The sequence below is a fragment of the Danio aesculapii genome, chromosome 19, assembly GCF_903798145.1.
Source record: "Danio aesculapii chromosome 19, fDanAes4.1, whole genome shotgun sequence".
Classification (NCBI taxonomy): Eukaryota; Metazoa; Chordata; class Actinopteri; order Cypriniformes; family Danionidae; genus Danio; species Danio aesculapii.
Window position 1 is genome coordinate 13,632,726 of NC_079453.1, and position 144,179 is coordinate 13,776,904.

General features: G+C 35.2%; 6 protein-coding genes across 6 annotated transcripts; 4 read left to right on the plus strand and 2 right to left on the minus strand.

The window, feature by feature from the left end:
• The first annotated feature begins 12,454 nt into the window (after positions 1-12,454).
• Positions 12,455-15,641, plus strand: tpbga (trophoblast glycoprotein a). Its single transcript, XM_056479644.1, has 2 exons — positions 12,455-12,999; positions 13,933-15,641. The coding sequence occupies exons 1-2, from the start codon at positions 12,731-12,733 to the stop codon at positions 14,780-14,782; spliced, it is 1,119 nt and encodes a 372-aa protein (XP_056335619.1). The 5' UTR covers positions 12,455-12,730; the 3' UTR covers positions 14,783-15,641.
• Positions 15,642-45,199: 29,558 nt separating this feature from the next.
• zgc:175136 (uncharacterized protein LOC100136863 homolog) lies at positions 45,200-48,629 on the plus strand. The gene is made up of 5 exons (XM_056480301.1): positions 45,200-45,247; positions 45,325-45,377; positions 45,451-47,097; positions 47,188-47,338; positions 48,436-48,629. Exons 1-4 carry the CDS (start codon positions 45,225-45,227, stop codon positions 47,310-47,312), a joined length of 1,848 nt encoding a protein of 615 aa, XP_056336276.1. The 5' UTR covers positions 45,200-45,224; the 3' UTR covers positions 47,313-47,338; positions 48,436-48,629.
• An 896-nt stretch (positions 48,630-49,525) lies between these two features.
• kdf1b (keratinocyte differentiation factor 1b) lies at positions 49,526-62,636 on the plus strand. Its single transcript, XM_056480036.1, has 4 exons — positions 49,526-49,758; positions 50,807-51,742; positions 54,456-54,524; positions 62,200-62,636. The coding sequence occupies exons 2-4, from the start codon at positions 50,884-50,886 to the stop codon at positions 62,277-62,279; spliced, it is 1,008 nt and encodes a 335-aa protein (XP_056336011.1). The 5' UTR covers positions 49,526-49,758; positions 50,807-50,883; the 3' UTR covers positions 62,280-62,636.
• Positions 62,637-74,913: 12,277 nt separating this feature from the next.
• Positions 74,914-82,953, minus strand: nr0b2b (nuclear receptor subfamily 0, group B, member 2b). The gene is made up of 2 exons (XM_056480149.1): positions 82,280-82,953; positions 74,914-75,330 (listed from the first exon to the last, which is right to left on the minus strand). Exons 1-2 carry the CDS (start codon positions 82,761-82,763, stop codon positions 75,071-75,073), a joined length of 744 nt encoding a protein of 247 aa, XP_056336124.1. The 5' UTR covers positions 82,764-82,953; the 3' UTR covers positions 74,914-75,070.
• A 1,738-nt stretch (positions 82,954-84,691) lies between these two features.
• Positions 84,692-97,427, plus strand: nudc (nudC nuclear distribution protein). Its single transcript, XM_056480479.1, has 9 exons — positions 84,692-84,862; positions 85,390-85,467; positions 85,668-85,883; positions 88,042-88,113; positions 88,201-88,314; positions 92,023-92,217; positions 92,300-92,383; positions 92,543-92,661; positions 97,169-97,427. The coding sequence occupies exons 1-9, from the start codon at positions 84,788-84,790 to the stop codon at positions 97,218-97,220; spliced, it is 1,005 nt and encodes a 334-aa protein (XP_056336454.1). The 5' UTR covers positions 84,692-84,787; the 3' UTR covers positions 97,221-97,427.
• Positions 97,428-117,536: 20,109 nt separating this feature from the next.
• On the minus strand, positions 117,537-121,383 carry tbxta (T-box transcription factor Ta). Its single transcript, XM_056479772.1, has 8 exons — positions 121,109-121,383; positions 120,557-120,821; positions 120,260-120,394; positions 120,108-120,169; positions 119,940-120,001; positions 119,677-119,850; positions 118,751-118,874; positions 117,537-118,662 (listed from the first exon to the last, which is right to left on the minus strand). The coding sequence occupies exons 1-8, from the start codon at positions 121,291-121,293 to the stop codon at positions 118,398-118,400; spliced, it is 1,272 nt and encodes a 423-aa protein (XP_056335747.1). The 5' UTR covers positions 121,294-121,383; the 3' UTR covers positions 117,537-118,397.
• Between the last annotated feature and the right edge of the window lie 22,796 nt (positions 121,384-144,179).

Below are 144,179 nucleotides of genomic sequence, written 5' to 3' on the forward strand. Positions count from 1 at the left end.
TCTGCAGTGACTCAAATAACTTATTAATAAAGTCATCTGAAATGGCAAAGAAAGCGTTCTTGCAGGACTCCCAGAGTTCATCAAGATTCTTTGGATTCATCTTCAATGCCTCCTTCTTTTACCCCAGACATGCTCAATAATGTTCAAATCTGGTGACTGGGTTGGCCAATCCTGGAGCCCCTTGACCTTCTTTGCTTTCAGTAACTTTCATCTGGAGGCTGAAGCATAAGAAGGAGCGCTATTCTGCTGAAGAATTTGCCCTCTCCTGTGGTTTGTAATGTAATGGGCAGCACAAATGTCTTTATCTCAGACTGTTTATGTTGCCATCCACTCTGCAGACCTCTTTCAGGCCCCCATACTGAATGTAATCCCAAATCATTATTTTTCCTTCACCGAACTACTACTTCACCAAAAATCTTGGGTCCATGTGGGTTCCAATAGGTCTTCTGCAGTATTTGTGATGATTGGGATGCAGTTCAACAGATGTTTCCTCAAAAAACAAATCGACCTTCTGCTACTTTTCCAAATGATCAACTACAAGTCAAGTTATTATTTGTTGCTCTTACAACTGGGATTGACGACAACTTCTGTCAGGTAGTGTAGGTAGTATTTTTTTGGTGTATTTGAACAAAACAGATTTATGACACCGTTATATTTATTTAAGTAACAATTTAGTCAATGAACATCTTTAGAAATAGTAATATAATACATTTAATTTCTAGCAAAATGTAGCAAAAAAATTACAAACTGCAAAATTTCAACTACATACTATTTATTCTTTTCTTCTATTGATTTTAGTCCTCTTTTTTCATGTATTTATTTTTTATTATTTAATGTTTTCCCTAGCATATACATTTAGGTGTACCTAATTTTAGATTATCGTTAGTTTTTTTGTTAGATAAACTGGCTTCAGTACTGACTAATGAAATGTATATTCACAAATATAATATTGTATGGCATAATAATTCAAAAAGTATTAATATAAAAAAATTCCAAAAAAAAAAATTGTGAAGGGTGTGCTCATATATATCTTGAGCACTGTATATAATTCTAAATGTGTAACGGGACAAATTTACAGTCTGCATTTTATTTTAAGTTATTTTTTTTAATGTTTTTAAATATTTTTGTTATAATTTGTATTATTTTATGATATTTATTTATTAATCTATGAAGTGTATGTCATTATAATGTAAAACAGGCTTACAGTTTTGGCTAGTTCGAGTTTTCATTTGTTTTATTTTATTTAAATTTTTCCTTATCAAAGGATTTTTTTGTGTGATTTGTTATTAGGGCTGCACAATATATCATTTAGCATCCATATCGCAATGTGCGCATCTGCAATAGTCACATCGCAAAGATATGCAATGTTGAGTTTGGATTATAGTTGACCAAAAGCTACAGAATTGTATTCACTGTATTTATATGGAATTTTTATGGTTCATGCAAAAAAAAAAAAGAAAATATAAGTTTTTCTTAGAATTTTTATTTTGTTTCTAGTTCAAATATCTACATGTCAAAGCAAAAACAAGATTATTTTACGTACCCCACTGGTAGATAATTTAGCTTGTTTTAAGTAAAAAAAAAACAATATTTTACTTGCTCTAAGAATGTTTTGATGTTTCGACTAGAAGCAAATAAGAAAATAATTTTGCATTGTGAATATTCAATTTCGGTATCTGTTAGACTGTTATACTTCATCAAATATAGCTATTCAAACTATCTTGTAAAACTGTATTCATATCGCAATATTTATCACTGAAAATATCGGAATATTAGAATTTCCAATATCATGCAGCCCTTATCAAAGCTACACAAATTTAGTAATTTTCAACACTGTTATCTGTGTACAGTAGTCAGCATTCGAAGTGGATCAAAATCTTTCATGAAAGTTGTCCTAAACCTATTGAACCACACCATTCTTGTTTTTGGACAATGTTGAAAAGCTTTTTTGACCCACTTCAAATGTAAATTACTGTAAATTGTAAATTACTGTAATACTGTAAACTGTAAATTACTGAGGACATGGATTTGGTGTTCTCCAAATGATTTTCCAGAACCATGGTTAGGTTTTTATTTGATATGTTTCCTCTGCAAATTGGATTGGATTTGTGCTCTTACACTGACAAAAAAGACTAACATTTTCTTTTTAAAATGTTTTAAATAATTAGAGTTGGCACATACAGTGCTCAGCATAATTGAGTACACCCCATTTTGAAAATGAATATTTTTATCCATTTCTCAGTAAATATAGGCAATGTATTTTGGTGCATTTAAACAAAGCAGATTTATTAAACAGATATATTTATTAAAATAATATTTTAGTCACCAAACATATTTAAAAATTGAAAGCTAATACAATTCAATTCAATCAAAATATTGCAATTTCAACAATTTCTTTCTATTTTTTGCTTCTCTTAATTTTTCCTCTTTTTTAAATTTGTATTTAATATTTTTCTATAACATAAATTTGGGTGTACTAGTTTTTGTGCTGTTATTGTAAGTTATTTCATTAGGTAAGCTCCAGATTTGGCTTCAGTACTTACTAATCTAATGTACAGTTGAAGTCAGAATTATTCGCTCTCCTTTTAATTTTTTTTTTCTTTTTTGAATATTTCCCAAATTATATTTAACAGAGCAAGGAAATTTTCACAGTATGTCTGATAATATTTTTTCTTCTGGAGAAAGTCTTATTTGTTTTATTTCGGCTAGAATAAAAGCAGTTTTTAATTTTTTATAAACCATTTTAAGGTCAAAATTATTAGCCCATTTAAGCCATATTTTTTTTCGATAGACAGAACAAACCATCATTATACAATAATTCGTCTACATACCCTATCCTGCCTAGTTAACCTAATTAACCTAGTTAAGCCTTTAAATGTCACTTTAAGCTGTATAGAAGTGTCTTGAAAAATATTTAGTCAAATATTACTTACTGTCATCATGGCAAAGATAAAATAAATCAGTTATTAGAAATGAGTTATTAAAACTATTATGTTTAGAAATGTTGAAAAAAATGTCTCTGATAAACAGAAATTAGGGAAAAAAAATAAACAGGGGGGCTAATTATTCTGACTTCAACTGTATATGCACAAATATAAAATTGTATAGCTTCCTATTAAAAGATATGAATTTAAATGATACATTTGTGAGGGGTGTACTTATATATGCTGATCACTGACACATTGTGGTTTGTGTAATCATAAAGTACAAAACAAATTATTCTCTTCTGAAATGCAATAATGTGTTATTATTTATTTGACATTGGAACAGCTTAAATGGCATTACTGCTTTTGACTGTTTTTTTATTTTCATTCATGCTCATCTCTCTCATCATTGTATTTACCTTTGCATAGTTTTAAAGAAACTTTTTTTATTCACAAAACCATCACCTAAAACCTTCAGCAGCTTCATTAGTGTGTTTGATCCTGTGTGTTTGCTTATTAGCATGTTCTGCTCTTTGCGCATGTGTCTGATATACTGAGAATGTGGTTTGTATCTAACAGTCATTATGTTTGGGGCTCTTAGTGATTACTAAAATCAAATGCATATTTTGATATTTCTTTGTGAGATGAAATATGTTGCCTTCTAGAGAAGTGGACGCATTTTGACCATATTAATGTGTGATTTGCCTGCTTAAATAGTTGCATTGTTTACAGCGGCTATTGAGTTTTGTAAATAAGAGTATAATAATACACATATTTTTAATGCTAAATAAAATCAACCGTTCAGTAGAGCACATGGAAAAACCAGAAACAGGGTGAAAGAAAACACGTAACACAAACTTTTTTACTTCAAATAACTTAGTTTTATATTCATAACACAATAATGTTTTACACTGTTGTTCTGAAATCAATAGATGACTGTGCATTACTATAGTATCCAGTTTCTTATGTATTTGTTTAAATTGCTGTTGGTCTTTCATTTTCTTTGATCCTTCTTTTTTTTAATTGTCTCTAATACTGTAAAAAGCAATTAGTTGGCTTTGCTTACAAGGTGAGCAAATTCTGTGCTGTTAAATGCTTGGTTGACCTTACTTAAAAATGGTGAGTAAAATAATTTTTGCCTCATTAAGTATTATTATTAATTATAAAGTAAACAGTGGTTAGCACTGTTGCCTCACAGCAAGAAGGTCGCTGGTTCTGAACTCAGGTGCGCATACGTGAACCATACCGGAGTCCGCCTGAAAAAGGTGGTCTGTATACGCTTCATGTCTGAAATGAATGCAGTCGTACTAAATAATGGAAGTGAACCGCCAACTGTACAACGAACTTTAGTTTTTATAACGTTCACTCGTGTGTGTATGTCTGTGTATCACCTACCTTGGTGACAAACAGGACTGCAGTGCAAACAGTAATAATGTCTGTTAGCCTTCTCCAAAACAACTTCTGCAGACATCGTGTGATGTTCTAAACATTTTTAATGTTTTTTTTTTTTGTTAGTTTTTTTTTTTTGCGGTGGATAAATGCAAGTGGCTCTCTGTATTTTGGTTGTTGTAACAAAACCAAAAGATTCAGTAAAAGCAGAATGACTGTGATATGTGGATGTCTCCATTTTGGCGCTTTGCTTTCGTGGTCAACATCTAGCAACAGCTGTGCACAAAATAGCAAGCGTACTGGAGTTCAGAAAGAAAAAAGATTGTGTAAACTCAAACCAGCCAAGAATGTGGCAAAGGGGGACAATTGAACTTGGGTTCGGTCCAGGCAATTGAACCAAGTGTTGAAAGCACCCTGAGTTTGGCCTCTCTTGACCCACATTTAAAATACATTAAAATTATTTTTAGGAAAGAAAAATTCAACCAATCAGGTCGCTTTGAGAAAAAACATGCCTATAGTGTGCATAAAGCACAATGCTTCATGGGTTTATCAATTTCATTGCAATCGTGACACACCAATCTATCTGGGCCAGTCATGTGTTATTAACTTGGCTGAGACTTGACCCAGATATGGTCAATGTTTGACCTTTGACTGGAAGCCAGAGTTAGTCCAGTCATGTATCATCATTCACTACAGCATGTGGGCCAAGCAAAACTAGATTGTGTGGGCCAGAGAAATTTTGCTATGTGGGGGGTGTTTCCCAGTACTAGGTTGCAGCTGGAAGAGCATATGTTGTGTAAAATATATGCTAGAATAGTTGGCAGTTCATTCTTTTGAGACGACCTCTGATAAATAATGGACTAAGCTAAAGGAAATTGAATGAATGAATGAAGTCAACTCAGAGATTTCGAATTACTAAGGGTTGACTAACTTTTTCCAAGTAAAAAGTCAACATGTTGCTTTTAAGGCTACTAGTTTACTCACTTGATGTTATAAGTAAAGAAACTAATCTTTATCATTGAGTTTGACCAATGTATTTTACTACAAGACCACTGATAGCAAATCCAATATTCCGTCATCAAACACTAATGGAAACCATTTTCTAATTCAATTACAGTTTCCAGTGTTGGATAATTATCAATGAACAAACAAAACAATTGATGATGTGTTAATGTTCATGCAATATTAATATCAATAAAAGATGTTTATTTGTTGTATTATGTTCTCCCCCCCCCCCCTATTGTTTTAGGTGGGTTTAATAAAGCATCTTTTATCCTAGATGCTCTTGTTTCTGTCTGATATTAAAATGTCATTGATCCAATCAATCACAAGAGGACCATAAAAACATGTCTAACTATTTCCAGCTCAACATGTGGATAAAAAAACATGTCTCTTGGGAGCACTACAGATTTCATTGATTCATCTCATTACATCACTCTCCTGTAACACATTCGTTCACGTGTTTACCTTATAAAAGATTAATTGACTGATTAATTGATTGGTTGGGTAAAAAAAATTATTGTTGGACCATCTCTGTTTGTGGTCAAAATGATTTAGACCTCTATATCAAAACCATTTACATCTCTGATATTGAGGCTGGATTTACATTGCTAATATTCCAACACGATCTCATGACAATACGTAACTCTTTGATTTAGTGGCTTATTCATATGAATTCGTACAATGTCATTCATACAATTTAGTATGACTTGCTTATCCCCCAATGATGGTAGGGTTAAGGGTTGGGGTTTGGTGCCACGCCTCCTTTTTAAAATCAGACATTTTTGTACGAATAGGTTTTCACATGACATCATTGATGACGTGCGAAATTCAGATGGATGGCAGGAAGTGATTCTTTTACACAGGAATCGCTATCAGAACGTCAAAATGTTTCCGTTTTATGTTGTTTATAATTGTTTAAATCGACCAAAATAAGAAATGGCGAACAGCTTTAATAGAACTCCTAAATTGAGAAAAAATCTTCATTCGTTTGACAGCACGCATGCTGCAAATCCTCATACTTTAAATACTGCATTTTCTCACAACACAAACAAATTAGCTAAGTGCCTGCATTTTCTCACAATACTTTCTCTGCAACACACAACAGAAATGTTTCAAGGGGACCCTAAAACGTAAAGGATACCACTGTGCCGTGACTATTGCTCAGTGAAGTTGTAGGTGATCTTTGAAAGGTGAGTTTTTTGTTTGTTTATTTTAACATCCTGATTCTCTTATCTTTTGTATTTTATAAGCCATAACTTAAATAGCTGGGTTCATCATGTTTTAGGGTCCCCTTGAAACATTTCCGCTGTGTTCCATGCTATTTGAAAATATTTTGAGAAAATGCAGCACTTTTTCGTAATTTGTTTTCGTAAAATGCAATGCAATTTTTTTTAACTGTGTTTGTGTTGTGAGAATTTGCAACAGGTGTGCTGTCAAACGGATTAAGATCTTTTCTCAATTAGATTTTTATAATCGCATCTTTGGACAAGCTCTCTGGGCCACTGTAGTTTGGTAACTGTGGTAATTTCAGTTATGAACCACATTTAAGACAATCTATTAATCTATTATTATTACTCTATTAATCTATTAACCAAATTTAGACAAAATCTATAGGGTGTATGCAGAGCTAGTGTTTCTTCCCATACTGATAAACTTCTGGTGAACAGTTAATGTGACTTTTTTAAATTTTATATGGTTCATTTTACAGCATCGATCTTGTAATGTGATTAAAATATAATCACTTACATCCCCGTCCAGATCAGCAGGCGAGCGCAGAAACGGCATTGAAAATACTGGAGTAAAATACATTTAAATATTTTGTAGACATGGCGTGGAACAATGTAATTTAATGCAGTGCTTCTTGTACATTCTGAGACCCACTTTATAGCATATATCATTTAGGCAGTGAAGATCGTTGATTTTTAAAAAAAAAGAAAACAGACCTTAAACACGCCGATTTTGTAGTGGCATACATTTCACCAGAAGCTTTTTACCCAGGTTACTGACAAATTAAAAGTCCTTTTGCGTTCTGCTACATATACCCTATTACAGAACAGCATTTCCTAAGTGCATTATCTCACATTAACTACAGATAGTATAGTAATTTACAGAAACATCAAAAATTGACCAAAAAAAAATCCTAAAAACGATCTTAACTTCAGCAGCTACTTAACAAGTAAATAAAATGGAAGGATCTTGATGACCCCGGAGTACAAAAGCAGAAGTGTATAAAGTGAGTAAATGAGCCTTCCATTGATGTTTTCTTTGTTAGGATAGCACATTATTTGGTTAAGGCCCAGTTTACACTAATACAGTTTAATTTTAAAAGGCATAATTTTTGCTACGGTTACACTTCCACACTACCCCAAAGTTTCTGAGCCCCGAAAACTGAGGATTTTTTAAAATGCTGAAGAGGCTGTTTTTGTTTTAAAATGTTGCTGCTCCATGTCAGTGTGAATGGGGAACAAAGTGGATCTGATTGAGACTTTTTTTCAATATAAAGTAGCCTACACAACGTTTAGTCTTGCATCCTTTCCTTGTAAGTTGAGACTTTGCAAGTTTAATATGGAAAACAAACTTTCGAGGACATGTCAGGTAAATCTTCAAAAGAGGAACAGTGTAAAACTAAAACGCATCAGTGTAAACGGGGCCTAAGATACAAAAAAAAAATCTAAGAAAAATCACCTTTAAAGTTGTTAAAATTAAGTTCTTAGCTATGTATATAAGGCTACTAATCAAAAAATAAGTTTGATATTTTACAGTAAGGAATTTTAAAAAATACCTTCATGGAACATGAACTTTATTTAATATTTAAAAGCTTTTTGGCATAAGAGAAAAATAAATCTTTCTGACCCATACAATCAATGTAAAACCTACTTTTTTTGTTTTGTGGTTCAGGGTCACAAATGGTAACAAAAGACCCGTTTGAACACATGATAATAACAGGTGGAAAAGGGTTGTGTGTCTCGACTGACCACCATCTCTTACAACACATGCTAATGCTAGTAGGAAACAGTTAGGCCCTGTTTAAACCTGCTATTAAGATGCGTTTGTGTTGATTCGGATCACAGATACGGGTGTGAAAAGTGTCTGAAACATTTTGAGCTTTTCACCCTTTCCAGAGGCAGTCAAATACACATGTTTGAATGGCTTTCATGTGTGGGTGAACAAAAGACCACCCACTTTATACCTGCTAGACTAATTCTTATACATCTTATTTTGCTATGTTAGCTCTTTTTTGCATTACAACAAAATACTCTATTTCTTTCTTTGATTTGTGAATGTTTTATTTTATGCATAATGTGCTATTGTGCTAATTATTTTATTTATTTTATTTTAAGCAGCATGAACGGCCAAGATTTCCATCACCAAAACAAGTATTCCATGCTCAGTCATTTGGGAGTGTTCATTTTGCTGTGGCAACACCTAATAAATAAGGGACTAAACCGAAGGAAAATGAATGAATGAAGTTTAAATGTACAGTATAAATTGTGTATTACGAACTCATCAGAAATAAAAAATCAATGAAATTATATTTTTACTTCCATTACTCAATTCATTAATTATATCTAATTGATTTTGTTGCTTTAAAACATGTTTTCGGTAATTTATTTAAACTGCATGAATTTCAAAGTTTTAGAATGAAAATCAGGAAAGGTCTATAAATATACTTGCGGTAGACCATCCCTCACCCAAAAAAGTGGCCAAAATGGATGAAAGTGATGGATTAAAACACCAGGTGTAAAAAAGAAAGTGTCCCCCTTTCTTGTAATCCAGTCAGCCAAATGCATCTTAATACCAGGTGTAAACAGGGCCTTAGACCCATTTACACCTGTATTTAGCACTGGCCTGTTGGGATCGTGTTAACGAAACTGCATCTTAATACCAGGTGTAAATGGGCCTAAAAAATCCCAGAAAGTGATTAAAAAAAGGGAAAGGTGTCAGCAAAATCTGAACATAAGTGGTAAGTGTAATCTGAACAATCCTTTAAAAGTCTTTCAGAATATAGATATTATTTGGTATATGTGTGTGGGAAAAATATGTTAAAATTTACATATAGACACAATCTGGTGTAGTGCAACAATACTTTGTAAAAAGTGATTAGTTACCTTAACTTAAAAAAGTGAGTAAACCTGTTGCATAAAAATGACAAGTTGACTTTACTTAAAAAAGTGAGTAAACCTGTTTTAACTTGGAATTGTTGACTTAATTTTTATAATTTTGCTCATTGTCCATGTTTTGAGTAACGCCATTGCCTTAAAATTATAATTTTTTAATTATTCTTTTTTAGTCAACAAATGTTCAATGTTTATTTTATTTTATAAAGCACTTGTTAATACAACAAAAGTTGACCACAAACAATACACATTTAAAAAATAATTACAATTATTATCCCATGTCTTTACCTACAATATAACTTCAAATTGCTTTTAAATGATTGGTTTACTCATTTATTTAAGTCAAATAAATGGTTAAAAAGCAAAATGTTCACTTAAGTTTTTTTATGTAAAGTAAACTAATCGCTTTAAAAGCAACAGGTTTACTCACTTCTTTAAGTAAAGTCAACTATTCGCTTTAAAAGCACCTGGTTTACTCACTTATTTAAGTAAATCAACTAATCGCTTAAAAAGCACCTGGTTTACACACTTATTTAAGTAAATTAACTAATCACTTTAAAAGCACCTGGTTTACTTACCTATTTAAGTAAAGTCAACTAATCGCTTTAAAAGCACTTGGATTACTCACTTATTTAAGTAAAGTCAACTAATTGCTTTAAAAGCACCTGGTTTGCTCACTTATTTAAGTAAAGTCAACTAATCTCTTTAAAAGCACCTGGTTTACTCACTTAGTTAAGTAAAGTCTACTAATCGTTTTAAAAAGACCTGGTTTACTCACTTATTTAAGTAAAGTTAACTAATTGCTTTAAAAGCAACAGGTTTACTCACTTATTTAAGTAAATGCATCTAATTGCTTTAAAAGCAACAGGTTTACTCACTTATTTAAGTAAAGTCAACTAATTGCTTTTAAAGCTACAGGTTTACTTACATTTTAAAAGTAAAGTCAACGAATCATTTTTAAAACACCTAGTTTACTCACTTATATTAGAAAAATCAACAAACCACTTTAAAGGCAACTGGTTTACTCTTTAAAGGGATGGTTCACCCAAAAATGATAATTCAGTCATCATTTACTCACCTTTCACTTATTATGAGTGTCAACTTTTTCAGATTTTCAATAAAAAAAAAGAAAATTTACTGGAGTATTTATGACCAAATTAACAGGTTCATTAAAAAAGGCAAAAAAGGGAATTTGCCCTAAGTGTGTCACCCTAAAAAAGTGTGCAACGCAGATTTGACTCGTGATCTTTAGTATGACTTCAAAAACATGCATTTTTAGAATGTTTTTGTCCATTGATCCCTTGAACAGTTCCCTTGGAAACATTTAATTGCGCTTGAGAACAAATGACTGACTCAGCAGGCAAAAGAACAACGTGTTGAATTCTTAGCTTATTGTCCCTCTTCACTTCAACAAACCCCCGCCGAGTTCAAAGCAGAAGGAGTCCTGTGGAGTGTGGGATATCAGATCAATGTTCCCCACCTCTCCATGCAAAAACATAGAGCTAGATTAATCTCCAGAAAGCCTGTTAAGAACTCAAAGCCAATAACACTGATCTGAAGAAGTTCTATAATGCGGTGCCTTTTGTCTTTTAGAACTTGTGTTAACAATCAAAAGGCCCACACACAAACTAAATAAAAGCAAAAATTTTTTTTCATTTTTGAAAGACAAAGAATAATAACAAAAAATAATAAATACTTCCCCCTCAATTTTTAGACAACATACTTTTAGCAAACATTATTTTATGCATTTTCTTTATTTCTCACAAAATTTTACTTTCATGTCTGACAGTTGTAAGTGTATGTCTTCTTTATTTTTCATCTTATTGTTCTATTATCAATCTTTATTATACTTCTGAGTTTGTATTTCAATTCTTTTTTCTTAGAAAAGTCAAGACAAATTTCAGTTTATTTCTCACAATTGTGAGTTTATGTCACAATTCTACCCCAACCCCACCCCCCCAGCACTGCAATTTTCTTGCTTTTGTGAGTTTAAGGCCTTCTTGACATTCTTTATTTCTCGTGATTGTGAATTTATAGTTGAAGTCAGAAATATTAGCCCCCCCCCCCCCCCCCCCCTTGATTTTTTCTTTTTTAAATATTTCCCAAATTATGTTTAACGGAGCAAGGAAATTTTCACAGTATGTCTGATAATATTTTTTCTTCTGGAGAAAGTCTTATTTGTTTTATTTAGCTAGAATAATAGCAGTTTTTAATTTAAATTTTTTTAAACAATTTAAGGTCAAAATTATTTGCATCTTTAAGCTATATATTTTATCAATAGTCTTCAGAACAAACCATCTTTATACAATAACTTGCCTAATTACCCTAACCTGCCTAATTAACCTAGTTAAGCCTTTAAATGTCACTTTAAGCTGTATAGAAGTGTCTTGAAAAATATCTAGTAAAATATTATTTACTGTCATCATGGCAAAGATAAAATAAATCAGTTATTAGAGATAGTTATTAAAACTATTATGTTTAGAAATGTGTAGAAAAAAAAACTCTGCGCTAAACCGAAATTGGGGGGAAAATAAAGGGGTTAATAATTCATAGGAGCTAATAATTTTGACTTCAACTGTATGTATGCAGTAATATATACCATTCAAATTCGTGAATTACTGATAATTATTATTTTTTTAAATATACTTAAATATTGCTGAGGCTCCCTACTACCTTGTTAAGCAAAAAATTATCAGTGTAACATCCTTTGCAGAAAACTTAAACGACCATTTCTAAGTGTGTATTGGCACTGGCGAATTGAGACCTTGAGCTACCAAAAGATCAACAAAACAGATATATCTTGATTTTCGTATCTTTTGATGAGCCTTAATAGCTATTAATGAAGCCAATCAATCATTGCAAGGATAGCGAGATGTAACTGATCCTGGTATTGGTGTGCGTGTGTGTGTGTGTGCGTGTGTGTGTGCGTGTGCGTGTGTGTGTGTCTGTGTGTGTGTGAGTAGAGGGGGAGAGGTGTGGGACCAGAGCTCCTCCCTGCTGATTGTGGAGAGCAGCGCTCATTCAGGCGCATTGTTTGAGAGGAGCGGATCAAACGCCCCACACAGAGAACCTTCTTTTCTCATGGAAATAATGTGTCTGCCTCTCATTCACACATGAGTTTCTGTAATGCAAAGAAGTCGAGCGCTCAGGAAGAAAACACAGCACTGAGTGAAGTTACGAGAGAGGAGCACGCGGTACCGGAGTCTTGGAGAGACACTTTGGATCTCCGGACGCGCACGCCAGCCTAATGAGGGCATTTATTCAATGAAGTTGATGCTTAATTGCTGATATTTCACCATGTTTGCTTGTGGACATTGTGCGGTTGTGTTGGGGCTGCTGTGCGCCGCCGCGGTCTCCGTGGGCGCATCGGTGTGTCCGACCGGCTGCGAGTGTTCGGAAGCCGCGTTGACGGTCAAATGCGTCTCCAAAGATCTGCAGGACATACCGAGCGGCATTCCGGGCTACACCAGAAACCTCTTCATCACCGGGAACCACATCAGTCAGATCGGACCCGAATCTTTCCAGGGGCTGGAGAATGTGACAAATTTGTCTCTGTCTAACAACAGGTAACGTATCTGAAATCTTAAGACGTAAATCATGTGTAATCAATATAGCATTTCTTTAAAACTGTAAGCTTTCTGTTATTTTAACGAGACTAGAATCAAGTTATCAATTTAAGTGTGTTTTTAGTATTAGATACCCCTGATAGCCTTTTTAAACGTGGTCTGTTCCAAATGAACTAGATTCTATACATTTTGCAGCTCAATTTATGACCATGTAAGAAGTTAATGAAGAAATGGAGTTGGATTCTATTAATCGATGATGTGACTACATAATTTAGGACCAGATGTGAAATCCCTATCCGTAATATTGAGTCAATGCATCTCTGTCAGTGAGGATTCTTAACTCAGACATTAATTAATTCAGAAAGTTTTCTTAAAGAAGGTTTTAGGCAAAGTAAAACTCCTAAAATCATTCTGTAAATATACAGTCTTTCAAATTGTTAAATAACCTTACATGCTTTATTTGGAAACATCATAAGATGCCCACTCATTATCTGTGGTAGATCTGAACTTGCAACATAGCCTTAAAAACTTTGTTTTATTGGCATGTCCATGGAAATGTTTATTTAAAAAATATATATCATTAATATTGTAGCAAAGGGTTCTTTCAGAACTGTTCACTGGAAGACTCTTTGAGTAACAAAATATGGTTCTTTTATTACATCACTGTGAAAACCCCTTTCTGGAACCTTTATTTCTTAAAGTGTAATATAGGAAAGGTTCTTTATTGGCATGTATGGTTTCACAAAGAACATAGAACATCATGGAAACTTTCCATTGCACAAAATATTCTTTATGATAGTTCTCTTTTAATAACTGCTTTGACTACATAAATCTTTGGGGGGACCAAAATAGTTCTTTTGCACTGCTATAAAACTCACTATTCTGAAACATTTGTAGTATCATGTAAAATATATTTTTTTTCTCTCTCTCAAGGATCTCTGAGGTGAAGTCTCACACGTTTTCCAGCTTGCGGAGCCTCAGATCGCTGGACCTCAGCAACAACCAGCTGGCTGTCATCCATCCTGAGGCGTTCACTGTCCAGAGCCATATGCTGAGGGAGCTCAATCTCAGCCGGGCTCTCCACATCCCCTCATCTGTCATGGATCTAGCCACTTCTCTTCGCTGGAGCAGCTTGAGTGACCTGCTGGTGCTGGACCTGTCCAGTAATGGCCTTGTCTACTTGCCCCCTGGCATCTTTTGTCATCTTGTCGGCCTGCGGCGCCTTCAGCTTGGCAACAACTCTATAGTGTCTATACATAACGGGACATTCACAGGACTGGATCACCTCCAGGAGCTCGATCTCACCCACAATGCCCTCAGGACCTTGCGTGAGGAGGCTCTAAAAGAGTTGGAGCACTTGCATTCGGCAAGGCTCAATTTGGCGGACAATCCGTTCACCTGCACATGTGACATTGAACCATTTGCCGCCTGGCTTAATGGCTCTCGAGGGCAAATGGTGGACATCGAGCGCTTGACTTGCGCATTTCCTGTTGCCTTGCACAACACATCGCTCTTGACGGTGGGTGACCTGGAGTTGGGTTGCCATAAAGCAGGAGACAGTGACAACCTTGCTCTACAGACCTCCTACGTGTTCCTGGGTCTGGTGCTGGGATTTGTTGGTCTCATGTTTCTATTTGTCCTTTACCTGAACCGCAAAGACATTAAGAAGCGCATTTACGACATGCGCGATGCATGTCGGGAAGTCTGGGAAGGGTACCACTACCGATACGAGATCGACTCTGATCCTAGATTGTCGCAAGTGTCTTCAACAGCTGATGTGTGATCAGACACAAGCTCTTCCTAAACCAAGCTCCTTATATAAACTTGTTTCTAGCACTTTACGTGAAAGGGTGTTCATAAGACTGTCACGAAAACTTTATAATCATGACATGACACATGCCATGAATTCGAATGAGAGTTTATGGCTGGTTATGACTGTCATTAAGTGTCACTCGCTCAGTCATTTTAAATGCAAAGATTACTATTTAAGGTGTTATTATCACAACTTGACTGACAAATACATCAAACCTTTGTTGTGACAACTTGACATTACCAAGATGACATAACTTGTCATAAACATGACTGTCATGAAATCGTTGTTTTATAAATTTTATTACACTATCATTAATATTTTTCTTGACGTTAGCTACAGTGATACAAATTGAATTTGTCATTAAAATGTTATTTAATGTGATTAAATATCAATGACGCTGTTATAAAAAATATTTGACAGCGTATTGGCACTTTTACAAATATCAATGACTAAAGGCTGAGTTCTACTTCTGCATTGAGGGCACGCGAATGCTCCGGCGCAGTCTTCGCGCGGTTGCATAGCCCTCGCCATGGCTGACAACGACGCTGATGAGCACCTAAAAAAATGTAGCTACACGTCGCAATGACACATAGCGCAAGCTCTGCGATTGGTCAACTTGGTAGCTGTGACCACTGTGGGTGGGACAGAGAGCCGCACGAACCCGTTGGAGCGAGTGTTTTATAAGTGTCATGTCATGTGAAGGAGATCTAGATGGAAACTGATGTTTTGTGTTTACATTATGATTATGATTCCCGCCTCTGAATGAGTTTTAGCTACTTGTACACTAAGGTTGCGTTCAGAAAAAAACAAAACATCTGCAAAAAAACACAACACACTGTAAAAAAAAGTTGAGTTTATTAAGCTTCAGTGGTTGAAGTTGTGGCAGATTATTTTTTTTAAGTTGACTGAAAAGGCTGGTTTAAACACACAACTTTAACCACTGACTCAACTTTTTAGCTCAAATGAAGAAATCAAAATTTAAAGTCTCCTCAACTAGATTTTTCACTTTCATTGAACAAACAGTTCCAAACGTGCAGTTGAATCGTTTTCATGAGTAAATTGAACTCTGAGCTCAAAAATAAGTCCATCTAACTTACAATTTTAAACTTAGTTAACAATTTGTAAGTTGGATTTTTTTACAGTGCAGAGGCACATAAAAACCTACTTCCAGCTAGCGTTTCAGAAGTGTTATTGCAGAGCAACACAAACAGCACGCACAAGAATATTTGCACAGCTACACGCGAGGCAGGTGCCGTGGGTCACGCCGATCACTCGATGCAGAAGTATAAACCTGCCTGTTATAAAATATATATTCCTGACACATTAATAATGGCCTCATGGCGATCATGTTTATGACAGATTTATGACAAGTTACATTGTCTTGGTAATGTCAAGTTGTGATAACAAAGACATCTCAAACATTGTCATCTTTGCCTTTAAAATGCCACAACTGAGTGAATGACACTCAATGACAGTTGTCATAACCATGCATAAAACCTCCTTCATATATTCTAATAAAGCTGTCTTGACAGTGTTATGAACACCCCCTCAAGTAAAGTGTCACCAACTTGTTTTTTGTTGCATTTATACTTGGGGGTGGAAAAAAACACCCATTTGTTCTAAACCTGTAGAGATATTTAAATAGCCTCATTTCTTATGAAAAGCATGTCATGTTGCAGTGTTTAACAAGCACACCTCCCCCTCAAGTCCGCACAGAATTGGCCCCAAGATGCATTTGCTTCTCAATCATCATGGGATGTTTGAGGATTAGCCCAATAAAAGGGCAGAAGCCATAAAATAACTCTAACCACCACCACCACCATCACACCCCCCACCAATCTCCATTGTCCTGTACTGGAATATTGCCCACCTCTCTGGTGCTTAAGTGCCTTGTTTATTGGATTTAAGAGGCCAACCGGCTTCAAAAGGGGACGACTCTTATACATATAAATATAAACATACATGTGTACTGTGCTGTTTGTGAAGTTTTAAGGAGCGTTTTATTGCATGCTTTTGCAACCCTGTTTTTATGGAAGTGTATGCAATTCTAGCGTCGGACCCTGAGCAACAGAATTAGCAGCCTTCTATGGTCCTTTCTGTCCCTCTATCCACAGGGAGTCTGCAAAGAATGTGCCGGATTTTCTCTCCAAAAGCATTCCAGCAGGAGGATAACCTCCTCTAAGCTCCAGAAGGAGGATCTTTTGAAGAAAGAGACCCCGTTTGCAGAAATCTCTGGCTGCTTCTTCTTTTTTTTTTTTTTTGTTCAAAAGAGACGTTTTGCTTTGTTTTTATTCCACTCATTTTTATTGTCAGAATGATGAGAACCAGCCCTTGCGAGGGCCGCTGAGTGAGACCCCTCCTCCGTGAAGTCTGTTCGCTCTTTGAAGACTCAGCCTGGCTCAGTTTCTCATATGTTCCCCAGCTTTTTCTGTTTAAGGGACTTTACGGTGATAAGATACAGATGAAGCTGGGGCCGTTGTGTGCTGAAGGGTCCCTTGCTCTATTTTTTTGAGTACTGTTTCCAAATGTGAAAGACTGAAAAGAAATATCCTTGATGTCGTTTGCCAATGTTCTGGACTTTACTTGTGTTTGGATGACACGGATTTATGCAGCATATGTTTGTCAAAAGATACAGACTAAGTTCGTCGTCATTTGAGTGAATCTCACAAAGTCATGAAATTTCTAGTGTAAATGATTTTCGACCTCTAATCAAATAAAAAAAAAAACATATTTTCCGTTTAGAAAAGTTTTTCTTTTCATTGTGAAAATTTGAGGGATAGTTCACCCACAAATGTGATTGTTTACTCATCATTTACTCCTTCTCCATAGCTCTAAAGTTGTTGTTTTTTTCCAAAACATTTTGAAGAATGTTGGTAACCAAGTAGATAGATTGTAAAGGCTGATTTATACTTCTGAGTCAAGCGCACGCGTAGGGCTCCGGCGCAGCCTGCGTGTGGTCGCATAGCCCTCGATGTGGCTGTCGCTGACGCGCACCTCTCAAAAAATTGAACTACACGTTGCAATGACGCATAGCGCAAGCTCTATGATTGGTCGGCTTGGTGGTGGTGACAAACGTGGGCAGTGATGAGAGCCGCGAGCCCGATGGAGGGATTGTTTACAATTGTCGAGTCCCATGAAGGAGCTCCAGACGAAAACTTTGTTTTGTGTTTACCTTATGATTAAAGTTTTTACTCGTTCGCCGGTTCCTGCCTCTGAATGAGCAAGTTTGAGCTAATTGTAATTTTCAGAAAAAACAAAACACCCATGAAGAAAACTCGACACAGAGGAACCTAAAAACCTACTGCCAGCTAGCGTTTCAGAAGTGTTATTGCAGAGCAGCACGCAGAAGTATAAATACACAGCTACGCGCAAGGCAGGCGCCGTCGGTGACGCAGATCATAACGCAAAAGTATAAACCAGCCTTTACCCAGCTATTGTTAAAACTACTTTATCTGAAAAGTAACTTAGTTACTCAATTAATTAATTTAATTACATGACTCCATACTAAAAATCCAGATAAATATCAATGTGTACAGAATTTAAACTCATTCATTCATTTTTCTTCGACTTAGTTTCTATTTCAGCATTCGTCACAGAGAAATGAGCCTCCAACTATTGCAGCATATGTTTTACGCAGTGGGTAGCGTTTCAGCTGCAACCCAGTATTGGGATACACCCATACACAGTTTCACTCACACTTATACACTACAGACAATTTAGCGTACCCAATTCACCTATAGCACGTCTCACCTATAGCACATGTCTCTAGGGAAACCCACGCCAACACAGGGAGCTAACTTCACACAGATATGCTAACTTGCCTAGCCAGGATTAGAACCAGCAACCTTCTTGCTGTGAGGCGACAGTGCTAACCACTGAGCCATCGTGCTGCACCGAATTTAAACCCTTAATTCTTTACATTTGATATCATATTCTTGAATATCTTATTGAAATCAAATCTTATTGTTTCCTAAGCATGTGCAGTTGTCGGACAAATAAAACCATGTGTAAATAACAAAAATTATATATTTACCTTTACTCTGCTTCTCTGAATGTATACCTTACATTGTCAGCAATTCATTTCTCATTTTACTTCTTAAGAATTTGCAATTTACTTGATAAATTATAAACGTCCTTTAGTCAAAAAATAATATTCTGCAAAATATCATATTTATTACACTCAGCACTGCTGTAACCACTGAGTTCTATGGCATTTCTTTTCTCTACACGGAAGTCAACTATTTGGTTACTGACATTCTTCAAAGTATCTTCTTTAGTGTTCATCATAATAAAGAAACAGAGAAACATGATGATGAGTACATAGTAAGTAAATGTATTTTTGGGTGTACCTAATAAATCCAGACAAAAAGCGCTATATTTAAGTTTTACATAGTGCATATGATTGTTAAATGGGTGTAATGTATTTACAAGCATATGCATTTATTTGGTGTAAACCTGAATATTTCTTTGTGAGATTCACCCATTTGGCAGCACTGTTTTTGAATCATTATCTATGAAACATCACATCTTAGCCTAGAGAATCTTTGTGCCTGATGAACTATTCACAATTATGATATTTGGAACATGAAAAATAAGGTCCATCTTCCATTGTGTTTTTATAGCTTCATACTCATGCGTCATTCGTTATATTCAAATGAATCTTTTTATAAAGAGGTAAGGAAAACCTTTTAAGTGGAATGCCAAACACAAAATGTTTACTTCTGAATTGATCAGGTATGCAGTGCAAAACAACACTTTTTGTGGATGTGTCATGCATCGCATGGGCAAATAAATTGTCTTTCTTCAGGGGAGAGTTTATTTTGCATGCTACAAAAATAAAAGTTTTTCAATTTGAAATTTAAATGAGTCCCCATTTCACTTCTTTTTGGTCTGACGGGCGTTTGAGGTGTTTTTTGTTGCCTGCAGTAATTATGTTGAGGAGGATTTATTTAGTTTCTTGTTAACAGGACAGCTCGTGGATCATTTCTTGGGATTTGTTCAACACAAAGTCTTATTCTTTCATTGAAATGTTCTGTACTTTAAGAAAAAAAATGTATTGCCCTCATATTCAGATTCTCTTTGCGTTTCTCCTTCAAATCCAAAATTAAATCACACACACACCGTGCAGCATGAACACAGTGACAGTGCATTAACATAATAATCTTGATGCTGTGACATTATTCTCGCTCATAAAGAGCCTTTACCAAGAGCTTGCAGAGGTGTTTCATAACTGATAATAACTATGAGCAGGCTAAGTCATTTTTATGGCTGCAAATCTCCACATGCAACACGTTATTGGAAACACATGAGTTCAGCATATGTATGATAATCGGCTGCATAAAGTTGAATGTAATGCCTCATTGAAAATCATAAGTGGTTCAGAGCAAGGCTCTCTGCAATTTAAAACTATTTCAAAATGTTTTAATGAAGGTTTTTTTGATGAAGTCAACCTTCTGCCATATTAAATCAGACTAGGTGGTCAAAACGGTTTACGATGACAGTGATTTGCAGCAAAAATGTGGCTCAATGTCTCATTATGAGGAGACGTGAGAAAAAGCAACCATTGGCCATATGAAAAAATGTGTAGAGTTTAAGTTCACTGTAAAAAAAAAAAAAGATTAGTTACTTACTTTAAAAAAGAAAGAGTAAAACTGTTGTCCTTAAAGTGACAAGTTGACTACAAAAAATAGTTAATCAAATCAGTAGTAACTTGTAACTGTTAAAATGACTTAATTTTTGTAATCATGCACATAGTTCTTTACTTAAAAACAGATTTACTCCCTTTTTTAAAGTAAAGGCAACTAATGGCTGTAAAATCCTGGATTTACTCACTTATTTAAAGGTGCAGCAGGTGATTGTCTTCAGAAACATTTTTTTATTGTGCTGGTTGAAAGTCTCTTCACATTCCAATAGTAATGATTAAAGTAAATGATCTAAATGTATTTATATGTATTTTTAAATTCTGGGTAAGGCATAAAACTAAAAAATGTTTGTCCAATTATTGTCGGGCCAACAATTCTCATAATTCTGATAAGTAGCCCATACTGTGTGTCAACAAATGTAGATTTGTACGCGTTCATGTGCACATGAGACACAGTCGCAGTAAAATCAAATGCTGAATCAAAAAGCTTTAAAATCCTGAATCACTATTGGAGTTACTTTTGCAAGCTGGAGGAAAGACGACACCATGGCTGAAGTATTTCTGTTAGACAGGTACATTTACATTTACATTTAGTCATTTAGCAGACGTTTTTATCCAAAGCGACTTACAAATGAGGACAAGGAAGCAATTTACACAACTATAAGAGCAGCAGTGAACAAGTGCTAGTAAATTACAAGCATTAGTAATGGTTTTTTTTTTTTAATTTTTTTTTTTTTTAGAGAGAGTACAGTTAGTGGTATAGCCAGAGAGGCAGTTACAGATTAGGAAGGAAAGTGGAGACTAAATAGTTGAGTTTTAATCGTTTCTTAAAGACAGCAAGTGACTCTGCTGTTCTGATGTAGTTAGGGAGTTCATTCCACCAACTGGGCAGACTGAATGCGAGAGTTCGGGAAAGTGATTTCTTCCCTCTTAGGAATGGAACCACGAGGCGAGGTTCATTCACAGAACGCAAGTTTCTGGAGGGCACATAAATCTGCAGAAGTGAGAGCAGATAAGAAGGAGCACAGCCAGAGGTTTTAAAACTATTTTAGTCACGCAAAGCTGATGTAGATTGTGTTGTGTTATGAAGGTGTTATATGCACAGAGGTGTTGTTCAGCCACTAAAATCTTCCAGCGAAATTTTCAGTTTCCTTTTACAGCATCAATAATGTAGATTTTCATTTAGTTAAACAACAGTAAACAGTGTTACTCTGCCTAGGCTGCTTTGCTGAGGTGAGGTTGGTTTTATATTCACATCACATTGGTTCATTTTTGAACAATGACAACATGTGACGCGGCCCCTGTATTGTTTACCATGCTACTCTGAATATTCAGCCTGAAATAGCATGTCAGTATGGCCTAGTAATAAGTGTAATTTCAGCACACTGCCGGCCAACCACTAAGCACATACCTGCCAACACTCCCGTTTTTCCCGCAAGTTTTTCCCGCCAACCTCCATATTGCTCTGTCTCCCGGAAAGCTCCCGGAATTCCAGCGCCTCAGCTTTTTGGGTCACATACCCGATTCACAGTTCACGCACACCTTCACCCCCGCTCTTCAGTTCGTGCACAACTCCGCACCCCGTACACAAAGAGCTAACCGGACAAACTGGTTGCTGAGGGAAAGCCCTCCACATGGAGGTGAGTGGCCGGTCGGCAAGCGCCGAAAGAAACGGCATCACACCGCCCCGCAACGTTCGCTTAAAAAAATGAAATGCAGCCGTACGTACCTCCAGGGATGTATTTCGCGGTCTCCAGAAACGTCCACGGGACTACGTTATCAGAATGAGCCTGGGTTGCAACATACCTAAACCACATTTCTTTAAACTTGTGGGGGCACCCGGAGGAAACCCATGCGAACACGGGGAGAACATGCAAACTCCACACAGAAACGCCAACTGACCCAGCCGAGGCTCAAACCAGCGAATTTCTTGCTGTGTTATCCTGGATTTTTAAGTAAAGCCAACTAATTGCTTTAAATTACGGTTTTACTCACTTTTTAAAAAGTTATCAAATCACATTTTTACAGTGTTAAAGGGCACATAGTTTACCTCTTTTTTATGATTTAATATTAATATTATGGTTCTTCTGAGTGTGCCAGTTTAGGTTCAGTTTAAAACACAATTCAGATTTTTTTATTATAATGTGTTAAAAAGTGTCATGTTGGGGGCGTGTCCACAGTTCGCTGATTTAGGGGTGTGTTGCTTCACATGTAGACTAGTTTCGGCTTCCCGCCAAACGTAACAAGGGGGCGGGGCCATGAGCTCACCCGCTCTGTGTTTGCAACACAGACAGGCAGACTGAGAGGAGCAGAAGATCCGCATTCAGTCGTACATGTACGTCTCGGACACAGACCAAGCAGAGAGTACAAAATCATATGTGTCTTTGTACAGTTTTACAACCAACTGTGTGCTAGTTTCAAGTGCCGAGCTTGTACACAGAAACTAATAACCACGCACACTGAATTAACTTTGACTGAGGCACCGGATGCGCCGCTCGAAGCCGCGACATGGCACACCAGATACTCTCTGTGGCACGGCAGAAACATGAAGTGTCCCGAATCGTCGCGCCACACATTTTTGAATTCTAAACATAGGTTTCTGCAGCGGTCCGCGGCGCCCAGCCGTCGACTTGAGAGTACCCTGATAGAAACCTATATTTAGAATTCTAAAACGCATGCTAGTTAAGATCACAGGGAGCATCTGGAATCACGAGAAATGCAAACGGCTGAAGTATAAGGTAGACTCAATGAGAAGTACACATGTTTGCAAACCTACCTAAAGATACAACCAATAATTCACCAATAAACCAATAATGTGGAGAATATTGCTCTTGTGTTGAGCCCAATGAGCCTTGCATCTAAAAATAGAGCTAGGGTGTTCCTTTAGTGATATTGCTTCGACTCACGCTGAAAATGGCGGACGTGAATCAACAAACTGAGGATATGATGACGCGCCTGTCAATCAATATTGGTGGGCGGGGGGACCGCACTCCTACGTAAAGTTGCGGTCGATTTGAAAACTGCTCCAATTGGTCCACCGTTTTTTATGTTGTTAAATTAAAAAAAAAAAGCACTGGGTGTGCTTATATCACCCCAATATGACGGTCTATACACCATACATGCACATATGTCTGTCCAAACAGCTATAAAAGTAGATTTTTTACCATAGGTGCCCTTTAATGACTGGTAACATTAAGGACCAACCAATCATAAAATTTAAAACTCTCTTTCATTAGTATTTACAAACATTTCTTCAACAACAATACATCAGATAATTAGGAAATAATCATAATGTGCTTGAATAGAAAACAATAAATTCTACTGAAGAGGATAAAGTGAAAGCAGAAGTTCTCACTTCATTACATGATCATTTTATTAGTAAAATATCTCATCACCTGCTGGTGCATGCATGTCATGCTCAGTTGCTATTCCATGTTTAGTCTAAAGGCCATTATATACACACAACAAAGTTCTTTTTGTGTTTTTGTTTAGGCTGTATGTCCACCAAAGTCAAAGTGTCTAAAAAGCCTGTGCTCTTCAAAAAACACAAAGCTCTGGGTGTGCCAAAGCCCTTCTGTGGCTCAGCTCTTCACTGTTTATGTTTTTATTGGCAGACGTTTGTTTTTGACAGACTGAGCAGAGAAAACATACTGGTGAAGATTTCCAAGCGTAAGAAGGCGGAGACCAATGGTAACCAATGGTAGATTACAAGCTAAAACAAACACTTTTCAAACTTCTGAAATTTCCTTGAAATGGCGTCAAACAGTTCAGTGATATCCAGTTCAGTTGACTAATCATTTGATACAAGATAGCATATGTATGTAAATTTTATAAATAAAATAGACTGTAAAAGTGAAATACATTTTTAACAACTCTGCAAAAGTGGATGTGCTCTATCATTATTTAGGCTTTCAAGCACAATATGCAATTATTTTTTCTTTAAATTACCCAAAACCAGTTGAACAGCATTTTATATTTTGCTTATATAGTTACATTATGGACCATGTCCTAGTAGCCAGGCCCGGCCCGGCCCTAACCAATTTGGCGCCCTATGTAAGATTTCAGGTGGCGCCCCGTCGCATCGCAATAAATTCCACTGCTAGTGTAAATATACTCATAAGAAACTAAATAGCTTTGTCTTAGACATTCTTTTGTTTAAATAAAGCAATTGCACATTCAAAATACTTGGAAAGAAGGATTTGCAACGGTGGGACTCAGAAACCTCAGCAGCGCATCTGAAGACAGAAGAGGAGTATGTGACACCAGTCTAATAATAAACACGTGAATTAAAGAATAAAAATAAGATGGAATGATATAAATGAAAAACCTAGATATACATGCATGATGTAGACTATACTGTATAATATATATATATATACAAAATTAAATTAGTAATTCATATATAAGTAACAATTTAAATTTTATTGTCATTACAATGAAATGCTAATTAGCAGAATGCAAAAAGGAGTAAATTGCAGTATAATATACCATGTGGGAATGCTAAGCTATGCTCTAACATTAATGATGTGCACTTTAACACTGATGCAACGTGTTTGATAAATGCATTTTAGACGCTATGAACTGTAACACAATAAACAGCTAGGCTTACAACTATGGAAATTCAAGAGCATTTTGATTGACTGCTACAAGCTGGTAAAACATCAGATAACCATGCCAATGCAATTAACTTTATAACACCTAATGCTGCTGAATAGATCTAATATTTACACATTTGTCCGGGGAAGGAATGATGAGGGTAGTTACACTATAGTTACTTGACATAACATCTATGCCCTTCCATAACATTAGCTGACGCTAAAACTAACAGATAGAGCTAGCTATTTATTGATTAGCAAACCATATTATGCCATACCTGTCAACACTGGGATGTAAAAATATGGGACAACAATTAGCTTCAAATAGAAGACATAGCAAACATTAGAAAATATTGACAATAAAATAAAAGATTTTCCAATTAAAATCAATGGTCTATACAGAAATTAAATCAAGTTAATTGATAGCATTACTACAGTTATTTAGTGAAGAGCAACAAATTAATCTCCCTTTTTTTTTTTTAGAACAGGGGTGTCACTGTAAGAATGCACAGATCTATAGGCTAATGAAAGCATTCGATTACTTTAGTAACTGTTTGTGCTCATTTAAGAGAAAATGAGTTGTGTTTAAATTAATACAAGCAGAACGAACATGTTTACATATTATTAAATATATGTGTCTGTTTAAACACACACCTAAATTCCCAAGTATGCCAAACTTTCGCTCCTCTTTAAATGCTGTGTACATGTACTGTCAGCATGCATACTGTACACCGGTTCAGGGGTTGCTTGTGTTTCGTTCTTTTTGCAAGTTGTGTGAGAAAATGCAGCACTTTCGCAAAACTTTGCTTTATAGTATGCTTAACATTTACTTCAATAGAAAAAATTCTGGGTTATATTAATTACCCACATAAGGTTATGGATTTAGGCATTGTTCCAAGTTACAGTTTTTGACTATGATAAGTCACAACTTATTAATATGTCACGACAAGTTGATTTTTTTACAGTAAATAAATAACACATTCTTCACCAAACAAATACTTAATTGTCACAATATGCATCACACAAATAAACATTTCATGACATATAATTAATAAACATTAATTAAATACTAAAATAAACCAAACATTAAAATATAAATTTATGTTTTCTCAAATTTATCCACTTGAAACTTAAAACAGGTCAAAAATCCAAATACAGAATGTGGACTGAATGTCAAATCATGTAGGGCTGGTGTCACAGACAGTGTTAAGTTTAAGGCAAAATTGAGTTAAACTAGAATATTTAAGCATCTTTTATTAAATTGCTGGTGTGCATCTTTAGGCAAATCATTGACATTGATATTTAAAGATCTGTCTGTGCAAGTTATATATAGTTAAGGAAGTTCAAACATGCCATTTAGTCTGCATAGGACTATCCTTAAGCCAACTATTCAAATCGGGTTATAAAATAAATATGCATTTCCAAATGTATTCAGATTAAAATATGCAACGTTGCCTATATATTTCATATATTCCAAGCGGCAACACCCCGCTCTCCCTCGTGAAGCTAATAGAGAAGTAATTGAAACTGCAATTCATCGAAATTCCACTAGGACTGACTCAAAAACAGAGCACATTTCTATTGACCCCAATGTTAAAATGGCCAACTTTACAACAGAAAAAAAGGTGTTTACAATCTGGTACAAAAAAAGGATTTTGGTGTATATAGTTATTATTTCACTGTGAGGTGGTTAATTTTTTTATAACCCATTCGTTTCATTTATTTTAAAAATTTTCAGTTATATTAAGTCTCCATAATTAAGGGCATGGCCACGTGCGCTGTCACGTCACCTCAGCTCACTCGGCATATCCATCGTATTTTTGTTTTGTTTTATGTGGCTTTACACAGTCAATTGGCTTTACAAAGGCATGCTGTGTGCACTTAATTGTGCTCACAAACCATTCAAGTAGCCATTCAAGTTCCCAGGCAATTTTTTATATACTTATATACCATATCTATAAATGTATTTAATAATTTATCATTTATAATTTTAGTTCGAGCTTGAATGACCTTCAGGATCTGACAGACTGATTAGCTGTAGGCTATAGAACTGTCATCTGAAACGTTGTCATAAAGTGTCATGCCGGGATTTCATAATTAGCCTTGCATTTACTAACACAGGCTATGTGATGACGCTCTAACAAAAAGGCGACGGTCTATTTTTGTTATTATTTTTATGCTAATGATAGAATATATTTGGTAAAAGTTTTCAATTGTATACATATTTTTTATTGGATACAAGTTTTATCCTACTCAATTTGGCGCATATGTTTTTCAACGTAGGCTCATTCTGAAAACATACCTTAATATAAATTTCTGGACACTGTCAAATACCTCCCAGGAGCTACGTTTTTTTTTTTTTTTTGCAGTTTTTGTTTTCGCGAATCCACGAGAGTCTGCTGTGTACGTTTTTTAAGATCTCAAATTTCTCTCTGGAGTGCCGTTTGCTCCTGCTGTTCTCTCGTAAATCCACCAAAGGCCGTTGGTTTAACTGCCTGAATGACTGACTGACTGACCCACCCTCCCACATCCCTAAACCCAACCAATAGTATTTTAAAAAGCACAGATTGACCTGCCCACGCCCTTCCATCAACCCAACCGACAAATAAATAAAAAAATCCAGAAAAAGAAAAGCCCTCGTTTGTTTTTACCATGTATTCAGATTTGACCACATTCTTAACATATTTACTTGTTTATTTTAATTTTTGGCTTCTGTTTTTGTCTTACCAGCTTTCTGGAACCATTTTTTACTGGACTCAAACCCCGTCATCGTGGTCATCTCCTCTCTGCATCTCAAGTCCACCGACATATATGGTGAGCTAAGCCATCCATATGGAGGTAAGTGATCAGCTGGTAAGCGAGAAAAGGAACGGCGCCATAGCATTCTTTTTAAAAATTAAATACAGCCATACGTACTTCTGGCTACATAAATCACAATCTCCAGAAATGTATATAGGGCTACATTTTCAGAATGAGCCTATCTTTTGCTGTGCATGTTTAAAATTTTGTTTTTCTATTAATGTGAAATTCCAAAATGCACATAAAAATAGGTGGAAGCAAACGTTCCAATGGATGTCAATGGCTGCCCCAGTATTCTTCAGAAGTTCTTGTTTTGTGTTTAAAGGAATAAAGAAGTTCATAAAAACTGAAAAGCACTTGAGTGTGAGTAAATGGAGAGGAAATGCTCATTTTGGGGTGATCTATCCCTTTAATGGCATTATGACATGATGTTAGTGTTGCCGGCAGCGCATGCAACCCGAGAGCAGAACTGAAAGGTTTACAAAGTACCTCTTTCCTCCAACAGCTCCCTGTGCGGAAAACCATGGTGGGCTTGTTAAAAACAAAGAAGAAATTTAGCCAATTATTTATGAATTTATGGCTGTCCTAAGGCTCAGACACACAACAATTGATATTTACCTGCCATCATGTGGCCGGACACCGCTGTGCCGGAGAACAGTACTGAAGATGAATGTAATCTTCTCTGGGCCTCATGGTAAGCCTGCAGGAAAAACGAAATATCACACAGCTCCAAATTTCATCTCGCCTCTGACTTTAAAGCAAACTGGCCATTTAAGAAGAAGAACAAAGGCATCCAAGTTCGTGTGACCGCTGTGCTGTTCATGAGAGCCACTTGTTTTATTCTTTCTTGACGGCCTTATGCTGTGGTTTTGCTATTAAACAGAAAAGCGCCCTTGGGACGTTACGGAGAAATGCTGCTCTTTTGCAATTAGTCATGTATTTGCAGACGCAAATGTTCTTTGGTTTAAAAACATCCTGGCACCATTAAGGGACGTTTAATGGATTGATGTATGAGTTCACGAAATGAATCTCACATCTATGAGAGACTGAATACATTAAAGGCAAACCCACAACAGTCATCAACATGACAACAACGATTTAGTGGCAACTGACTGTCTTGAGAGGAATTTTTTTCTCTGACTTTCTTTCTTAACCTCAATTCCCGCCTCCAGCTTGTCCTTTCATTTTCAGTGCTTTCGTAAACATCTCTTTGTTACACTCCTTGTCTTAGCAAATACCGCTAAAGATGAATCTTAGGGTTCATTTTTATTTTAATGAGGATAAAAGATATTGAAAGGGACAGGCACCACTTTTCTGCTGCACATACAGTATTTAGAGTGAGGGATTGAACAGAACCATAAGCTTATTAAAAACAGTTCATAACTCTTCTTGCTTGAAGATTTTTGCCTGATGGTTTGTGAAACATAGAAAGAAATTCTATCGATTTCTTGGAATATACAAACACTTGGCTTGAGCTATAAGCACTCTAGTGAAAAGAAGCACAACAAATATTTATGACAGAGATAATATGAACACTATACATAACTACAAACTGCATGCAGGGTTTTTAGGCATAGTTGACCCAAACTTTATTTGTTCTGATATTTTGATGAAAGTTGGAAACCTGTTACCACTGACTTCCTATAATATTTGTTTTCCAACAGTATCTCACAACAATTTGTAACTTTTAGATTTAGTAGCTAATTCATATGAATTGGTACAAAATTTCATTCATACAATTTACTACTTTAGGATTTGCTCATCCTCAATGATGGTTGGGTTTAGGCGTGGGGTTTAAAGAGCTCCTATGGTTTTTTGAAAATGATCTTCTATGCAATATGTAACACAGATGAACTTTCCCTTTAAATGCATATTAATTGTAAATAAATCAGAAGAATTATAGTTGTTGTAACTCATATTAAAGTGCTTATGGATTATAAAAGGATGATATTTTGGATTTGGAAGTCCCCAACAACAGGCTGAAATCAATGCACCCTCAAAACACTTTTGATGTCTTATCATACACTACGGCGGTTCATTCTGCCGTGGCGACCCCATAAAGGGACTAAGCCGAAAAGAAAATGAATGAATGAATAATACACTACCTGACAAAAGTCTTGTCGTCAATCTCTGTTGTAAGAACAACTAAAAATAACTTGACTTCTAGTTGATCATTTGGAAAAGTGGCAGAAGGTAGATTATTCTGCTGAATCATCTGTTGAACTGCATCTCAATCATCACAAATACTGCAGAAGACCAACTGGAACCCGCATGGACACAAGATTCTCACGGATATCAGTTAAGTTTGGTGATGGAAAAATCATGGTTTGGGGTTACATTCAGTATGTGGGCGTGCAAGAGATCTGCAGAGTGTATCGCAACATCAACAGCCTGAGGTATCAAGACATTTGTGCTGCCTGTTACAATACAAACCACAGGAGAGGGCAAATTCTTCAGCAGGATAGCGCTCCCTTCTCATACTTCTGCCTCACATCAAAGTTCCTGAAAGCAAAGAAGGTCAAGGTACTCCAGGATTGGCCAGCCCAGTCACCAGACATAAACTGTTGAGGTACTGATTATTGAGCATGTTTGGGGTAAGATGATGGAGGAGGCATTAAAGATGAATCCAAAGAATCTTGATGAACTCTGGGAGTCCTGCAAGAACGCTTTCTTTGCCATTCCAGATGGCTTTTTTAATAAGTTATTTGAGTCATTGCAGAGATGTATGGATGCAGTCCTCCAAGCATGGGAGTCAGACACAATATTAATTCTTTTTCTACTGCACCATGACTTTATATTCTATACTGTACATTATTTCTGTTAAGTGACAAGACTTTTGTTTAAGTGCAATCTAGAGGCCTTTGCTTTTCATATAAGCCACTTCTGATACCAAATAATCAACTAGAATCAAGTTATTATTTGTTGTTTCTAAAACTTGTATAGGCAACAAGGCTTTTGTCAGGTTGTGTATGTATTTAATTTTACATAATTATTCCAGGGAATCCCCTATGATTTGTTCTGCCATTATTGTTTTTTCCAAACTCCTCCTTTACATGACGCTCATCTGCAGTGATTGGTCCGATTACCCAATCTCTTGTGATTGGTCAACTCGAATATGGATCACACAATTAAACTTTAATTCTAGATGTTTTAAAGTTTGATGTTTTCATTTACATAGAGCTGTGCTACACACTGCATAAAAGATCATTTAAAAAATCCATTATTGGGTCACTTTAAATACAATTAGCTGAACATAACATTTATAAGCGCAGAAATGAACACATTTTTGTATATAATGTTTGGTCTTTAAAATGTGGTTAAAGATTAATTGTCTGAGCAATATTATGGTAAAATATAATAAAATATTTTTATTAGTCATTTATATATTGATATGTCCATGTTCGCATGGGTTTCCTCCAGGTGCTCCGGTTTCCCCAACAGTACAAATACAAGAGCTATAGGTGAATTGAATAAACTAACTGTCTGTAGTGTATGAGTGTGTGTGTGAATGAGTGTTTATGTATGTTTCCCAATACTGGGTTGCAGCTAGAAATGCATCCGCTGCGTAAAACATATGCTGGAATAGTTGGCGGCTCATTCTGCAGTGGCGACCTCTGAATTAGTGAGGCTTGCTTACACTACACTGAGCCCAGGAGTGCTGAATGATATTGACAAACAGCAGGATTATAGAGTAAAGCACATTAACTGAACGTTAGAAAAACATTATACACTGTATAAAATGTCATGACAGCAAATATGTTTATGTTATGTTAACTTATTTTATGCTAGTCAGGTTTATTGTTTATATTATTTTTAAAGTTATTCCATGTTTAACTTGATTGATGTTAGTTGACTGAAAAAAATTCTTATTCAAAGAAAAACTGTGTGTTTGTGGTTGTTCAGCTAAAGAATGGAACTCATACAGATTTGGAACTAGTTTAGTGGAGTAAATGATGACAGAGTTCTCATTTTTGGGTGAGTCTACATCATTTTATGCCTGCAAGATGTTGTAAATTTCATTGTGGTTACAACAAGATTGCATTATGCACTTTGTGTTCTTTTGGATGGATGCTACATGCTAACAAATAATAGATTTTTTTTTTTTTAAAGACACACATAAAGCATCTAATTCTTATTAACTTATGCTTTATTAGAGAAGGGTCTGGTTACAGGCCAGGTGCACATGCAAGCTGCATGCAATGCTTCTAATGCACGCACCTAAACGTGTTTAAATGTGTCTGTGACTGCATGTGCAAGTCTGCAGCCAGATACTATTAGTTTATTCAGCTGCATGCACTGTAAAAAATGAAGTTTCACAAACTAATTTCGAAAGGAGCACGTGATATGATTGATCACAGCTGGTCTCACATCTGTAATCATTAGTAAGCCAATCAAATCGTTCCAAACTCACTTTAAATAGCCCAACTAGCATTACTCCCTTATCTTCGTTTTTTCGGAAGAATCCACCCATCCACCCCATCTCCCCCTTTCCTCCTTTACCAGGTGGAGCTTTCGAGAACTTCCTGATCTCGTACCCTCTCACATGCTCAGTGACCAGGCGGGAGCCCTGGGCTCAATTATCTCTGAGCTCAGGGTTCTCTCCCGGGACAGCGGGAGCTAGTGTGCTAAAAAAACATAAAATAATGTCCATTAAATTACAGAATTTACAGTAAAATAACATACAATCAATTACAGAAATTTACTGAAAATTGAAAGAAAATTTATGTAATTTAACGTTCATTATTTTAGGTTTTTTTTCCGGCAACTCAACTGCCAGACAAAAAAGTAAAATAATTGATTTTTTTAACAATGTGTGTCTGTTTGGCTTGTCCAATTGTTCAACCAGCTCATACACTGTAAAAAGTTAACTCAACTTAAAATTGTAAGGCAACTAGCTGCAGAGCTTTTTAAGTTCACTCCAATCAAATTAAATGCAGTACTTGGGTTAAAAGTAGAGTCAACACAAAAAGCTGTGCAGCAAGTTGCCTTACAATTTTAAGTTAAGTAAAATTATTTTGTTTACAGTGTAGAAAATCGACATGTATCCCAGTGGTGGTGTCTCATTAACCCACCAGTCGAGCTTTAGTGGATGATTGTATTTGAGAGCTTTTGTAAACGGGGTTTATTATTGCTAGAAGTACAAGCTCCATTTATCCTTTTCAGTTATTGGTAACAATCATCTCACACACACACACACACACACACACACACACACACACGCACACGCACACGCACACACACACACACACACACACACACACACACACACACACACCCACACACACACAAATATCAAAGTGCATGCACAGAGACAGATGTGATGATGTATGCTACATACCAGATTAGCTTTTTTCCCATGGCCTTTCTGTGTATAATTATATAATCATAAGCAAATAAAGTTGAAGACATTATTGCCACATTCTATATTGTGTAATATGCTGTGCTGCGGGAAAGAGGGTTTAATAAAGATCAATAAATCATGTTTATTGTTCACTAGCATGCAGTATGAGCCATGAAAGACTTTCAAAGCTGTCAAAGGCAGAGAGTAAATCTCATCGGGTGAATCTCATGAACAAACGCTCTGGATATGTTTTACGCCAACATCGAAAAGGAATACTTCTATAGAATCTCAATCATAATTCTTGTTACAACAGAACAGTAATCTTTTGTTACACAATCAGCACAAATATAAAGCAGCATAAATTACATATAGTTTTTACAATAATAAAGAATGTAAAGGCAGTAATGAATAATTTTCTTGCTTAATAAATAAAATAAATAATAATAATCAAATTTTGTTGTTTTGTTTTGTTATTTGACAATCAAAGGAGTGCATTATTACCTGTCCAAACTAGTAGAATATTAGTCCACCTTTTTAAATTTGTTTTCCCCTGCAGATGCTTCAGAAGTCTTCATCATAAAAAATGATATGCCATAAACCAAACCAACCAGTTGAGAGTGAAATCACAGCAGTACAAAATTTGATTTGAAGCTAATAAATATATGAAAACTGGACAAAAAGACAAAGGCACAATACTTTTCTTAGCAACTTTACTGAAGGAAAGTATACTAGCATTGTGAAAACATAATTCAGTTTAAATGTTTTTGACAACAGTCAGAATCCTGAAGGCTGAATTTTTGGACAAACTGCAGTTTATTTAAAGTTGCTATAAAAGGTAAATTAAGATTGTCCTTTTGTCCTCTGTTTGTATTTTTTCCTCTATTTGTCCACTTTTGTCCTTAACTCTTGTGACGTACATCCACTTGAAACGGTCCTAAAATAAAAAATAAAAAAATTTCTCCAAATTTAATGAGTTTATACTCAACATTTAATGAGAATAAACTCAGATAAGAACTCAACTTTATTCTCATAATTTAAATATATTCTTAAAAAAAAATTTAAATTGATATTAATCTGAAATTGGTTTTATTTTTTATAGCTTGGTCACTAATTTTCTTCTGTATGCAGTAGAATTTGAGTTGAAACACTGGTAACACTTTAATTTGATGGTCCTTATTGCACATTTTGTTGACTAAAAGTTGCATTGCAACTACAGGCCAATTTCTTCTCATTTGAATATTAGTAGACTGCCTGCTTAATATTTGCTGAGACTGCTCCTTCAATAGACATTTAAAGGACAAAAAGAATTTTTGCAAGTACATGTCAACTTCCACTAACCTTAACCCTAACCCCAAACTAACAGTCTACTAATAATCTGATGAGTATTAGTTGGAATGTAGATGCAATATAATTTAAATTCAACAAAGTGGGTTAAAGGGACCATCTAAATAAAATGATACCAATATCTTTAGCGCTGCTCATTAACTTTAAGCATCGCTAATGATGTCTTTGTCTTTTTTTCTTAATTTTTCCTCTTTTTGTCCTTTCCTCTCATGATTTACATCCACTTGAAACGGTTCTCAAATTTAAAAAAATGTAGGATGGTTCATGATTTTGTCCTTTGGGAACTGATTGAATTGTTGGAAGTTGGTTGTTGCTAACAAAATGAAAAAAAGATTGGCGAATAAATGAAGGCAGAGCACAAATGAGACCCGAAAAGCCACTCCCGAAAGGTAGTCCATGTGACCAGAAGTTTAAAAAAAAGGTTGTTTTGTGGAGGCAGAGAAGGTTTTAATATGTGATTGAAATGTGATTTGCTTAATATGTGATTAAGCAAATAAATTTTTACAAAATAATGAAATGCACAAATACACCATTTAAAACAAGCACTACTATATACATATAAGAAGAGGAAGAGTAACATTTTGATTTCATTGTGACTTTAAGGTGTTTTTGAAACACCTGCTAGCAGTGTTGCAGTCATCAAGGGGAGACAAATAAATGTGTTTATCAGGTTTTTAGCATGGGGCAAATTATTTCAATGTTCTTGAGGTAAAAAAATACATTTTAACAGTGTTCTTGACATTAAACTACTATTACCCCCAAATTCTTTAGTATAGAGTGGACTGAATCTCCAAGACAGATCCATCCAGATTTATTATTAAAGGTTTAGTTTTGTGTAGTATATGTTGTACTGAGATAATTTTTATTCTGTAATATGCCCAGATGTTGGACCAAATTCACATTTAGTGCATAGTTTTGTTCTTTAGGGAAAACACACACATGTTGATGACTCATCCTGCACACAAATGTTTGTCCAAACTAATGCTCTCTAGAATGAGAATGACTTTGCTAACAACACCTGCTACTGATTAGCAAAGAACAAACAATGGTTGATGTGACGTAACCTAGGATTTAAAAGATGTGATTCTGGAGAGCTGCTGGCTATTTTTAGGATTTTTTTTTATTATGAATTTACTTTCATGTCATTGTACCATAAAGTCTTATTAGCTTAGTGGAATGTAGCATTGGGGTTTGTTCAATTCACTCCCCAAGATATGATACATGCATAATCTTTTATGATGCTTAAAACATAATTGAAAACCTTTTTTATTTTAGCGTAAAGCACTTTTAGAATGAATTTTTAAAGTCACTTATTATATTATATTATATTATATTATATTATATTATATTATATTATATTATATTATATTATATTATATTATATTTATATTCATTTTATTAGCAAAATTGTAATAGTATAAATAGTGATTTAATCTGTTAATGTACTTAATAAGTCAATTAATCATAATGATTGCAATAATGATCCACGGTAAGTTTGCAGACCCCTCTACGGCACAAAGCCTGACTTCTTCATGGCCTCTCACACAAACAAAAAGACTTAATGTGGGCCTGGGATTTAAATTAAAAACAAATGCATGTGGAACCCAGTGACCCCGGATCCAACAATAGGATAATGTCTCTGACATCCCAAACAACAAAAGAGCCATCAAAGCGCTTTGATCTCTGAACGCATCCTTACTGCATTCCCTTAATGCAGCACAGTCAAGAATTATATCATCCCTCTGGGTTTTCCCTGCCCTCTGCCCAGCTGTGGCTGCTGTTATGTGGGTTTGTTTCTTGTGTTTCCTCCCTGTCTGTTGGTGTGTTTGACTAGGACTTGGAACAATTTCTCGTTGTTTGGTTCTTGTCATCGTTTCTGGGAGAAGAATGCCATTGGTGGGGTTATGACAAATTGTGTTGGTATGAGGATAGCTTATATGAGAGTAACTGCTGATGATAAAAACTTTCATCACCATGTCAGGATATGAGTGTATCTGTCTACAGTATCACAGCATGGTTTTGTAATATGAATTTTCTGTATGCGAGTCAAACCCACATTCATTTACAACACTGTTCTTGCATTGATCTTTACTAAATTTATCTAAGTGTGCATGCCTGGGGAAAGACGTGGGAGGCCATAGATTCCACTGAGTTTAGTTTTAGTGTTTACAGACATATTTACAGGTGTGAGTCTCAAAATATCCTGTTCACAGCATATATATGCACAAACATGGTGTTGCGCAAAACAAAATGTGATTGGTTGGTTAAACTGTCAATCATAGAATATAGTGGGTGGTCCTAGTCTGTAATATTGCAATATTCAATTCAAAACAATTCATGTTTATTTCTATAGCGCTTTTACAATGTAGATTGTGTCAAAGCAGCTTAACATAGAAGTTCTAGTAAATTGAAACTGTGTCAGTCCAGTTTTCAGAGTTGAAGTTCAGTTTGGTTCAGTTCACTGTAGTTAAATTTTCACTGCTGAAAGTCCAAACACTGAAGAGCAAATCCATCGATGCGCAGCTCCACAAGTCCCAAACCAAACTAGCCAGTGGCGATTGGCAAGGAACAAACTTCAGCAATTGACCAAAGTGAAAGAAAAAACCTACAGGTGGTTGTAAAGCTCACTCACCTGCATGGAGCACACTCATGCATCATACTGTTATGTGATGCATTGTGTGCATGCTTTACTAAAAAGAAAGGTCTTTAATCTATAGTAGATTTGAACTGAGAGAGTGTGTCGGAGCCTCGGGCATTATCAGGAAGGCTATTCCAGAGTTTAGTAGCCATAAATGAGAAGGCTTGACCTCCTTTAGTAGACTTTGCTATTCTGGTACTACCAGAAGCCCTGAGTTTTGGGTTTTTTGAGTTTTGAGTTTTGGATCTTAAAGGGTCACGAAACACCAAAACACATTTTGTGAGATGTTGAGTCATATTTATGTCCCACGTTGCTAAAAACACTATTAAGACGCACATATTTCACTAAAAAGTGAAAATTGGTTGTTTTGCATTATTTTGAGCAAATTCGTTCTTCCAGTTTGAACATTTTTTTGAAGCTGAGTCATGGCCATGAGATCATTGTGTAAATTCCAGTGTGGAGACTGGATGTCTGTACCGGCCGGTACAACGTGATGTCTTTGAGTTTTCAGCATTAATTGATGAAAAAGACTTCAAACAGCATGTTCTATTGTGAATGAGATGCAACTTAATTAATTTACATAATATAGCTTACGGTGTTCAGACGGCAGAGAGACGCCACATTGTGTTGCCAACTGTAATTAAAACAAGTGGAAGAAGAATTGTTCGGAGACATGGGTTGTCAATGTTGCATTTATAAATGTGCCAGAACAAAGGTTTTGTTTCCATTTACCAGCGATAAGGGCACAGCTCGTGTGTGGACACATATGTTTGGATTACAGTGGTCTGCTAACACACAACAAAAATATGTTTGTAAGGAACATTTTGTACTCAAGAGCTTTTTGCATCTGGAAATGGTGAAATCCGGATTTGCCGCTCGTCTTCTTTAAAAAAAAAAAAAGTGGTTCCAGTTGTTGTAGATTGTCGTGTCTACAGATTTGGTAAGTGTGTGATAAGTGTTCTTTGTTTATGTTTATTCAGATGGCAAAGTTAGTATCGTCAGCAGTACTCTTTCAGTTTTTAAAGACATACCTTAGTCAAAGTGATTAAGTTACTACAGTATGTTAATATCACTACAATATTATGGATTGAAAGCTCCGCTGTAAATGCTGCTCTCTGAATGTAAACATGTAAACACCTTATTCAAACAATTACCGCCGTGTAGGATTTTCACCGCATATGATTTTTGTTGCATTGTGTGACAGGATAGTCTATACGCATACATCGGTTTGACGCTATTCTCTGCACCTACCGAGTCAGTGAAGGACCACAGACACCTGCATCGCGAAATGCTGAGTTTTTTTTTACTTCCATTCGGTGTGCGATATCAAATTTCATTAAAACTACACTCTTCCAGCAGTTCCTCGGATCCAGTATCTTGTTTTTCATGGGATAGACCTGGTATGAACTCTGGCAGCTGCATTTTACAGTAACTGAAGGTTATTAATAGAGGATGCTGGCCAACCAGCAAACAGAACATTACAGTAATCCAGCCTAGAAGTCATGAAAGCATGAACTAGCTTTTCTGCATCGGAGATAGCATACTTTGTAACTTAGCGATGTTTCTCTGAAGAAAGAAGGCTGTTTTTTGTGACATGGGAAATATGGTTTTCAAAAGTTAAGTTGCTGTCTAATATAACACCCAGATCTTTTATAGTAGAGGTAATGCTATCAGAGACGGGGTTTTAAGTCAATTTTCTAGTCCAGGTGATCTGTACAGCAAACTCCACCTTTTCGTGGACATGTATGAAATAGAAATGTATTGGTAACATAACAAAATGCACTCTAAGTAACATGTTTCAGATTCACAAATCCTCTAGTGGAGTTATTATCTGAAACATGCAACAAAACCTGGAGCAATGTCATTTTATATTTAGAAAAAATGTAGATTCAGCATATCTTCCCAATGCTCATGGAAAAAGATGGATAGAAAGTAGATGTGGCAACAACAAGTAGAGGGCATCTAAAGCTAACCTGCAAAACAAAATCAAACAAACAGATTAATCAATATAACTAACACTGTTTAATTAGGTCTCGTCTGACCACTTAAATAAACACAGGGGATGTTTTCCGTGTTATTAAATCTGCAACAGCATTGGTTGTAATGTACAGGGAGTGCAAGTTAAATGGAAAACAATTGTTATGAAGATTTTTTGATGGATGAGTCTAATGAGAGGTGGGCGTGTCCTTCTCTATAGGTAATTTGACCTTTTGTTCCCACTGAGCTTTAATCCCATTATGACTCAAGTTATTGTTATTACGTACATTATTCAAGATGACCAGATGCCTGAGCAGGAGGGGGCTCTAAGTGCTAAGCCAGGGAAAGCTGTGCGTGATTGGCTGGGATGTGGAGAACGTTCTAAAGGTCAGAGGGCAGATACTTCCAAAGGGAAGACACCATCTGGCCCACTGCTGACTCATGTCGAACTCAAATTATGATCTTAGAGGTCCTTCCTGTCAATGACAAACATGACAGATTGACTATGATCAATAGTCTCGTCAGACCAGTGCATCATCATACAGCTTATTATTATAAAAGAGCAAGAGGACTGAAATAACAGTATGAAAACACCATTAATATTGATCTTGCATATATTTAAGGTTTGCAATCAATCTTAACATGCAAGACGTGACATAAATCATGTGGCTTGACTAGCGTGATATTACTTTTCTAACTACTAATATACCGGTAGATAAAAATTGGACATACGTTGAAGGATGGGGTGACTAAAGATGAAAATAATAATTACTCGTATTTTTATTAGTTGATTGTGGGGATTGCTTGAGAATGCATTTATTGCTGAGAACTGCATGGGCCGGTATAAGATTCTGACGGTATAATACCCTTGGATAAAAATATCAAAACTATGTTTCAAGGTATCACGGTATTGTGATGACTGCTCTAAAATATATTCTTTTTAAATGTCTGAGTAAAAAACAACACATTTTTTCCCCTTTGAAAACAATTTATTTTATTTTTTGAAAGATTTATAATAGTTTTGAACGGTAAACATGTCAGGCTAAATAATTCAAATAAATCATTGACTTTTGCTGTCTTTATTAGTTTCAAAAATACAGATTTCTTTTCATTTTAAAATGGCATCTTTGGATATCATTTCTGCTGGAAATACTGTAAGTTAAAAAAAAGATAAATAAAAAAAATCTTACACCTTGGGAATGGTATTACATACAATTTTGGCGGTTTCAAAACCTTGACTTTTCCAAACCGCACTATACCTTGAACACGGTTATCGTCCCATGGCTATCAAGAACTGTAGTCTAGAAGCCTTAGAAGGACTGATTTAGAAAACATATCTCACTAGGATGGAACATTTATCTGATTTATCCTATTTTATTAATCAGTTTCTTAAAGGGATAGTTAATTAAAAAACAAGTACTCTGCCTCCATTTACCCACCCTTTGATTATTTCAAACCTGTTTAAGATTTTCATTCTGTTGAACACAAAATATGATGTTTAATTTTTTTTTTGGAAAACTGTAACATAAACAAATATTAATTTAACAACTAAGTAGTGATTTATTTAGAAAATTATAGGGCCCTATCGTACACCCAGTGCAATGAGGCACAAGATGTGTTTGGCGCAATTTGTTGCTATTTTCAGACCATCGCAACTCTAATTTCACGTTTTGCGCCACATTGTTTAAATAGCAAATCCGTTTTGTGTGCACTATTTTGTGGACTCCTGGGTGTGCCGGTTTAGAAAGGAGGTGTGCTAAAATGCATTGTTGGCGCGTTGCTATTTTGAGGAACTATAATAGACTGCGCCTTTGATCATTTAAGCTGGTCTAAAGTCCAGCGCAGAGCATTAGAGTCCAAACGCTTACACATTTCTTAATACACAAAGGATGTACAGCAATACACAAATATCTTTACATATGAAAAAAATTAAAGGATTAAAATGTTATAAAAACTATTATTTTCTACATAAATATAAAAACCACTACCTCCATGCCTTCTTCATCTCGGGAGTTTTTTTCAGATTATTCATGAAAGTTTGCTTTTGTATAATGTTATTATTAATAGCCATTTTATTTATTATATGCATATTTATATTTGTTTTAATAAAAACAAGTTTAGATTTGTCCACTTGTTGGGTTTTGAGATGTATGCATCACCATATGGGGCATAAGAATAAGACATGTGTTTGGACACAACTCAGTTTTTTGACCTCACTTTGTTATTATTGTTCATTTATTCTTTTGCTGGAAATTAGAGATGAATTTAGAAATAGTTTTGAAACAAATCTTTGCACTTAACAAGCAAAACTAAATATGTAGGCTTATTGATGTCTTCAGTGGAATGCGTACAACACCGTTTCCTTATCCACGAAAGTAAAGTAAAGAGAAAGTAAAGAGGCCGAATGGAGGAGGCTCATTATTTATCCTAGTGCAGATGTTTTTTTAACTGGTTCCTCACTAGTGAAGCATTTAGTTTATCAACAGTTTTTCCATGGCACGACGCAACTGACTCTTAAAGAGGACGTGAGATGATACTTTGATTGGTTTAACACACGTAATGCTCAAAACAAACCCATAACTCATTAAGAGGAAAAGCACAACCCTGTTAGACCATGCGCCAGGGCCCAGAGCGTATTTTTTGCAAAAGTGAATTCGGACACGCCCTTAATGCATTTGCGCCATGCACTTTAGACTTTGCCTAGATCGTTAAAAATGGAGCCCAAACTGATAGGATTCCGCTGTGGGTGCTATCTTGTGGTCAGACAATGAAATGTATTCAGTGCATAAACTCCCACAGCGCATTATGGGTATTCGCTTGCTGTTGAGTGTACATCAGTTGTTTACTCATTATTGCAGGGCATTGTGGGACTAATTGAGTGAAGTTCTAAACATCCACTATGGATTTGGACACCACAACAAATGGCCGATCTCTCAAATAGGGCATTATTTAAGGGTATGGGGGCAATTTTTTTATTTTAAATCGATCGATATCTCTCTTAACATCTCTTTAAAATGACTGTATTCTACAGTCACATCAGACATCAGATGCAAAAAGGAATTAAAAGCATTTTATTGACAAAAACTGACAAATATCTGGAAATAAACTTCTATACAAGATAGTGGTGGTGCAAGTAGCTACTTTAGATTAAATAGCCCTCTGGATCTGCCTTTTTTAAGTAATTCAGCTGACTGTTTTCACTTACTCCCTATACATTGAAGGTACAATACTACTGGAACAACAGTAGTACAGGCGTGACAATCAATCACTAAAAAAAACTGTTTATAAAGGGATTGCAGATCAAAAAATTAATTAATTATTTAATTAATTAAATAATTAAATTCTGTCAATATCAGTTGTATCTTCCACCTTCAAACTTTATTGAATTTCGTTCTTCTGTTGAACACAAAGGAAGAAATAATGAAAACAGCCATTGACTTCCATAGTATTTTTTTAGTTTTCTCTAGTTTCTCTAGTTTGAAAAATTCAGGAAAGTGGGTGAGTCCAGTTTAGGTGGGAGTGTTGAGTTGTGAAAGAGGGAAAGTTTGCATGAAAAGTGGAGTTTCATTACATGCACGTGCTGATTTTTACAGAAGCAACACAGACGCAGGGGAGATAAACAGTGATTACGTTTACATGGACAACAGTAATCAAATTATTTGCCTTAATTTGAATAAGAAAATTATATAAGGTATTTGCTGTTTGAACCTTCCTTTCAGGATCTCGTTTTACATGTTATTGCACATAATGCGATTAATGTCATTGCGTCACCGCACAAGCCACATTTCCTCTAGAGTTTCATGTAATTTTGGGTGTTTCATTCTTAATTTGTCGACTTTAACTGCAGTTTCATCCAACATTTCATCCATGCCCCCCGTGACAGACAAGATATTGGGTGCGAGGAACTGCTGGAAGAGTGTAGTTTCGAATCAAGTCTTTCTCATGAATTAATGCTGAAAACTCAAAGACGTCACTTTGTTCTAGTCTCTACGCTGGAATTCACACAAGGATTTAATGGCCGTGAAACAGCTTCAAAATTTATTTTTAAACCGGAAGAAAGAATTTGCTCGAAATAAGGTAAAAACAACCAATTACCAAATTTTCACTGTTTTGTGAAATATATGTGACCTAAATGTGTTTTTAGCAACATGGGACATGACTGTCAACATCGCATAAAATGTGTTTTAGTGTTTTGTGATCCTTTAAGTTATACTATTTTGAGCTCAAAAGAAGAAAGATATTAAACTATTTCTTTAATAGTGTGGCATATGACTAGCTTTTGCACTTATAAACATACACTGAAATCTGTGTATTGATGGTGGTGCAGGGTGTAAGACTGATGGGAAAACACAAAGTCTACCTTCAGCTTTATAATAAGAATCCCTGATTGTCCGATGATGAATAGATTCACGCTACACCTCACAATGGGACATTCTCTCCTGTATGTCACTGCTTGCTGAGGAGAATCTGCTGATGGTGGAATTTGCCAAGTGTGGCTGGCCATTACTGAAGCTTATTCTCAAAAACACCCTTTCAAATGCAAACTAAAACAAAGGATTTTGCCGGACCGATGAAGTGTGTTTTCCTGAATACATGTTTTCTGATTAATGAGGCGTGTTGCAGTTTTTTTCCCGTTGTTTCCATAAAGAGACACTTTATTTGTGCCACTATGATAGTTTCTGATGATGCTAGCAAGAGAAAAAATAAGCTTCTTTTTTAAACTTTAAAAGTCGTTTTTTTTTTTCAGATCTGTTGCCTGTTCAGGCATTCGTTTTTTTCAATTCCGTTCTACAAAAGTAAATTAACAGCCACTAAGTTTCCTTCATACATTTTAATGTAAACCTGGCTATTAATCACAGTTCCATATAAAAGGTCACACAGTTGCATATCCATAATGGCAGATGAGGAGCTCATAAGGGAACCCGTTAATATGTAGGAAATTACACTTTTCCGATATTCCAACTTGGAGGAGTAAATGAAGGACAATGTATAGGATGAAATGACATGCCAAGGAAAAGTAGGCCGGCATGACAGATCTCCTCAGCACTTAAAGTACCTGGTATCAGGAGACAGACGGATGCTTCTCCTTCCTGCTGACTGCAGGAGAATGACACTAATGATCTCTATCTATCAAATGTGCACTGGTGGGAATGGGAAATTGTCAGTGTGTGTGAGTTTGAGGGAAGGCTATGTATTAGGCTGCATTAATGGCTTTCATACGTCCTTAAGGTATGAAATCTGGTAGCGTGAGCACACGTCTGTTCTACAGCTTGATGCATTAGAAGGCTCTTCTTCGAAAGCACTCACTTTAGAAATGTAGGGATGTACCATTTCTGTACATCATACACAATTATAACTTCACAACCCTCTGAACTTTAACACAAGTGACTGTAATTGTGCACGTAAATATGATACATGACTTCATGAAACAAGCATGCATTGTGTTTTATTGATGTGAGTCATGATGAAAATGTAATTAAGGTCTGAGGTTGTGCAGGAGGTCTGAAAGTATATTAATCACAGTCTAGGAAATGAGGTTAAACTCATGGTTTCCTCAGGCTTGGAAAACATAAATAGCAGTTAAAAATAAATTGTCTAAAATATAATATATCCTCTTTAAGTAATTTGTCAAAATTAGTTATTTAATATTTTAGTTATTGAATATCCATAATCAGAAATAACTGATATGAACATTCATGGGTTAAAAGGGATGGAAATTTTGTTAAGAGTTTTAGGCAGATTGAGGACAAGTGAAACTGTGCAGTTGTCAGCAACTTCCTCCTGACCTTTCTAAAAATTATTTTCGTTGGTGGTGTACTCAGGATAGCTTATATACCTTAAAATAGAATAAATAAATGTAATGTTAAAATTAACATTACCTATCATTACCAATGATTTTTCCTTCTCCAAAATAGGTTTGACTATTAAGTGAAGGGAAAATTGGTAACAGCTGCAGCTAGCAGGTATCCTGATTTCTGATTGGTCAAAGGCGAGGAGTGAAGTCTATAAGAGACTTCCACTGAGGAATGAGCTGAAGGCTGAAGTGAGGGCACTTAGTTTTTGAGGGTATCTTAACAATGGGTCCTAGATACGGTTCAATGTAAGCACTTTTTTCTGTCTGAAGCTGACTGGAATTGTACATTGGTCAACGCAATGTTTGACTCTTTTTGTTTTCAGATTTCTTTTTGCCTTGTTTCCTGCTATTGTAACCTGTTGGGGGAATTATGAAGGTAAAACTAAGACGCTGCTATTGTTTATCTTAAACATTGCTGCCTTACGGTGTTTGTGTCTTGTTTTTTACAGGAAGCATGCCAGATGGTGATGTGCAAAGATTTTTAACACCTACCTTACCAGTGATGGGTTCTGAGGTGAAACAAAAGGCAGTTTGGAAAGACCTTTCTTATGGTTCTGTTCGACAGCCACATTATCGAGGCACCCATGAAAATTATGATGCCAAAGAAAGGTTGTTTGTGGGCTCAAATGCTAAATCAAACACGGAAGACTGTCAGGGTCCAGCTAAAAATGGCCATCAAGAAAATATTAATTTTAATCTTAATTCACTATCAAAATATGGCGTCTCAAGTTGTGGTCAATCCTCCACTCAGTATGAGTCTCGTACAGGTACTAATGCCCTCAAAAATGTCCAGGCTGGTAGCAGGCTGGCTTCAACCTTGTCTCAAAGTGGGCCCACATTGAGGAAAACCTTGAAAGTACCTGAATTGAGTAGTTTAAAACTCTCTAGAGGTGAATCTAGTTATGAGGCAGGTCAAGGTATTAACAATGTCCAGATAGCCAGTAACAGTTTTGGCCCACTGCTGAAAGGATCGCCTGTGCACTCAAATATGAATCCAGGAAAACACACTCAGGGTGGACCTTCAGTTGTTAGTTCGGGACCAGTCTTTGTAGTTCAAGGTAAAGGAAGTGCTCTGGGTCAAAATGGCTTTCTGGATTCTGTAAAACCACCTGTTCACAGACACTTCACACCCTATAAGGGGAGTCAGTCATGGAAAAAAACATTTCAATACTCCAAGAGTGGAACTCAACACAATCTGAACACTGAGTTAAGAAAACCTTCCAAAAGTGATTGCAAGGACAATGCTGCCAAGTCAATTGCCAGCTCTGGTGAGGTTTTTCAAGAGACCCAAGAAAGTACAAAGAGAAACCCGATACTGCCTCATCATGATGCTACTTATCCAAAATTTCAGCAAGTTCACAACACTCGTGGACAATCAAATCAAATGTTTAAACCCATGTACCCCTCTCAAAATGGGGCTCAACAGAATGTTGGTAGAAAGTCCACATTTGCCAGTTCTGGGGGGATTCTGGTTCAGCAGGCTCCTACAGATGCTCTGAGTGGGAAAGAATCCAATAATCGTAACGTGTATCCTAGTTTTTCAGAGCGTGAAGTAACATTTGCCTCTGGTCAGACTTCTCATCAATACCAGCCTTTCAAAGTGACCCAGAATTCCAAAAATGCCCAGCCAGCCACTAACTCATACACTAGTTCTTCCCAGACTGGATATCAGACCTTCTCTTCTTTGAAGGGGACCTCATACAAACCAAGTTCAGGGTCCTCAATGTTCTCTACAAGTGTGTTAAGTGCCACCAACCCCAATTTTGCTGGACCTAATGAGATTAACACTGTGCATGTAAGGCCTAATAAACCATTTGCAAGCAGCTTTGGTCAAGTACAGAGCCAAAGGCCTTCTGGTGACAGAGGTGCTTTTCAAAGTTTCTTACCTTCCAGTTACCTGGGCCTAAGGCCTAGTGAAGAGGTGCAAACATCTGTTAGTTCAGCTCCATTTCATGGTTCTAAAAGAGTCCAGAACCAACTTGTTGAAACTCAAGAAAATACAGATGATACCAGATGTATTACAACCATTCCAAGTGAGTTTGGGCAAGGTGCCATTCAAAGGCTTTCTCCTAAGCATTCCAGCAAATACAGACGAGGTTTGCTTCAAAGTGCACATCATTACAAGATCATTGCATATTTGAAATGTGACTTGTTATAGCAGTTATTGTTTGTTCTTTCTGCCACAGTTAAACAAAATGGACAGGAAAGACTGGATTTCGTAGCCCCAAAATGTTATGCAACACAAAATAATCATGCAGGTCTTGGTCAAAAGGGCTCAGTCAATTTCCAGGAAGTGAACCAGTCTGTCTAAAAGCAGCTCTCGCTGTCTGCCATAAAGTGAGTACAGTTGCTTTACCTAGAGTTGTATATTTGGCTGTGAGCATGAAGTAATATTCAAGCAATATTTAAGTCCAATTGTGGAACGGTTATTTGTTTAGAGCAGATATGCCCAAACTAGGGCCTGCGGGCCAAAGTTGGGTCATGGTTATCTTTGATTTGGCCCCAATCCCATTTCAGAAGAGAGGGAAAATGATGGGGATGGTTTGGATATTATCAATTTAAGTTTAATGTAACCCTTTGTTTTTGTTAAATGCTAACTGAAATGTAAAGGTTTCAAATAAATGCTGTAAATGAATTTGCTGTAGAGTATTCGCATTTAACTCCACTGTGGTGGAGTGATTTTGTTATCACACTAAATGTGATAAGTTATTTTAAACTTGTGCTGCATTGGGTAATACGATTTAAAGTAATATTTTCTATTTATTTTGAAGTTATAAAAAATTGGAAATTATCTATAGCAACTTTGATGTAATCTAGTTTGGTTTTATTACCTGTGGCCCAGGGCTCTCAATGATATGTTTTTGGCCTTTTATACGAAAAAAGCTTGGGCACCCCTGATTTTGAGCATTTAAATATAAATTTATAAATTGTCTTCATTTAGCAGACCGTCTAGCTTCATACGTGTGAATAAGGATGTTATTTGAATGAGGGTTTTTTTTTTTTTTTTTCTCCCCCAGTGTAAAATTGTTTTAATGCAACAAACCACTAAATGCTATACTGCTGCTTTGCGCTTGCTACATTATAGTTATAGATGTCACCGTTTCATCCAGTATTAATGTTTGATAATGAACAGTAGTCAACAATTTAGGTTAATCAAACATTTTTAAAAAATTTCCTAGGAAATCAATGGTGTTCGATAGTTTTAGGACAACTTTGATAAAAGGTGATGATACACTTCAAATGCTGACACATTGTACATTTTAGTTTGACATTTTAAAAAATCTGGAAATTCAGTGTATACATTTTAAAATTCTAACATTTTCTATCTGAATCATTTTCTGAATCTACAGCTTTTAAAGCTTGCAAAAATACTTTCGTTTATGGATTTGCTTTTTTGACTTGGCATGTCACCATGGTTTCTTTTCAACTTGCAGCCTTGCCTTGGGTGTGCGTTGGGGAGGCATTCAGTCATCAGGCTCTGGTCTCTGCAAGGACTAGAATGCTGTGACTGATCCAGTGCAGAGCATTTCAGTGATTTTGTTGAAACCATGGACACGGGATGGTCCTGGCAATGTATGATTCTGCTATGTAAAACCCTTTAATAAACCATCAAATGTTTCAAAACAAACCTTTTTTTATTTTATTTATTTTTAAAAGCAAATCTGAAATATTAGTGTTCGAATGCTTGGGTTATTGGCTTTTCCAAAATACATTAGATAGTTACCTCCATGATTTAATAAATATCCATCTATCTATCTGACGCCGATATTAATGTATAGTGTGGGCCTGTTCTAGCACTGATAATAACAATGTTGCACTATTAGGGTAAAGTTTTCTTTTATATTCATTCTTTCTACCTTCCTAACAATTTCAGCAGTGTATTTGTAAATTTATAAACTGAAATCCTATGAGCAGCCAATAACTATCAAAGTCCAACATTGCTCAATCAAAGTGCTAATGTTATGAAGGTATACTTGCATGTGATTTCAGATCTAATATTGAAAGTACCATGGTAAATGGGGAGCGTGTCAATTTATCCCTGAATGTGGGCTAATATAAAACCAACTTTACCTCCGTTGTTACACTAGTAATGGTATGCTTAAGAAATCGGACGTGGCAATGCATGCAAATCATTTGACCTTCAATGCTTTTATTTCACAGATGTAGAAGTTTGTCATATATATGCAATGTTGCAAAAACGGCCGTTTTTTTTAAACATTTGAATTACAAAGATGTACGTGTTCAAATAAGCTGTTTTATTATTCCTATATAAAGAATTTATTTTCTGCTGATTTTATGAAACACTGACGCCATCTGTTGGTCTCAACTTTATGCTTTCACTGTCCATCTTGTATGAAAATCTAGATAAATGAACAAACGTATTATATTACATAATTGTTTAAAAATATTTAACTTTAATTCAGCCCTACCTTGGTTGCAACGTTTTCAGATGTGAATAAAAGGGTTATAGACTTTGCAAATTACGTCACCAGTATCCATATCCTGGTGTACCTGTTAAATCAGGTAGCTTACGAGATCTACCTGTGGGTTCATGGAAAGAGGTACGACACGCATTAAGGGCAGTCGGCTTGCTTTCGGTTTAATTTATTTGTCGAAGTTTGAGGACGGCTGGTTAAAAAAAATCTGTAGGGTACATTCGTGGGCCAAGATTAACACCAGGTTGAACAACCTTTTTGAGCTGTCCGGACTTCCGGAAGAGATTCGTGAGACAGACCGCGACATTTCCCCCATATGGTGTGAGTAAAACGTTTAACAACAACAAAGTTTGTTCTTTTTTTAGTTAATTTTGCTCCTTATGTTTTGCTGTGTTTGACGTTTTTCCGCTTTACCAAAAGCCACATATCTGTTTTTGACTTCTAGAAAAAACAACGGCATGTTTGTTTGTGGACAGTGTGAACTTTGAAGCTTTTCTGAAATTGTAAATAATCACTGGCTTCTATTAAACAGATATTAAAGTGCGCATTTGTTATTTCCTCTCTATCCCATGATTAGTTTTTACCTGTAGATTAATAGGTAATTTGGAAAGTTTATGTACTTTTTAAAGCTGCAGAAGTAGACAATGATATTGTTTCAAAATGAACGTTTACCGGTAACGTTATTTCCTTGTTCTTGCACAAGTTGCAGATGTGATTCACTTTTTAAATATGTTAAATAAAGCATTATATATTTATGAGTAGGCTATGTGTTGTGGTAAAATGTATATATTTTGAGGTTTCTTGTCTCTCATTGTCATCTGCCTTTAAATATAGAAGAAAAAAATTGATAGGGCAATAGTACACTAAATACATTTTCATTTAGTTTGTTGTAAAAAAACCCATAGTCAGTAGCAGAGTTTGTGAAGTGCAGTGATATCACAAGATTTACACTGTTTTCTTTTATTTATTTATTTTTTATTGTAGAGTGTATTTCTAACATACCACATTAATGTTAAATGTGCCAATGTTTTTAAGCTACTAAAGTATGTTAAGGTAAAATCTGTTACTGTGTTAGTGTAATGTTGATGGTATTGCGGAAGACCTGAATAACATATAGCATATTAAATATAAGTTATTTTATTTGATTTACAGTTTCTAGGTGCTTATGGTATTGAGGTACATTTTTACTTTCATTATCTTATTAACATTGACAACAGCCAAGAAAGCAAACACAAAACAATCTTTAAACTGGTTTGTTTACATCTCTAAGGGAATTTCACTGCAGTTTTACTGATATTGACTGAAAGTGTAAGGTAAAACCTTCATCCCTTCCCAGTTTTCCCCTATTATGTCTTTTTGTCTTTAACAGACCCTGAGGGCTCAGTTTAGCATCAGGTAACCAACAAAGCAGACAACAGAGGGCGGTCTGGGTCGAGTGTTGTCCCTATGGAGAACAACCCGTCCTGGACCAGTGGTCCCATTGATGAAGGGCCATACCAAGAGCGCTCTGTCGACCCTGTCGAGATTGAGATCCAAAGTTATGGAGTACGACACAAAGTTAACAAGGATGCCAATGGAAATACAACTGGGCCAGAGACTGTAAGCTTTCTCCCTGCTAAAGAGGAGCATGTTTCTGGGTCATGTATGTGTGGACCTTGCGCTACTGTGGGTAGCTGCAGGAAGCTTTTTTGTAGTGTGTTGACTTGTGGATTGTACCGCATATGCCGACGTTTGCCTTGCCTCGTTACGAATGAAAGCGCAGCGGTCAATACGCAGACAGAGATCCAGCCAACCTCTTCACAGGTTCAGGAGAGCTTCTATCCCGACATCCGCATTGGGGGGGTCAAGGTTGACATATCTGTGATTGAAGATGATGATGGGTTTGATTCTGTTTCCCCTTCTACGTTTGAAATGAATAGTTTGAACTACAAGAGTGAGTTACTGAAAGATGATTTAGTCAATGGTAAAAAGATGGAAGATGTGGATCAACTCATCACCCAGAAACTTATGGAGGTCTTCTCTGAGTTTGAGATCAACGAGTTGGCCAAGTGCACCACAGACTCCATGTTTCTGCAGCGGTCCCGGGAAATCAGTCAGCTGATCTCAGATATTGTGCAGGAGCACAACATGGAGGAGAAGGAAGCCGAGTGCAGGCTGGTTCGAGAGATTATTCGCATAAGTACACGGAAAAGTAAGAAGAGGCCCCAAATCAAACAGCCGGAATTGCAGCGGGACAGTGGCAATGACACCTGGAACAGTAAAGGCATGAGCCAGAAGAGCAGCTTCAATTCCATGAGTGGTCAAAGTGAGTGCAAATAACATTTCCATTTCCGTTAAAAAGATATCTAATGTAAAATATGACTAGTTGCATCCCAAATGACACACTATGCACTTATATTGATTATGGTTGTTCTAAATGGAATGTTTATGTTTTTGCTTTTGTTTATGTTTTTACTAACTGGGAATTCTAACTTTCCAGTTGACATTTAACTGTTGCCAAATTAGTGAAATGTTCTTTAGTTGAAATCAAACTACCAAATAGTACCTGTCATAGTACAACTGCATTCACTATCAGGAGGTGGAATAACCATCTCTGTAATTGAAATTTGCTTGCATGACCCCAAATAAATAACGAAATTCAGTTTTAGTTCCCAAAACCTCTTCCCGTTCTGTTATGCGAGCAAAGTTGCGATCATTGAGTGCATGGTGTTCAACATTCCACACTTATTTTTATTGGTTGAAAAATAGGGGTGTGAGCCTACACTGGTATCATGGTTGGGATCAGTTATTATAATTACAAATACATATCATGGGGCTGCACGGTGGCGCAGTTGGTAGCACTTTTGCCTCACAGCAAGAAGGTCGCTGGTTCGAACCTCAGCTGGGTGAGTTGGCATGTTCTCACTGTGTTCGCGTGGGTTTCCTCCAGGTGCTCCGTGTTCCCACAGTCCAAAGACATGTGGTATGGGTGAATTGGGTAGGATAAATTGTCCAAAGTGTATGTGTGTAAATGAGTGTGTATAGATATTTCCCAATGATGGGTTTCAGCTGGAAGGGATTCTGCTGCGTAAAACGTGCTGGATAAGTTGGCGGTTCATTCCGCAGTGGCAACCCCAGATTAATAAAGGGACTAAGCTGAAAAGAAAATGAATGAATGAATAAAATACAGATGATTGCATCTTCAGCATTGTGTTCCTTTGCTCTGTGAAGGGGAGAGATGAAGTTTTATTTACAGCATGTTGGGGGATATTGGATTCTACTGTTCCAACAATGTCAGTGGAAGAATGTCCCAGCAAACTCAAAAGCAGTGAAATGTGCCCAGATGATGTAGGCTCTTAAAAATAGCATTTTTATTACTTGCACATGCATCTTGCCTTCCTCACCATTGTATAATACCCACGGTCCTCACCATAGTATGCTACCACAAGGGACGTCAGAAAACTGTCAGTACATTATTATATATAACTGGTTATGGTCTGTTTCTAAACCGATAATTAATTTCGACACCTCTATTGAATCAGTAAATTTTCTTTAGTTTTGTCTTTACATTTTCAGTATGAAGTCACTATTCTACAAAATGCTGTAGACCAGTGCATAAGTATGCGATTTGGCAATCACATACAGTTTGTATTATGAATGAAATTCTAATGTACAGTATCTACCATGTTTTCACTGCAACGATGTCAGTTGTCTCTAGTCATGCTATTCACAAATTCTCTCTTCCAGACTTGTGATATTTAGCTGAAAGTCAATCATCTGCTTACTTATTGCCTATTGTTTAATACTATGACTTTAGATATACTTTTAAATTATTTTTTTACTTACTATATAGATGGAAAGTACAGTATGCCTAAATATTGGAAACATGTTTAAGAATTCCACATAAAGTGATGTTTCTAATTGGCAGAAAGCATAACGCTTGACACAGGAAAATAAACTTTATGCAGTAATTTGCTTATTTATTCATTCATCGTTCGCCTTAGTCTCTGATTTATCAGAGGTCACCACAGCGGAATGAAGTGCCAACTACTTTGGCATTTTTTTTACACAGCAGATGTCCTTTCAGCTGCAACCCAATACTGGGAAACACCCATAAACACTCCACACATACACTACAGCCAATTTAGCTTATTCAATTCACCTATGCTGCATGTCATTGGACTGTGGGGAAAACTAGAACACCCGGAGGAAACCCACGTGAACGCATGCGAACTCCACACAGAAATGTCAACTGGCCCAGCAAAGACTCGAACCAGCAACGTTCTTGCTGTGAGGCAGCAGTGCTAACTGTTTGATGATGAATGATGAAATAACCCTTAAAAGATGTCTAATAAATGTCTAAACATAGTTGTCTTGGCTGAAACAAGGCTCAATTCTTATAGATGTCTATTAGACTTTCACTGACAAACCAAGTTTAGCCTTGTTTTAGCCAAGCTGTCTATGTTTAGATGTATATTAAACACATTATTGTTTGTTGGTAAAAGTGCACTTTAAATACTCAGAAGATACACTTATTTACCATGCTCAACTGTTTGCTGATGAATGATGAAATAACCCTATAAAGTTCATACGCTAGACGGCAGAGTCCATAGTGCATTTACTGTAATACACAACTTACCTCTCAGCACACTATTTGTTTCTATAGTAACTATATTCTAATGGAAGCTGCAGTCACTGCATTCATCTGTGATTGACATTTCACAGTTTCTCTCTATTTCTCTAATTTTTCTCTCCTTTTATAATTAGAAGTGCAACCTTTTGGTATATGTTAATACACCCTCAGTTAGCCTATCCAAACCTGTGTGACAATATTTTTTTAGTGAAACACAAAAGGCTTGTTTTATGCTATTAAAGGTGAATGATATTGCTGATTCCAAGCTTTCAATCTGTGTCATGAGTTCTTGAGAAATATTTATTTTCTATATTTGGATCGTGACTAAACCTGAAAATAACTTCTTGTCGTCTGTTGAACATGGTAACTTTCAAAAGTAAATAAGCCTTTTTTATTTTCATCTTAGATTTGCAGATTTCTTTGGAGAGGTCTGATGACATAGAAGCCAGGAAATTTCGCAACAACAGTAACCAGTGTAAGTATCAACTATTGATTTAGCAATAATAAAAACACGCTAAACACAAAATGCAAATGATAATGACTCTAGGAAAAATATTTATAATCCATTTTACCTTTCAAAAAACAAACAGAAAAAAACTAAAGTTTATAAGTATTTATTATAAATAAATATAAGTTATAAATTATAAGTTATAAATAAATTATAAATATAAGTATTTATTATAATTAGTATTTATTATATTATGTATTTAGAAGAAATGTTGACTTTTAATTACATATTGAATTAATTAAAGACACTTCTAATGTTACAGATAATTTTTTTCTATTTGAAAATGCTGCTCTTTTGAACCTTTTAAGAAAGAAAAGTTAAAGTATTGTTTCCACAAAGACTTTGGTATTAAGATCATGAGACTGAAGAATGAAATAACGACTGCTTGAAGGTTGTAAAATAACAGAAATAAATTGAATTTTAAAACGTATTCAAATTAGGGTTGCTCAATATATCATTTTAGCATTGATATCGCAACATGTGAATTCGCAATAGTCGCTTCACAGGACGTGATTCAGGATTGTAGTTAACCAGGTGCAACAGTTCAGAACACACAGAGATTTTTTGAGTCTGAAGTGAAAGTAAGTTTGAAGTGAAACTTTCATAATGTGAAAGTTGATCAATTGCATGTGTTTTTACCTATGATGACAGTCTACTTTTGTAAGCTGTTTGGACAGAACTGTGTGTAGGTATAGTGTGTCCACAGTCATACTGGAGTGATGAAAACAATAAGTCTCTCTCTCTCTCTCTCTCTCTTTTTTATTTATTTATTTATTTATTTTTTCATGACGTTAAAATAGGATCCAAAACCCTGCCATTTTGAGGCCCACCGCAATGTGATGTTGGAGTGCAGTTTTCCAACCCACCTAATTGATTGACAGCTGCGTATTAACATGTCTCTGTAGTAACGCGTAAAATCATATCAACAAGACAGGACGTGCGCAAAGCAACTGGGATTAAAAGATCTGTTCAGCTCTCTGTGATCATCAATCATCACCAAATGTGATCAAGAATGAGTTTTACAAGGTTAAAACGGTTTTTAAAACTAAAGTTAGTAATGAATTACAGCAATTTTACCATCTTTATCACCAAAACCGCATGTCAGTAAAATTATTAAAGAAGATGCTTCAATCCCAGTTTGTGGACGTTAAATCAGGTTTATTTTGTACGTTAACATAACGGATGTCCATACAGCAGGAGATATTAACATGTATCCTGTCACATTTGTCATGCAAAAGCAGTGCAAAGTTAAATGCACGTGCTGTGTGTGCGTGAACTTTGTAACGACATTGTTTGTGACTCATCATTGCAGAATTAACTTCACAACAAATACATCAAATATTGATTGGGAAAGTTCTTACTGTAGTATTTCTCACAAATGTTACAAGAGATCTGCTTCCTTCATGTCTGTCACTGTGCTGTTTATCTAACGCAGCCGGAGACACACTGACAAGCACATGGGAACGGTGCATGGGAGAACTAGCATTAAAGGCACAGGCAACAGAGACAGCGATATTGTGTTTAGAGCAGAAAATTCCAATATTCTGAAAGGTTTAATAAATAATCTGATGGATGTTGTGAGCTGAAACTTTACAGATACATTCTGGAGACACGAAAGACTTAAATCTTGAAAAAGGGGTAAAATAGCTGCCCTTTAAGGCCTGTGACTGTGTAAACATTCTAAGCAAGTTTAAAGCATTTGGCCACAAGGAATTATTACATTTTTAGTTTAACAAACATTAATTGTATTTAATCATTTATACAATGAAGGCTATGCAGCTTTTTTGATTTGTCTGCACCTAAATACTGATAGCTTTCTTCATTTGTATATTTGTTTTACTGTGTTTTTCTATGCTTGTAATTTGTTTATTATATTTTGTGCGGATTCACTCCCCTACAAAATCACCCAATTTAATCCAAAATTATCAGTTCTTTCCAAATAGAACTATTTAAGTCATGAAGTATTGCAATATAAATCACAGAAATTCTAAATATAGCAATATACAGTTGAAGTCAGAATTATTAGCCCCCGTTTATTTTTTCCCCTATTTCTGTAAAAAAAAATTTCAACACATTTCTAAACATAATAGTTTTAATAACTCATTTCTAATAACTGATTTATTTTATCTTTGCCATGATGACAGTAAATAATATTTGACTAGATATTTTTCAAGACACTTCTATACAGCTTAAAGTGACATTTAAAGGCTTAACTAGGTTAATTAGGTTAACTAGGCAGGTTAGGATAATTAGGCAAGGTATTGTATAATGATAATATGTTCTGTAGACTATCGAAAAAATATATAGCTTAAATGGGCTAATAATTTTAACAAATAATTTGTAAACAAATAAGACTTTCTCTGGAAGAAAAAATATTAGAAGACATACTGTGAAAATTTCCTTGCTTTGGGAAATATTTAAAAAAAGAAAAGAATTTCAAAGGGGGGCTAACAATTGTGCAATTATGTATATATATGTGTGTGTATGTATGTTATGTGTAAACAATTTTTTTATATAACAAATTTAAATTAGAATTTATTTACTAAATTCAAATAATATAGTGTAAATTGAAATAAAATATAATATAAATATAGGTTACAAAACAAAACAAAACCTTTTTTATGCACAATATACAGTTTCTTATTTCTTTCTTTTGTTTTTTGTGGTGAAATTTCATCTGAGCTTTCATGAGATTCGCCCAGAGTTTGTTTTGCATAAACTAAGAGAGGACCTTAACTTAACCTCAAACTAGCAAGCAGCTAGAGCTGGTTCTGGACATTAGCGTAGCAGTGCTGTTTGCCGCTCCCTGCATGTATTAAAGGCTGTTGAGAGGCTTCGTGAGCTTCGGAAGAATGAGAGGGGTGTGTGGCGGGTTTCTCTCTCATGAGTTTGAGGGGCTTGTGATGTAACCAACCACATTGACACAAACAATGCCTTCTTGTCTGGAAGCCATCTGATCGGTTACACTACTCTGAATTTGAATGTCTCTCTTTTCCTCATCAGTGCTGATTTCTCCCTCCCATTCTGTTTGCTTAATGTTGTTTTCATGCTCTGCGATGTTGGCAAGCAACAGTTGGATTTTATTGTTTTTGTCTTGATGCCATTATAGAAACATTTGCAGGAGAATAACAGCATTTTGTATGTCATTGGGAGAGCCACTTTTGTTATTTAAGCATTAACTAATGTAACGTATGTCATGTTTTATGCACCATTAGTTTTCTTCCCTGTTTGCCAGACACGGTAATAATCACATAATCACAGTCACCTTCAAAAATACACCCACAGGCTTTATGCTTATGTGCTTTTAAAACTAAGAAGCCATGTAAATGTGCTCTTCACATGAGAAATGAGATGCAAATGCAGTGAGAAGTAAGTTTATTCACACGCGGGGGGTTTTCTGTCAGGTCAACATGTGAGACATTGTGTGCTTTAGCATACAGAAGTAATATACTTCAGTGGAGTTTTTCTGTTTTTAGCCATGTTAATTAAATTAATATATTTTTATATGTATATCAAAGTTGCCAAGAATGAATATCTACATATACAGTTGAAGTCAAAATGATAAGCCCTCCTGTGATTTTATTTATTTATTTTTCTTTCTTTTTTAAATATTTCCCAATTTATGTTTAACACAGCAAGGAAATTTTCACAGTATTTCCTATATTTTTTTCTTTTAGAGAAATACTGATTTGTTTTATTTCAGCTAGAATAAAAGCAGTTTTAAGGTCAATATTATTGGCCCCTTTAAGCAATATTTTTTTCAGATTATTTACAGAACAAACCATTGTTATACAATGATTTGCCTAATTAACCCACTTCAGCCTTTAAATTGCTCTTTTAGGCTGAATACTTAATGAATATCTAGTAAAATGTTATGTACTGCCAACATGGCAAAGATAAAATAAATCAGTTATTATAAATTAGTTTTTTAAACTATGTTTTCAAATGTGTTAAACTACTTTCCATTAAACGGAAATTTGGAAGAAAAAAAATACAGGGAGATAATATTTCATAAGGGCTAATAATTCTGACTTCAACTATATAGGCAAAGCTGAATGATAAGTGTCAGTACCTTGAAAAGGCATATCGCAATCCTCCCTTGCTGCAAAAAATCAGCATATGCCGATAATGTAGGTTTTGAATGTGATTTTCTGCTTTAAGCTGTATCTTTGCTGGTCATGTGCTGGTTAGGATTAGCAAAGATCCAGATTAAACCAGCTCATGACATGCAGAAATCAGCTTAAACCAGCAAAGAAACATCTAAACCTACATTACCAGCATATGATGTTTTTTCAGCAGGGTCAAACACCATTACTTCCTTGTTTTCATGTAAATCCCATAAGTGTATAATTAGAAATAAAACACCAACTCTGATGATCCACACAGAATCATTATTGTTTCCGCAGTGTTTTATTGTGACATCTTTTCTAGTTAAATTTAAGTTTGTATTATACTTAAGGCTGGTTTATATGTGACCCACGGTGCCTGCCTCGTGCATAGCTGTGCATTTATACTTCTGCATGCTGTTTGTGTTGCTCTGCAATAACACTTCCGAAACACTAGCTGGCAGTAGGTTTTTATGTGTTGAGTTTTTTCACGGGTGTTTTATTTTGTCTGAACGCTACCTTTAATGTACAAGTAGCTCAAACTCGCTCATTCAGAGGTGGAAACCAGCGGACGTGCAACAACTTTAATCATAAGGTAAACTCAAAACTTCCATCTGGAGCTTCTTCACGGGACTCCAAACTTATAAACACTCGCTCCATCGGGCTCGTGGCTCTCATCACCACCCACATTCATCACAGCTACCGAGCCAATCAATCAGAGAGGTTGCACTATGCGTCGTTGTGACGTGTGGTGTGCCTGACGTTGGCGTCAGCCACGGTGAGGACTATGCAACTGCGCTGGAGCATTTGTGTGCACTTAATGAAGTATAAATCAGCCTTTACTATGTACTCAAGCCTCTTATTTTGAAAACAGGACAGGCTTTAAGGAAGAATAAGCCGATCTGTGAAGCAGACAGAGGGCCATATAATACACCCGGCACAATGTGGCGCAAGGAACGACCCAATTGTTGTATGCTAGTTTCAGCTCGGTGCAAGAGTCATTTTGACGTTTTGCGCCACGCTGTTTAAATGGCAAATGCATTTGCACTCATATGTTGCGTCCATAGGCGTTCTGATATAAAAAAGAAGGCATGTTGAGGTGCATTGCTGGCGCGTTGCTATTTTGAGGAACTTAAATAGACTGTTCAATAGAAGGTCTATAGTCCAGCGTGTTAGTTGTGAGTATTGCTTAATACACACAGGATGTACAGCAATACGCAAATATCTTTACAAATGAAAAAGAATTTAAAAATATTTTTAAATTATTATTTTCTAGCCTACATAAATATTAAAACCATACTCTCATTCCTTCATCTTAGGGGCTTTTTCAGTTTATTCATAACAATTTGCTTTTGTATAATGTTATCATTATTAGCAGTATTATTCATTATATGCATATTTATATTTGTTTTATTAAAAACAAGCTTAGATTTGCCCACCTGTCAGGTTTTAGACAATATGGGTCACAGTATGTGTATTTGGATATAACTTTTTGATCGCACTTCTTTATTATTGTTTATTTATTCGTTTTCTGGAAATTAGAACTGAATTTATAAAATAGTTTTGAAACAAATCTTTGCGCTTAACAAACAAAATTAACTCTGTATAGGTTAATGGATATCTGTGCGTACAACACGTTTCCCTATCCACGAGAGTGAAGGCAAAAGTAAACAATGAGGAGGCCCATCTCTCATTCTCGTGCTGTAGATGCTCTGTTTAACTGTTTTCTCTCTAGTGAAGTGTTCAGTTTTTCCACTTACAAATTCCGCCATGTAAATAGTAAATGCGCTATGGCTCTTAAAGGGAATGGGAGATGCGACTCTGATTGGTTTCTCAAAACACACCCATAACTCAATAAGAGAATAAGCTCAACCCTGTTAGACCATGCGCCACGGCGCAAAGTGGCTTTTTCTGTCTTTAAAATAGCAAAAGTGGATTCCGACACAGCCTTAATGCGTTTGCACCATGCGCTTTGGACTTTGCGCATGGATAGTCAAAATAGAGCCCAGAATTGTAAGTGTCTCCTCAGTTGCTAAGATACTAAATTAAAAGTTTTTTTTTTTTTTTAGATTTGTACATTTTGTTTGTATTATTTCAAGATTTTTAAAAATATTAGCAGTTGGTCATTTTTATTTTAGAAAATAACAATAAAAATAAATACTCTTTATACAATCAATAAAAATACTCTTTTAACTGTTTCTATATAAATACTAACTTTAATATTGGGAGGGGGTAAGTATTTATACATATTTCGCATTGCATGATGTTATGCTATAAAATCATGTGTCTGATTTGATTTACCAATAAGAATCTACGAGAGTCTCAAGAATTTAACGACTCGCAGACAGCAATCATGTTCAATGTGCTATGGGCTATAACTATTTTTCTGCTCTCAAGCAGGCCTTGCCCTATTCAATGCAATTAAGCACACACATTTTTACAGTTAAAATGTAGTTCATAGCTGCTCTATTTTTTAAAAGCCTGTTTGTTGAGCCACATTACATTGTGAAAGATTCTTAAAATGGCACACATTTAGAGAATTGTAATTTTTTTTTTTTTTTTTTTTTATTTATTTATTTTTTACATAACCTGGCTATGACTGGACATTTTTGGGAAAATCATTATTCAGGAATCTAGTATGTGGGATGTCAAAACAAGCTATTTAACCTGATTGTTTTCAGTCAATGCTCTTTTTTTTATTTATTTTTTTTTTTTTATCAAGAATGTTTTGTGTAAGTTTTAAAAGAGTTTTATGTTGAGTTGTATCTATACAGTCTATACAGAACAGATTAAATTGCATATACAGTTGAAGGCATATTTATTGACCTCCTGTGAACTTTTTTATTCTTTTTCAAATGCTTCCTGCCTTTTTTTTTGTAGTATTTCCTACATTGTAAAGTAAATATTTCCCGATTGATGTTTAACAGAGCAGTTTTAAGGTCAATATTATTAGCCCATTTAAACCCCATTTTTACACTGTAAACATTAAAAACTTAAGCTAATTACTTAAGCAACCACATAAATTAATTAGCTTCCACCTATTCTATTACGGTTTTCACTAATAAGTTGGAAGTACAGTACTTCATTCCTTTAGGTGTAAGAAGTTAAAGTAATTTAAGTTGATCCAATGAGGCTTTCTTTCAGTGTATAAATTTTTATTTTCCTTGACTGCATTAAAATAATTTTTTTAACTTTTTAAAACAATTTTAACCTCTTTAGGAATTTTTTTCCCCATTGGTTAATGGCTACAAAACAAATAACTGTTGTCCAATGACTTGCCTACTTAACATAATAACCTAGCTAAGCCTTTAAATAGCACTTTAAGCTGACTACCAACATTTTGTAAAATATTATGTACCATCATCACGTCTAAAACAAAAGAAAATAGCTATTAGAAATTAGTTATTTAAAACTATTATATTTTAAAAATGTGTCCCTTCATTAAACAGCAGGCTAATCATTTTGAGCTGTGCATTCATTTTGTATTAAGTCTTTTTTTTCTTCTTTCTCTCCCTCTCTGTCTCTTTTCCTTACAGCATTCTCTCGGAGTTTCCAGGAAACTGGAGTGCCCATTACATCGGATACACCTTTACTATACAGCCGCATTCAGGCATGAGAATATCCTTTCAGACCGTACATACGTAATTATTTTTAAACGTCCATTTATAATGAATCCATCTCTGTGAAGAATGTATCCTCTGGCTTCCACTGTAGTGAGGATGATTTTGAAGTAAACCCTTAAAAATTGTGAGTTGTTTAGTGCATCTCAAAATGTAGTTGTATTTATGCTTGTTATTCATATTTTTGTCCTTTGTTTTTTTTTTTTTTTTTTTTGAGGATGTGTGAAGTATCTGAATGTTGCAGTCAAGGTGACACATTGACTTTGCTTGACTTGTGAAAAACTGTATGACCTCTTTCTAACCAACATATGAATATATACTGTACACTTAAAAAAATTCTATGCTCAATTAGTCCTGGCAGCATATGTTTTTAGTTCATTGTTTAGTTCATGTATTATTGCCGTCATAGGCCTGATTCTTTCATAATGATTTGACTCTCCACTTTTCTGCCTTTTTAAAGAGTTAGATCATACAAAAATGAAAATTATGTCATTTATTTATGCTTGTCATTTCAGAGTGCTGTGGTTTTCATTATATCATGAAGAATACATTTTTGAAGAATGTAATGGAGGCTGTGATTGTGCAGTGATGTTGTTGTTTGCTGACTACACATGTAAGAAAACAATGTGAGCCTATAGAAGAGGTAATATAGGGCATTATTTTTTCACTGAAGAAAGAAAGGAAGGATTGTGTTCAACAACAGCTATGTTTCCATTGATGCCATCTATTTTTATGCACATTTTGGAATATTGTGTTAAAAATGCTTAATGGAAATGCCCATATGCATAAAAAATTGCCTTAAAGAGCCCATATTATGGGTTTTTGAAAATGCCCTTCCATATAGTGCACGGGTGTCCAAACTCGGTCCTGGAGGGCCGGTGTCCTGCAGATTTTAGCTCCAACTTGCCTCAACACACCTGCACGGATGTTTCTAGAAAGCCTAGTAAGTGCTTGATTAGCTAGCCCAGGTGTGTCTGATTGGGGTTGGAACTAAACTTTGCAGGACACCGGCCCTCCAGGACCGAGCTTGGACATGCCTGATATAGTGTGTAACACAGCTCTAAGTGAAGTGAAATATCCAGCTAATGCTTAAATCTGTAAGTGTACAGTTTTTAAAACTATTGATTCATCTAGAAAAGAGTCGACTCATAGTGCTTCAAACGAGTCGTCTTGATAACGAGTCATTAGGTGTTTCGTGATGACGCGGCTACGAAACACAAGTAGTTGCACGCGCAAACCCGGGAGATTTGAAACCTGCGGCCCCGCCCACTAACAGAAAAAAAGTCACACACACACACACACACACACACACACAGACACCGGTCGAATGAAGTGACGCTGTGCAGATGGATATTATTGACAGTTCACCCAAAGATGAAACCATAGCAATATAGCCTAGCCTTGAGCAGTTCGAGTGCTTCTGGAAACTATGCTTACAAAGAAGACTTCATCGGTTTGTTAAAGGAAGGATCAGTAAAGACTGTCAGAACATGGATCAGTGCATCATGAATCAGTTTCTTCCCCCATTTCACCAGTGTAAGTACGTGCGATTAAAACTGTTGCCTCGTTTACTCTAGCTTGCAAATTATGCATTTAGTTGTGTTTTGTTACTTGTAACCACGTGTACTGTATCAGGTTAACTCTATATATTCTCATATCGCGTGTAAAGCCATGTTGAAAACGCGACGCGTGCCGCTTTGATTACGGATCGTCAGCTGTTTCTACACACATGCATTGGTCAAGTTTCAAAATAGTTCAGCTCAGGTTCGAGGTGAGGTGTCTAAATTGCACCCAGCAAGCTGAACTGGCGCTCTAGGCGTGTTTGTCATGTCCTCGAGGAGGAGTGTGATGTGTGTGTCTCTTCTGAGGACGGTCGTTTGTGTGAGTGTCTCCTCTTAGGAGGTTAATGTGTGTGTGTGTGTGTGTCTCCTCTGAAGAGGAGAAAACGAAAGGGACCCGTTTGTAAAGTGAGGACCGGTGGGGTGTCGTGGTTGAAATCGAAGACCGGAGGGGGGGGGGGGGGGGGGGGGGGGGGATGGGGCGTAATCGCGGATATAACTGAGGACGCGGGTGGTGAGGGAGGTGTCGCCGCCGCGCCTTCTCTATTCTGGACGCGCCGGCCCTGTGTGTGTGAAGAGCAGACTGTGACGGGCTAGGAGATCTCCTCGCCAGTTCTTGGACTTTTTGATCAATAAAATAGTTAGTCGTCAGTATTTTCTAGTCCATCGTCTGTATTTACATTCACCCACTGGCAGCCAAAATCCACTATGAAGCGTGTATGCACTGTGATTACTTTTATATTGTTGATTAGCTGCTGGGCATTTCACTCTGCCTCGCGCTGAAGCCTATCAGTGTCGTCGACCAATAGCAGCAGGCTGTCATCGGTCCAATCAGCGCAGATTAGCTTCGTGCTGAGGAGGGGTTTGGGAACAAATGAATCACTGAACGATTTATATGGGAGTCGCTGAGATAATTAGGTAAAAATAAATGCAGATTATAAGACCATGAAGGTGTTTTTTGACCTTGCATGCATATTAGACTGTTGTTGGAGACCCTTACAACCAAAATATGACCCTATTTCATGTATAATATGGGCTCTTTAAAAAACATGCGCACAACTGAGTAAGAAAAACTTTATTCAATAAGAAACAAATGCACAAACTACAATGGAAACACATTTACCGAATAAATTCCAGCATGCGCATCAAAAAAGTGATTTTGTTTTAACAGTAACAGGATTATTGGACATACCAGCAGACCAACCACATTGTAAGACATCTGAAATGTTGTTTCGGTCATTCTAAAATCCCACAGATCCGTAAAATCTTAAAGCCCGTCATCAAAGGGGTTTAGTGTTATTACTTCCCAAAGAGTGCTTGCACCTCCAAAAGCCACACTTTTCATTGCGTTACATCTTCTGATGTACAAGTAATCAATTATATATTTGAATATATATGGAATAATATAATATTTTTACCACAGCAAATTAAATTTTTCTTTTTAATATTTGCTGCCGATTGTCAGAAAGTGACCATTTTGTTTGATGCAAACGGTGATTTAGTCACAAAACTATTCTATATTCTATTTTTGCACAAGTTTAATTCACACCTTTGGATGGAAACATAGCTAATGTTTATACACTACCAGTCAAAAGTTTGGAGTCAGTTTTTTTTTTTTTTAAGAAAATTATTCTGTTCATCAAGGCGGCATTTTTTAAATGTAAAAAAAAAAAAAAAAATTGTTAAATATTTATTAAAATGATAAATAACTGCTTTCCTATTGTATGTAGTTTCAAATAAAATGATTACTCCAGTCATTATTGCTTTTATCACTACTACCATTAATATTATTATTAATAATAATAATTAGCAGTTTCTGAAGGATCATGTGACTCTGAAGACTGGAGTAATGAAGCTGAAAATTCATCTTTAAAATCACTGGAATAAATTTTTAAATAAATGATAAACTATATTTAAACAGTTATTTTATAGTGCAATAACATTTTACAATTTGTACTGTATTTATGTTTAAATAAAAGCAGCCTTGATGAGCAGGGTAAGCTTATTTTAAAACATTTAAAAATCATATTGACTAAACTTTTGACCAATAGTGTGTGTGTGTGTGTGTGTGTGTATATATATATATATATATATATATATATATATATATATATATATATATATATATATATATATATATATATATATATATATATATATATATATATACTTTTTTTTTTCAGTGAACTATTCCTTTTCTGCCTAGTTGGTGAATGTATTGGCCTATTGTTGGTGCTTCAAAGTTTGCCTGTGTGAAGTTTGTTGGAGCAAACAAAAAGCTTTGAGCCGCAGTGAATGTTGAAGAGTTATGAATAGACCCTTCTATATGCTTATTTAAATCTACATTGAAAAAATATCTGCACTTCACTTTTTCATAAGCAAAATCTAGGATAGCTTTTGATGAATTGTTTGTTTAATATTTATGAATTATGTGTATATTTTAATATTGCAAAAGTAATTTGTTAGCAGGGGGATGTCTGACCCTTAGGATTGCTTTAATGACAATAAAAAAACTTGAATAGATTTCATAATGAATATGCTTCATGTTACAGAGGATGTTTGTTTCAGTCTGTATTTTGCATTTGCATGTGTCTTGATGGAAGAGATTTGACATCATCATGTATGTGTAAATTCATAACCAGCTTAATGGGTAAACCAGAACCAAAGTTTGCTGTTAATTCATTCACCCTCAGGCCATCAAAGATGTATCCTCTAGTCTAGTAGAAGATTTTTAAAAAACATTTTAGTTGCAAACTGTGGTTCTTTGTAGTTTATAAAATCCAAGTCAACTTTTTGAGAGATGGAGAAAAAACATTACCTGACAAAAGTTGCCTATCTAGGTTTTAGGAACAACAAATAACAACTTAACTTCTAGCTGATCATTTGGAATCAGAAGTGGCTTAGGGCCAGATGGAATCTGCTGACGTTTTTTGCTATTTCTGCTGAGAATTTTGGTAAAAATCTGCGGAATTATTTTGGCAGTATCATAACTAAAACCTTAATATGTGAAATAAAAAGTAATACCTTTTAAACTTTTATTTAACATTTAAATTGCAAATCCAATTAAATTCACTTCATTTGGTAAACAAAACAAGCCTTTCATATAATATATATACTAAAAGACAGAAAATATTACTGTACAAACTGCATTGTACTTAAATCAGATGAACATTTTCATATTAGTCAATAATATTACTATAATTAAAAAACGGAATAAATTTAGATTTACTCATTTACTCACATTTTACACATTTTCACATAAGGCAAAGGCCTCTAGATTACCCTTATTTTAGCAAAATAAAATATGATCATGCCTTTTTAATTATTTAATTAGGACAGTAAGGTCTGACTTTGCTGAGAAAAAAAGTCTTGTCACTTAACAGAAATAGAGTATAGAATATAAAGACATGGTGCAGTGGAAAAAGCAAATTACAAAAAGGATTAATAGTGTGTATGACTCCCATGAGCTTGGACGACTGCATTCATACATCTCTGCAATGACTCAAATAACTCGCAGAGTTCATCAAGATTCTTTGGATTCATCTTCAATGCCTCCTCCATCATCTTACACCAAACATGCTTAATAATGTTATGTCTGGTTTCTGGGCTGGCCAATCTTGGAGCAACTTGCTTTGCTTTCAAGAACTTTGATGTGGAGGCTAAAGTATACTGCCGAAGAATTTGCCCTCTCCTGTGGTTTGTAATGTAATGGGCAGCACAAATGTCTTGATACCTCAGGCTGTTGATGTTGCCATCCATTCTGCAGATCTCTTTCAGGCCCCCATACTGAATGTAACCCTAAACCATGATTTGCCTTCACCAATCTTGACTGATATCTGTGATAATCTTGTGTCCATGTGGGCTCCAATAGATCTTCAGTATTTGTGATGATTGGGATGCAGTTCAACAGATGATTCAGCAGAAAAATCTACCTTCTGCCACTTTTCCAAATGATCAACTAGAATTAAAAAAAAACAACAAATAAAAACATTAAAAAGCCGTCTGATGCAGAACTAATTGTCCAATATAAATAGAAGTTTTGGCAGTTTTAATACTGTATTTACTCTTTCCTGACATGTTTAGTAATGGTAATGTAAATGGTAAGGTAATGTAAATATGGTTTATGTTATTGGGTTGTTGATCTGCACTAGTTATTTCATTCTTCAAAATTCTTTTTTGGTATGCATGTAAACATGGTTAGCACATTCAGTTGTAAATGCTTAAGTTGTACACAGCATGCCTTTTATATATCGAAACCATAAATCTCCAAGTAGAGAATACCCGGAAACTGTCAAGCAGAAAGTTATATTTGCTTAAGGAGAAAGGCAAGGGGAATTTGTGCTTCAACAAATACTTGAAACTGATCCTTTGTTTCTCATTTGATATTGCGTTCTTACCAAATAACCTTTTGATTCATTACACTTTCGGTTTTGCCTCAAGGTTAAGTGGCAGTAAAAGTCTCATGTTTGAACACTAAGCAACTGTGCCTTGTAAAGAAATGGAGTAGAATTCCTGAATCCTTCAGGCATTAACTTTGCCTTTTTATCTTCAGTGTGTGCTGTATACAGTTTTCATACACACACACATATATACTTGTTTATGAGGACAAATTTGTTTAATGACTAGGCATAGGTATACCGCGGTTTGGAAAAGTCAAGGTTTTAATACCGCCAAAATTTTCTATAATACTGTTCCTAAGGTATGTGTAATATTTTTTTATTTACATTATTTTTTGTTTTTTAGAACAGCATCTCCAGCAGAAAAGATATCCAAAGATGCCATTTTAAACTGTAAAGAAATCTGACGTGTTTACTGCTCCAAAATATCATATATCTTTCAAAAAATAGAATATATTATTTTCAAAAGGGGAAAAAGTTTTAGTTTTTTTAGTAGTAATGACATGGGTATGAAGTTGGTATGACAATGTTAAGGTGGTTTATGACATACCTTGTGTACTCATAAATCAGATTGCTTAAAATGCATAATTAACATACTTTTAACATTCAAAATTTGCCACAGATCTCCTGTTAGGGTTGGCAGGGTTTCTGCGGGGTCTTAAAAAATCAAAATGTTAGGCCTTAAATAAAAAGTCTTAAGTTTACTGAAATATTGTGTTATAGGTCTTAAATCTTTTTTTAAAGTCTTAATTTTCCTTAGTTCATGTATTGCTAGCTAATCTGGTCAAACAATCACCAACATGGATCTCAATAAAACATTAAACTTTTTATTTAAAAGGGTAATTTTTAACTCTATTCATCATAATGGTTGAATTATTTTCCCTACAATAACATTTGTTTAAAAGTGCTCCATGTATTTACTGCTGAGAGTACCGACCTGGACAGATTGTTGTGGATAGATTTAGTTTATTATTTAAAGCATTTGTTCATTGTTTTTATTTTAAAGAAAGTTTATATTGGAAAAAAGTGTATGGATACAAGTAGAGCTTGCTTGTTTTTACACAATATTTTAAATATTTTGCTAAGAAATATCTAAAATATTAGAATTTTTTATTATTAATTTATTATTGTATTATTAAATGTATTAAATTCTATATTTTTGATAGGGAAAATAAAAATTTCTATCTGGGCCATTTGAAAAAAATCCTTAGCCTGAATGAAATTTTAGACTCATAAAGGGCTAACTTTATGAGTCTAAAATTTCATTTATAATGGTCTTAAAATTAGGCGTAAGGCAATATAAGGGTTTAAGTAAAAAATATATTACTTCTAATATACAAGTATGTATAAAACCATTATTTATCAATTGTGTTTGGCAATATTTCTTTGTTACTTTAGATGGATCAAATAAATGCAGCATTGGCAAGTACAAGAAGCACATTTTTAATTATTTCTTTTTTTTAATATGGTAAAAAACATAGTTGTTTGGCAACATGGATTTGTAATGGTTTACTCTAAGAAGCCAATTCATATTTCAACCATTTGTCAATGTGCTGTTTTCATATGTCATCAGTCTTGAGGTTTACCCTAGCTGTTTATCAAGGTAATTGTCATAAGTTACACAAACTGCTGTTACATTATTTGCAAAGGCATTATAATGTGTTGTGTTAAAGTTTTTCACAGAATTATAGGTAATGTGTTCTGTTTGACTGACAAATGCTGGTTCATGGTAGTCATTTCCACCACGTCATTCATGTGATCGAAACATAAAACTTGTTAGCTATGTATTAAACCAGTGGTTCCCGAAGTTGGGGTCACAAGACAATAGGGGGGTTGGGTGTGATTTTCAAAAACATCATATATGTTATTAAAGTATTAGAAATACAATATTTTATCCATAACCAACAGAAAATAAAAGTAATATTTAATAGTTACATAAAACAACATGCAAATAAAAAGCCATCAGCCTTCAATTATTTTTCCATTGGATTGTGACCCCTGGGGTTATTACGCTAAATTAGTGACACAGCAATAGTGTTAGTTGCAGCAGATTGATTTTACAGCACAATGTTAAGCTTTGACACCTTTACAGCACTCACATACATAAAAAAGGCCATGACTGAACATAGAGACTCCAATTGGTGGTCTCCAAAAGTCAAATAGTGTTGTGCTGTAAACATTAAGTGAGGTTCATCTTAAATGAAACAAATGAATAATGACTATTAAAAAGTATATGGTTCGTAGACTTTTGCACCTTTTTTGTGTTGTCAATAAGCTATTTATATAGTTCCTACTGGTGTGTGTGTACCATTGTGTGCAATATTTCTATGGTTATAACCACCTCCGCGAAAAATTGGGGTCACGCGTCACTGTAATTGTTATTTTTAGGGTCACGAGCTGAAAAGTTTGGCAACCCCTCTATTAAACAAACTAGAAACATGTTAACACAATGCTAATTTGTGCTAACTTTTAGCCACGTTAAATACATGCTAGTAATGCGCTAATTCATATTAGCGTCTTGAAACATATTAAACTATGTTTAATAGGCTTGAAGTGTGCTAGCAACATGCTAATTCATGCTAGTAATGCGCTAATTCAATTCACTGCAGTATTGAAACATTAAACTATGTTAATTGGTTTGAAATGTGCTAGCAAGATGCAAATTCATGCTAGTAATGTGCTAATTCACTTCAGTGTAGTATTGAAACATTAAACTATGTTAATTGGTTTGAAGTGTGCTAGCAAGATGCTAATTCATGCTAGTAATGCGCTAATTCACTTCAGTGTAGTATTGAAACATATTAAATTATGTTGGCTTAAGGTGTGCTAGCAACATGCTAATTCAAACTATCAAGCAGCTAGGACAGTTATGTTATAAATTCATTCATTCCTAATTTTTTTTTAGCTTAGTCCCTTAATTAATTAGGGATCGCCACAGCGGAATGAACTGCCAACTCATTCAGTATATGTTTTACGCAGTGGATGCGCTTCCAGCTGCAACCCTCTGGGAAACACCTATACACTATTTAGCTAATTCAATTCACCTATAGAGCATGTCTTTGGACTGTGGGGGAAACCGGAGCACCCGAAGGAAACCCACGCGAGCACGAGGAGAACATGCAAAGTCCACACAGAAATACCAACTGACCCAGCCGGGCCACTGAATGTTATAAAAAGTTTTTTAAAATGAATTCATTGATTAAAACTGTTAATATGTGGCTTTGTACCGAAAATGAAAGTTTATTCAATAATAGTTCACCTTTAAATCTAAACAGTCTGTGTTTATTTTGGTTTGACCACAATCCATTTAATTTTTCTGAATCTTCATCTACATCCACCGGCTCATAAACCACATCTGCGGGACCTCAGGTAACCTATTTCTGCCTGTATGACCTACCAGCAAAAGTCAATCATTTATGAATCAGTTGGATTCTGTCTGTTGTTGGTACAATAAGAAATAAATCCAGAGATGATTAAGCAGCATCATGCTGTCATTTCATTTGGACATGTTTTCACTTTACACAGACACAGCAGCGACATTCAGTGTAAATACATTCAGTTTAACAACCTTGTTTAATGATACCTCCCGAGGGGGTTTTGGAGTATGTCTGGGGATAAGAAGGTAATTTAAGTGTTTGTGCAATGTACCTATCCAGGATGTTCTATGAATCACAAGGGCTATGATTCATCAATGGTTTACCATCGAAACTACTGAAACTTGACTTACCTGATTCAGGTTCAATAGTTGAATCACATTATGCTTTTGTTTCTTTTTTCTTTGAGGAAAATGATGTATAGGAATAATTTAAGAAGTGATGAACAGTGATGAACAGAAAAATGCACGTGTTTGCTCAGTACATGAGCCTGCAGACATGGTTTTTATGTGTCTCATATCAGTTCTGGTGACAGCAAACAAACAGAACAGGTTTAACAAGCTCAGGTAAGGAATAACAACACTGCTGTCATATTATTGATAAATGGGTGTTAGTGGATCAAGCCGTGATACAACTTTCAGCTTTACCATTTAAAAAGTAACCTTTGGGAATATCAGTTAAGGTTAGATTCTGTAAATGATGATAACGTCAATACTGAAAGGGATAAATAGGTCATCTCTATAATTTATACCTTAAAAGTTCCAAGCCCATTTACATTTCTTTCTTCTGTTTACACTTGTTAACACATATTTAGTTTGTCCTAAAGGTCAAAAATATGATTGTGATTCACACGTGTTTTCAGTTCATTTAGGTGTGTGTATTGCGTTATAGGACCTAGATCTCTGCTCTGTATATTTTTGATGTTGAAAATTCAACAGTTTAACAAAGTGACTCATAGAGAAATGAGTCTGTTAAATTACAGAAGATACTGGCAGTTTATTACAGGGTTTATGTACTGTAATATATAACAACAACCCAGACAGTATAGTATTAAAAATGACTTATGCAATTCAAAAGTATATAAAAAAAAACATGAATCAAAAAATATGTAAAACTGCTAATGAATATTATATGAATATTTTATACAATGCACTTTCGTCGAACCTCTAATATAAAGCAGCTAAATTTAGTTTTAATCCTCAAATATGTTTTGCATGAAGAAACCATTTTATCACAAAATCTGTGAATGTGTAGCTTTTTCCTGATCAGTATGCAGTTTTTCATCAATGTTTAATCGGTGCTGCTTATTTTTTAACTAAATGTTTCATTTGTCTAATGCTAAAAGTACATGCATAGGTTTTAGCAAGACTGTATGTATGGGAGATAAAGCAGCAGGTTCTTATTGTGTATGTGCAGGAGTGTGCAAAATACTGTTTAAATGTTCTCCAGTCATGTTTGACACTTTGTCCTTACAAATACACTCACTGGTCATTTTATTAGGTTCACCTGTCCAATTGCTCGTTAACGCAAATTTCTTATTAACCAATCACATGGCAGCAACTCAATGTGTCTAGGCATGTAGACATGGTCAAGACGGTCTGCTGCAATTCAAACCGAGTATCAGAATGGGGAAAAAAAAGGTAATTTAAGTTACTTTGAACGTAGTATGGTTGTTGGTGCCAGACAGGTATTCAGAGTATTTCAGAAACTGCTGATCTACTGGGATTTTTTTCTAATGGGACCATCTCTAGGGTTTACAGTCAGAAAATGTCAGAAAAAGAGAAAATATCCAGTGAGTGGCAGTTCTGTGGGCGCAAATGCCTTGTTGATACCAGAGGTCAGAGGAGAATGGCGAGACTGGTACAGCAGATAGAAAGGCAACAGTAACTCAAATAACCACTCGTCACAACCGAGGTATGCAGAAGAGCATCTCTGAACGCACAACACAGCGAACCTTGAGGCGGATGGGCTACAGCAGAAGAAGGCCATACTGGTGCCACTCCTGTCAGGTAAGAACAGGAAACTGAGGCTACAGTTTGCACAGCCTCACCAAAATTGGACAGTAAAAGATTGGAAAAATGTTGCCTGCTCTGATGAGTCTTGATTTCTGCTGCGACATTCCGATGGTAGAGTCAGAATTTGGCATCAACAACATGAAAGCATGGATCCGTCCTGCCTTGTATCAACGGTTCAGGCTGGTGGTGGTGGTGTAATGGTGTGGAGGATATTTTCTTGGCTCACTTTGGGCACATTAGTACCAATTGAGCATCATGTCAATGCCACAGCCTGTCTGAGTGTTGCTGCTGACCATGAACATCCCTTTCTGACCACAGTGTACCCATCTTCTGATGGCTATTTCCAGCAGGATAACACACCATGTCATAAAGCATGAATCATCTCAGACTGGTTTCTTGAACATGACAATGAGTTCACTGTACTCAAATGGCCTCCACAATCACCATATCTCAATCCAGTAGAGCACATTTGGGATGTGGTGGAACGGGTGATTCACATCGTGGATGTGCAGCCGACAAATCTGCAGCAACTGCGTGATGCCATCATGTCAATATGGTCCAAAATCTGTGAGGAATATTTCCAGTACCTTGTTAAATCTATGCCATGAAGGATTAAGGCAGTTCTGAAGGCAAAAGGGGATCCAACCCGGTACTACTAATTTGTACCCAATAAAGTGGCTGGTGAGTGTATGTTATTTTGAAGAATGTTGTAAGCTGTTACCCATTGATTCCTGCTGTTGTCCTGCTGAGTTTAGCTCCAACTCGCATAAACACACCTGCCAGGATGTTTCTAGTATATGTAGTAAGGGCTTGATTAGCTGGTTAAGGGTTGGAGCTGAACTCTCCAGGACACCGGCCTTCCAGGACCACGTTTGGACACCCCTGGTTTATATGATGAAGGTGGGATTTCTGACCTATACTACTTCCAGCTACCAGGAGGCGATTGAAAATGTTTTGGCTTCATTTTTCTGCAGTTGTGCAGATGACAGTTTATGTCAATCTTTTATATGATTGTCAAGTCAATCTTTTTTTTTCTGTTGAAGCTATTAAAATATTTGAGCATGATATCGGCCATGTAGGTCATCGGTTTAATCTCCAACTATCTTTAAATGAACAATTTTCTCAAAAATGTAAATTTTATTCCAAACTCCAGACTGACTTTCACATTCCTATGGAACATAAAATATTTTTTTGACCCCGTAATGAAAAATTAAGCTTATGCAGTGACTGGTCTTTCTATATTTTATTAGCTTTAGGAAATGAATAACAGTAATAGAATAGATCGCCAACATTATGCAGTGTTTGATATGTTTTAAAAGGTAAAAACGACAACTCTTTGTATAAAGTATTTTGGGCTTTTATTAGTAAAACTCTAATATGGATATCTATGCCAAAAAAGACAAGTTGTATCTCTTAGATTGTCAAACACTCAGTAAATGTGTTTATAATCCTACATTGTTGTTGATAATCTCACTAAGGAGTTCCTGGATATTCATCTTGCCCATGATGGGTCTGAAAAACAGTTCTGTCACCAGGCCTCTGGCCTCCATCTGTAAAGTGCAGGCTGTAAACAAAACATCCATGAATGTACAGTGATCTCCGGAGCGCTGACGGGAGAGAATAAGCATGTGCAGGTCTTTCTGAAGTTCCTCCTGCAGTCCCATTATCACCAATGAGCTCCTCCGTCCAGGGCTATCTGAAACTGATGGTGGCACAACATATTGTGATGATCACTTTTACATTTCAAACATTAGATCATGTAAAGACAACCAGAAACACAGTATAGAATTCATGCTACACTGCACATTTCATTCAGGTTGTTCCAACAAGTCAATTAATTTAACAACAGATTCAAGTGGATTGGACATTAAACAATTAAGTTGGCCCAAAATTATCTCAAGAATTGTGTTGTTTAAACAAAAAGTAAAATCCTATTTTTGAGTGTATGGTGACAGTTACAGTATGTGGGCTATAATAGATCATATTTTGCAGAGTAACCTGCAGTTCATCACAGTTCAAATTAACATTTAATAGAATAAATGAAAATTTGTATCTATTTTATCTTTTTTGCTAAATATTTTGTTCGAAATATGTGCTATTTTCCTGTAGTTGTACATATATAGTTTTTTCTTCATTATTATGAAACGTAACTAAAATATAAATTTTCATTAACCTACAACTTTTTAAAAGGTTTTCTGATGGATTTTGAAGGAAATTATATGTCATTAGTCCATAGTTAGTATATTTCAAATCATACGTACAGTCAGAGTTTTGATTCTGAGAAGCTTTGTGAAAAGCTGTTTGTTGAAATAAAAATAAATAAAAGACAATCTGAAATGTGTATTCGAAATGGTAAACCTCCACTATGGCAAGCTGTATTGACATTTAATCAATAAAACATGTTGGTTTTAAATTTTAAATTAAAATTTTAAATTTTAAGTGTCTTAAAATGCCAAATTTGTTTTCTGTGATTTAATTTAAACTGAAATATGGTTGGACAGATATCTTATTTTTAATTTATTTTTAGTTTTTCAAAAATAGCCAGTGGCATTTCATTTATATTACAGATCTCTGTCAGTCATTTAAATTCAGGTATAGTACATCTGTTACTGTCAACAACAGTCTATAACACCAATGCTGAATCTTTCTCTGATTCAAAATACAACCCCAAATAAGGAAAAGTTGGGACAGTTTATGGAAAATGCAAATAAATAGAAAAGTGGTGATTTCCAAATTTACTTTGACTTGTATTTCATTGCAGACAATATGAACACAAAATATTTCATGTTTTGTCTGATCAACTTAATTTCATTTGTAAATATGCATCTTTTCCTGTCATTCAGACCTGCAACACATTCCAAAAAAAGTTGGGACAAGAGCAGTTTAGGGCTGGTAATCAGGTAAATTGGTTAAATTATGTGATTTGAAACAGGTTATTTCAACAGGTGATTGTAATTATGATTTGGTACAAAAGCATGATCCAAGAAAGTTTTAGTGTTTTAGGAGCAAAGATTGGCAGAGGGTCACCAGTTTGCCAACAAATACGTGAGAAAATTATTGAAGTGTTTAAAAAAAAAAAGTTCCTCAAGAAAGATAAGACATTTGGCTATTTCACCTTCAAAAGTGCATAACATTATTAAAAGGTTCAAGGAATCTGGAGGAATTCATAAGCATAAACTGAACAACCATGTTCTCTGATCCCTTAGGCGTCACTGCATCAAGAATCGTCATTCATCTAAAAGTGATATCACCACATGGGCTCAGGACTACTCTGGCAAATCTTTGTCAAGCATAATACTCACATACACAGTATGTTCCATCCAGTATGTTAATGCCAGAGAAAACCGTACTGTGCCAAAAGGAAGCCTTATGTTAATAGTGTCCAGAAGTATTTCAGGTATTTTTGGAGAAATGTATGCCATGTAGTGGTGGGTAAAGCGAGGTTTCATGAAACACTGAAACAGTCGGAGCAAATGTGTCGAAGTTTCAAAACCCCACTCTACGGTGACACCTAGTGGTCATTTCTTTTGTATTGCACTGAAATAGCTTCAGCTAAGAAAAGTTGAGCAAAATGAGGTATTAAACCCTGCTTTGTAAACTTGGATCTACAAGTGATATAGAGGAGTGGTTATGGTTCCTGACTACCGTGTGGGGATACTGGCTTCAAATCCAAACTGATGAAGCTTTTTTTAAAATGCTTTAATATCAGTTTGAAATGCTTACTACTTGTACCGTTTTGTTTCAACATGGGTCTGACATCTGATTAAACACTTTGTGAATAAATATGTCTTGTTTTGGTCATAAAACAGGGTTGTTGCTAGATCAGACATGGTTGTGGCCAGAAGTTAACAATAATTATTTCTATTGTTCAATAAATTTTCCATTGTATTTTGTTAACAATTACCCAAAACCTAAACCCAATCATCACAGTTCTGTAAAATATTCATTATTGTTTTACAGTGTTACAAAAATGATGCTAAATTGATGGCGTATCAGCAGCTGTATCCTATCTAGACTACACTTTAAAACAGTAACATTATTAAAATACATAAAATCATGAATTCGTAGTATTTGTACAAGTCGGGATTCGAACCCAAAAGTCATTGAAGCTCAGTAACAACATGTAAACGCACAGTCTACTAGCCTATATGAGACAGAAGATTTAACAGACCCTGTTAGTCAAACGCAGATTCGCCAGGTCTCAAATCGCTTCTGAACTTATCGATGTTTTGAATTGATTTAGTCACGTGACCAGGTGTTTCGAATCCCTTTAGTCACATGACCTGGGTGTTTCGGATCATGCTTAGATGCAGTGTTTCGAAATTCTTGCACTTCGGGATCTCGACACTGTGTCGAAACGTCAGTTTCACGTCAGCCATCGCTAATGCCATGTGCTCTGGACCAAAGACGAAAAGAATCATCCAGACTATTACAGCAACAAGTCCAAAAGCCAGGGTCTGTCATGGCCTGGGGTTGTGTCAATGCCCTTGTCAATGCCTAACTTGCACTTCTGTGATGGCACCATTAATGGTTGAAAGTATAGAGATTTTGGAGCACAGTACGCTGCCTTCAAGAAGACATCTTTTCCAGGGACACCCATGCATATTTCAACAAGACAATGCAAAACCACATTCTGCACACATTACAAAGGCCTGGCTGCAGAGGAAGAGGATACAGGTACATGACTGGCCTGCCCGCAGTCCTGACCTGTCTCCAATAGAGAATGTGTGGCGCATTTTGAAGCACAAAATGCAACAGTAAGGACCCCATAGTGTTGCCCACCTTAAGACTTGTTTGCAGGAAGAATGGGGCAAAATTACACCTGAAACACTTCATCACTTGGTGTCGTCCCTAAATATCTTTAAAGTGTTGTGAAAAGGAATGGCAACATTACAAAGTTGTAAAGGCTTTACTGTTACAACTTTTTTGAAATGTGTTGCAAGAACCAAAATTGGAATATCTGTTTATTTAAAATCACGAGGAACGCATTTAATAATGTGCCGCTGTATTGTCTGCCATGACATACGAGTCAATTTAGATATTGCTACTTTCTTTGTTTTATTTGAGTCTACCCTACTGTCCCAACCTTTTCTGATTTGGGGTTGTGCAACTTTTAAGAGGTGGGTGTGTGACATGAGTGTGTTTGTGCATGCTGTGGCTGTTCATTATTCCTCTTTGGGGCTTGTCATAGTAAAGAGGGTTTTTGTGCTTTCATCATCCACGGGTTATATATATTTTTATATTTAAATATTTAGGCAAACCACAAGGTCAGTTGCATGTGAGTAAATGACCGATATCAGCTGCAGCAATAGTGTCCTGTAGGGAGCTTTTAAGTCTTCCAAAAGTGAATTTTGTCAGTGTTTTTGGAGCATAGTTTATAAATTAAATACTAACATAGTGATACTAAAACACACAAAAAAAATCATTTTGATTTCAGGGGGACTTAAAGGATTATTTGACACAAAAAATTACAAACCATTATGAGATCAAATAAATTATTTTAAAGAAAGCTGTAAACTGGTCACCATTGACTTCCATAGTGTTTGTTTTTACTACTATTGAAGTGAATGATTGCAGGTTTTCAGCGTTTGGGTTCAGCTGAGGAAAGAAACTTGTATATGTAAAATTGAAACCACTTGAGTGTGAGTAAATTAAATAGTAAGTAACAGTTTTGAAAGCCCAAACTGCTCTTGGTGCTGAATGGATCCCAACGTGGGAAAGTTATCCTGGACGAGCAGAGCAGTAGCTTGCTACATCATCTTTTATCAGAAGAGGATGCATTATCCATTTCAAGGTACTTGATTATTAACTATTGAAAGTTAAATGTTATTATTACTGTTTGTGTGTACTATATTGAAAGCCCTGAAAATTGCATTTTCCCTACATCTTATACTAACCTACAGGGATAAAACCACAAACCTGATAATGTTAGATGCTAATATAAATGTTTAATCAGTTATATATGTCACACAGCAATTAAATAAAAGCCTAAAAAATTATATAAGAATCGTAACATCTGCTAGCTTTGTATAATAATAGTAGTAATATATGCTAATAAACAATAATACAAAGCCCTTAAACATACATGTCCTTGCGTAGTTTTCAATTCAGGTGAGATTTTAGTGATGCTGTGACCACTCAACTGATGTCTGTCAGCTCATGTTAATTTGTGGTTTATTTTATTTTTTGTTTGTTTGTTCATTGTAGGTTGCTCTGGACAGAACGAGCTTTAATCCTCCTTGATAATCTTGTTGAGAAAGGTGAGAAAACAACAGCTCTGTATTTTGTAATATGTACATGATGTAAAAATGCACGGATACACACACTTAAGCAGTATCATATACTGTAAAGGTGTCTTTACATCACCATATGTCTTAAAATCAAAATATACATTTGTAATTCTTCTGTAAATACATTTAAACATCTCTGAACAGCACCGGTAGTGTGTAAAGACACAAATGCCTCTTTCAAAAGTGTTCCCATGCCTTATTTGAGCGTGAATTTGGTATTAAACTCTGCATCAGGCATGAGGCCACAGGTAAGTACAGATGACTGATATAGAGTTCAAGCACAGTTTAGAAATTTCAGATCTCTACTCCTGGAACATTTGGCCAAATAAATTGAGATATTATAGACATTAACCTTTTTATAATAATTATTGCATTATGACAATTTACTGACAGGTTCCAGTTATTTCAGTAGAAATCTGTGATCAAGAGTTTGACTCTTTTGCAAGTTTCTGAGCATGAGAATTAAGCACACTGATGAACATCAGTGCACAATTGACCCTGTAAAATGGACATTATTTGCCCACCAAATTTGCAAATGTGATGCACCCTAACAACTCACATAAAAGACTAATCCTGCAGCTAAAAGTGCGCATTTTCATAGTTTTTTTTCTCTTTATCTGTTTAAGGTACCTCTGGAGATGACCACTTGCAGCCTTCCAGTTATCTGTTCTCCATTGCTAAACTGGGTAAATACATGATTTTTGTTGTTATTGCAACATTTACATGTGCAAATTTAAATTTTCTGTTTTAAGGTTGGAGCAAACATCATTTGGTATATGGAGGAGTAGGTAACTAAAGCATTATTGGTGTGAAATTCCATAGCATTTTTTTTCCCCTGTTGAAGTCAGTGGGGATTTTTGATTTGCTTTGTCTTTTAAGTTATCATTTCTGGTCAGCAGAAAAAAAAAAAATACTACTTGAGGCTGAATAAATGACGAATACACCCAAAAATCGGTGAAACACTCATTCAGCAGCAGAGGCGAATCCATCATGTCCTGGAGCTGGGTCAGTTGGCATTGCTGTGTGAAGTTTGCATGTCCCTCACAGTCCAAACGCATGCAGTATAGGTAAATTTAATAAACTAAATTGGCTGTAGTGTATGGGTGTTTCACTAATTTTTGGGTGTATTCATCATTTACTCACTCAAGTTGTTGATTGATTTTTATTTATTTATTTATTTTTTATTTATTTATGCTGACCACAAATGATAACTTTAAAGGACAAAGCAAATCAAAAACTTGATAGTCCCCACTGACTTCAACAGAAGACAAAAATGCTATGGAATTTCACTGTGGACCAAGAATGGTTTAGTTACCTATATTGTTCAAAATATCATGTTTTGTGTTCATCAGAGGAGAGATTTAGAACAAGGGGAGGGTGAATTACTGATGACAGAATTTCCACTTTTGTGTTAAATATCTCTTTAATGAATCCAGTGTGCTGTTTGTATGGCATGGATTTAAGTGCTGTTTTTGTTTATTTATTTTTAGATTGCTCAGGACAGGTATTTTATACTTACACACCAAAGAAACTTTTTTTGAAGTTTGGGGAGATGCATCACTGCAGATGCTCTCATATTGCAAAAAAAAAAGAAGTTCAAGCTAACATTTAATCTGGTGAGACAATCCTGGTTAACAACTGTTTTAATCCCAATTTGTAGCATTTCACCTTTGATATGAGGGGCTTGTTTTAAGTTTAATTATTGTGTTTTTTTCTGTTTGATATAAAGACAGCCTTGGAGATGTTGCTTTAACAACTCTGCCAGCTATCCTTTCTCCTCTGCCATACAGATTGTGCAGCAAGATGGTTCGGCCCTCATACTAGGAGGCAAAACAAGAATTTGTTGATCTGCGACTTCTAGGTGCATTATTTATGACAATTAATTTTGGACTTTATTTAATTCATGTGTGTATAGTTGTATTTCGTTCAGTACTTAGAGGAGGAGGAGCAACAGAGACAGAACCCTCTTGTCCTGCTGCTTGGGGATGAACTAAACTGCTCTCAGGCGTTTGTTATTGTGGGAGGTGTGCCACTAAATTCATGGATTTAAATAAAGCTTTGCCAATGTAATGAAAGCTGTGTATTTTCTATTTACATATAAAGATTACTACTATAATAATAATAATAATTTATTAGTATATAGCGGTTAAGCCACTTTTTGGCAAAATAACCCAACAAATTAGTTATTTTTATTACCCAAATTGTTGGGTTAACCTTATCAACGGATTGGTTTAAAATAACCCAACAGAAGGTCGGTGCCAAGTAGACCCATCTATGGGTTACCTGTTGGGTTATTATTAACCCAACTGTTTTAAGTGAGTACAGATTTGAAGCACACTGTCATTTCTTTTAAAATCTTACCTTGACTGAACAGTATCGCTCCCTTAAGACAAGTATACTCTTTCTGACTCAGCTGCAGACTCCATACTTTGTCTAGAAACATCTTGAGTTTGTTCACTTCAGCCAGAGTGGGCGGACATTCGTCTGGTTTCTGCTGACTGCTCAGCAGTATGTTTCTAAGGATGCTGCCAACTGGAAAGTCCATCACCTCAAAAGAGATGTTCTCTTGTGCAAGACCCAGAATAAAGAGAGGAACCCATCGTTTCTGAAGAACACTGAGCCTCTCACTAGAAGACAGATTTTGGCAGGAAAGTGAGCTCTGCATGAAGTGAATGCTTTTCGTCAAGACCCAAAAAGCAGCACGGCAAGTGATCTCTAGGTTTTTTAAACTCACAAAGCGCTCAAAGTGACAGCGGCATGGTTCTGGAGAAGTGAAGTACGCAAAGTCAGGTTTACGAGTCAAGATATTGAAGAGAATCCCATGAGGATGAAGGTGTTTTCTCATTTCTGCTAATTTAACTCCCAATTTGAAATGGTTGTTGTTGTCTCAGGTTTTTTCTCAGGTTTGCACACTCAAATGACTCCAGTTTGATTCCTCAGACCTATTTATAGCGGTTTCTTGAATAATCTGCAGCCTTGACCTTATTGAGAGTTGCACTGTTTGCTTTGAAGAAAGAGGTTTCCTCCACGTGGAGCTGGTAAGGTTCACGCAGCAGGAGCTGATTCACGTTCAGCACAGGGAAAGCAGAGGTTAATGACATTTATCATGTTTAACGGTCATTAACTCAGCCTGTGCCAAGTCACTAAGGACTAACAAAGTCATATTATCTCAGATTTGGCCCCAACTTTCAGTATGTCACTAAAGACTAGTAATAATGGATAAAAGTGTTTTGCTTTCCTTGCTAGTTTATTTGACTTTATTATTTTATTTTAATTTAAACATAATAATTATTAAGGGTCAAAGATGAAAAGGGAGTTTTCACTTTGATGAACAAAGTGTCATTCTTTTCTTTCTATACAATGGAATGAATATCATACATCTTTTTAAGATTTCCAGAAGACACTGTCCCACAAAAATGCTATTTAGTTGAAAAAAAATAATTCAGTGGTTTATATATCAAAAAAATCTTGTCAGGTGTTTTCTGAACAAAAAAAATTACATTGAAAGACTAACGTGAAGATCAAAGTATGGCCAAATTTTATGTTCATTTTCATCCTTTAAGAATATTGGAGAAAAATAGATACATTGTACTCAACTTTCTATATTCAATTCAAATTTTAATTTAATCTTTATTACAGATTCTAGGTCCAAATCTAAAAAACAACTACAACAACAACAACACATAACATTTAACAGACTATTACAATTTATAAAAATACAATATATGTAATTTGTAAAAAGATGGTCAAAATATGCTAAATAACATTTAATAATATAATTTGTTGCACCAAAATTGCATGTGTCAAATTCGACAATAATTTTAAGATCTTGCCTTGTGGCTACATGTTTAAAAGGTATGTTCATTTATTAACTATATCAGTATCCATAATATTATTTTATTGTATATTATAGCTAAAAACTTTTGAAATTCTGAGATAACAGAACCAGTGATTTGTTATCTTAGTCACTGGTTGCTCTCTTGGTCATTCACCTCACTTTATTATATTAATAGTCACCATCTGTCTTCAGAAGCAGACAAGTCAAATCAAAAGATAAAAGGTAATCTTTATTCAAACTAATAACATGAAAACAACATTTTAATTATTATGATTATTTTAAATCATAGAATTTCATATTTGTTCATATTTAAAAATCGTGTTTTTACTGATTATTAAATAATCAGTTAATAATAAATTACTCATAAATAATGGCTAGATAGCCTGATGCACTATCAATTCTATCAAGTTCACACACACACACACATATATATATATATATATATATATATATATATATATATATATATATATATATATATATATATATATATATATATATATATATATATATATATATATATATATATATATATATTAATGATATACAACTTTTATAAATGCCAAAATAGGGACAGAACAATCATTATTTACCCTAGTGAATAATTAATTGACTTGAATTGAGCCAATTTTGTGCCCTGACATTGATAGTCTTATTTACTAGGTTACCTTATGTTTATGGTTTTCGTTGCCAAGAGCATTTCTTATGCCTAACAAAAATGCAATCTCTAAAATGTATATTAACATATCACATCCCCCTGTTACTCACTTGTCTCTAGAAAGTTCCGCTACAAAAGGTTCCTCGCTCTCCTTTTGCGCGGTAAGAACCGCCTAACTCACTAAGATCATAAAACTGATTGGTTTGCGCGCATGTCCTTCAGATCTCCGTGATCTGATTGGCCCTCAAGCTTCTATGGGCGGTTCTTGTATCTAGGAAATAGTTAGGGCAACACACCGGTGGTAGCGTGATTCTTAGCATCACACGTCAAATCGCAGATTTTATTTATCTGTTATCTTTAGTAAATAGTGAAAATGGGTGATGATGACGAGAGATTTGATGGGATGTTGCTCGCAATGGCGCAGCAGCATGAAGGAGGAGTTCAGGAGGTAAATGTGTCAATATCAGCTGCATGCTAACAGAAGAGCTAACATAACTGATGCATGATGACTTGCTATAATTAAAAAAGATATTTATACATTACTTATATACTTTACATACATTAGTTATAATAGCACATGGACATGTACAGCTCAACATATGTAAACGGTGCGTTTTACCGTAATTTCTATGGGGTAACGTTACTCGAATGGTGTAAAATATGGAGCTTTGAAAACTTAGTTAATAATTTTTTTTTGCCAATGTCAGAATAGTCATTCTATAAACCTGTTTTCATAAATGTTATGTATGTGTATATATGTATATATGTATATATATATATATATATATATATATATATATATATATATATATATATATATATAAATATATATATATATATATATATATATATATATATATATATAAATATGTAAATGGTTTGATATATTTATGTAAATGGTTTGATGCTGTGATATTTCAGTATATGTCCTGCCATCTTCACATCCTATTTTTATTTTCTTATATTTTTTTACAGCTGGTAAACACATTCTTTAGTTTTTTAAGGAGGAAAACCGATTTCTTCACGGGAGGAGAGTCTGGAGCCCCAGAGAAGGTTTATTTTATTACATTTAACTCTCCATTAAAATATAAAAATATATATATTTGGAGTTTTTTTGCAAAGATTTGCTTTTGTATTTTTGAAAGATTTAAAAATATATATATTTATCAGTAACTAGCATTTTAATGTCTGGTTCCTCACATTTAGCCATCTGAATCATTCATTGAGTTGCTTTTTTTTCTTTTGCCCTACAGCTGGTTAAAGAGGCGTTTGCTCATCACAATCAGCTCGCCCTCCAAGTTCAGAAAGAAAAACAATCTAGACAAGAAAAAGAGAAAAAGGAGAAGGCTGAGAGAGCTGCTAAACTGAAGGAAGAAGAGATGAAGAAGAGGAAGATTGATCCAGAGGAGCCCAGAATCAAAGAACTCACAGATGAAGAGGCAGAGAGACTTCAGTCACAATTACAACAAGTGAGAATATACTTAAACCATTACCAACATTGTCTTACAATACCAAATATAACTAAATACTTTTGCACCTAAAAGGTATAGTTCACCCAAAAAAATGATTACTCCGTCATTTACTTGCTAACTCCGTCCTTAAAAGCTAACGAGCTTCGGCTCCTTGTCTCCTCTTTGAGGCTGCTTTATCAGGAATGGGGATCCATTAATGTGGAGCTAAACCAGTGCTCAATCGAGCCTTTTGCTTTTGCTGACTTTTGTCTGCATGACTCGCATAGAGTTTTTAAAGCTGTTTCCACATTAAAATGATAAAATGTACGATGATGCCGGTTTACCATTCGTATAATGGTTGCGTATGATATATCATTGTTTGACATTGCAGCCCACCATTATCAGTGTAAAATATATTCAAACCAACATCTATACATATGAAAACAGACTTTGGTGTATTTAACAAATGCTCAGCTACACAGAAAACATTCTATGAGTGAAAACCAACAACAACACACTGGCAAACATGGCTCCAAATATGAAGGAAGGTCCTGAAACTGTCCTTTATTAACTGTAACCAAACGGAACAAACACAAATTCTAAATAAATAATAATTTCATCTTTCAGACAAATTGTAGATACAGCTACATCCTTTAAATGTCAGTCCAGCTTCTCTCTCTCATTTTCACATTTGGTATTCTTATCACCTATCTTATTGCGGATCTGTTCTCCTCACGTAGAAGCAATCTACCATGTGTGGAAACATAACTTGTGTGTCGGTTTTCTTTGTAATCAAACTAGCATGAAATTCAGACAAGTGAAATATTGCACATAAAAAACAAGATGCATGTTTTCTTTTTTGAGCTAGCAGACATGGTAGAAACCTAAATAAACCCAAAAACAATCAGCAAAAGTGAAAATTTCATCCCAGTGCTTCCTCTAGGATTTATTCCAGCTGTGGCGGCAGACTCTGTTGGGCCTTTTACACAGATCTACCAACTACCTGTGGCGTTAATTCATTGACATATGTCATGAGCGCAGTATTACAAGTCGAGATCGCATTCATGTAATACGAGCATGTGAATCTCTGTGCTCGAGCGCCGATTTCCTCTGTTCGTGCACAAAACTTCTTGCGCGCCCTCAAATATACGCTGCTCAAGTGCAGATTTTCATGTGCGCTGTCAAATAAACGCTGCTGAAGTGTGATTAAGTGCGTTTATGTAACGAGTATGACTCCAACATTTATTAGATTTGATGAATATTTGTGAATGTCTCCAACAGACCTACAGAGCGGCATTGATGCGCCCTGAAGTAAAGTGAAACGGTTATAAACTCCAGCAAGATAAAGTCATTGTATGCAGAGCCATAGACCTTTATCTATAAATAAAATCTAATTAGAGAAACTGTGTTCATCATAACTGAAAGCTACGTCGCGTTTGCTAGCCTCACGCATCACGCACCTGTCAGTCAGTTAGCTCGTCGCCTTAAAGGGTTAAACAAATAACGCACAGGTAATTCACTTACCTTTTAATACATTTTGCTGTGATTATAACCCGCTATTAAAAAAAAACGGCTGAATGTTTTGAATGAGAAGCTGTAATGTAGCTGTGGTGGGATGAATTTTGGTGTGGCGCCCTGCCATGGAAGAATGAATATAGAGGAAACCATGCATCCAGTCACTTAAAACATAAATTCAGACATTTTTTATTGAAACTTGAGAATTTGTGTTGAAAAGGTTGACTGAATTTATTCTGATTGTTGTATTAACAGTGGATGTTCATCACAACAGATCGTTAAAAAAGATGATTGTTACATATATCTGTTTTGGTGCTTTCTTTTGTCACACTGTTGACTTGAGTCCATTTACTAACATTGACCTTATTGTAAAGTGTTACCTATTGTAATATAATTTTGCAATTTCATTTGTTTAAAAGAATTTATTTACTCTGAACATGCATATACAATAAAGCAATGCACTGGTATTTTTTGTCTAGTATTTATTTTTTGCACTAGTATTATTTTTAGTATTTTTATACCTGTTAAAGTAATCATTTTCTGCAGCTTACCGCAATATCATGACAATACTGTATATCCTGATAAAAGCTTATGGAACTAATCGCAGCCAAATCTGATACCGTCATGAACCTAAATGTAATCATCACTCTTCATTTTTCAGACTAAGCAAGAAGAGCAGAAAAATTCAGAAGTAGCTGAGAAAACAGATGCCGATTCAAAAGACAAAAAAGGGGTAAGCAATGTTTATTTGGTTTATGAAATGAAATAGTGTATTTTGTACCGCTCTAGATAGGTGTGTTCACTAATGTGTGTTTCTCAGTCGGACTCTGAAGGAGAGGAAGATGAAAAGGACAAAGACAAGGTGAAGCCAAATGCCGGAAATGGAGCAGATCTCCCAAACTACCGCTGGACTCAGTCCTTGTCTGAAGTGGATGTGAGTCTTATTTTTTAAAATAGAAATGCATTTTTTTTTTTTGCTTTGAAATAGGGCTGCACGATTAATCGAGAAAAAAAAGACCACAATCTCGATTTGACCCCCCACACGATCTTAATCCAGCATCTCTATGATTCAGCCAATTATATTATCAAGTTCAGGAGAGAAGCATAAATGTTCAGCAACGTGGACACCTCCAAACGGCATTGAAATAGTCACATACTGTATTTATAAGGTATAATTCACCCCAAAATTATTTAATTTTAGCCAGAATTGTGCAGCCCTACTTTGAGCTAACGGTGTCAAAGATCGTTTCAAATCCGCTTAAAATGACACGATGCCAGGTAATTGTCATAATGCGATGAAAACTCAATTCAGTTTGTCAAAATACTTTGTCTCAATGTCCCTAAAACAAAGTAATTACCTCAGATGCTACACAAAATATCATGATGTTGAATGTACAGCTGTGGTACTCCAAAATGGCTAAAATAGGTGCGAGAAGGGAGTGTATATCTCCTATCCTGCATTTAGATCAGTTTGGTCACTGCATTAAAAAGCACTGTGTCTTTAGCGAGGTAGTGCATTATGGCGTTTCTGAAAGAACCCGTATTATGAAGATACTTGATATTTAATGATATTAGATAAGCTAAATTCGTTTATTGTTTATACTTGGTTATCTCCTGGGTAGGGTTGCACCAGCTGTTCATAAGTTATTTCTTAAACTCGACGGTAAAGTTCACACTAGGGTCTTTGTTACTACTAGCTAGTTTGTAACTAAATTTGTTAACATGTTGTTAAAGCAAACCGTAGTTAGTTGGTTGTAAAGTCATGCGTATAGTCACATTGAATGATGTAACATCTAATAAGAAGCATTTAAATCGCTAAACTGCTTTAAAATTCTGCAACTAATGCATCTATATATAACTGTCCTATGAAAATAAAATGACAAATTATATTTGTATACTACATTACATACACTGCATCGCAAGCCGTGAATGCACGTGGAGTTATCAAAACTTTAAACTTAATTTTTTTGTGACTTTGAAACCAAAATATTCACATAGGACTGATGTCCTGTTTTTCTTTAGTATTAATTCGTCCATTAATGCTTCTGAGGTGGCAGACGCCATCATCCCACTCATCCACGCTTTCCTGTGGGCATTTTTTTTGTGGGCGTTCCACATAGATGGTTTATGATTTGATTTTGATTAATCGCACAGCCCTAATGCATACAAGTACAACAAGATGCATACTGGTTTATTTACCTTTAAATAAACTAGTGATTAACATTATTAGCTTTACCACCCTTGGGACAGATTGTGTTTTTTCCTCTTTGAGTTATACAGACACATAGGGGTCTGCTTTCGAATCACTGTTCATGACGCTTCAAACTCTCTATGAATCTTTTGTTTCAAATGAGTGGTTTATAGCACATATCAATTTGACAAGGGTCATGTGATGTGATGTAATTTCAGTAAACAGAGCTTCCTTATGTTATAATGGTTTTAAAAATTCAATGATTCTCCACTGGAGGGCGATTTGTGCAATACTATAAAATACACAATCCATCATGCAGGTTCATTGAGAATAACCCCCCAGTGGTGAATCAGTGAACGAGTTTTATCATTTTTTCCTGATCTCGGATCAGGCTTTTGTAAAATGAAAAGGAATAATATTAGTTAATCTTCTCCCACACAGTGGCTCAGTGGTTAGCACTGTCACCTCACAGCAAGAAGGTCGCTGGTTTGAGCCTCAGCTGAGTCAGTTGACATTTCTGTGTGAAGTTTGCATGTTCTCCCTGTCTTGGCGTGGGTTTCCTCCGGGTGCTCCGATTTTCCCCCCAGTCCAAAGACATGCGCTATAGGTGAATTGAATAAGCTAAATTGTCCGTAGTGCGTTTGTGTGAATGAGTATGGATGTTTCTCAGTACTGGGTTGCAGCTGGAAGGGCATTTACTGCGTAAAACATATGCTGGATAAGTTGGCAGTTCGCTGCTGAGACTGCAGCTCTGCAAAAGACATTTGGCCAGGGGAGAAATGGAAATGATTGTGCCCAACTGAGTCTGGTTTCTCTCAAGTTTTTTTCACTTTCGCCAATTGGTGAAGTTTTTTTTCCTTGCCGCTGTCGCCACTAGCTTGCATGGTTCGGGATTTGTAGAGCTGTGCATCGATGGATTGCTCTTCAGTGTTTGGACTCTCAGTAGTGACTTAAACCACACTGAACTGAGCTAAACTGAACTGAACTTAAACACTGAAATTTGAACTGACATTGTTTCTATTTACTATGATCCTTTATGTGAAGCTGCTTTGACACAATCTATATTGTAAAAGCGCTATACAAATAAAGGTGAATTTAATTGAATTTCGCTGTGGCTATCCCTGATGAATAAAGGGGCTAAGCCAAAGGAAAATGAATGAATGAATGAATGAATGTCTCCCATTGCCCTGTTTAGCAGAGCCCACTGTGGAACAAACAATATGTAAGCCTTGAAAATTTCTGAAAGAACCCGTATTATGCAGATATTAATTTAAGGATATTAGATAAGCTAATTGCATTTATTGTTTATACTTTCAATTGAATTTTGCAATATGTTTGGAAATAACAACAAAAAGACTATTCTAATACATGTTTTGCCTGAGTTTTTGTTTCATTTACATGTTTTTACCACCAGGTGACCCTAGCATGTGATGTTGCAAGCACTTCGAAACACTGAGTACATTTATATGGACACCAATAATCCGATTTTAATACGATTAAGACTATACTCTGATTAAGAGTCTACCAAGCAAACAGATTTTAGATTCATTTAATCCAATTAAGGTCATAATTGAACTAAACAGAAATTGAATTACAAATCGCAGCACAGACATATAAACACAGCAATCAAACTATTACTATCATGTAGGATTTTCACCGCATTTTGCGACAGGATAGTCTATACTCACACGGCTGTTTGACACTATTCTCTGCACCTCTCGAGTCAATACAGGACCACAGTCACCTGCATCGTGAAATGCAGTTTTTTTTTTCTCTCTTATTCGGTGTGCGGTATGCTCTTCCAGCAGTTCATACGTGCATCCAATATCTCTTTTGTCACGAGGGCATGCAGGAAATATTACTGAATGAAAGTGAAAGTGCCAAACTGCAGTTAAAGTCATCAAATAAAAAATGAAACGCACGAAATTACTTGAAACTCCGGAGGAAATGTGGATAGCGTGGTGACGCAATGTTGTTAAGCGAATTATGTTCTATTACATGTAAAACGGGATCATGAAAGGAACATTCAAAAAGCAACTCACATAAGCACCTTTATCGTATTATTGTCTCATTCAGAATAAGGCAAATAATTTGATATCTGATGTCCATGTAAATTTAGTCAGTGAATTATTTTGTGAAGCAATTGGTTCAATTCCCAATCACCATTATGATGAAGAAGCCACTATAGCCGTAGACAGTCACACGATGTCCAAAAGAGATGTTAACTGCATGCTCCAGTCAGACCATTAGCAGTGATACCAAATATACAATCAAGCCTGGGTGACGAATAACTGCCTCTCAGCTGTCTTTTTACTTCTGAGGAATCAGTACTTGTTCTGTATGTACAGTTGAGGGAAAAAGTAATAGCCCCCCAGAGAAATACTTATAGTTTTTTATTTATATATATTTGTAAAAATATTCTTTCTTTCCCTCTTTGACGTGTTCATGCAGCTGATTGTGCCTTTCGATGTGAGCTTCCGTCTGAAGGGGAAGGATGTGGTGGTGGACGTGCAGCGGCGCACACTGAAGGTGGGCTTGAAGGGTCACCCGCCTCTGATCGATGGACAACTCTTCAATGAGGTCAAAGTGGAGGAGAGCTCATGGCTCATCGAGGATGGGAAAGTGGTCACCATCCATTTCGAGAAGGTGTGGATGAGATTCTGCACAAATGACTATGTTTTCTGAGCTTGTGATTTGCTCAGATTATGAATGATCTGTTTTTGTCCAGATAAATAAAATGGAGTGGTGGAACAAGTTAGTGACCACAGATCCTGAAATCAACACCAAGAAAATCTGCCCAGAGAACTCCAAGGTATGAGCAAAATAGTTTTCTGTCTCTTTTGTTTATAGTAAGGGTTTAATTCAAACTGCAAAATTGAACTTTAGGATCAATTAAATATTTAATGATTTTAAGACAAATGATGAAGCACACCTTTAATGCCATGCTGTGTTTTTAATGGGATCTGCTCAGCTGTCAGATCTGGATGGTGAGACGCGCAGTATGGTGGAGAAGATGATGTACGACCAGAGGCAGAAGTCTATGGGTTTACCCACCTCTGAAGAGCAGAAGAAACAGGACATCTTGAAGAAGTAAGAGTTCAACAATATCAAAACTATCAAAGCAAACTGCCAAAAAGCTATTGAGCTCAATGACATTTCAAAAATTCTACTTTACCCTTTAAATAAATAAATAAATGAATATTTTAAAATGTATACAGTTAGAAAACAGTGAATTTTTTTATTATAGTTATAATTTCACAAAACATACTTTAAAAATATACAAACCCCACACAAAATATCATTGACAAACAAGGAAAAAGAAATCTTGCCTTCACTACTTTTTAGCGAGGAGAGCAATATTACTTCAGTGGAAATCACCAGCCCTACCAAAAGCTTCCAAGTAGATGTGTGATCTGGTTTTATATTTGAAATTAGAGAAAATTAAATATCTGTCCAAATAGTTTGTGAAACATCGCAGCCTAAAATCACATATCATATTTATTTAGAAGAGCACTATAAATATGTCAGATTATTGATTTGTGTTATAATCAGGGCTTGACATTAACTTTTTAATTCCCCAGCCACTGTGGCTAGTAGTTTTCCAACATTTAAAGCCACTCGCCATTTTCACCTGCCTCAATTTTGTTGTTGGAAAAATATATTTTATATGCATAAATTTGACTTTGGCATGCTAAGATGGCTTGATTTAGAGCTTGTGTTATGTCCACATGCCTCCTCATTAATTTCACTTTTTGTGTATTGTGTGTGACCTTGCTCAATGAGCATGAGCAAATAGGTTGAGGTTTCATAGTGTCTCGTTGCAATTAGTTTTTACATCTACAGGGCTCAATACGACGGATTTACTAATTTTTCTTTGGCTAGACCAAACCAATTTTTTTTCTTGCGACAAAATTTAAATGTCAAAACAAGCTATATATATATATATATATATATATATATATATATATATACGTACACTTTTTATTCAACATAAATGTATTTAAAAAAAAACAATTGACATTTAAAAATTATTGTCCTGTATCTAAAACGCACAGTAGTTTGTTCAGCCTAAAGGTCCCAGTTCATCAGTTAACTATACATAAATGGAGAGTTAATGCGGCTAGACTATTAAAGCAATGTTATTGTAAAGGATGATCAGCTGTGTGCACAACACTGAAGCCCTCGTCAGTCAGTGAGGAGAGCCTGTGTCTCACCCTCTCATTCCGTATTCACCTTCTTTTGCTCGCACGAACAGTTGTCAGTCGTGCTGTTCACATTTGCACGCATATTGACCAACAGTCTTAAACTAAATTTCTAATCTTTAGTGATGTTAGAAATTATTTTCAACTGGCCAAAGTGGCTAGTTTAGGTGGCTGTTCAACCTTTCACAGCTGAAATCTACCCGCATTTGGTGGGTTGGTGGGTGTTAATGTCAAGCCCTGATTATCATGTAAGTATTTATTTATTTGAACTATTTTTACAATTGATATTGTCTATTTGTAAATGAATGCAATACTGTAAAGTTAATTTATATTATTTTTGTTTTATTCCATCTTGCTTTATTTTTAGCCATTCCTGTTGTCATTTTAATGTAACTTCTTTGTTAATTTATTTCGGCGGCAAGGATCATTAAGGGAAAAAAATACAACCTTGATTGTACAAAATATTTTGTTAAAGCTTGGGGAAAAAAATCACACACAAAATCCCCCCAATATTTCAATGGCACTTAACTAATTTAACAATGTTTACCATATTAATATCAACACGAAGTCCAAATACAAGTGTGTGTTGGTGCGTCTCAATCAGCTCCAGAGTTCGTTCATCAGTAGGTCGTGTGCATGAATTCTGGCAGTGATGAGCTTTGTTCACCACACATTTGGTCACTGACTGTGACATGAGAACATCCTTGTTGTACAACATCAAAACTGGAATTTATAAACAACAACAAAACTAATATTTTTCTCATAATAATTTTACAAAGTTTTTAAAAGTACATTATAGCTAAATCATTTGATTGTTTCATATACCAGGAACACATCATCCATTAAACAATTATAAATGTTTGCTAGATTGCTCCTATCCTGTCTAGCTATGTTTATTCATGGTAAAAATAAATAACTGTTGCTTTTTAGAAAGTCGTCTATTGATTGTTGATGTGTTTGAGGATTTGGTTCATGTGATTCATAACTTGAGCATCAAAATGCCTGCTAAAGGTGCTTGTTACGTAGCGGAAGCACCGCGCTACGCACATAAAGATAAGGATGACCGTCTATTAAAAGAGGTCACCCGGAGTCCCCTTTCCTGCTCCCCAAGCACACACAAAGGCCAAGTTGTCGAAAAGGGGTAACTTAAGATTATCTTAAAATTAAGATTTAGTAAACATAAATATTTCCAATATCAAAATCAAATGTGGTAATGGAACAAAAGGCCAAAACAACAAACAAGTACGCTACCTAACATTTAAGCATCACTTACCTAAACCAAAAATAAAATTCTGTAAATAAAATAACAATTCTACCCTCCTAGTCTATCCTTTTAAACAGGAGAAAAAGTGACAAAAGAATAGGGCCTTCCTTATATCAGTCAGCAGTAAATAAACATTTAGCCACAGCTAATACAGAATACCATTTTATTACAATATTTAACAGAGAATCTCACCACCTGACTTTGGAAAAGGGTTGCCGACAGGAAAGAAACGCTCAGCCACCGCTAATGCAAGTTACCGTCCTATTACCGTATTTAACAGAGTATCTCACCAGATGACTTTAAAAAGGGTTTCGGACAGAAACACAACAGCGAGGGGAAACATGAAGAGAACTCTGAACAGCGCCAACAGCATACTTTTAGAATTGGCGCCGCCCCTCTCACACCTGCACCTGATCTCCGCTCATGTGGAGAGAGAGAAAAATAGACGGATAAGAGAGGATACAACACACAGGAAAAATACACATCAGCATTGTCAAAATAAGTTACTCAATATGCTAAAGCATAAAAATACCATAATATGTTTGCAGATCTTTAAAAAACATGCCAAGGAGACATACTTGTTTATCCGAAAAACAATGCTGAAGTCAGATATTCTGAAAATGTGTTTTCCGTGCTGGAACGCTGTCTTTGTTTTGGAAATTTTGCCAGTTTATCCAATTATATTTCAGCACAGCGGGTTGCCTTGTTGGAAAATCGCATATTCCATTTATTCATTCAGAAAGACTCTCAAAGCATGCGTCCGTGATTGAAATGTGACCTCTGGTGGACAGTAGCAGACTCCGAAATGAGACAGATTCAGTTCCACATAAGGTTATTAATTAGCAAATAAAGTAAATATAACAAGCGTAAGCATTCGGTGAGCAGGTTACATGGTAACCCCGTGTCCTAATAACATGCTTTGCAGACGAAACATGATAGAATTTTAAATACAGCCATTCAGATGCGCCGAATATACACTGACTCACGAAATGGTAAGGTTTATACTCTAATTAATACATATTAACCCTCTTTAACATTATTATATGTACACGCTGAATCACTCATATGTAGATGGAACCTGCAGATGTTTTTTGTTATTTCTGCAGAGAATTTTGGTAAAAATGTGCGGATTTCTGCTGAATTATTTTGGGAGTATCATAACTAAACCTTAATATGTGAAATAAAAAATGATATATTTTTAACTTTTATTTAAGGTTTAAAATGCAAATCCAATTAGATTCACTTCATTTGGTAAACAAAGCAAGTCTCTCATAATATATCTACTGAAAGACAGAAAATATTACTGTACAAACTGCATTGTACATAAGATAAACATTTTCATATTAGTCAATTATATTACTGTAATTTATTTAAAAACTGAATAAATATAGATTTACACACATACTCAAGTAAATAAACAGAATTAATGATGGGCTAAAATCTGTGGAATTCTGCATGCGCAGATTCCATGTGGGCCTAATCATGTGTTTAGTTCTAAAGTTCAATTTCAAATGGTTTATTTTATTTGCAATATCTGAGGTGAACTATCTGCTGCTGCTTTCAGTTGTATGGCTATAAATGTCATGTAAAATGGCTTTCAAACTCGCTTTAATTTCAAATGATTTTCCCAAAATATGTCAAAATAAGATTTGCCACCAAAAGTCAAAAGTTGTGGCCAGGTTAAGCCTCAAAATCAACCCAGAGTGGATGAAAACATCCCCAACAGCACACAAGGATTGTTGCATTTTTCAACATTTTTAGACTCTCAGTGACTTAAACTGAAAGAGAAATTAATAAAAGAAAGCATTCAGTCCTTTGAGAGCTGTATACTTAAAGTTAACTGAAGTCTACAGTTCTTGGGGTCAGATTTATAAAATTTGCATAGAAACCTTTGTTACAGTGAGCGTACATTTATGTAGTTTCTTTCTTGATGATTATGGCTCATGATGATTTAAAGTGGATAAATGTGGTTACTTAGACTTTATTTACAGCTGCTCACGTTCTTCTGTCCAGTTTATTTTTTATAGATCAACTTTTCCTTTGGCTTATGCACATTTCCATTTGTTTTCTGCTTATGTCACATTTTTAAACGAGACCACTCATCTCCTGAATGCGTGTGTGTGATTTGCAGGTTCATGGCTCAACATCCAGAGATGGACTTCTCTAAAGCCAAATTCAGCTGAGAGACGTTTGTTCTGTGTGAACACATCAGAATGATCATCTCTGTACATGTGATCCTGATCTGCTTCTGATCACGCCATCCGTTTGAGCTGCTTGTGTTTGCTTCGGTCACTGTTCGATTAATCAGTTTCACTGTTGTGATGGTGGAAATGTCATGAGACACCATGTCTTGCTTTTGTTGTTTTTTTAATAAATCATTTCAAACCCTCTCAGGTTGTGATAATTTGACTTATTATGGTAGGCAATGTTTTATAAAGGATCTGTTGATGCAAGTTTTGATGCAATGGCTTTTTAGATAAAGCAGGACTTGATTTCATGACTCACAGTTATGAGTGGGTAAAATTACTTAAAATGACTTTGATTAGCGAGTTTGAAGTGTAACATAAACACCACTTCTATTAAAATAGAAAGAAATATATATTTATTTTATAAGATATATTTTCCGAAAGCTGAACTATTTTAATATTTGAAGTATTTAATCGTTGAACTGATACACTTGATTAACTGATGAAGCAGAATTCATCTCAAGCACCACAAGATGGCAGTGTTGGTTATTGAGTTTTTTTGGTGTGTTTTTTTTTGTTTTTTTTTTTGTGGGAGCTTTAATGTGTTATTCTTCTCCCGTCTACGGGGTGGCAGAATTGTGCCACATGTTTTTTAAACAGATTTTTATGGTTTTCCACGAATTAATTTGACCTATTATAGCTATTAAGTTGTTGCTAAATAATTCAATATGTGATTTTGCAAAAAAAAACAACAACATAATTTCATTTGTAGCTCTGAAGCCTTACATCGCATAACTTATTTATACTCGCTGTGTGACAGGGTGTAAAAACGTTACAGTAAGATCTACATTAATCTACTTTTCCCTATAATTTTCATACGGTTCCTCCAAGCTTTTTAAAAAATGCAGATATTTAAGACTTGACTTTTCCATTTTATGTATTTAATTTAATTTTGTTCATGTTATATCTTGGTCCTTCTACATGTAACATAATTCAATGATGTTTTCATTCATTTTTTGTTAGAAACTGCTTGTAGGCCTACCCTTATTTTAATTTTTTTATATTAAAAAAATATCCAGCAGCAGTTATTTATATTAAGTATTATATTCTATTTAAATGTAAAGATCGTTTCATTTTAAATTAATTCAGTTTGTATGTAGTAGATACTTTACCTTACTATTATGCTTTCTTAAGTAACCTTTATGTGTTTTATTTACCTATTTTGAACATTTAATAAATTTTTGTTCAAAATACTGGTTTAGCAAAAGTAAATTTCATTTAATTAACTATGCACCTTAAACAGACCTACATTGTCCACACAACAACTATGCAAAAAGGTCAATAAAACTAAACAATTCTTTGCATTTTTTTAAACAGATGCCATTGTCTTTTTCAAATGGTTCCACAAAACCAACTAAATGTCTCTAGATTAATGGGAACCAAAAAAGTTTTTTGCTCCCTTGTAAACTTTAACTGTTCATCCATTTAATTTGTCCAAAATATATATAACAATGTTTCTGTTCATTGTTTATTTATTTGAGCTTAGATTTACACATTCTTACAGTTACCATTTTCTAAGTCATGATAAAAGTCAGTACTTTTACTGTCCAAAAAATCAAACATTAGTAAATTAATGTGAATTCATAAAGTTTTAAAAATGTTTTACAAATATTTATATGCAGTTGAAGTCAGAATTATTAGCCACCCTGAATTATTAGCCCCCCTGTTTTTTATTAGCCCCCATTTGAAATTTTTTTTTCTTTTTTAAATATTTCCCAAATAATGTTTAACAGAGCAAGGAAATTTTCACAGTATTTCCTATATTCTTTCTTCTGGAGAAAGTCTTATTTGTTTCATTTCTGCTAGAAAAAAAGCAGTTTTTAATTTTTTAAAAAACATTTTAAGGTCAAAGTTATTAGCCCCTTTAAGCTATATATTTTTGATAGGCTACACAACAAACTATCAGTATACAATAACTTGCCTAATTACCCTAACCTGCCTAGTTAACCTAATTAACCTAGTTAAGCCTTTAAATGTCACTTTAAGCTGTATAGAAGTGTCTTGAAAAATATCTAGTCAAATAATATTTACTGTCAACATGGCAAAGATAAAATAAATCAGTTATTAGAAATGAGTTATTAAAACTATTATGTTTAGAAATGTGTTGAAAAAATATTCTCTCCGTTAAACAGAAATTGGGAAAAAAAATAAACGGGGGGCTAATAATTTAATAATTCTGACTTCTACTGTAAACATAGTTTTAATGACTACTTTTTAATAACTAATTTCTTTTAGCATTGCCATGATGACAGTACATAATATTTGAATAGTTTTCTTGCTAGTATTCAGCTTTTTAAAGTCTTAACTCAAATAATTAGGTAAGGTGGTTTATCTGTTGCAAATCGGAAAAAGAAATTCTAGAATTGGGCTAATAATATTAAACTTCATTTTGTTTTAATTTTTTAAAAATTGCTTTTTTCCAGCCAAACTAAAATAAATAAATTAAATAAAAATAAAAAATACCATAAAGGAAATGCTGTGAACATGTCCTATATATATATACTATATAAGCATTTCTCAGGAGGACTATTACTTTTGCCCACAACTGTACATACAGATCAAGTACTGATTCCTCAGAAGTAAAATGAGAGCTGAGAGGCAGTTATTCGTCACCCAGGCTTGATTGTATATTTGGTATCACTGCTAATGGTCTGAGCGGAGCGTGCAGTTTGTTAACATCTCTTTTGGACATCGTGTGACTGTCTACGGCTGTAGTGGCTTCTTCATCATGATGGTGAGAGTGTCTGTCAGCTGCATTAACTCCTGCAAACTAGCAAGTGTTTGTTGTATGTGAAATGGCACATATGTTTCCTAAAACTTGATAGTAACTTTTGCTTCTTGTAGGCAGTTTCACAGCTCGCTCGTCAGAACTGTCGACAAACATTTGAGGATGTTTAGCACAAGCGCAGCATGGAGATATGTGTTCAGACTCAAAAGAGTTTGTTTCAAAACCCTTCATAAAATATACCCAGCGAACTGAACGTAGGGGGTTGTATTATATATAGAGAGTTCATGCTTTTTTGTGGCATTAAAGAAGAAACACATGCTCACCTATTTTTTCTTCCAGTCATTTTTACTTACAAGTCTTTGTTACTAAAAAGTAAAACTAATATATTAGTAAGTTACCTCCTTCACTTTTTTTACTTAATTTTTATTAAATTCTTTTATTTATTTTTATTTTATTCACTGAAATTCACAGCAAAAATTCTCAAATACACATCCTTATTTTTCACATTAAAGGAAAAGCTTTTTGGAATATAAATGGTTATTTTGGCAATGTCACAGATACGCAAGTCTTTTCTCTGTACTTTTTTATCTTATTTGTTTTCTTCTATTTGTATTTTACATGTATTTGTATTTACTTAGTTTATTGTTTTGTTAAGTTATTATTATCAAATTATCTTTTTTCAAGACAAAAGTCTCGTCGCCTATTCAAGTTTTAGTAACAACAAATAACAACTTGACCTCTGGTTTATCATTTGGTATCAGAAGTGGCTTATGAATGGCAAAGGCCTCTAGATTACGCTTATTTTAGCAAAATAAAATATGATCATGCCTGTTTAATTATTTAATTAGGACAGTAAGCTCTGACTTTGCAAGACAAAAGTCTTGTCACTTAACAGAAATAATGTACAGTATAAAATATAAAGTCATGGTGCCGTGGAAAAGGAATTAATATTGTGTATGACTCCCATGAGCTTAGAGGACTGCATCCATACGTCTCTGAAAATAACCTATTAATAAAATCATCTGGAATGGCAAAGAAAGCGTTCTTGCAGGATTTCCGGAGTTCATCAAGATTCCTTGAATACATCTTCAATGCCTCCTCCATCTTACCCCAGACATGCTTAATAATTTTCATGTCTGGTGACTGGGCTGGCCAATACTGGAGCACCTTGACCTTTTTTGCTTCTTTGCTTTAGTAACTTTGATGTGGAGGCTGAAGTATGAGAAGGGAGCGCTATCCTACTGAAGAATTTGCCCTCTCCTGTGGTTTGTAATGTAATGGGCAGCACAAATGTCTTGATACCTCAGGCTGTTGATGTTGTCATCCACTCTGCAGATCTCTCGCACACCCCCATACTGAATGTAACCCCAAACCATGAGTTTTCCTTCACCAAACTTGACTGATTTCTTTGAGAATCTTGGGTCCATGCAGGTTCCAGTAGGTCTTCTACAGTATTTGTGATGATTGAGACGCAGGTCAACCGATTATTTATCTGAAAAATCTACCTTCTCCCACTTTTCCAAATGATCATCTAGAAGTCAAGTTATTATTTGTTGCTTTTAAAACTGGGATCGACAACAAGACATTTGTCAGGTAGTGTATACTGTAGATTCAGTTCATTGTACATGTTTGTTGTTAAAAGCTTTAAATGTGCATACACAGAGAGACTTAAGCAGACTGTTGATTTGATAATGTTTATATGCAAACTGCATATAAAAAATAAAAATTTGTAAACAAAAGAGAGATTATTGTAGTGTTTTTCATAGATTGTAGATTATTTTACAAAAAAATACCTAATATTATTATCTGTTTTGTTATTTATTAATAAATTTATTTAAGTTCCCTCTATAGTAAGGTCTATATTACAGTTTTTCTTAATTGGCTCAATTCTCGATTTTTATTTTCAAAACAAAATGTTTAGATCTCTGAACACTTAGTTTACTGTTCATATCAGATCGACATTTCTTACTGATTTAAGAAAATAGCAAATGCTTTGGCACGTGTGTGCAAATAGTAAGTACAATTGTCTGTCGTTTGGACAAAAACTAATTGCATATGGCTTGCTGATCAAAACTGATGAGTCAATTCTCATCTAATCTGTTAAACTCTTCCCAACTTCTCAATCATTTTTCAGCATTTAAACCATCACACTAAAAGCAATTTATTCAATTATTTACATACGTTTACACCATAAAAATATGATATTGATATTGTTTGTTATGTCTGCTAAATTGGTAAATGACCTCTAGTTGCAATACAATATGCATTTTCTATTTAACCAATCAAGTTTGGGAGCGTACATATATATATATATATATATATATATATATATATATATATATATATATATATATATATATATATATATATATATATGCTCCCAAACTTGATTGGTTAAATATATATATATATATATATATATATATATATATATATATATATATATATATATATATATATATATATATATATATATATATATATATATATATATATATATATATATATATATATATATATATATATATGTATGTATGTATGTAGATTGCCGACAGCACAATCATACCTTTTTTTTGAGAATGGAGCTTCCTCAGTCCTGAACAGCAGCAACATGCTCGTGGAAGAGCAACTGATGTGTAATCTCTGGCCTGACCAACAAGAGTGTCAGAATGTCCACCAAGAACATTTTTTTTTATTGATGCTATTTTGTTGTATTTTTGGTTTATTTGTGGTACAATTTTTCTCAATTGCTTTTGCTCAATTCTCGATTGAAATGTTATTTTTTCAAAGCTAATAAGTTTAGTTGATCAAAATGATGAGTTGATTTTCATTTAAACTGTCAAACACTTGTTCAAAACTTCTCAACCATTTTTCATCATACCACTCAAAAATGTTTATTTAATTATCAAACATTTGTATGTGCACATTTACACCATAAATATCTGATATTGACATTGTAGTTGCAATACAATCACTTTAAGCTGTATAGAAGTGTCTTGAAAAATATCTAGTCAACTATTGTTTACTGTCATCATGGCAAAGATAAAATAAATCAGCTATTAAAAATTAGTTATTACAACTGGTTAGAAATGTTTTGAAAAAAATCTTCTTTCCGTTAAACAGAAATTGGGGAAAAACTAAACAGGGGGGCTAATAATTCTGACTTCACTTGTATATATTTATATATATAGATTGCCCACAATCACTATATTTACAATCCTGAACTGCAGTAACATGCTTTTGGAAGAGCAATTGGAAGAAGTGTCATCTCTGGCAAGGCCAACAAGAGCAACAGGATGTCCACTGAGAATAATTATTTTTATGGATGCCATTTTGTAGATTTTTGTGTATTTGCGGTAACATAAGAAATATGAAATACAGTAAATAGACAAGCAAGATTGCACTTTACATGTAATACGTTCCTACAAAAATAAATGTACTGTATAAATAGAAATGTTCATTTATTTATTTTTTCTATGTATTGACTCTATGTATAGATTTTTTAATCCTTAGTTTCCATGGTTGACTGTGATGGTGAAAAAACAACTAATAATTTTAAGCAGTGTGGCTCACATGATGACAAAAACACTTTGGTGGCCTTGGCCAAATTACTGACACGATAACTAAGTTTTGAAGCGTGAATTAAATGTTTTGAGTAACTACATTTTGCAGATTTTTTGAATCAAAAACATTATATGTTTACCAATATTACTATTATAGACAGACAGACAGATAGATAGATAGATAGATAGACAGACAGACAGACAGACAGACAGACAGCTCCTAAAGTGGTCACATCAGTGATTCTTCAGTGCTATTCAGAGAGAGAGAGAGCTCTAGAGCTGGATGCAGTTGGATGTGTTGTGTTCTCTCAGCTGAGCAGTGGCTCAGAGGTCTGCAGGTTGCTCAGCTCTCAGTAATGTCTCACCCAGGTACCAGAATTTCTTCATTAACGGAGGCACACAGACATCAGAGGGTGAAGTGGGTTTGTGTGGGGGTGAAGGCCAGGAGAGATGATGGGCAAACACTCGTTCACCACGGCCCGCTCCAGACTTCATGACTTGTTTTTGGCAGCAGAGAGCCATAACTCATCCACAAACCCTCGCATTCAGACTCGCCGTTATAACCCGAGTGTTTACCCAGCCATGACTGCACCGATACCGGGAAATAGAAGATGCTTTGGCATTGTTGATGGAAAACCAGACATAGACTGTCATTCTCTATATTTTGTCCTTTGGGAAAACTGAGTAATATTACACTTTAAACATGAAACTCATCACACTTGGATCCCAATTTAATGATATATTTATGTAAAATATCATGGTGCTTTTGATTATATTTTATCTGCTTTCGGGATTCAGATAAAACACAAAGGAGGTACAAACAAAATTCTTCAAAAGTATAGTTTTTAAGGGAAAAAAACATAAGGTTATGCCTGCTGTCAAACCATTCGCACAAACCAACCCAGGCTCATTCTGAGAACGTAGTCCCGGGGACGTTTCTGGAGACCGCAAAATACGTCCCGGGAGGTACGTATTTTTGCAGTTTTTGTTTTCGCGAAACCGCGAGAGGCCGCTGTGCGCGCTTTTTCCCGCGCCTTTCTCGCGTTAACCCGCTAGAGGCCGCTGTCGAACGACCTTCCGCCTGTCTGCCTGGATGACAGAATGATTGACCGTGCGACCGTCCAATCGGCTGACCCACCCTCCTCCGTCCCTAAACCCAACCAACGACGATTCACAAAAGCCGTACAGAAAAAGAAAAGCCCTCGTCTGATTTTTACCACGTTTTCGGATTTTGACCACATTCTCACCCTGTGACGAACTTGTTTGCTTCATTTTTTGGATTTTGTTTTTGTTTTCTTACCTGATTTCTGGAACCGCTCATCCCCGGACTCGAACCCGGTCGTCGTGGTCAGCCCCTCTCTGCGCCTCGAGTCCGCCAGAGTACAAGAAGAGCTAACCGGACAAATTGGTTGCAGCGGGAAAGCTCTCCACACGGAGGCGAGCGGCCGGCTGGCCGGCCGGCAAGCGCCAAAAGGAATGGCGTCATACCGCCCCCACAGCGCTCTCTTAAAAAAATTAAATGCAGCCGTACGTACCCCCGGCTACGTATTTCGCGGTCTCCAGAAACGTCCCCGGGACTACATTCTCAGAATGAGCCTGGGTTTCAACAAACATGATTTTTTTTTAGTTTTGTTAAGAAGCAGGCAGGTTTCAAACTTGACTGTAAGCAACAACAATAAATTATAATTCTTAAAAAAATATATTATTGGATTGAGTTAAATTTAATTTGCCAAGAAATGTGGGGAAAAAACATTTAAAGGGCACCTATGATGAAAATCAACTCTTATAAGCTGTTTGGACAGAACTGTGTGTAGGTATAGTGTCCACTGTCATATTGGAGTGATTTAAACCCAAATAAGTCTCTGTTTTTAAATTTCCTGATGTTAAAAAAAGGCCCAAATCTCAGTGATTTTGAGGTCCAATGCTATGTACGTGATGTAGGTTTGCTGTTTTCCCAGCCCACTGAATTGATTGACAGGCACCATGTTTCTATAATAACATGTATACACATGTCCACAGAACATTTGTTTTGCAAATAAACTGGGATTAAAATATTTGTTACAACTCTCTGTGATTTCTATAAGTTTTTTAAGTTTTTTCAATCAGAGCCTGTTTTTAAATGTATACATTAATACATTAAAATGTATTTCGGTGTCATCCCTGTCTGTCTCTATTACTGACTGCTGTTTATCTGAAGTAATGCAGGTGGGAACGGTAGGCGGGGAGAAGCAGCTCATTTGCATTTAAAGCCATAGGCTACAAAAACAGCTACACTGTACTCAGACACCAAAATTGGCAGATTCTGGAGGCGCTAATAAATAATCTGATGGGTATTTCGAGCTGAAACTTTACAGACACATTAAACTTCTATACAGCTTAAAGTGACATTTGATGGCTTAACTAGGTTAATAAGGTTAACTAAGCAGGTTAGGGTAATTAGGCAAGTTTTTGTATAATGATGGTTTGTTCTGTAGACTATCGAAAAAATATATAGCTTAAAGGGGCTAATAATTTTGACCTTAAAATGTTTTTTTAAAAATTAAAAGATGCTTTTATTCTAGCCAAAATGAAACAAATAAGACTTACTCCAGAAGAATAAATATTATCAGATTAATATTTGTTAAACATCATTTGGGAAATATAAAAAATAATAATGATAAAAATCGAAGGGGGGCTAATAATTCTGACTTCAACTGTATATTCCTTAGAATATTGTATTTATATCTGAATATTTGTTTGCATAGATTTATTTTCAAATGAAATAAATGACCCTTTTTTTATTCTGCAGCGGTTTATCAGTGCATAAACCTAAAAATTTTGGCCCAGATAATTGTTATATATTTTGATCATCTTGACCCACTTCTGTAGTTTGTTTCAAATACTAAAATGTATGCCTTTTTTATTATTGTATTTTTTTAAACAATAATTGAAAATAAATGTATCCATCATGGCAATGTGACAAATTGCAATTGTGATGTTTCTCAAATTACTGAGTAATTAAATGATTCCTGTTCTGAAAATGCTTGCATGATTTATTTTTGGTATGCTAAATTACACTAAATGACATTTTATGGTGTATCTCTTTTCTGTAACTCATGGTATAAACATTCATTCATTCATTCATTTTCTTTTTGGCTTAGTGCCTTTGTTAATCTGGGGTCGCCACAGTGGAATGAACCGCCAACTTATCCAGCATATGTTTTATGCAGCGGATGCTCTTCCAGCTGCAACCCATCACTGGGAATGGTATAAACATGACATTTAATATGGTACAAATAATTAAATAAAATAAACAGCACATTCTAATAAACCAAAACAAAATAAAAAGAAGTAAAAAAGAAAGCCTTTTATTTTTATTTATTCTGTCTTCATAGCAGATTATCCACAGTACACAAACCATCTCAGGAAATACCCAGTGGCTAATGTATAATAAACAGATAATTCCCAATACCCTTCTTCTCAGTATCACGCAATGTTAGTGGTGTTAACAAGCAAACTGAGGCCTGCTGATCTCCATATGGATGAAGTGGACACAAACAGCACACTTCTGAACACAATCGTGTGGTTTGTCCTCTCAGTGAGGGGTCCCGCAGGCCATCCCCTCCTCACCTGAGTGCCGAACACACTTTCAACAGCACTTTCAGAAGAAGAAGTAAATACACTCAATCAAGCTCTTATTAACAAGGATCAACATAGGCAGGCTGTGTGTGTGTGTATGCGTGCCTGTGTGTGAGTCAACCTGATTTTACCATTTGTTGATGATGAAACAACAATCAGCCAATCAGGTTTGACAGTTTAGAGATTCTGTTAAATTTAGGCTTTTAATCAATGTAATGTTATCCTTAAACAGTGCACTATTTGAGGGAGCAGCCATTTCAAGCAGTCCAAACCATAGTGGATGTTCTGAAGTTCACTCAATCCCACAATTACCCGCAATCAGGAGATACATTAGTCAACACTTGAAGTGGATCTAAAAGTTTTTCAAAATCATCCAAGGCAAGAATAGGAGTTGTCTCAACAACTAGAAAATACCCATAATTCATTTCTGCATCTGACCATAAGATGGCGTCCGCAGCGGAATCCTGTCAGTTTTGTTCCTGAAGTTTCAAAATAAAATATTATTTAATTAATATAACATTTGTATACCTGACAGAAATCAAAGTACTTTCTTTCAATATTAATAGACAGCTCGCTGAGTGTTGAGTAAATTTGACAGGGTCTGAGTAAAAAGTTGAAAATCTAATCTATTTGATGGATTCATCGACCAGCGAAGAACAAACGAAACAACATCCTATGCTGCAGTGCTCAAATTCACTCATTTCTTTTTACCTTTAATCACTCTTTCGAGTGCACTAGGCTAATTAGGGAATAGTGAATGAGAATGATTTTGGATAAAGCAATGGTTTTGTACTTATTCACTGTATCTCTCTATTATTCACACATATACTTTTACCTGATTTTATGTATATCCCTGCTGAAAAAAAAGCCCAGCATAAACCAGCCAAGGTTGGTGTTAGCTGGTCGACCAGCCTGATTTTAGAGGGGGTTTGGCCATTCAATGCTTGTTTCCAGCCATTTCTAGCCTGGTCTTAGCTGGTCAAGCTGGGAGATGACCAACTAAAACCTAGCCAGGCTGGTCAAGCTGGTTTTAGCTAGTCGTTTTCCAACCTGACCAGTTAAGACCTGGCTGGAAATAGCTGGAAACCAGCCTGGAAATGGTCAAAACTCTTCTAAAACCAGGTCAACCAGCTAAAACCAGGCAATCATCTTAGGCTGGTTTAAGCTGTTTTTTTTTTCCAGCAGGGATGTTATTATTTTGTTTAGGTTTGGAGGTAGGGATAAGGTTTGGAAAATATATTTGACTGGAGTGAAGTTTTAGGATCAACCAAAATGTTGGCACAGTAGCATATCTAACTCATACAGACAAAAGTGCTTCAAACTCACATGTGATGAGCATTTGAAGAAACAAAATAGCAAAAGCACAAATTTTCAAAAAGAACTTTGAAAGATAAATATACATATGAATGTCAACATCTATTTGGGCCGTGTTGTTGGTTAATTTGACTTTATACCCATGGTTTCTCTAGAGCGCCTTCACCTATGAGCTTGACAATCTGGGGGGAAAAACGATATCCATATTGGCTAATAATATTGACTAGCAGTTTTCCCTTGCTTTGTTTAACAACGTTACTTTGAAATATTTTAAATATATATATTTAAACTTCACAGGGGGGCTAATAAATTTGTGTAAAAACTATAAATATATTATATATTATATAATATATAATTGGCAGCACCGTGGTGCAGTGGGTAGCACAATTGCCTCACAGCATGCTCTGCCCATGTTCGCATGGGTTTGCATGTTCTGCATGTTTACGTGGGTTTCCTCTAGGTGCTCTGGTTTCCCCCACAAGTCCAAAAACATGGTATAGATGCATTGGGTAAGCTAAAATTGTCTGTAGTGTATTGTGTGAATGAGTGTGTATGGATGTTTCCCAGTGATGGCTTGCGGCTGGAAGGGCATCCGCTGCATAAAAACATATGCTGGATAAGTTGGCGGTTCATTCCACTGTGGTGACCCCAGATTAATAAAGGGACTAAGCCAAAAAAATTAAAATAAAATGAATGATATATATAATTATATTATATGTAGAGCAGTCAATTATTATTATTACTATTATTATTATTAGTAGTAGTAGTAGCAGTAGTAGTATATAGTAGCAGTAGTATACTGTGAATTTAAATCATATATATTTCTGACCCCAAAATGTTTTAATGGTCAAATTGTTTCCAGTGATTCCACAAAATTTAAGACAATATGTTGGTACGTTACGCAAATAAAACAGAATCTTATCAAATAACTACAAAGACACATTGATTCTCTCAGAAAAACTAAATAAAAACATTTTAGACCAAAGAAAACAGCACAGTCTGCACAGTCCCTAAAATTCATTATTCATTTGACGTAAAAGCTCACTTTATTTGCAAATAACCAAATAAAATGTAATAATGATAAATGGAGATGTGCAAATGGACTGCTGTTTATCAAATGATGTTCTTTTTTCCTTGTTAATTATATCATATTCATCATTTATTTAAAACATGAAGCTGAGTTTTCTATTTCAGGGTAATGCACTCAAATTAATGTTTAAAAAATGTTTATCAACGTTAATGTTCCATTATTTCACTTTAAAGGCAATGACAATAACATATTTGCCATAAAATTGAAATCACTGAGCTTACACACAAGAGTCTGAGAACAATGCTCATTTGAAAACATTTTAGACTGCAGGTTTTTAGAGGTTTTTGCATCCGAACTCTTCAAATATAAACTATTTGTACAGCACGGGCACATTTTCAGATTGTTTGCTAAATTTACTTGTGATATTTGTTTATTAATGAGAATAATTTAATGGAGACTTCATATCTTCATATAGTGAGAAACCTGTTCATTGCACTTACATAACCGTCTTTTGCTCATAACAAAGTGCTTTTCATTGCAGCGTCTGAGACACTTTAGACCTTCACACACTTCAGACAGAGAACTATTTAGAAAGACTAACTTTCATGGGCTGTGCTCTTTACACTGGACACACACACACGCACGCACACACACACACATACACACAGCTGGCGGTCACATTGCTCCTTCATTATTGTTTGCCTGTGTCCCTATGACCCTGCAAGCTTCATTTACACCGCAGTGTTGAGTGTTCAATCACTGACCTGACATCAGCAGCTTCAGTCCATCCTGACGCATTCACACGCACTTTCAGTTCAGTTCAGGAGAGATTTAATACAGAAGATAATTCTGTCATTAATGTTTATTTGTAAAAGGAAAATAATGATGATGATAATAATGATGATAATAGTAATAATAATAGTTTGCTCATAACAAAGTTTATTGTTGTTATTATTATTACTACATTTATTATTACCTAAAACAGTTTTATTGAAATTTCAGTTCCCCATCGGGAGGGGAACTTCAATGCTATGTGGAAAACTTTTACTATGGGCATTTCGTCAGAATCCAATCATCTGAAAGTAATAAAACGGGCCAATGAAATGCCAATGAGTTGGCAGCGTCAGCGTGCACAGCTGGCATCAATTACAATCAGCTGTTGTATACAGACACCGCTCATGCCACGCTGAGGCATCCTTTTTGCTTTCAGAGCCTTTCACGAAGCTTCTGAGAGAGTCATATGAGGGTTTCTCAGACTGTGATCAACAGAGAGAGAGAGAGAGCGAGAAAGCAGGCTGCTTCTCCAGGTCCAGAGTGTGTGACACGCGGCAGCAGACGGTTAAGCTGGGTTTCTCCCTTGCCTGGCGTTCTTTGGGTCCGGTCCTCCAAAGTGGTTTGTATTGTAGCGAATTTCCTAAAAGAGCAACATCGTCGTGCGGCACGTCTTTTTCAAGATGCCATTCTGACTGTGCGTTTCTGGATGCGGTGGTTCCCTGTCCCCGGATAATAGGCACGAGCACTGCGTTGCATGTCTGGGGATCCAGCATGTTAATGCTGTGCTCGCGGGCAGTGCATGCCATCACTGTGATGGTATGTTTGTTGCGCAGTTAAGATCGCGGCTCGCTCTTGCAAAAATTGTCCCCCCGCACTGCGGTTGGCACTCGGGCAGATCTGAGGGAGTAAATTACAGTGGGAGTAAATCCGCTGCCCTTGGGCTTGCAGACCTCTTGCTCCTCCGCGCGCTCCATCCAAGCTTCGAGCGAGAGAGGTGATTTGTCCTCTCGGATGGTTGCCCTCTCGCTTGATGATACGGAGGACCAGATGTCTATCGTTGCATCGGAGGGTGGGCTGTCATTGTCCGATGAGTATCTGAACCCGCTCCCTCCCTCCGGGGTGGTGAGCATGGCACCGGATCCTGTAGCGGACATGCTGGCCGTGCTTTCCCGGGCTGCTTTGACCGTGGGTCTGGAGATGGTTCATCGCCCAGCCCCCCGGCCAGACCGACTAGGTGAGTGTTATGTGGAGAATACTAAGGAGCCCAGACCTTCTAAGCCTCCCATCCTCTTCTTCCCAGAGGTGCACAGTAGGCTCACGCAGTCTTGGAGGGCACCTTTTTTTGCCCGATCTGTGTGCGCCTCCGCCCTCACCACCCTTGATGGCGGAGCAGCCAGGGTGTATGAGACGATCCCCCAGATTGAGCATGCAATTGCGGTCAGTTTATATTCGCGTGCTGCCTCTTCCTGGCGGGGTCAACCTTGTCTCCCGTCCAAGGCATGCAGGTTATCTGCCTCTCTCGGGGCCAGAGCCTACACAGCTGTGGACCAGGCGGCTTCCGCCTTGCATGCTATGGACACCTACCGGAGCTACCAAGAGCAGGCGCTGGCCCAGCTGCACGAGGGTGGTTTTGACCCAGACTTGTTGCACAAGCTTTGCGCCGCAACCGTCTATCCTCTGCGTACCACCAAGTTGGCTGCGTGTGCCCTGGGAAGGACGAAGGCCACAATAGTGGTCCAGGAAGGCCACCTCTGGCTAAACTTGGCTGATATGTGCGAAGTTGACAAAGTTCGCTTTCTTAACTCGACCATTTCCCAGTCTGACCTGTTCGGCGACACCTTTGGTGAATTCAGTTCACGGCAGTGAAGAAGCAGTTGGATGCGATGGGCAAAGTTATCTATTGGCGGTACCATAAGACCGCTCCCCCTGTAAGACCACTCTCATCCACTGCTTCTCGCTCAGGGCGCCCGCCTGCGACCCTTAAGACCTGCTTTGCAGCCTCCGCCTGAGCCTCCGGCCAAGCGGCAGTGCTGAGCACACCCCCGCCCCAGGAAGCCATCCGGAGGAAGAAGGAACTTGCTTTTTCCTCGGCGGGGGGCTGGACATTGTCTAATGACAACGGCATTTTTCAACACCAGCAAAAACTTAAAAAAAAGAGCATTTTTCCCCTTCCCCGGATGTTACAGCTCGAACACTGCCAGTTTGGGACGCTATGCCTTCCAGCTCGCAGGATTGATGCACTTCGCCAGTGGCTCGCGGAGTTTGGGAGCACGGTCTCCCTTCTCTCACACTCCCAGCCCCTCCTCCGGAGCCTAAGTGCGAGGTGAGAATGAATCTCTCGTCTCCTGCTCTTCCATGGGACCCCATCGCTTCCTGGTTGAGCCCTCCCACTCCGCGCTACCCAACCTCTGGTATGTCAGTAATTGTGTCGATAGTGCCACTTGTGAGGCACTTCATCGTACCCAAAAAGAGCAGTGGCTAAGGCCTAGATCTGCGCATTTTGAACCGCTACCTTCACAGGCTGCCATTTAGAATGCTGATGCAGATGCGCATCATCCGATGTGTTCATCCTGGGGATTGGTTTGCAGCAATATACCTGAAGGAAGCGTACTTCCATGTCTCCATACTTCCACGCCACCGTCAGTTTCTGCAGTTTGCATTCGAAGGTCGAGCCTGGCAGTACAAATTCCTCCCCTTCTGGCTCTCTCTGTCTCCGCGGGTTTTTACCAAGCTTGCAGAGAGTGCCCTAGCGGCGCTTCGGCTCGCGGGCATCCGCATACTCAATTATCTCGACGGCTGGCTAATTTTGGCCCACTCGCGGGAGCAATTCATTGTGCACAGAGACAGGTTACTTCGGTATCTCGATCTCTTGGGGCTTCAGGTCAACCCAGAGAGGAGCAAGCTCGCCCCCGTGCAGAGCATCTCTTTTCTCGAATTGGAGCTGGACTCGGTCACCATGTCGGAGCGCCTCTCCAGAGAGCGCACAGAGCTGATGCTGAACTGTCTGAGAGAGTTTGACAGGAAAATAGTGGTGCCCCTGAAATCTTTTTAGAGGCTCTTGGGGCATATGGCATCCGCAGACGCTGTCACGCCACTCGGATTGCTCCATGTAAGACCACAGCCACTGGCTTCACGATTAAGTCCCCAGATGTGCATGGCATGTGGGCACACACTGAGTGACTGTCACTGCACTATGTCGACGCGCCCTCAGCCCTTGGAGGGACCCCACTGTTAGCTGTAAAAGGCTAGGAAACAGGTGATTGTAATTGATGCCAGCTGTGCCAACACAATCTCACGGCAATTCGTAACTTTTTGCTTTAGTGGCTAATTCGTATGAATTTGTACGATCTAATTCATACAATTTAGTACGATTTGCTCATCCCCCAATGACGGTTGGGTTTAGGGGTGGGGTTAGGTGCCACGCCTTCTTTTTAAAATCATACAATTTTGTACTACTGAACTCGTATGAATTCGTACGAATTAGCCACTAAACCGACAAAACGTAAAATACTTAAGTTTCTTGTGAGATCAGGCTGGCTGTGCACGTATTTATTTAGTTAGTTAGTTAGTTAGTTAGTTAGTTAGTTAGTTAGTTAGTTAGTTAGTTAGTTAATTAGTTAGTTCGTTAGTTAGTTGGTTATGCCATGGTTATGGGTTTTAAGTCTGTCTTTCCTTTTCAAGTTCCCTTCTGTTTAGTCTGTTTAGTGTAAATGTGTAGTTCAGCTGTCGGATTTTCTGTGCTTATTAAATACTCTTCCTGTTTCTAGTCTTTACTCCTATCTCTGTCTGTCTGTCTGTCTGTCTGTCTGTCTGACTGTCTGTCTACCTGTTTGTTCTTTGTTTGTCTGTCTGTCAGTCTGTTTGTTTACTGCATTCTATTAGTTAGTAAAGAACTTTGTTTTTATCAATTTAGTCTGTAGATTACATTTGTTTCCTGGGTTAAAAAGGAAATGAATCTCTTAACGACATGCACAACGTTAATTCTGTAACAAAAATACAGAAGGTGTTTTTCCTACTTTTCTTTATGGAAGTGTTGACCATGCGTCACACAGATCTGCAGATTCTGACAAAGCGCTGTGAGAGATCATGAAGCCCCTCACATGCTCTCAATCTTATTCTCACAGCTTCACGTCTTTCTATTACAGCAACAACTGAGGGCAGATTTCATTTAGCACACACCTGCTGCAGCTTTACTAGCTCATGCACACACACACCCAAACACTCACAGTTTTATTATCCTCCACCTGCTCACACACTGACCTAATCATATCGCTCAACAATTGTTCAAGATAATTCAATAATAATAGAGTAGAAGACATGAAATACCTCTTTGGTCCCAAATTATGAATGTACACAAAACGCTGGATTGTTTGTCCAAATATAGACAAAATAAAATATAAGACAAACCCAAATATTGGGTTAAGTTTGGTCATATAATTTTAATTCCAAAAATTAAACCAGTGGTTGGTTTTGTCCAGGTGTTACTCAAAATTTTGGTAAATATAAAGTTTAATTTCATTATAAGAGAATACATGCTTAAAAACATTTTGAACATGGAAATAATATAAATGGGGAAAAAATAGGTTTACTTTTTTAATTAATTGTTAACCCAGTGATTGAGTTTGTCAAGTATTTATTTATTTATTTATTTATTTATTTATTTAATATACCGGTCAAAAGTTTGGGATCAGTTTTATTATTTTTTTCATGTTTTTTTATTCTGTCCATAAAATTTTTTATATATTTATTAAAATGTTAAATAACTGCTTTTTTATTGTATGTAGTTTTAATTAAAATCATTACTCCAGTCATTATTACTTTTGTTACTATTACCATAAATAATAATAATAAACTTTAGAGTGATTTCTGAAGGATCATGTGACTGTTAACTGGAGTAATGAAGCTGAAAATTCATCTTTAAAATCACTGGAATAAATTATTAAATAAATGATAAACTATATTTGTACAGTTATTTTATAGTGCAATAACATTTCACAATTTTACAATGTGTTCTGTATTTTTGATGAAATAAAAGCAGCCTTGGTGAGCAGGAGAAGCTTATTTTAAAACATTTTAAAGTCCTACTGACCCCAAACTTTTGACCGATAGTTTACAGTTTTTTACAATGGCTATGACAGTTTTTTCAATACGTTTAACACGTTTGTTAAACTCTTGATACACCAACACACCTAAAACACACAATTGTCAAAACGGTTGATTTCATGCTCAAAATCACACATTGTAAACTAAACTCTAAAACTAATATTCAAAATACAATAATAAACTAACACAATACACCATGTCCAACAAAACACTGCAAACAAGTTTCAAAATGAAATAATTAATCAAAACACTAACACATGTTCTCTTCCAACAGAAACATTTAGTCAATCATAACACACTGACAAAAAAACACTATCATCAGCTGACATTACACAGACTGCATTATTGTATGTGTCAGGTCTGCCATTACATTTGAAGCCTCTCTACAGTTTTGTTTTGTAGGGTTTAGTAAATGCATGAATTTTGTTTCTTTTGCTGAAGAAAATTCAATACAAAAAATGAATGACCGTCTCAGAGTAGCTTTATAAAATGTACATGTTTGTTTATTTAAAAAAAAATACAGACAGAATTGCTGCTGTACAAACTTTATTTGCAAAAGGACATTACAGCAAGGTATACAGACAGAGAAAGCACCACAATTATAATAAAAAAACTAAGTAATATTCTATTCTGCCTGATCTTCTGCATTTGCCCAGCTTCTTTTTCTCCGGCTCGGCACGGTAACTGTGGCCCTTTGGCCTATTATGTTTCTCCCACGGAGACATCTTTTCACCAAGTTGAAGCCAACCTCATCAACATAGATAATTTCATGTGGGACATGATTGGCCTCCAACTCCATGACTCTCTGAAAGTAATTAGACACAGTGTTTGTAAATGCTGTACTGTAATGTATATCTACTGTATGTACTAATGAACTTCAGGTTTATAGAGTAGTTTACTGCAAAACACACTGCGTATAGTACAGGAATGACTGTATTGCATAACCTTACCTGGATGCATTGGTGACGGAGATCCTTGATGTGCTCACTGTTCCTTTCAAAAACCTCATGAGTCCTCTTTTAGAACATAACATATGATCATGTGATTGGAAAAACCTCAACACATGAGTGTGGTTTCTAGATGGGAATCTGCTATGATATATATATATAACTGCAATAAGCAATGGAATAAAATACAGGGAATATATTTGTGTTTCAATTATCAAGTATGAGCAGCCGTTCACTTTAACTTTGGCCTATATAAGTTCTGTTTAGAACATGATGTTATCTGCTCTGACACACTGTGTGAAACCATTTGTAAATCTGACTGTAAAATCACATTGCTTTGGTCTTGGTTGTGCTTGTGTGTAAAAGAAGTTCAAGCATTTTAAATGTGTGTTAACTGGATGCATGTTGTGTCAAAGCAACAAGAAATGTATTAATTGTATAGCCCATGAAGATGGATATTGTGCTGACCGTGTTGAGTTTAGGAAACTTGTTAAATGTTTTGAAAAAACTGTCATAGCGATTGTAAAAAAACTGAAACTTCCATTAGGATTTAAATTTTTATTTATTTATTTATTTATTTAAAACGCTTGGTATAGAACCCAAAAATGAACATTTACTTACAATTTACTCACCCGCTCAAGTGGTTCCAAACTTATACAAGTATCTTTTTTCTGCTGAATGCTAAAGAAGATATTTTGAAGAAAACTGAAAACCTTTAACCATTGACTTCCATAGTAGAAAAAAAAACAATACTATGGAAGTCAATGGTTACCAGATGTTTTGACAAGTGTTTTATTTTTTGTTCTTTGAAATGTCAACAATCTGGTCTCCAGCTTTCTTCAAAATATCTTCTTTGTGTTCAACAGATTTTAAAAAATTTAAACAGGTTTGGAAAAAGCGCTATAAAAATGTTGCATGGGTTGCACAATTGATTTGTGTTGGGACAACATGAAGGAATTGTTAACTTATTAGTTTTTACAAATTTAAGTGGACTGAACAAAAAAAACTATTAAAATGTCCAAAGAAAATGCTCAAGTATTGTGTTGTTTTGGCTCATTTTGATTAAGTAGTTTAAACAAACAGCAAAGAAATATTGGAGTGGGAGAAGGGTGAGTGGAGAAAATGGCAGTGTATTAATTTAAGAAAGAACACCAACAAGTGATTGACAGAAAAAAAAAAGAAATTTAATTTATTATTAAAATGACATAAATAAAACAAATAGCCCAACAAATACAAATAGATAGATATGTACAAATGGTTTCTCTATAGGACGAATTGCAGACAAAACTATAGGTTCACTTTTCAAAGCGTTTCCACCTCCCCAAACTAAACAGCAAAGTCTGTCTTTCTCTCGTTCTACAGAAAGCACATGTAAGACTGTTACATTCCTCTGTGATACAATGAAACCGGACATTAATTTCTATTTATTTACACACATATACACTTTTAGTGAGTCAACAGCACGATTTTGATCTTATTAATCTTTTAGATAATATTATTAAGAATAAACACTATAATTGCCCCAAAATGTATGGCTAAAATCTGATGATTAAAGGGATAGTTCACCAAAAATGTACATTTACCCTATTTACTCACCCTCAAGTGGTTCCAAACTTTTAAGAGTTTCTGTATTTTGTTGAACTAAAAAATATATATTTTAAAGAATGCTGACAACCTGTTGCCATTGACTTCCGTAGGAAAAAACTAATTCTGTGGAAGTCAATTGTTACAAGTTTAGCATTCTACAAAATATCTTTATTTGTGTTCAACAGAATAAAAACACAAACTCAAAAAGGTTTAAAACAAGGGTGAGTAAATGATGACAAAGTTTTCATTTTTTGCATGAACTAACCCTTTAAATGATTGTCTCTCATCTTGATTGTATATTTGTATGCCAAGATATGATACAGATGTGACTTTTAAAGTAAATCAACCCGTTTTCTGATTGTCAAATCAGCAAGAAGCTCTTCTAGATTTCCTCCTGAAGCCAAGATCAAGTCCCAAACTGCAGCATCAGTCCTTAAATATGAAAGGATCTCAGTAGCTCTGAGCCACAGGCGCCCAGGATGCTGTGAGCCGGGCAATGGAGCTCTCGAACTGGGCATCTCCAACGCCAACCTCGCTTAGGCCTGGATCGTACATTGAGGAGGGAGAGGACACTGGCAGAGAAGAGGTCAGACCCGAGTAGGACACAGAAGAACCACGCAGGAACTGAGACGTCAGGCCACCTGTGATGGAGCCCGACGCTGAGCCTGACGGGGTGAGAGTCGTCCCTGCAACTGACCACAGGCTTGGGTACTGGCTGTAATGCAGATAGTGGAGTGTTAATTCATTCTGTCAATGTTTTTTTGTATAAAGTCTTAGAATGTTTAGATGTCGAACGCACTGACCTGGTGTTGGAGGAAGTGTTTGTGGTGTGGGCCAGGGTTCCCATCCCGCTGGAGTTGGGGATCTGCAGGGCTGACCAGCTGTCATGAGACGCAAGACTTCCGGAAGAGTTGTCCATGTAGTTATCTACAAGAAAAAAAGTATGTCAATAAATGAACAGAAATATATATTTGCAGGATTATTATGATTATTGATTGGAAAATTAATATGAAAGATACTTATGACTACAAAGACACGACTATATTAGTGTCCACACCAACAGAACATGATTAAAGATAAAATATGTTCAATAGTGTCTGATTACTATGTATGCATTGAATTTTTGTCCGTTCACCTTTAAACTTTTGTCCTCTGTCGTATGAATTCTGACTGGCTGATTCTCAGTTTGTGAGCTGGAAAAATTATATTGTTTCTCCATACTGACACTGTTATAGTGGACTCTGCTTTTGTTTCATATTTAGAACAGTTTTAGAACTACATAGTTTTTGTTACATGAAAACAGGTTTACACTGTAAAAAGTGCATAGTGGCTGGACATTATTATCTTCTAGAACTATTTCTACCTACGAAATTGAATTTTGTTTGTATAAATGGAACTATTTAGGTTGATTTGGTAATCTTAGATCACTTGTTTTGTAAATATATATATATATATATATATATATATATATATATATATATATATATATATATATATATATATATATATATATATATATATATATATATATATATATATATAAAGTGTCCTTAAATATTATGCAAAATTATTTGCAATAACCCTAAACCTCATTACACATAAAAAGCAAAAAATAAAGGTAAACACAATCATATTTTTAAATGTTGAATAAAATTAGTAACATTATTTTTTTCCCCACATTTTTGGGGGTTTTAACTTTAGAATTGAAATTGAGTGAATTTGCTCTTACTGGTGGTAGTGCTGCGGTGGGAGTAATGGCTGGGATATGGAGCAGCTCTGTGGTTCCTCAAGCTGGAGTATCTCTCACAGTACGAGCCTGAGGAGTGAACAGGGGCCCCATTGAACTGAGGAGGGCTGCTGCTTGGGCCCATGGGGCCGTTACTGGGCAGGAACCAGCCACCAACTGTTGGAGGAAGACACAAGTGTTAAATATGCTATAATACACTGGGGGGAAGTTTAAGTTGTTTGCAAGATTAATGTTGCTTTACTTACGTTGTGAATATCCAGATTGCTGGTTGTCAGTGCTGTGGTCTGGGACTTCCTTGTGGTCACTTCTGTTGACAGGGAAACAAATCAGTTTCAGTTAACATTTAATTATTAATTATAAAAAAATAATCTAAACAGGATAACTGAATGGCTAATAATGTGTTTTTCTTTTACCTCTCTTTGGCATCAAGGAAAGCTTTGGCAAAAGGATTGTGTTTGATTTTCAGAGCAGTGATCTGAAAAAAATAGAACAAATTAATATGGAAAATTCTCATTTTATGCTAAATTTTGATAAAAGAGGCGGAGGACACTTCTCATACACTCACCTCTTCATTCTGATACGCTGTGACTGCAATAAACTGTGTCTCGGGAAAAGACTGACTGCTGATCATTTTCTGAATCCCACCGACTTTCACTATGTGTATCCTGGGTTCGTATTTGTGCAATGAGTTCAACATAATCTACAAAGAAAAAATACTGTTATTAAAGTGCATTTAATATATATTAACTGAATATGATGCCTCTGAAATGTTAAATAATAAATTAAAATATCTGAAAAACTTTTTAAGGTTTGCATTATAAATAGTTTTATTTATTTATTTATTTATTTATTTATTTATTACCTGTCCTCCTCCATTGAGTTTATTGGAGAGTTTGACTTTGCTGAAAGAGACGGGCGCTTTCATCCAGTGCGCGCCGAAGTTGGGTGAGTCTGGGTGGATGTAGACGCAGCTCGGGCTCTGAGGTTCGGGTTTCCCACCGGGCACCCATTCACCGTTCACGTATTTCCACCGGTTATTATCGGCCGCCACAAAATCCAGCAGGACCGAGTACATTGCGTTAGGGTCGAGACCGGTGACACTGGCTCTGAGCACGGGAAACATTCGTCTAGAAAACAGAAATTTGCCACAATGTTTTATTGTGTTCACACTGAAAACAACATAGTAGGCTAGCCTAATAAAATAGCTACAGTTCAGTGAAAAATGTTTTCACTGAAACTTTTTTTCTGACAATGGCTCGTGGGATTTTGCCGATGTTTGTGATTTTGACGCTACATTAAAACATGAAAAAAATATAAGCTATTTTTAATAATTAGCCTACCCAAAATTTAGTTTCTTTAGCCTATAATTTTTTTTAAATTTTTATACTGCATATGTTTTCAAATCTCAACATACCTCCCCGTCTTGGTGACAATCATTTCATTGGTCAGCTCTTTAAATTTGGTCCACAACTCCGCGTCTTCAAGCGAAAGTTTAATATCCCGCTCGGACGCGTCGCCTTTCTCGCTGCCCTTCTGAAATTCGCTTTCCACGGCGCTAAGGAGGTGATCCAGGCGTTGGTCGGGACTTGGGGCGGACATATTTCCGATAAAATAAAGCTTGAGATAAGTCCGATGATGCTACTAAATCCCGTTGGATAGCGTTGCTTTGACAGCGCGTCTTAATCTGGCCTTTTAAACGTGTCCGGTGCCTTTTTAAGGGCCCGATACGGAGCTCCCGCTGTTACGGGGCGTGACCCGGAGCGCCAGACCAGGCCCATCGCGCCCTAATAGCGCCCGATAATTTGACGCCACTAAACGGAAAGTATTCTTGACATACATAGTGGCCCATTACAAAGTGTTGAGGTGAATGTCAGTGAAAAGTGATAAAGAATTAACACAAAATAAAATAAACCAGTCTACCTAAATAAATAAATAAATAAATAAATAAATAAATAAATAAATAAATAAATAAATAAATAAATAAATAAATAAATAAAAGCAGGCATATGGGTATTTAAAAATAGCCTAAAATAAGCTGAATGCCAAGATTGTTTTTTTAATGATGTTTAGTTTATGCAAGTTAATATTGCGCTTTTTATTTAATTAAAACACATAGACTTTATAGACCTAGCCTACTTTTTATTTGTTCTGCTTTTTAAACCAGCACTAGCCTACTAAATTTATATACATTTGCTCTTTGATATTTGTATTATTACTGCAAATATTTTTCATTAAACATCTCATTTTATAAGAGCACCGGTTGTTTACTGGAAATTCGTGGAGTGAAAGCCTAAACCCAAACATGTTTGTGCTCTTCGCGAGCTCGTCTTTGAAACAAAAGAAGGAAGAGAGACGGTGTCTGCTGCCTCGCTGCCTTTGAACTCAGTTGTATATTTGCGAATAATGCTAATCTTTTGTTGTCCCAGATACACATGTGAGAAAGCCCGTGTTTACTGGGACGGCCATTAGGATGCGGCCATTGACGCGACTGAAGTGTGGATGGCCAGAGGTGACGATCTGTGTGAATTTCCTTAATCCAGCACGACTCCAGCCTGATGAGCGTCCTGCAGAACGACCTGACATATTATTGCGCTGTTTATTAACAAGCAAGACGGAATTGAAGCTACAGCTCTTTGATGCAAAAAATAACTAATACCAAAAAGACTACAATTGAAATGTTCGATTTAATTTTTGTAAATGCATTACAATGTAAACATACACTGTAAAAGCATCCTGGTCTCCTTACATTTTAAGCTGAATCAAAATAACTTTATGAGTCCCTTGACCTTATGTTTAACCAAATTAAAACAGTTGCATACTTATAAAATTAAGTTAGAGCATAATTAACTTAGGTTACATAATTAACATAGGTTACAATGACCTAAAGCAAGCTGTCAGGACTAATTGATCATATATTTTTTACAGTGTATATGTAAAAAATATGGTCATTGTTTTTTATATATCACTATATCATTAGCTAACAGATTTTAATTAAATTCAGTACAATTCATGTTGTATGTTTCAGTGTTATTTCAGTGAAAAATATCTTATCTAATGATTTATACATGATAATGAAATAAAAACTAAAATCTACTTGACTATGTTTGATATATAAAACGTAAATCAAATGAACAATGTCAGCATTTAGTGAAATTCCTTTTTTATTATAATTTATTCAGTTTTAACTAGACGTAAATTAACTTAATGTAAAATACAACTTTCAATATCAATATTATAATGACTAAATCACACAATTAAATATTCAGATTAAAAATAGCTTAAAGACAAACTTTATAAAACAACACCAGCATCACAATATTATTCAGCATTGTAAAAGTAATCTTTTTTACTACATTGTCACTGTTTTTAAAAGAATGTCATGCAAAAGGGTTATTGTGCAATAAAAATCTCAACACATGAGGTATATTTTCACAGAAAATTTTTTAAATGCAGCTGTGATCTTTATGTTTTAAATAATTTTTATTAAAAAAGTCAAACAAAAATGGGTGAATTATTGCTTCGTTGTCACATTTAGTGTGACTTATATATTTATGTGATAACTAAACATACTTATTCTGACCTGTACTTTTTTTGACCTGTACTTGAATTGATAAAAAAAGTCTTACAAATATAAGTATAATAAGTATGATAGTATAAAAATACTGACACTAGCTGCAGTGTAATGCTTAAAAAATAGCTATTAGATAAAAGTTAAAAAAAGTTAAGCCATTAATAATAAATTGTTAGTGAGTGTCCTCTAAAAAGTAATATAAAATGTATTATATTATATTTTGCTTAATAAATATATTAGCTGTATTGCATTTTTATTGTTTTGATGCTTAACTCATTCAATTTCTAAAGAAAAACAGTAATATAAAAATAGTACCATCTTAATTGATCAACTCTTTTCTAGTCATATTATTCAGTATTGGTAAGTAAAGGTAACACATTCATTTACACCAACAAAACAATGTTTATTGTTTAAATTGAGTAGAACTAGAAAGGATGCCAGTTACTTATATTTGAAGATAAGGCTTTGTAAACATCACAGACGTACATTCCTGTACTTTGTATTGTCGCACAACTTGTTACATTCACTAAAAATTACTTTTGATGCTTGATCAAACTACTTATTTAAAATAAGTTGAAACGACTCAATTCTTAAGTTTTTTGGGTGGACAACTTAATTCTTTTATGTTCAATCAACTTAAACTTGTAAAAAATGATTAAGCTAACTTAATCGATTTGTGTGTTGACAACACAAAGGAATTGTGTGGAACCCAATATTTTCTACAGTTTAAAATGAGCCTTGAGTTTTCTTGAGTTTTTTTTTTAGACAACTTAATTATTTTGTGGTTAATCCACCTAAATTTGTTGAATGATTAAGTTTACCATATCAATTTTTGTTGTGACAACATGAAGGAATTCAGCATTTTTTACAGTGTATACACCCAAAAAATTGTCTAATTTTCTGTTTGTTCAAACAACTTATTTAAAATGAGCGGTAACTTTGTGGGACAACCTAAATGTTTAATGTTAAATCCACCTAAATTGATAAAAACTAATGAATTAATTTAATCCCATCATGTTGTCCCAATACAAACTGGATGTGTGGAACCCAGCATTTTTTTTTTACAGTTCTTCAGATCTGAAGTGAACATTGACGTGGAGTGTTTGAAGTTGAAGAGCTCTCTGTGAATCAGTGTTTGTAATGCACTTGGAGTTGGTGATAGAGGATGTCGATCTATCTGCTCTTCTCAGGGGCCATAAATGTGAAGGGCCCTCACACCTTTACACTGCCTATATTCACAAACAGCCTGTCATCATCCACATCACTGTCCTGAGCTTCTGTTTCACACAAACACACACACAACAACATGCACACACAAACACACATGCACACACACATACTGCTAAAACACATTGAAAAAGAAAAAAATAATGCAACAAGAAATAACAAGGACTATTTGCTTAAAAATCAATATTTTATTTTATTTTATTTTATTTTATTTTATTTTATTTTATTTTATTTTATTTTATTTTATTTTATTTTATTTTATTTATTTGTTTATTTGTTTATTTTTTATTATTAACTTAACATCCTTGCATATTCTGCAACTATGACTAATATATTTTGGCTAGAAATACTGAATAAATATGTTTCTAGAGAAGATTCTAGAATGTTTTGTTTAGCATTTGCACACATAATCAGTTTTTTTTGCCTGAAATAAAAACACAATATTAAGCACACAAATAGGTAATTAATGACACAAAAAAAAAATGATAGAAAAAACAATAAATTGTCTTTCTTTCTTTTTTCTATTTGTATTTAAACCATAAATATGTTCCATATATATTTGATTTTTACCGATATATATATATATATATATATATATATATATATATATATATATATATATATATATATATATATGTGTGTGTGTGTGTGTGTGTGTGTGTGTGTGTGTGTGTGTGTGTGTGTGTGTGTGTGTGTGTGTGTGTGTAGTGGTTCATTCCACTGTAGCGACCTTTTAAAAAGAAATAAACTCGAATGTTGAATGTATTTATTGCGATTTTTTTTGTAATGTTTCTCATGTATCGTGAACTGTGTGTGTGTGTGTGGTGATGTGAGGGTTACTCTCTCTCTCTTCCTCTCTCTCTGGCATAAGGACACCTTCTCTCACCTAGGTGAGAAATATTACAGAGGACTGGTGCTCCACAAAAGGACAGTTATAAGAGAAGATGCATATTTTCCACACTTCTCCTCTCCGGACTAAATCAGTAAACAGGACAGTCGGATGAGTCAGTCTTTGGAAAATAAAAGAGACAAGATAAACACACACAAACACACACACACATGCCTGCACATCATCAGTGTTTGTTTATTAATACTGTGCCTTTATTAATATTGCCTTTATTAATACTGTGCTCTTTTCATTTTTCATTGTTTTGAAAACAAATCTAACTAAAATGTTTTTTTGATGAAAACACAAATAAGTTTTTGTTTTAATAAATAAAAAAGTAATTATTTGATGGCTAAAAGTTTAAAAGAATACCGTTTATTTGAATTATATAAAAAACATGTTTATTGCTAAATTAATCTTTGCTAAATTAACCTATGAATTCAACTGGATATCTTTATTCTGTGCATATTTTGTTTTCTCTTACTGATTTATTATTTAGCACTGTTTGAGAAAAGGTAGTTTAAATGTAATTAATTTATTCAATTGTAATTCTGCTAAAACACACACACACACACACGCACACACGTACACACGTACACACGTACACACACACACTCTCTGAGATTAATAAATATTCACCTGTTTAAACTAAAATACTTTGGACTTTTTTTATACTGATTGATCACCATTGTCTTAGTAATCATATTTTAGCCAAAAATGTTAACCTGAAAAATAATATTGTAATTGTAAATATGATGATGATGATGATGATGATGATGATGATGATGATGATGATAATAATAATAATAATAATAATAATAATAATAATAATAGGCAGCACGGTGGCCCAGTGGGTAGCATGATCGCCTCACAACAAGAAGGCTGCTGGTTCGAGCCTTGGCTGTGTATAGTTGGCGTTTCTGTTTGCATGTTCTTAATGTGTTGGCGTGGGTTTCCTCTGGATGCTCCGGTTTCCCCCACAAGTCAAAAATTTAGCTTGGAAAGCTAAATTGTCCGTAGTGTATGTGTGTGAATGAGAGTGTTAAGTATTTCCCAGTGATGGGTTGCAGCTGGAAGGGCATCCGCTGTGTAAAACATTTATAATTTGGCGGTTCATTCTGCTGTGGCAACCCCTGATGAATAAAGGGACTAAGCCGAAAAGAAAATGAATGAATGAATGAATGATAATAATAAGGGGCGACAAGGTGGCGCAGTAGGTAGTGCTGTCGCCTCGGCTGGGTCAGTTGGCATTTCTGTGTGGAGTTTGCATGTTCTCCCTGTGTTGGCGTGGGTTTCCTCCGGGTGCTCCATTTTCCCCCACAAGTCCAAAGACGTGCGGTACAACTGAATTGGGTAGGCTAAATTGTCCGTAGTGTATGAGTGTGAATGAGCGTGTATGGGTGTTTCCCAGTGATGGGTTGCAGCTGGATGGGCATCCACTGCGTAAAACGTGCTGGATAAGTTGGCAGTTCATTCCGCTGTGGCGACTCCAGATTAATATAGTGAATAAGCCGAAAAGAAAATAAAATCAAATCAAAATAATAATAATAATAACAATAACAATAATAATAATTTAATGAATATATATATTTTAATTTTAAGGTATTTATAAAAACAACAACAATTTTAACCAATTTCTTGACATGCCAGTAACAAAATCAAAAATCTAGTTTGTTTATTACTTACGAGCCAGTTATCTTTAATAGAATAATATAAAAATATATAAAACAAAGAATTACTGAATAATAACTGGCCAAACAAGTAATTTGTTGCATGTCAAAATACTTTTTTCCTCATTTTTAATTTAGGTTTCTATTTACATTGTGCTTCTTTTAGTTTCAGGGTTTTCATTGCAGTTAGTTTTGAGAGCTGTTTTCAAATTTTTTTCTTTTTTTCCCCCAGACTCCAGCCGCTCAGTGAAGCTGTAGATAGAGAGTGAGTTTCTCCCCCGCTCTCCAGCAGATGTGGATTGAGTCCTGAGATGCGTCTGTCACTGCTGCGTTTCCACTTCAAGTTCAGGAAATCTAAACTTTCCTCTCCTAATCACCCTGGCCTTTGAAAAGGATAAAACAGACTGGAGGGCCAGTAATTGTTCCCCTGTCCCGCTCTCTCTCGTCCCCCCTCCCTGCAATAGATGTCAGACCTTTAAGATGCAAATGAGAGAGAGAGAGAGAGAGAGAGAGAGAGAGAAAGAGAGAGAGAGAGAGAGAGAGAGAGAGAGAGAGAGAGAGAGAGAGAGAGAGAGAGAGAGAGAGGATGGCTTTACTTCTGAACTTCATCCTATAGAGACACAGTGAGGTGAAAGCTGCAGAAACACACACACAGACACACACACACATTTGTACAGCTATCTTTAAGATGACTTCCCATAGACGTATTGATTTGTGTATATTTTATAATTTCTCTTCTGTATTTTGTGGTTTGTTATGTTTTTGGATATAGACTAAGAGTCTGAAATAAAGGGGATAATAATAATAAGTCCCCTACTATAACCCACCTAAACTCAATCCTAACATTCATTCATTTATTTTCTTTATGACATAGTACCTTTATTAATCTGAGGTCACCACAGCGGAATGAACCACCAACTTATCCAGCATATGTTTTATGCAGTGGATGCCCTTCCAAAAATCTGGTCCCCACAATGTAAGGAATATAAGGTATTCACACATCCACACACAACCTGTCTCCTAACTGATGCAAAAATACACTGTTTCCTGATAACCATTAATATTTGTTTGAAGACTATTTATTTATTGTTATTAAAGGTGGTTTAGAGTGGGCATATTTAGATTATTAAAATATTTCTAACACTAAGAAAGACACATTATTGGGTTATTAATAATATTTAGATGAAAAAATATTATCTTTCTTTTTGGGGATCTTTTATTTATCACAATGACATGGTGTCTCAGTGGTTAGTAGTCACCTCACAGCAAAAAGGTCGCTGATTTGAGGGTCAGTTGGGATGTCTGTGTGGAGTTTGCATGTTCTCCCCATGTTCACGTGGGTTTCCTCCGAGTGCTCCAGTTTCCCCCACAGTCCAAAGACATGCGCTATAGGTGAATTGGGTAAGCAAAACTGGTTGTAGTGTATGAGTGTCCATGTGAATGAGTGTGTTAGGGTGTTTCCCAATACTGGCTTGCAGCTGGAATAGTTGGCGGTTCATTCTGCTGTGGCAACCTCTGAAGACTAAGCTGAGGGAAAATGAATAAATGAATGAATCAGGGAAAATCTTAAAATGTTCTGCTTTTTCAGTTCCTAAAAAACAACAATTGAAAAACAAAATTACTTACTTCCTCGTAATCAAATATTGTGTAACAACTGTAAATACATATTTACCTCATCACAAGTTGTGCAGGTCAACAATATACTAAAATGTTTTTGATGCCACTCATTTTTGCATTTTTTTGATTGAAAAAAAAAATCGAATTTTTGTTTTTGTGTGTTTGTTTGCTCCATGTAAAGTAGTTTTATTTGATTTTTAAAAATGTATTATTATCATTATTCCAGTTTTCAGAGTCACATGATCTTTCAGAAATCACTTTTAAACAGTTGCACTGCTTAATAATTTTACATTTAAAATTATTATTTTAATATTATTTGATAATTAGTCCTTATTTGAAATTTTTGAAAATTTTTAACAAAATGTTTTTATTGTTTTTATTTTTTTAATAATATTTTGTCCATGTTGAATATAGACAGACAGACAGACAGATAAACAGATAGATAGATAGATAGATAGATAGATAGATAGATAGATAGATAGATAGATAGATAGATAGATAGATAGATAGATAGATAGATAGATAGATAGATAGATAGATAGATAGATAGATAGATAGATAGATAGATAGATAGATAGATAGATAGATAGATAGATAGATAGATAGATAGATAGATTAGGAAAAAAGTCTTTTCAATTTTACATTATATTATAATCATTTACACATTAGAAGTTTATTTTCAAAATGACCCAAACTATGATCTGTAAACATAATTGGGTACTGTTCAAGTCCTGAGATCACCGTGTTCAAAATACTATTTATTTCTGTCCAACATTTTACAGTCTAACTTTTCATGTTTAATTATTGCCTTTTGCACAAATGAGAATTTTCAAGGAGTGCAAAAACCTGCTAAACAATGATAAAATACATTTGCTTTTTCAGTGTTGCTGACAAATGTGTAAAATCTAGAAGTGTAGAATGATAAAAATCTAAATAATTAGCAATGACTGATAAAAGAAAGCATTGTAACCATATATCCTAAATGACATTTGAATTGGTTTCTTTTGTAAATCATAAGCTTTTATGTTATTTTTTCCTCAGAAAAAAACTAAATAATCAGGACATCTTCTAATGTATTACAAAATAAAATGTAACAATAAAATAATAAAAATACAATTTTGTTGCTTGAAAATCTCTTTTTTGTTGTTGTTTTTGACACATCATAAACACATACAAACATAAACATACTTGTTTTTCATTTCTTCTATATCTGTTTAATTTTGCTGTCATTGTTTCTCTCTGTTGTGCTTTTGAAAGCTAAATATCAGAGTTAGCCCCCATCAGTAATGAACTTGTTTTGTGTGTATGCAGCATGACAGGCTTCTTCACACCATCACCTTAAAGGGACAGTTCACAAAAGAAAAGTTACTGATTATTTACTTACACTTAAGTGGTTCTAAACTTCCATGGATGTCTTTATATTGTTGAACACAAAACAAGATGTTCTAAACAATGTTGGAAAAAAGCAACCATTGACATCCATAGTAGAAACCAAAAATATGGAAGTCTGTTTTTTTACAGCATTCTTCAAAATATCTCCCTTTGTGTTCAACAAAAGAAAGAAGCGAAAACAGGTTTAGAACAAGTGCAGTATGAGTAAATGATGAAAGAAATTTCTGTTTTTTTGGGTGATATATCCCTTCAATAATAACTTGATCAAATTAACAAGCATTATTTCTGCAATAACACAGAAGTTCTCATGAATGATCCATCAGATGCCCTTGATCTTGGATCCTGACCCAGTGCTTATTATATCAGGAAATTCTGATTATACATACTCACTGAGTAGTGCACAACAAAAATTCTTTACACATTGTTTGATAACAGCCAAAAAGCTGTTATTCTTGTTGCTAGATATCTAGATATCTGTTAACCAGCAACACTGGACAATTTCACAAGATTTGGGGCCCTTTCATCTGTCACTTCATGTGTTGTAACTAAAACATAGTTTTGATTATCACTCTATGCCTACAGGGTGCAGCAGGGGTGTTCTTTTCTTTTTATGCATAACAGAAAATGAATCCTGGAACTGTATTTATAGACTGATCACTGGTCATTTTACTTTATTTAAAGACCGTTTATTGCTTATTGTAAGTCTATTCAATGACCAAATAAAACTTATTTGACAAAAGGAAAATAAAGAATATGATCCACACAATAATCGCCGTCTATTTCTGTTATTTTCCATATTTCATTTACTGTGTGTCTAATATGAAAAGTGTGCTGTCATGGAGACGTGGCTGTTCATCTCGGCCGAGTGTGAGCACACACAGGTCAGGCAGAGCCACAGACATCACTTTGAGTTACAGCCACATACAAGGTTACCATGGAGACAAATACACACTCAAAACAACCCATTGCGGCCTTTTAAACTTCTGCAAACTGACAGCTAATTCAAACTGGCTTTGAAAAGAGACAGAGAGTTTTATTTTATTGATAACGTCCCTCATATACACTGTAAAAAGCCACAAGTTGACTTTAGTTTAAAGGGGTGGTCCACTACGATATCATATTTGAAACTTTAGTTGATGTGTAATGTAGCTGTGTGAACATAAACATCTCTGAATGTAAGAATCTCAAAGTTCAATATATGTTAAAATTGAACAATTACATGCACAGATTCTAGCGTTAATGGTATTTTTGTTGCAAGGACGTAAACAAGGATGTAAACAACCCGGAAATGCTGTTTGGCACAGCTAACAATTTAGCTACAAATTCATATTTATCAGTCAAACCGATGTAAACCAACAATTTTCAGCAGCGCGTGGAAAAATTAGGAAGATAATGTCTCAAATAAGCAAGAGCACATGACATCTAACACTATGCCACTATTAATTTAACAAAAATAAAGCCATTATATTTTGTATGACCTCACAGTTTCTCAGGTCATACTATTGTAGATTTGCTGGTGTGTTTGGATCAATTGTCTTGTTGCATGAACCATATTTGCCCAAACTTAAGCTGTCTGACAAGCACTGTGTTCAAACACACACCTGAAATCTCCAGACCAACAAATGGCTAAAACGTCTGCACGGGCAGAATTATGTTTGTTAATACCTTAAGTTGTTGTTGTTCATCTTAGGTTTCATTTTCCAAAATTTTAAGGCCTGCCAAAGATCAGATAACTTTTGTTGATGTCCTAACTTTCGCATCTCACTTTAAAATTTGTTGGTTGGTTCCCACTTTATATTTAGTGGCCTAAATTACTATGTATTTACATGTGAAAATAAGAAGTTACTTATAAGATTGCACTGAACAACACTTCTTTGGCTGTTGATTTGAGGTACTGGCTTGGGACAGGTTTGGTGGTTTTAGGTGTGTTAAGGTTTAAAGAATAAACAACAGTGCAATTACAAATGTAATTGCAGAAATTAGTTGCAAATATAGTTACCTGCAGGTAATATTTTAAGTATAAGTACACTGTAAAATGTATGCGTATAGTAATGAATGAAATTGCTGAGATTTAATTATGTTGATGTACTTCTAACTAAAATGGAATATTGAGTAGGGGGCGGGGCTTTCTTTTTGTGCATCATTCTCTCATAGCAAACTAATGGTAAAAGCGAACAAGCAGACACCAACATAAAAGGACCACCACTCCAAACATAGAAGCAAATGCTCAGGATAATTAAAGATTACCAAAACAATTTTTTTTTCACAGATTAATTGTTCAACTAAAGAATAATAATGTGCGCTAGCAACATAAACACTGTACATTATGATTTCACACAGACGTTAAGGCCACTTAATATAAAATGGGACTAGTTGCACTATATTCTTTATAGATTGTGTACTTAAAAAAGTAGTGGACAACTACAAAAAGTCAATAAGGTTAAGGTTTGGTTCAGCGGTAGATTTAAGAAAAGTGCCTATTTTTTTTTTTTTTTTTGTCAAATTCAGATACATATAGAAAACAATGTTGTTGTTTTTTAATCAGCCCACTGAACTGATTCATCAATCTGAATAAAACATCCAGATAAGCTTGTTAGTTTGAACTGGAGCTCTCCATGTGTGGTTGAAAGCAGTTTTCTGCTAAAATGACTTTAACAATGACTTTGAGACTGTCACATTTGAGTGTCCATGTGTGTATGCTCTAGCACCACAATAGAATCACGAAGAGATGTCGAGGAACATGCATAATAAAATAAATGAACGATGTAGAAAAAAATTGTGAACAGAAACCACGTAGAATTATAATCTGACATTATTTACGAAGTTACTGATGACATTTCTAACTGACATGGTTCTAATGATAGAAATGCAGTTTGGGAAATAGCCACAACTAGCTAGTTAGTTTTGCTAACTATCATATATAGCAATCATGCAGCAAGTTACATTGCTGTTTGGGAAACACATTTTTAGACAACAATCTAATTAAATTGCTAAAATCCCATTATATGGTGCTTTCTGGAGTGTTACTGGGGTTATTACAAGACTTCTGAACAGTTATGAAAATATATATTGTAATCAATGTCTTCATTGGTTCATCGGTTTTTCATCTGATAAAGAATTTTTTTTTAAATTAATGTTACTGAACATTCTATTATATCATTTAACAAACTGTGGGAATATCACTTTTGAATGTTTTCTAAACATTCTGAGACAGATATTGTGATATTTCAATGAATCTCTCATTCACACTTTAACAACAATAATATTATTTCATTCATTCATTTTCTATCGGCTTAGTCTTTATTGCAAAGGCCGGCACAGTGGAATGAATTGCCAACTATTCCAGCATATGCTTTATGCAGCATATGCCCTTCCAGCTGCAACCCAGTACTAGAAAACACTCATTCACACTCACACACACAGACTCATACACTACAGAAAATTTAGTTTTATTCAATTCAATACTGCATGTCTGTGGACTGTGTGGGAAACCGGAGCACCCAGAGGAAACCCACGTGAACACTGGGAGAACATGCAAACTCCACACAGAAATGCCAACTGACTCAGCAGGGATTCAAACCAGCAGCCTTCTTGCTGTGAGGTGACAGTGCTAACCATTGAGCCACTGTGCAACCCACAACAATAAAACATAGATTTGTTTTAGACATGCTAAGTGTTTTTTGAGTCAATTTAGGGAAAAAAATTCAGAAAGGATGTGTGAACAACATTTTTGGGCTAAAATACTACAATTGTTGTTAATTATTAAAAATGTTTAATCAGTGCTACTGAAAGAGAGTGACTGTTCATAACTCTTCATAACTTTGAGAAAATATTAGCCGTTGACTGGATCTGATCGTCACAGGGAAGTTTCTCACAACTCAGATTAATGTTCTGTCAACATTCTCTCAAAGTTATGAACAAACATTCCTCCAGTAACGTTAACTGAAGGTTCTTCAAAGCTGTCTGCTCTTCAAATAAGGTTTTCAAACTGTAGCATTAATACATTACTTTTAGGTCAGCCAAAGAACCTTTTTCTGAAACATTTGGCTGCTAATCTAATGTATTTCAGACATAACTATTCACCCATCCTTTAAAGCATCACTACACCCTCTTTGCTTCAAAACACTGAGAAAACATTCAAAGGAAACATTCTCATAATGCTTGAAAATAGCAAAACGGAAGGATTTTTCACTTCGTTTGGTTTTTGAAATGTTTTGAATGTTCAGAAATCATCCAGAGAACATTCAGAAATGGGATATTCATATATTCTCTAAAAGAGCTTGGTTATTTCAACCATATTTTGGTCAGATATGAACATACCTAATCATTGGATTAAATGTAAAAATTATTTAATATAAATTGTTGAACTGATTTGTTGAACCATTGAATTCTCAATATTTTACACAAATTTGCCAGCAAGCCAGCATTTGCATTTGATTCTAGAAATACGGGTACATTTTCCTATTTTCATAAACAATTTCATAAACCTACAATTTTTTTAATTATTTAATGAAACAATTATGAATAATAATCCCAATTATATCAAGTTATCTCTAAAAACAATGCTTGTAAGTGTACTTAGGGACATTCTGTCTTGTAAATACAAAATAAATAATTTAATACAAACAATATGCATGAAACCAGTATTTTCTGTATTATTTGTAATTTCAATAATAAAAAACCTATTTGTATCTGTCCACACATTCTGGTCAACTGTTACATCAGTTCTAAAAAGAAATAACAATCTGTAAAGCACTGATAAAAAGCCAGTGCTCAAAGTAATGTCACTTCCACTGGTGGGAAACTCTGAAAAGCACTGAGGCATGTCTTTATTCTTTTCTCATTAATCCATACAAAAGGTTTAGGATACACTAATAGAAACTGCATTATTAGTTATTGTGATATTTCAATGAATCTCTCATTCACTCTTCAAAACCATAACATAATTAAAACACATACATTCTGTTTTAGACATGCTATGTGACATCTAGTTTGAGGTTAGCATCTTTTTAACATTTTTATTTATTTTTTTTTTATTATTATTATGTTATGTTATGTTTTTTAGATGTTGTGTAAGTTATGTTTTGTTATGTCTTCTGGTGTCATTATTCTGTGATCGTGATTAATTGTGGGACCCCCTTGAAAATGAGAAAATGGTTTATCCCAATTAATAAATATCAAATATCTTTTAATGGACAAAACATTTAAAACATTTAACAATAAATTAAACCCCAATTGGCTGACAGAATCAAATCTTTCCTATCACATTTACGCATTTTGCATTATTTTATATTAAAAGTAGATTCAGTTTACTGAAATTTGTTCTACATCGTTTTACTTCAAGGAAAAAGAATGAAAAATAGACTCAATTTGTTATTCAATTACATTTCAATTTGTATTGGTGAAAATGTGCAAATTAATATGCACTACATTAATATCATAACTTAATATACGCAACATTAGGCCTATTAATTGACATGTATTATGACGCATTCTTACATCATCCAAATATGAATCTAAAATGTCATAATTGAAAGAGATAAGTGTGTGTGAAGTCATACAGGTTTTGTGGCATCTCACTAAGGCCAAACCTCACCAGTGTGTGAAAAAAGCATAATTAAAACATTCAGTGCACTCCCACACTTTCTCATAGTAGTGCGCGAACTGATTATTTAGAGAAAAATGGCCCGTTTTCAGTCGCTTATAGAAGACTTGCTGCCTTTTCCTTTGACTGTTTCATGTGTCAGATTGAATTTGAAAGCAAGCGTTTGAAATACAGTACAATACTGTACTCAATGCAAGTGCAAACAAAGTCATTCTAAACAGTGTGCAAGTGAATATGCATGTGATTGATGGTGTAAAAGCCTTCATTTCCTCTGAGCCTCTGGCAATGATGTCGTCATAGTGAAGCCACTCACAGCTAAAAATAGCCTTTGACTTTATTAAAACCCAATAGACTATTATTAAAGCTTCATGAGGCTGGCTTAATATAGGAAAGAATTTTCCTTATTAATTTAATCTTTCATTTTATTTAGCACAGTAATGCTGATTCTAACTTTGGTCAGTTATATCCCATGATAAATATTATTAAAGAATCAAACAGATCAAATCACATTAAACAACATGGGTTTGTAGAGTTTATCGAAAAATATAATATTTAATCATCTTCACTAAACTTTTTTATTGCCTGTCTGTAATATTTTAACTTTTAAATTCCAGTTCATTCACCCAATATACTGCAGGAAATTTGGTATTAATTTAATAAATATTTAAGTAATAGAATAGAATAGAATAGAATAGAATAGAATAGAATAGAATAGAACAGAACAAAATAGAATAGAATAGAACAGAACAGAACAGAACAAAATAGAATAGAATAGAATAGAATAGAACAAAATAGAATAGAATAGAATAGAATAGAATAGAATAGAATAGAATAGAATAGAATAGAATAGAATAGAATAGAATAGAATAGAATAAAATAGAATAGAATAGAACAGAACAAAATAGAATAGAACAGAACAGAACAGAACAAAATAGAATAGAATAGAATAGAATAGAATAGAATAGAATAGAATAGAATAGAATAGAATAGAATAGAATAGAACAGAACAAAATAGAATAGAACAGAACAGAACAGAACAAAATAGAATAGAATAGAATAGAATAGAATAGAATAGAATAGAATAGAATAGAATAGAATAGAATAGAACAGAATAGCCAGGTTAATTTGTACTACACAATTATCAACTAAAATATATATATTTTACACATTATATAATGTAACACTGTTTGAAGATGTTTTGAAGATTTTCATTTTTATTTGTACATTGTAATATAAAATAAAAGTAAAAATTCTTGTTATCATTGCTAACGGAAGTTTAAAAATAATAACAATAAAAATGTAAAAGCTTTCTCATGCAAAAGAAAACATTAAAACTGTGACAGAGTTATTTTATTTTTATTCTTAACTCAAAAATATCACTGCCCTAATTTTTTATTTTAAAAAGTTTTAAAACGTATGTATTTTGAACTTTTTTTTTGTTTTGGCATTTTGTTTTGACAGTTGTCTAATTACAATAACCACGTTATTACTACACGTTATAACAATTTTTTTGTGAAACAACGCTTTATACTTGAACGGTTTATTTCTTAGGCATTCGGCAAATGGTACAATTTTAAATGTACAATTTTATCATGAATTGTTAAATTATATTAATTGTATGAATGTAATCCTATTATTGAAGAGAATTTGTTTTGTTATTTTGATCATTCAAAAGGTTAACACTTTTTCTCTTTGTTTCTCTCAGTGTTCCTTTAATATAAATTACAGGGACCAATGGTTGTTGAGGTTCTTGCTTCAAATACTGATGCAAATTTTGAGAAAAGTCACTGTAAAATCAATTTCGGCCACAACAATCAGAATTTTTTTCACCCACAATTTCCAGGAGGGACCGGTTGAGCAATGAACAGACAAAAAGCAGCATTTTGACAGGTACAGCCTTGTGACAAGTGGAAAAAGAATAAAATGGCAGTGAAAAATAGCTTAAACAACAATATATAAAATATGTGAAACTGTTTTTAAAACAAGGTACAGATTTTTTTTTTTTGAAAAATGGGAAGTAAAATTTGAAACAACAAAACAAAAATCCCTGATATTCCATGAATTGGACTAATAATCTATAAAATGACTTTCAATGTCTGGAATAGACCTTTGAAAATTCCATAATATTTCAGTAATTCCATGACCTGTGGACCTCAAATAAATGTTACGACGAAACACATTCTGTGTGTATGCTGAAAGGTCCACAGATTCTGTCTTGCATTGCATATGAGTATGGTTAGGTTTAGAAGTAGGGATTATCTTTGCATTAAATACACTGTAAAAAATATCATTATACTGTAAAAATATAACTGAATACTTTTCGTACTTTGTTATTAATTTTTTTATTTTTCCCCTGTTTATTTATGCTTTTGAATTGCATTATGGGACCTCAGTCCTTCTTCCAACAACATTTAACCTTTAAAAGTTAGTTTTCAATATACTGTCTGAGTTGATGTATATTACGTTACAAAAAAAACTTGAAATAAACTGCCAGTACATTTTCTTTATTTTACAGACTTAATTCTCTCAATACAATTTTTTATACATTATATTATTTCTACTATTAAACTATTAAAATGTCAATAAAAGTCACTTTGTTCAGCTGTAGTGTTTACCACATCAAAATTTGCAGAGCAGACATTAAGGTCCCATAACACACAACCGTAAATAAACAGAAAACTCTAAATACAGAACCTGTTAATTAAACAATATATCTTAGACAAGACTGATGTTCAACAAAATATGTCCCAGAACAGTCAGCTCTTCCTGCTGTGGTTTATGAAGTCTGTCTGTCTGTCTGTGGAGTCTGGAGCTCAGTATAGGATCTGGGGACCGTAAAAGCAGGGCAAACAAAGGGGGCAGGGCTTTTTTTACTGCCTTCCCACGCCAGCAGCATGGCTCACTGGGAAGTGTTACCTGCGCGATGCTGGATCTCCCCCAAAACCCCCATAACCCCCACATCCAACACAGCCTGTCCCGCTCAGGGGCCACAGGGACCCAGGTGTACAAACACTAAACACTGCGGCCAGATCAAAGACACTCATTAAAGGACAATAGATACAGCCCCCTAATCCTAAATCCTTGACCAAAGCCATGGGCCGGACTGTCCCTCCTCCTCTGGACACCTGAGATAGCACCCCCTACAGGACAAGCTTCATATTTTAACAGATTTGCTTAAAATCATGTGGCTCCGTGTTTGCTATGTATCACTCAAAAAGCCTGCTTTACTTGTTTGTTTTGGTGCAGGGTATAAATTGTAGCAGAAATCTTCGCTAAAGTTGTTGATATTATTAAATATAAATAACAAATCTGTGGTGATTGTGGGATAGAAACTACTGATAAATAATGAATTAATAATGTAAATGTAAAAGATGTAAAAAAAAAGGATGTCAAATGACAAAAGCAATGTGGTTTTAGGCATCACTGTTATCAAAACAAAACAAAAAAGACAAAGAAATTGTTGTCACAGTAAGCTGTTAACTTGGGGGAAAAACAAAACTAAAATAAAACAAAACAGAAACAAAACGAAACAATGAAACAAAAAACAAAAGAAAACAAAACAAAAAAAACAAAACAAAATAAAACAATGAATAGAAAACAAAACAAAACTAAAACAAAACTTCGAAGCTAAAACTTTCAAAGCCAAAAAAATTGTAAACTTATAAGATATTTATAAAAACATAAATAAAGTATATATTATCAAATAAAATAAAAGCATTATACAAAGCAGAACCTATTTAAAATGCTGCAACGTAATACAGTATGGAACAAACAAAAAAAAAAAAAACAATATCAACAAACAAACAAAATCAAAAGACTATATATATATATATATATATATATATATATATATATATATATATATATATATATATATATATATATATATATATACATATTAGTGGTGGGCTGTTAGCAGTGTTAACGTGCTGCGTTAACGAGAGACTCTTATCGGGCGATAAAAAATATCGCCGTTAAGTTTTTAGGAGCTGGGTCTATTCTACGCAAGCTGTGATGACGTTCACCTTAATATTTTAGCGTGGATGTATACCTGGCCGAATTGCACTGTAGGTGGCGAGAACGAGTCTTCGAACCTGTGTGCATTCCTACTGTGAAACTACCACATCAAACGTGACGTGATAACATGGATGCAGTTCACTAGAGTGAATCTGATTAATGTTAGCTCCACATCTAACTATCAGGCACCTTTAGAGTTTATGCGTTCAAGTAAAACATATACAAATAAAATGGACTGGGTGCTTTTTAAAATGAATGACGGTGAATGAAAGTCAAACTGGTGAGCCATCTGACAAAAAAGTGCCCTTCTGAATCAAATCCACAGGATGCCCTTCTGGATCTTTTACTTACTTCTAAGACACTACTGACTACGTTTACATGGACATCTGTAATCTTGTTACTTGCCTTAATAGACAATAATACAGTTAAGGTGTTTATGTGAAGTGCTTTCATGTAAGAGTTTCCTGTAATTTTGGGTGACTTTAACTGCAGTTTGGCAGTTTCACCTTCACTCATGAACATTTCATTCATGCCCCCTTGACAAACTGGGGTATTAGACGCAAATAAGGAGTAAGGACTGGTGAGAGTGTTATGGAATTTAATAACGCATGCCAAATGGAAAGAAAAAACTTCTGCATTTTGCGATGTGTGTGTTTGTGTGTGTGTGCGGTCCTTTACTGACAGCCGCGTGTGTGGATCTTGTCGGAAAATATGGTGAAAAGTCTTGCATGACAGTGTTTACTGATCGCGGTGTTTACTTAAATAATGTCACTATATGCATACTCCACGTCTTAATTCCATTTCTGTTTAGTTCAGTTATGACCAGGCCCATGCACAGACCCTTACTCCCCACTGTGCACGGCCCTGGTTATGGCTTGAGAAACTTGACAAGCTTGAGAAATATATATATGCTTATACGCGTATTTAAACAATGCACTAACCAGCATACATTGCCTCTGCAATTCAGTAACAGGTTGTCACAATAGAAAATAAAAACACAAATCTCTAAAGTGTATTTGTGCTGGCAGATGTGATTAACAATATTTATCTCCAGTGTATATTCACACTCCTGTGTCTAATATGAAAATATATGGAGTTTCATCAGCGTAGGCGAGTGGATGGAGAAGTTGTACTTCATAATAGATGAATGTCAGCATGAGTCAGATGACTGGATGTGCTCAGGAGCTTCATCACATGTATGTGTGAATCTCTGTGTGTGAGTGTGTTTGTAGAGACTGTAAAATGACTAATTTTGGAGTCAACAATAATTCAGTTACTTCAAATAGACACAAAATTAAGCACAAAAGTATATTTTGTAGTCAACAATAATTGCCATACTTCATATAGACACAAAAATTAAAAATAAATTAATTTATGGAGGCTTGTTTGGATGGATAGATGGATGCATCATTCTTTCTTTCTTTCTTTCTTTCTTTCTTTCTTTCTTTCTTTCTTTCTTTCTTTCTTTCTTTTTTTCTTTCTTTTTTTCTTTCTTTCTTTCTTTCATTCATTTCTTAATTCCCTCATTCATTCATTTGCATATTCATTCATATATTTATTAATTCATTAATTAGTTCATTCATTTGTTCATTTGTTAATTTGTTCATTTACTCATTCATTCATGCATTCATCCATCCATTTGTTCATTCATTTATTTGTTCATTTGCTTTTTCACTCATTCATTCATCCATTTGTTCATTCGCTCATTCGTTCATTAGTTTGTTCATACATTCATTAATTTGTTTATTCACTCATTCGTTTGTTAATTCATTGATGCATTCATTCGTTAATTCGCTCATTTCTTCATACATTCATTCACTTATTAATTAGTTAATTCATTCGTTCATTCATTGGTGAATTTCTTCATTAATTAATTAAATCATTCATTCATTCATTCATTCATTCATTCATTCATTCTTTCATTCAATCCGTCATTCATTCGTTAATCTGCTCATTCATTTATTTGTTCATTTTCTTTTTCACACTCACTCACACTACGACCAATTTAGCCTACCCAATTCACCTATAGCGCATGTCTTTGAACTGTGGGGGAAACCGGTACACCCGGAGGAAACCCACGCAAACACAATTTCAGTTTCAATCATTTCAATTATACAAATCAAATACAATACAATCAGTTGTCAGAGCAATGCTTCTTATTTATATAGAAACAGAAATTAAAAATGAATTAATTTATGGAGGCTTGTTTGGATGGATGGATGGATGGATGGATGGATGGATGGATGGATGGATGGATGGATGGATGTAACCTCTATATACTCTTTTCTGAAGTAGGCTGTGTACTGAGTATATCCCTTGCCTATTAAATAAAACAAATCTACAAAAAATAAGAATTTATTATTTTATTTTTTACATTTGATCTCTCGCTGTTAATGATTTTTGTTGTTAAAATTTTATCAGATTGTTTTTGAAGGCTGTTTTTTTCTCTTTGCAATTGGTAGTTTATATCTTACAATTCAGATTTTTCTTCTCAATTTTCTTCACAGAATTTCAATTTGGAGGGAAAAAATATATACTTTTATCAGTTTTTGTCATTTATTTTCAAAGTCTCACAATTTCAAGCTATGAATAATATATATTATAATTATAATATAAACTTGTGATACAGTCCATAAACTTGCAATTGTGAGAAATAAAGTTGAAAGTATGAGAGGGGGGAATGGCAGAATTTGAAATAAAATGCTCAGATGCAAAAACTGTGAAGTGCCATCTGAAATTTTATTCCAAAATCAGCATTTTTACTCAGGCTCCTTTGTGTAGGTTCAGTAATTTCTATTATATGGCAAAAAAAATATTCTTTTCACTTTCTTAAAGTGAAATAACTGAACAAAAACACGTAAAACTGGAAAAATAATCATTTAATAAGAAAATTTCAGATGGCAAATTTGTGAAAAAGTCTTTATTAAAAAGTCTAAAAACTATGTGAGAAATAAAATCAAACTTATTTTAGCTCTAGAATTGTTTTTTGAAAACTCATCTAAATCTTTACTAATCTTTAAAATTAGTTTTTTCTTTTATTATTTGCATCTTCAGTTCCACAATGAACCGTTTTATTGCCCAAAAGGCTCTATACAGCTTCTTGGAAAATGTCCTTCAAAGTTATGGGTCTTCTAAAAGCTGATCGTTAGGGAACCAAAACTAGTTCTTCCCTGAGACTGTGCCAAAAATTCATTGTTTTTAATTTTTCAGTACACTCTAAAATATGCTGGGTTGTTGTAACGCAATGTTGTCAAATATGGACAAACCAAATGTTGGTTTATTTATTTATTTTCAATTCATTTTAAGTATAACTTTTTAACCCAATGGATGGGTTTGTCCATATCTGACCCAATGTTGAGTTACAATAACCCAGCATTTTTCAGAGTGCACTTATCTTCCATTTCTTTCTTTTATAGTTCTACATAAACACTAATAATAAACAGAAGATGCTAAATCTGTCTCAGAGTCGCTGTGATTCCCAGGGGAAAGTGTGCTGTAAGCTGTCCGAGTTGGCCGTGCTGGTCTTTGATGAAGCATGACTCTTTGTAGTTTGTGTGGAGATGTCTTGTTAGTCAGTAAAAGTGAGGGTTAAATGGCTCCATGACAGGAAGCTGTTTACATGGGGACGCTCAGCCCGCTCGCAGCCCCCATTGTCTGCTGGCCTCTCTCCTACTTCATTAGCATTTCCATAAGAAAGGGCCAGTAATTACCTCCTTTTCTTCTGACGTCCCTTCATCTTGGGTCTCTCTCTGTCTCTCTGAGCTCTGTTTTCTCTGCTTTTGCGTCACTTACTGACACTCTGTTTTTGTGGTCATTTCTGCAGCATCAAGCTTTCAGACTGGAAGAGGAAGTGCAGCTGCTGCTGATGGAAGCGTCTGTATGCAAACACTAACCCAACCTAATGGAGTCTGTAAATTAAAAAATAGTTTGTGTCCAAACATTAGTTGTCATATAGCGTGTTTGTGTTTATCACTGTGTTATTTAGAAAATTAAGCTTTCATAAATATTATGAGTTTTTGGGATTTACATGGAAATTAAGGTTAAATTGTGGTTGTTTTTCATGGTCATATTTATATGTCTAATATATTTCATATTACATTGATTTATTCATTTGTTCAGTCGTTCGTTCATTCCTTTCTTCATTTATTAATTTGTTTGTTTGTACATTCATTCATTCATTCATTTGCTTATTGATTGATTGATTGATTAATTGGTTGATTGATTCATTCATTTATTTATTAATTAAATAATTAATTTATCAATTCATTAATTCATTCATTTATTCCCTCATCTGCTTATTCATTCATGCATTCATCCACTCATTATTTAATTAGTTAATTCATTCACTCATTCATTAATTAGCTCATTTGTAAATTAATTTATCCATTTGTTCATTCATTCATTTGTTCATTCATTCATTTGTTCATTCACGCATTCATTCTTTCTTTCTTTCTTTCTTTTTCTTTCATTTATCCATTTGTTCATTCTTTCATTCGTTTA

Excerpts from the sequence above, each read along its gene's own strand:
- tbxta (XM_056479772.1), bottom strand. The coding sequence starts at position 121,293 with ATGTCCGCCCCAAGTCCCGACCAACGCCTGGATCACCTCCTTAGCGCC. Across the intron at positions 120,170-120,259 it reads CAGCGTATCAGAATGAAGAG|ATCACTGCTCTGAAAATCAA; the intron begins GTGAGTGTATGA and ends TATTTTTTTCAG. Across the intron at positions 118,663-118,750 it reads AACACTTCCTCCAACACCAG|CCAGTACCCAAGCCTGTGGT; the intron begins GTCAGTGCGTTC and ends TCTGCATTACAG.
- nr0b2b (XM_056480149.1), bottom strand. The coding sequence starts at position 82,763 with ATGAGAAAACACCTTCATCCTCATGGGATTCTCTTCAATATCTTGACT. Across the intron at positions 75,331-82,279 it reads AGCGATACTGTTCAGTCAAG|TTTCAGATAGCCCTGGACGG; the intron begins GTAAGATTTTAA and ends TGCCACCATCAG.
- zgc:175136 (XM_056480301.1), top strand. The coding sequence starts at position 45,225 with ATGGGTCCTAGATACGGTTCAAT. Across the intron at positions 45,248-45,324 it reads GGTCCTAGATACGGTTCAAT|ATTTCTTTTTGCCTTGTTTC; the intron begins GTAAGCACTTTT and ends TTTTGTTTTCAG. Across the intron at positions 47,098-47,187 it reads TTCCAGCAAATACAGACGAG|TTAAACAAAATGGACAGGAA; the intron begins GTTTGCTTCAAA and ends TTTCTGCCACAG.
- tpbga (XM_056479644.1), top strand. The coding sequence starts at position 12,731 with ATGTTTGCTTGTGGACATTGTGCGGTTGTGTTGGGGCTGCTGTGCGCC. Across the intron at positions 13,000-13,932 it reads TTGTCTCTGTCTAACAACAG|GATCTCTGAGGTGAAGTCTC; the intron begins GTAACGTATCTG and ends CTCTCTCTCAAG.
- nudc (XM_056480479.1), top strand. The coding sequence starts at position 84,788 with ATGGGTGATGATGACGAGAGATTTGATGGGATGTTGCTCGCAATGGCG. Across the intron at positions 88,315-92,022 it reads AGTCCTTGTCTGAAGTGGAT|CTGATTGTGCCTTTCGATGT; the intron begins GTGAGTCTTATT and ends GTGTTCATGCAG. Across the intron at positions 92,662-97,168 it reads AAACAGGACATCTTGAAGAA|GTTCATGGCTCAACATCCAG; the intron begins GTAAGAGTTCAA and ends TGTGATTTGCAG.
- kdf1b (XM_056480036.1), top strand. The coding sequence starts at position 50,884 with ATGGAGAACAACCCGTCCTGGACCAGTGGTCCCATTGATGAAGGGCCA. Across the intron at positions 51,743-54,455 it reads CAATTCCATGAGTGGTCAAA|ATTTGCAGATTTCTTTGGAG; the intron begins GTGAGTGCAAAT and ends TTTTCATCTTAG. Across the intron at positions 54,525-62,199 it reads TCGCAACAACAGTAACCAGT|CATTCTCTCGGAGTTTCCAG; the intron begins GTAAGTATCAAC and ends TTTTCCTTACAG.